Source organism: Haliotis asinina, chromosome 14, assembly GCF_037392515.1.
Source record: "Haliotis asinina isolate JCU_RB_2024 chromosome 14, JCU_Hal_asi_v2, whole genome shotgun sequence".
Classification (NCBI taxonomy): Eukaryota; Metazoa; Mollusca; class Gastropoda; order Lepetellida; family Haliotidae; genus Haliotis; species Haliotis asinina.
In genome coordinates, this window is record NC_090293.1 from 7,858,532 (window position 1) to 7,966,852 (window position 108,321).

A 108,321-nucleotide genomic window follows, 5' to 3' on the forward strand; every position below is an offset into this window, starting at 1 on the left:
CTTGAGTGATTCCGTGAGGCTTTACGCAGCTTTTAGCAATATTTCTGCAATATCACACCAGAAATGGACATCACACATTGATCCCATGTGGGGAGTCGACGTATCTAATAGAGATGATACGATACGTATTGCGACATTTTGTAACGATACGATACGTTTCGATTCTCAGCACAATATGCTGTCTTTAGTTATTTTATGTAAACACGCATGTTTTGATATCAAGTAACAGAGTAAAGTTTTACATAACCGTCAATTTCTAATGAAAATTAATGATCATAAGGTCAATGATGCGTATCACGATATGAAAAAAAGTATCGATAATCGTGATACTTTATCGGTCGATAAAGTATCACGATTATCGATACTACGATATATCGTTACAGCGTTAGTATCTATTAGGTCACTGTAGAGAGTGTCACTGACATATGTCGTCAGTATGTACAGTCATGTATTCCCGTGTGAGGAAGACGCATGAAGCATGATAACCGGGGAGTAGTTCAGGGGGCTTACATAATGATTCTGGTTGTCAGTTCATGGTGTGTGGAGTCCGTGGTCTCCGTGGTCATTCTGCAGCCAGGTGTGTGCCGGGGGGGTCAAATCCAGGACACGGCAGTGTGACAACCCCCCTCCGGACCCCGAAGGTGACCCGTGCAAAGGGAACTCCACCGAATCGGAGAGTTGCAACTCCCAGGAATGCGGAGGTAAGACTGCACATCGAAAGATGTTTTTGCAATTAGAAAAGTAAATGATCAGCACAAAATCAATTAGAGTATGTGATTAGAACAGTTGAAGTAATAATATTACTTTACATAATTTGAAGTGTGCTCCAAGCATGGATGCTGAAGCAAAACAGCAGAAATCTCGTTATAACGTCGATCGAATGTACTCGGTTACATCTGTACTCGCTTTCCCAAGGTCCGCTGAAGTGAAAGTATATTTTAGATTCCTACAAATGTTAAACAGAGAATAGTATCCACTATGCACATGTATCAGGGTGGCAAATCACTCACACTGACTTTCTTGCACACACTCGACAGGAATAGACCTCATGTGTTGTGATTTACCCGAAATCCGATCAAACGGAGTGAAAGTCAAATACCTCACTCACTCACTGTTCCAGTATGCCCGCCCCTGAAGCGTTCCTATGGAGTGATTCCGTCTTGCCATACGTCAGCTGACCTGACCCAGTGTACTGTCAAATGTCGCGATGACCTGGTATTCGCAGAAGAGCCACTTCCTCTGTACGAGTGTGGAGCTAAGACAGAATACAAGTGGAGCCATCAGACCAAGGATCACCCTGAGGGACGACTTCCGGCATGTACTCGTGAGTTACCTCCCTGGACTGGTGTTCTTTTCTTTATATTTATTTATAATGTTAAATGTTTAAGTTTTAACTGTGTGGATCTTGAGATATCTATTAAAATTGTACATGAAAGTATTGAAATATATAGACTTTGCTACTGATAGTTACTTTTCTGAGTGGCTTTTTAGAAACTGGCATAATGAAAAGGAAGGATTTTGTTATGGATAGGCAACTTTTTTTATTGCAATGGGCGAGATTCTTTGGTGTAGAAGCTAACATCGTTATAACGGATAACGGTGTTAGCATCTACTTTCTACTTTGAATGGTCAAATCCACTGCAATAAAGAAGTCGTCAATCCCTAAATAATCGCTCCTGTTTAGATTGTTACCTTCATTGTGGCTCGTAGTAAAAATCTCGAAAATGCAACGTGTTTTGAAGAAATATTGTTTCAAAGTGTGATATCTTTGGCTGTAGGAACAAATTCACAGACCTTATCCAGAAAATTGTATTGTCATTTTCACACGCCCCATATTACATGCACAGGATGTTATGTTACAGTAACTATTTACCCTCTTTCATCCAGCTGTGAAGTCTGCTAAAGGCTTCACAATGACACGCAAGGTCGACCTACCGACACTGCCTTGTACACCTGACGGGAAGTCACATGACTCCGTGACAACACAAGTTGCCAGCCAATCGTCTGATTTGTCTTGCATCAAAGAGAACCTGTGTAACCCCGTGGTAGATGTGAGGAAGTGTCCCAGCGGGCGTCAACGTCGAGGCGCTGGGACGTCTGTTGCCGTGACAATAAAGACAACAGTGGGAAATGGCGCTTCTTTGGATATTGGGAGACTCGTTAATAATAACACAAGTAATTAATTCGTGGTATTTAGAAACAAATCATCGTCATTGCCAACGTACTTCCCAAGTGCCAGTCAGTTATATATGCCAACCAGTCAACGTAAACTCCCTGATGATAATAATCTGAGCGATGCAATTACCCTATAAAATGCTCGCACATTTTATTCTACCATAAGCTTGCACCCATTTAATTCGACAGTGTTATCATTCTCTTAATGTAAACAATTGCTGATGTTGACATGCTGTTGATCTAAGCACTTCCTAGTGTTTAAAAAGCCTTCACCTCAGCACTTCCCAGTGTTAAAAAGTCTCCATCTGAGGACTTCCTGGTGTTGTCATCCTCTTAATCTGAGCGCTTCTCAGTAGTCTTCATCTAAGCACTTCCCAGTGTTTAAAACGTCTTCATCTAAGCACTTCCTGGTGTTGTCATCCTCTTCATTTAGGCACTTCCCAGTGTTTAAATAGTCTTCATCTACGTATTTCCAATTATTGACATCATCTTGATCTAAGTACTTCACATCGTTGACATCCTTTTCCTCTAGGCACTTGCAAAGATGCTTATTGACCGGAGCAACAGACTAAAACAATATATTATGTGATGACATTGATATATATTCTCATATATAAATAGAAACATGACATAAAATGAGTTTCAAACATTAGAAATGTTTTCCTTGATATTTGAAGAGAAGGGTGGGGGTGGGGGGTGGTGTCAATCTAAGAAGGCTTAATGGCGCTGGGTCCAGGATATTTATCAAAATAAAATGAAGACACCATACACTTGGTAAACTTCAAGAGGTACTGGAAATGGTTTATTGTCTCTTTTAGTGACCATAGGAATGCGGAAATATCTGAAGACGATGCTTACATTTGAGCAGTCGGCACAACAGGTGGTTAACAACACCGACAAGGTATTTTCTGTTGTCGTCAACGGCGTGGCGTTTAAGCCCGACGTCACCTCTGCCACGTCTGACGTCGACATCGAGTGCAACCCAGGAGAAGTGGATTCCGGCGGGGGATGTAGTAAGTGCAATATATCCCTTTAGACTTATATAGCTATTGGAATCGGACCTATACAACCAAACCAATCGTATTTGACATTTTTAAAAAGAAATATTCAGGTTAAACCTTTCATCAAGCTCCACTTCCAGACAACACCAGAGCAAGTAGTGCATAATAATGATTAAAAAGATTTAATATAAATGTATCAACATGTATACTTTACACTACAGCCGCGGACAGTTTATGTATGTTATTTGCACAAACTGACTAGAGTGCACATCGAGTCCTACTGGTGCAGTCTGGTCATATTATACACATGAATGAAAACGCAGCAGTTCACATTCACGATGTTTTCACACGCTTTCACATGTTTGATCCTCCTGTAATCCATCTGCATAAGATTTACAGATGGCTCCCTGTGTGTGTGTGTGTGTGTGTGTGTGTGTGTGTGTGTGTGTGTGTGTGTGTGTGTGTGTGTGTGTGTGTGTGTGTGTGTGCACGCATGCATAACTTAGCCTTTCCGATGACAAACGGCATGTCGGGTGGCTTTCTCTGGTCAGCCGAGGTTGCCCTCAGTAACCCGGTGATGTAAAATTGCAATCACGGCGTATCATTTGAGTCAAATCTTGGGTGTTTACCACTTTGTGTAAACCATCGAGAAATGGTTTAGTGCTGACAAACCCTGAAACCTGGGATTCATAGGTACTTCCTACAGGATTCACATGGGATTCCCGCCACCACAGGTAGAAAGGCGACTGGAATTTTTTCTCGAAATGCTTAGTAAAGTTGATGGGTATCCAAGTGATTAAAGCGGTTCCTGAAATACCTGGTTCAAATCTCTGGTGTACAAAACCAGTTATTCCGAAACCAGGAAGTTATTGATGGTCAACTCGACCTTTGCATGTTGAACAATTTACATTTCTGATGTGATACGTGAGCTATGAAATAACTACTAAATGCATCATACCGAAACATGAGTCACATTAACCTATACAGACAATGACTTACTTTTCACCCGATCCGAATTTTCTCGTGTGAAAGTGAAAATGGACATCACAGACAACTTTGGTTACACTGAATTCCAATTTCCTGTTTCATAAGAACATGGAATTTAAAAATGAATATTCGCTTTAAACGTTAGTAACACGTAATTCTGTATTTGACTGGCAAGGTGTAGGCTGCTTGACTAACACATCCCTGTTTGATGAGGTCTTAAAATGGTTACGCGTTTTCTGCGCTAATTCAGCGTAGTTTTGTAACGCACATGGAGAATGATATAACATTAATTCCGTACCAGGCCGCCAAACTTATTTTGCGGCAGAGCCTCGTTTTGAGATTTCCGCGATTTCCAAGATTCCGTTTGTCAGAGTTCTCTGTATGACAGAGCACGCTGTACAACGTGTTTGCAAGGATTAGAAGGAGCGTAGTGTTGCAATATCAAGTTGTATCAAATCATACTGATTAATATTTATGTATCCAGTTAAATGAATCATGGCTTCTTATTACACCAAGTTGCCGGATAGGACCGAACCCAGTCAATAGGAAACGAGACAGTTGTGTTCTTAATGTTTTGATTTGATACATGAAAGGTTTCCACGTCTCAATCACTATCATGTAAGGTTAATAAGACCTCGTAAAGTGTACTTTACAAATGTAATGCTATTACTGTACATTCTACTCAAACGTTAACAAGCACAGAACTAGAGTAACTTTGTCATGCCGTGTTAACATTTAAATCAGTTCATATGAATGTATTGAAATTCACTTCCTTGTTTGAATTCTAATTAAGATTCCAGCTATCCTATTCCGAAAATGACTTTCTACCCGATAATACTGTATTCATGATAGAAATGTCATCGGCTTTGCCTGTGCACTGCCAGGTACACATACCTTATGTTGGCCATATATCCATTATGTACTAGCTGACCTTGATAATGGAAACAAAAAACGCAAATGATGTATTTATCAATGAAACTGATCTCAGTGTCTTTTAACAATGTCAAGCACAAAGGCTGCTTTTGGTGGTTGTATTGACTGACATCTCCATACAGCTGGGGGGTCATCCATCATAAACGTAAGCAGAAATATAACACTTAATATATTTTTCAACATGAGCGATTTTGTTCAATTTATCATTTACCCTCTTTTCTTTAATGAATAAAATCTGCCCCTTTCTTCAGTATGGATTGAACATTCACGACATTCTCTCGATACAAAGAACAGACAAAAAGTTTTTAACTTAGTTATTCATAAGCAACCGACATTGAAAGAATTTCAAAATCCAATGAACTTTTCAAATGCGAAACATTATATGCCATTAGAATTAAATACAAACGAGAAAGACCTTTCCATGGACACAGGAAATCTATATGCGAATCGTTTGTTTAGGATCACCATCTATTATTGATGAAGGAGATCATCACGAGCGGTACTCTCATAAGCACACGTAGTATATCATTTCAGTTATACATTCAAGGTATTTGAAATAGAATGCAAAATATAGTTTGGACTGATGGCTCATTGCAGTTATCCCTTTTCTTAACCATCATAAAATGTTTTGCGTACCAACGAATACACGAAAACTACCTGTTCAATAGATCACTCTATACATGACACTTTAATATAAATGACATTTGCTTGACTTTCGAACGGGAAAGTGGTCTGTTTTGTTGTGGGATTTGCGTCTCCTGTGCATTCCATATCTCTGTGAATGGGTTCGAATCCAAGAATCAGTTTGATAACCCTGTGTTTGACAGTGCCATAACAGTACTTGTAAAATTTGTAAACGTTTTACAGAAAAGGCTTTAATATAAAACACATGCATTACTTCCTACGTTTTTACCACATGAAGTTTGCATGCTGAATTTTAACCGGATGCAAAACGGTGTTAACCAGACTCACTCATTCACTCTCTCTCACAGATATCAGTCGCTAAAGCGCATGCACCAAAGACCTGTTCATAATGACATTGTTCCGAAAACTTCATAAAACTGTGTTTTGAAAATGTATCTGATAACTCCAATAAAACATTCATAACGTTTTGATCAGTACTTAAAATCCACAGAACCAGTTGTCAAACACAAACGATGCCACTATCCCCTTCTTCGTATTCCACGTCACATCATCATTTGATTAGGTGCGTTATGTATCATTCCATTGTACTGTGGGTAATTAAACCTTCAAAACGAGTTATAACAACATTACGACGACGACGACGACGATGATGATGATGATGGTTACGATGATGATTTTGATTTGGTGAAACCACGTGAACTTTCCGACATAATGCGCATTTCAACACGGATAACACTATTAAATTTTGATTCGTTTTGTTTTCAGGTGAATGTCCTGCCGGAAGCCGTGAGAACAAAGGCGCATGCGTACTGTGTGAAAAAGGCAGTTTCCAGCCAGCGACGGGTTCAACTTCCTGTAAAAAGTGTCCCAATGGAAAGACAACACTTGACGTTGGTGCACAGAGCAAAGCGCAATGTACTCGCGGTATGACCATATCTTTCTACTCGTTTTCTATAGCAATGTGATAAGAGACTGGCTATAGGGACTTTGCTCAAAGAAACACGATTCGTCGTTTTATTGATAGTTTGTATCTTAAAATACACAGGTAGTTAAGCCTAATTCTAGGGTTTTTAATCTTGACATAACCAAGATGTTGCGAAACATGCCGTACAATCTCACATGACAGTCACCTATTTCGCCACATTGTATAACTGAGCCATGTAGAGAACCAGAGGGAAAAAGTCTACAAAGAGTAATCGGCAGTCTTCTTATATATGTTGCGGGGCACACATCTTGTTTCTTAAAGACTGGTCTATCATAATGTAAGATTTAAGGTCAGGGTCAGTCGGGCATTCACCAAAACACTCGTATCTCAGACACTGGCTGGGTTGGCACTTCGTTCATGCATGGATAGAACTGATTCGGTTCTTGTAAGTTAAAGGCTGTTTCAACTAGTAGGTTAACGCTTAGTGTAGGAATATATATGTATATATGTGTGTGTGTGTGTGCGTGTGCGTGTGTGTGTGTGTGTGTGTGTGTGTTACTTCCAGATGTCGTTCAAAAAGTTTAAATGGTAACAACAACGTGCGATCAAACCAAACCATATATTGTAAAGTATGGAAAATAGCAAACAAACCTATTTAAATTGAAAAGGAGCCTGAGGAAAGCTAGACTTTAGGGCTTTACCCCTACAGTGATGGCTATGCAGTAGAGAAAATAATGTGGTTCATGGACTGTGAGACAGACTACATTGCAGAGGGGGTTAGGCAGTATGGAAAATAATGTGGTTCAGGGACTGTGAGACAGACTACATTGCAGAGGGGGTTAGGCAGTATGGAAAATAATGTTGTTCATGGACTGTGAGACAGACTACATTGCAGAGGGGGTTAGGCAGTATGGAAAATAATGTTGTTCATGGACTGTGAGACAGACTACATTGCAGAGGGGGTTAGGCAGTATGGAAAATAATGTTGTTCATGGACTGTGAGACAGACTACATTGCAGAGGGGGTTAGGCAGTATGGAAAATAATGTGGTTCATGGACTGTGAGACAGACTACATTGCAGAGGGGGTTAGGCAGTATGGAAAATAATGTGGTTCAGGGACTGTGAGACAGACTACATTGCAGAGGGGGTTAGGCAGTATGGAAAATAATGTTGTTCATGGACTGTGAGACAGACTACATTGCAGAGGGGGTTAGGCAGTATGGAAAATAATGTGGTTCATGGACTGTGAGACAGACTACATTGCAGAGGGGGTTAGGCAGTATGGAAAATAATGTTGTTCATGGACTGTGAGACAGACTACATTGCAGAGGGGGTTAGGCAGTATGGAAAATAATGTGGTTCATGGACTGTGAGACAGACTACATTGCAGAGGGGGTTAGGCAGTATGGAAAATAATGTGGTTCATGGACTGTGAGACAGACTACATTGCAGAGGGGGTTAGGCAGTATGGAAAATAATGTGGTTCATGGACTGTGAGACAGACTATCGGACTAGGTAAACCGCCGGAAGCAGGGGCATGTCTTCACCGGGTACAGCAGATCATCTCTGTACAGTGTAAACTGACTGTACAGTATTCATTTATAATCATTGGCTCCAATTAATGGCTTGTCGTTGTGTTGTAGATTCAAGCGGCCTCAGCGACACAACTCAAGGTACGAAAATGTTTGATTCAACAACTTTTGTTGGTTTCGAGCTCATGACTTTTATCACTCGTTGACGTCATTTGTTTGTTTGTTTGTGTGCGGTTTACTACACTGAGCAATATTTCAGCATATGTCGGGCTTGACATGAAAAATCGATTTTAAAAGTGGGTTTCGATATCTTCCATCAAGTGTATTCCAACCATTACACTTCTTCGACTTATGCATAAAAATAAATTATAGTAGTTGAACGAGATAGATATTGTTGCCAATGTACTCTAAAGTTGCCGTTATCTGTTGTTTCTTTCAGACACTCCCGTGGAAGATAAATCAGGTAATCTGTTTCTCAGCCAGATACACACGTCTATGGTTTGGTTTGATCGTACGTTGTTGTTGTTACCGTTTAAAGTTGTTGAACAGCATTAGAAGTAATACACATAAAGGTAAAAACTTAACGTAAAAACTGGATGTCAGCTTCTTTATTTCGAGGAACACGTTGGAACACGACGTTTCGGAATATGTTAATAATTCTTCATCACGTTGTTGTTATTGTTTGTGTTGTTGTTGTTGTTGGAACAAGGCGTTTCGGAGCATATCCATAATTCTTCATCAGGATGTTGTTAACACTGCACTCTACAATAGTTTGCCTATACAATGATGGGTCATTAGTTGTTCGGACCAGATAAACCAGTGATCTTACAAAGCCGCGGGAATCGATGACGCCAATCAGCCAAGTCACCGACTGACCCACTTGTTCATCCTCTATAGAAACAACATACGCTATGATTGCAGAATGCCATTTAGAAAGTGGTGAAATGTGACATATGTTATATTTGGGATTGCACTTTCTTGGTAAAGTACAAATTCTAGTACTTTTTGAGTTAAGCCCCATCCGTGGAAGTCGTGGTGGCTGAGTGGGTTAGGCGGCTGACTTTGTGTGCTGGCGATTAGGTGCCTGACTCTGTGGGTGTGGGGTCGAATCCTGGATGGGACTCAACTCAAAAAGTACTAGAATTTGTACTTTACCAAGAAAGTGTAACCCCAAATATAACATATGTAACAATATACGCTTTTTGAATTTTATGTTCTATCCCTGGATACTGTGTTGTCTATGTCAGTGAAAGCAAAGTGAATGTGCAAACGTTTTGTCAATTTGGCATGATTACATGTATGGGTCTTTAAACCACTGGCTGATAGCATGAGAGCAGTGAATAAACTTTTGAGCACAATCAGCATTGCGATGATCAGTGCAGAGAGCTCAGGTAAAAAAGCAGTTGACGTTAAGCAACGTTGAGCAAGGAGTGTTCTTCCATGGGCAACCGTGTTTAGCAGCTTGGCTCTTGAGAACTTCCAGGGCATCAGTCCTTCCCACAAAGAAGGGAAATGAGTTTGTTCAAAACTGTGCCTCTGTTCCCCGAGCAGAAAATGAATACCCGGTGGGATAAAACGTGTCTATTAACTGTCTGGCGCCTCACAGGCAGTTTGGATTATCCGTGGTAATAACAATAGTGCAAGGTATTCACCGTGGAGTTGTGGTATGTAAGTGGAATATTATTATGTTTATTCTTCTGCTGACTGAAACCGATGACAAACTAACACCCTGTAACGATGACTGAAATAGTTAACAAGGAATTGACACAATTTGTTTGTTCAGGTTCTGATCGCACTATGATCATCGTGCTCTCCGTCATGATCACTGTCATGGTGCTGTCAATCTCTGCCGCTGCGGTACTCTGGATGGTCAAGATGAAGAAGTAAGTTAGACCATGTGATAACGCGCGTGAGTGAGACGGTTTTTAGGCCGCTTTGAATAGCATTTAGCTGGCTGTAATGATAGGACACATTGTCAATGTTTTGAGGTTCCACAACATCAGCCTCACTGAACACAAATGAATATTTCTGTAGCTCTCTGACAGTGAGTGAGTTAGGTGGGTTTCCGCCGCTTTGTCCTCGCGGTCCTGAATTTCCTTTGATAATGTTTCACGAAGTCAATTCTACCTAACCAGAGTGTCCTTCACTGAGGTTCTGGGCAGTAATTGTGAAACAGTAAACTGACCCATGGGGCATCATCATTTTCTTATGTATATAACACATTTATTCTAATGTGAAATCCATGGGTAGGGGAGTTTCTGATTCACGGGCCGATTGCTTCGCGAATTCGCTAAACAATGCCATGTCTTTCATCAATATCACAGGGTGTCGACTGGAAGCATATCTTGGGGTGATTCTGGACGAAACAAAGTGAACCCTGACCCTGAGGTTGAGAATGCTCCACCGCCGTACCCAGCAGTCTACATCCCCCCTCCACCTCCGTACACAGCAATGGACACTCTCATCGCCCCTGCAACTAATTTCCGCCCCAACACTGCCAGCGACGTCCAACTTCGCGTTATGCCTGCAACTGACTCCCCTCTTCTCCACATAAAGACGGTTCCTGCCGCCACCCAGACCAGTCTTGTCCCCACCCCTTCTTCTACGCCGGGGGGTTCCAGGGACCCATCTCCAAATAGGTCCCCCTCCCCAACCCCCTCCATCAACAACTCCCGGGGTTCCTCCAGAAACTCATCTCCGGCCCCGGGTGTTCGCCTCTCCGGCAACGTCAACAGTCAAGCACGTTCAAGGTCGGTATCGCCGGTCAAAGGGTCAACGAGGAACACACCAACAATCCAGACCAGAAACATGACTGAAGGAACGACCGTGGTTGCGCACGGTTCCAAGATGGTCCCCCGGGAACTACGGAGCCGATCCCCTTCCCCGAGTCAGCGTCTGTCATCACGGAGCCCTTCCCCTGCTAGAAGCTTGGCTGACTTCGTAGGAAGCTGTCAACCTGACCCAAACGCTCCTCCAAGCCCGGCTGCTCTCTACAATTACGATCTCCCCGCCCCAGGCGGTGAAGAGCCCTTCCTCTCCCCTATCAAAAGAATTAATAACGGGGACGCGGCGCAGGCTCAACCTCGTGTCAAGTCCGCTCACTGCGTGATATCTTCATCATAACTCTGATATCCGAAACCTCGTAATTTCGGTCTCCGCTATTGGGGAAACCCTACATTAAGGGAGATAACTATCTGTTACGCCACGTAAGATAATGACGTTGTTGTGTCCCCATGCTTCGTTGATCGTTAACGTTTTAATCCATTCGAAGTTTTCTGTCGGTACCGGATCCTTTTTGACAGGATTTTAGTGTTGTATGTTTTGGCTACGTATTTTATCACAACATCTCATTAACCATATCAGATCTTTCAAAAGAAATACATGTATTGTGTAATTTTCGTGACCTGAAATATATATGTTTTATGGCTACAGTTTCTATCATTTCGTTATTGACCAACATGTTTTTAAGATGCCGCGGAAAACGAATGAAAAAATGACATTCTGGTCGTGTTCATCCAGCCCCCGCTCGTTCCGGATACTCTACAGTCTGGACCGCTACCGCGCATCCCTGACCAAGCAGTCGATGTATTTCACACTTCAGCAACCACACTTGCTAACCCGGACAATGTCATTCTCCAGAAAAAAGTGTTCAAACGAATTTAACTTGTTTTGAAGGGTTGCATATTACTAATCTGGATGATTTCCACTACCGGAATGAAAAGGTATCAATGTATTTCATATATTCTTTGAAGGACTGAACTAACGGTAATTGCTTGCAGTTTGTCACTAATTGCCACATTTGAAATCGTCCTTTAAAAGTTTTTATTATAAGTTAACAAGTTCTGACGTTATGTGCGGTGTTAAAAATAACTAGCTTGCATTTGTTTATATATGTTTTTAGTTATCAGAAGTCAAATTTGACGTTTTTCACACCAGGTGATTTGCCTCTACACCCGTATTAAGTTGATATATACATATATATCAAGATTAGGTGTTATAAATTGTCTGTACGAGGTCTCGTGTATTATTGTCCCACTCGAAATTGCAATAACAAAGTCCTGTAATTCCACCGTTCACCTGCTTGAATAAAGACGTCCCAGTGATTTTGTTTCGCCTTTTCTTATTTCGGTATTATATGTGAAGGATTATCAAAGAAGGGAAGTAACTCTGTCTACAGCTTTGTATTTTTTCCCGTGTTAGCGTTCTCATGCACTGCACTCACATACAAAAGCGTTACAGTATGTTGCAGTACAGTATGCCTTGACATCTTGGTAATTACCATATTTAAACACATTTCATACAACTGACATATACATGATATAAGATTATTTTTAAACGAGCTAACTTGCTAACCGAGATGTTGCCCGTGTTTCACGTGCATCACTTCCCATCCTCAAACAACTTCACTGGCTCCCATATCCTTCAAAATCAATTTCAAGCTTCTCCTCTTTACACACACAGCTGCACTTACGAAAATGACTTTCCCGAATATCTGAAGAATCTTGTAACTCTCCATACTCCGAGAAGATCATTCCGGTCCAGGAAGTCCCATCTTCTTTCTCAGCCACCCACCAAGAGCACTATGGGTGACAGAGCCTTCTAGGCTGCAGCCTCGATACTCTGCAACAGTCTCACAATCAGAGAAATCAACTCTAAAGACTCTTTCTCAAAAGCCGTAAAACTCATCTGTTCACAATATCCCTCTCATCAGAGACCATATACTCGTACCGATATATGGTCTCTGCTCTCATAGACTTTGCCAGTTCCCTTCTCCAGCGCCGTTGATAATAAGTTTGGGAAGTAGGCGCTGTATAAATTCTCCATTTTCGTAAATTGAACGTTAAAATTACAGAAAGTCGGTTGGGTGTGCCCGCGTGCGTGTGTGAGCAAGAGGAATCGCTGGCATTTCGGTTTGAAACGTCACGATAGTGTGCAGTCGAGGCAAACTTCCATGGCGACATCCAAGGGAAATAACTCTACTTAGCATGAACTCACAGCAGAGCAAATGTTGACGGCTCTTGAGATATGTTACGAGCGCTTCTATCAGCGAAGCCTGATCTCCGTGTGTCCGTCCAAGCGATCAGCGATACTCCGTCATTCATATGCATGTTGGTTGGTTGTTGTTAAACGCCTCTCTCAGCAGTGTTCCATCAATAGCTGTGTCTAGGCCAGACAATGTACTGATCACCAGCATGAGTGGTTAGTTTAGTTTTACTCCGCACTATGATCTGTAAATAATCGAGTCTGGATCAGAAGATCCACTGATCAACAACATGAGCATCGATCTGCGCAACTGGGAAGCGATGACATGTGTCAACCAAGTCAGTGAGTCTGGCCACCCGATCCCGTTAGTCTTCTCTTACGACAAGCTGAGTCGCCTTTTACAGCAAGCATGGGAAGACCTATTCTACCCCGGGCCTTCACAGGGCGCCTACCCATGAAAACAATGAATATGCTGCCAAGTTCCGAAGGGGAAAAGAATATCACTAAAGTCTGCCAATAATAAGATGGTTATTTGGATCATGCAGAGTTTTCTGTTTTCCAGAGTTTTTTGTTTTAAGTGTAAAATATTGAGGATTTGACTTGAAACTGTAAACACCTGGTGAATATCATTTTAAACGAGAAAAAAACTATGTTTTCTTCTTTAAATGCCCAAGAAACTTTAGAAGCGTTCCCTGATACGACGGCCCCTCGTATCTTATCACAAATTATCTGCCCCCGTGTCAAGGTGACACAGATATGTATCCATACGGAGGGTATTTACAGGGCTTGAATTCTTGCTGGACCGATACCATCACTGACCGCGCTGGTGAAACTTAGCAGACAGGCCACATGGGGTCTTGGACGGATGCACGTGTCATACATGCAATATACAACACCGGTGTTTAATTGTCAATGTCACGTGGGGACATCTGGCGCGGTCTTTAGCAAACAAAGTCTGTTCAATATTTCAAAAGTGGCTGGAGTTTATTGTGCTTAAAGTGTTTAGAATACTGGAGATTTGACACTTCTGCTCTTTTGCTCAAAGCGGACCGATGAATTGCAATCTAACTAGAAAACTGATAAACCTAGATTACTCAATGAAACGCTGATCATAATCAAAACATCATACCAACTTAGTGAGGATTTTACAGATTTTTTTACCTAAAAGTGAAGAGGTTGTTCAACAAACTATCATTAAAATATTGACACAGTTCACTATTTCTTACGAGGGAGGAGTGCTGAGAAAGGGACAGCCAGGTGTGCGATAAAGGACAGAGGCGGCACAGCACAGGTTTCTGATACAATAACCTTGTCGGCACTGCTACACGTTCGTGATAGTTGGTACGTACGTGCGTGTTCGTGGTTGTTGGTACGTACATGCGTGTTCGTAGTCGTTGGCACGTACATGTTTATGGTTGTTGGCACCCATGTGCGTGTTCCTGGTTGTTGTCATGTACGTGCGTGTTCGTCGTTGTTGGTATATGCGTGTTCGTGAATCTTGGTACGTAGGTGCGTGTTCGTAGTTGTTGGTACGTGTGTGTTTCTGATTGTTGGTATGCACGTGATCCTGGTTGTTGGTACGTTAGTGTTCGTGGTAGTTGGTACGTACGTGCATGGACTTAGCTGTTGGTACGTATGTGCGTGTTCGTGGTTGTCGGTACGTGCGTTCAGGTTACGCCACACTTAAAAATATCCCAGTGATACACCGTCTGTACGATCCACCCGTGTCTCCAGCGTAGATGAACGTTTTAAGGGCCGAAAAGTGAGTCGAGTTTCGAGTCATGTCGCTATCTCGCAGCGTGGGATTCTGCAGATCATAGATGAGTCATTGTCCATGCGATAATAACCAAGAGCCCAGTATAATAGCGTGTCAAGATTACATAGAAACGCCGGCATATAGAAAATATGTCAGGATGGACTTGAGCTGAATCCTTGGCGAACCTTCCTGGCATCTACAGTCGGGAGAACCTGGTCAGGATGGTATCATGCTATTGTACCCAGACTGGCCCCATAGGCATTCTAGGGCAGAACAGGTTTTCGTAGCTAGCCTACTTTTGAAAAGGCAGTGCTCACAGGGGGTGGTCAGGGTTCCATCCACACACTAACCTAACACAGTGTTAGCACTCAGTGTTAGAAATACAGTTTACTTCAAGCTCTCGGACTAGGTTGACGCATGTTATCGTATCCTATTTGAGCAGGTCGTTGCTCATGATATTGATCACTGGATTGCCAGATCCAGAGTCGATTATGTACAGACAGACGCCAAATAAGCTGGAATATGGCAGGATGCGGCGTAAATGTAAACTTACTCACTCACTCCTGCTTTAACGCCGCACCCCGCAATATTCCAACGACAAGTGTCATTTGTGTTAACCCGATATACACATGGATAAGAGAACCTGTCTTGTTTCTCCTGACGGAGGTAGCCGAAGGTGATCTGTTTTAAATTCGAAAATGCTGAATTATTTCCAATGCCTTGCATATGTTACTGTCCACACATAAGTATTTTTTATCTTCCGCAGTTTCTCCTTCTTCGTGATGCCTATCACTGACACCAGTAATGTGTTCATGTAGGGTATTTTTGAAATAACCCTAAAACAATTCCAGTTGGTTTCACTAAACAAAGTCATTTACGAAATTTAAGATAGAGACATTAAAATATAAACATAAAAAACTCAAAAGATCAAAATATTTGATCTTTCACATTTGATTAGAAACAAATGAAATTTCTCCTGTCGCTTTATTATCACTTTATCATAAAACACTTAATTGTCTGAAGTATTTTGGCGTTAGTCTACTTTCCCTGAACAAAATTCTCAAATTTGACAATCCAACCATTAACCTGTCTTTATAATCAAGCGGGTTCGCCAAGTTATATCATGCTCCATTCGGACCGCGTATACTTGGGCGCTTATTATGTCTATCTGTCGCCTCGGGCTGGACTCTAGAGCTGACATGGCTGAAGACAGCGCATGCCCATAGGAGGTGACCAAGTACGTCCGGACACATGTTATGAAAACTCTTGACAGCGCCGGTTGACAATTCGCCTCTTGTGCTCTCTGACAGGTGTTGCAATTTTATCCTGACTGTGCGTAATGGGAGTGTTATACTCTTCGAGCCCTCAGTGTATCATTACGCTGTTTGGTAGAAAGTTTCACTATACGTGGAATTCGACGCCTTGTCTCAAACAATTGACAATAGCTGATGCCGTATTTGTGAGACGTGGACTCTGTATCTGTTTACAATTCTACTCATTAAAATCAGTTGTGACATAATGTTAAAAATATGCAAACTCTATGGGTTTTTTGTCAAGGTCATTGGTGATAGTCAGAACTTGCCGTTATGTCAGTCTTGGGCCTGGCAAATGTGATGGGGTTCTCTCACATCCACCAGAGAATGAGACTATTGCGAAAAAGTCATCTTGTTCACAAAACACGAACGTTCGGGGGATCAGATCTTACCTTCAGGTTTAATGTCAGTTGATTGCTTTCAGCAACATTTCAGCGGTGTGAATTGGTTCAGACACGTCTGTCATGATTATCTATCCAAATTCGACCGACCAGGATCTCTTGGAGGCACTAACATTGCACTTTGAGTGAGTGAGTGGGTATGGTTTTATGCCGCTTTTACCAATATTCCAGCAGCATCAAGTGGGAGACACCAGAAATAGGCTTCATACAGTGTGTCCATGTCGGGAATAGAACCGGGGTCTTCTGCGTAGCGAGCGAACGCTTTAACCACTAGGCTACACCCACGAACCCACTGGCTTTAAAGGAAGTCATCGAGTCACAACAAAAGGCTGCAAGATCATACGTAATATGTGACCCCGAACAAACTTAATGGACATGACTGTTATAACCAGTTATCGCACGGGAAACACGTTCACGAAATCGTGCTGGTGATCACTCGATTGTCTGGTCAAGGATCGATTGTTAGAGACCGCCGACATGTATAACGGGTATATTTGAGTAAGGTGTTAAACCAACTGACTAGGCAAAAGAAGGGTCTGATATTCATCCAGTGACGATGCTGGTCGAGCTTGTGTTCAGCAACACTTGCTTACAGTGAAAGGCGAAAGCATAACCCGCTCAGTCGGTCGCAACAGCGCCAGCGGAGATGAAAAAAATCGGTTTGCTCGTCAGTCGAGTGGTTGTAAAACGGATAATTCACAGCTTCAGGTCCGCGAAATTGGAAACTTATGAAAGACTGTGAACAGCTTCAGTGCATGCATCAGATTAATTGGAAGCACTGACGAAGCCACATAGATAAAAAAAACTACACATGCAAGGGACACTTTACTATGGATTCTTCCGTTCTACGTGGAGTCTGAACGTGTATCGCTTTACCGTAGATCCTCATTTGTAAGCGTCTCCTCGCCACTTCACTGTAGAATTCCCAGGACCTCACATTCATCGCTTAGGAATTGTCAGCTTATGTCAAACAAGTCATCAGGAAAAAGCGTCAGAAGTACAAACGTCAGCCCGTACAAGTCTAGAATCTTTGGCAAATTTAGATTTCCACAGTTTCCGAAAATGAAGAAAGTCCCTGGTCTCCACTTCGTTATAATTTATGATTACAATTTCTGACTTGTTATTTTTACTGTCAGCACTGTAGACTTATTACCTACATTTCTAACGGTCACAACGATTAAAGTCTTATGCAAGCTCTCAGTGATTATGCGCGAACATTCCTCTTAAACGTATTTTTCCAAATTCTAAAAAAATACTTTCATTCCCCAAATGGTCAGACAAGGATTTAAATATGAATACATCTTAGTATTTACATGTGAAATCATGTCATTTACCTGTCAGCTGTTAATTGCCATACAGTCGAGACAAGGCTATATTGTAAAACCGGACGCCATGTACAAATGCACAATGAAAGGTTATGTCTCACTAGCACCAGCTTAGATACACGCAGGGAAGGAGATCTGGTGTATAAATTGTAACACAATCCGTATTTTGTAAAGGTCAATTACATAACGTCAGTGTACAAACGCTGATCTTCGACACTAAACCTCCCAAAAACCTCTTCGTTTTGCCCCCACCTTCATAGCAACAGTCACGATTTTGGTGATGTATGAGTGAGTGAATTCCCTATCTACAAAGCTACAATCAAGGGCCATTTGAGTTGTGTAAGTTTATACTGACTCTGTGTGTATATGTGTGTGTGTGTGAGAGAGAGAGAGAGAGGGAGAGAGAGAGAGAGAGAGAGAGAGAGAGATCCCCTCATTCATATGAATGTATTTACGTCCGATTCGACTGTACTAGTGAGTGAGTCACTCAGCAATATTCCAGCTATATGGTGGCGGTCTGTAAATAATCGAGTCTGGACCAGACAATCCACATAAACATCGATCTGCGTAATTGGGAATCAGCGAACCTGACCACCCGATCCCATTAGTCGCCTCTTACGACAAGCATAGTTGTCTTTTATGGCAAGCATGGGTTGCTGAAGGCCTATTCTACCCCGGGACCTTCACGGGTTTCGCCTGTACTAAGTGGCCCAGTGCTGAAAACCTTCGTTTGTTACACCGAAGACCTAAGTTCCATTCCCCGCATGTGCACAATGTATGAAGCCCATTTCTGGTTTCCCCAACCATGATATTGATGGCATATGGCTAAAGCGGCCATATGGTTATGAACGAATGCGAATGTTTATGCCGTCGGTTGCAATATTTATTAAACTCTGCACGGCATATATTGTACTCATGTGATATCGTCGGGATAAGGTCAGTCTGTGTCTAACAGGGTTAGTGAGTCGATACATCAACCTACTAGATTACCATGTCCCTGTGTCTCCGTCTGTGTCCCTGTGTTTGTGCGCCTCCCTCTTTATCTGTGTCTCTCTGAGGCTCTCTTGCCACCCCTTCACCCCTATCTCTCTCATTGCGAAGAACCTCACTGGTGTGTGCGCATATTTGAAATGTGTCCAGTAACACGAATATATTATTCTAAACCCATCAATAGTTTCTCCTTTCCTCATTAGTATAGCGACAGACGCATCTCTATGAATGCAGGCAGTGTTTATATTATACCGAAGCAATGATTATTCTAACACAAACACAGTCTAGGATCTAAACAATGACCTCCTTCCAGGAACCGATCCTTTAGCCCACGTGGTCAGGGACGCCATGTTGCTGTAAACAGAGACTCGATGTGCGACGTAAATGTCAGCCATTTGAGCCTATGTTATTTCCAGATCGACCACACCGCATGGGAATGGTCAGTGTCGTTTACACGTGAAGTGAAACATTAAACACTGTTAATTACAAGCGTCCTTCATCATTGAGATCACTCTCCAGTTTGAAGGCTTCGCTCCGAGATATAAGTCAAACTACACTCGATTGGACATCTTTGTTGACTTTCATCTGAAATCCTAAAAGGCGTGTAAATTAACACAATAATTCAAACTTATACAGCGCACTCGGATCGACTAGGGACATGCATTTAGTTTCGTACTTGTTAGAATTTTACTTTCCTGTATGTATTTATTCTACTGGATTATCTAAACGATTTAGACTGACGGATAAGACAGTGGATAAAGCCTTCACCAGTCTCAACAAACACGCGGGTTCAAAGTTTGTAAAGTCGGTACAACGTGCGAAATACACTTTCGCTAAAAATGGCGATGATGATGATGATGATGATGATGATGATGATGATGATGATATCATGAGATTTTACTCTCTTATCGGGACGCGAGACCCAACCACGTGCACTCGGTTGCTAAGAAGCCGAATTCTTTTTGCGAAGGTTATGAATAAGATTGTTTTAGCGTCAGACTGAGTCCACCTTGCTGCCCGTCCGGTCCGTCTCTTAATACAGAAGCATGATCTTGAACTTTCAGGGGTGACGGCGGTTATAAAAACCGACCGTGATATAACTGACATGCAAGTTGGCTGAAATATGACCCATTATTTCAGGACGTTGTCGAGCGGTAATTAAAACGTGCTTAAGTAGCCTGTTAAAATGGACCCAATAAACTTACGTGCGTACTTCGGTTAGGAGGATTATATTATTGCATCTGGTTGCTAATATCGGGGTATGACTCGTTTCTGTGATCTGACACGCTCTCACTAAGTGTAGTTGAAATAACATGTCGATGTGAAATAGCACAGTTGTAAGTTACAAGCTTTAAGAACTATTTCAGAAGCAAGCAAAACTGTTCCCAGAACAACAGTTGAAGAAGGTCGAAGTGAAATGTCCTGGCTCTGATGGACAAACCAGGATATGCAGTAACTATGTTACCGCTCAGCGTTATGTTTGCACACGTCATCTGCGGCGACTCGAGACGCCACCAGCAGCATGCGGGTTAAGACATTGTATGTGACTTAAGTCTACATCTTAGCGTCTGGACGTCAGACCTTAAGCCCAGTCTCACAAGGTGCTTTTGAAATAAACAAATCTCTCCTAGGAAATTTTGCATTTTAGAACAGTGATTCAGGGCGGGGAAGGTACGTATTCGCAGAGTTGCGTCCCTTGACCGTGCCATGAAGCTTTGCTTGAGGTTTCGAATACCAGACAATCGCCTTGCTTATCTTTTCAGGTGATGTAACTTTCAACTAATTTTTTCAAAGAGGCCTTTAATGTATTTCACACACAAACTAATACCACATGTATTTATTTCATACAGGAATCTATGTAATCCATAAGTTGAGTTCAGATACACAGCTCATTCCAGAGATATCTTGCTTTTTAAATTTAGCTGTAGTTTGTGAGGTACGACCAAGAAATAGCTATCTTCATCGGACAAACTCGTTTCAGTTCCTGTTTGTCAACCGTTTGTACCGAAAATCAGAATACAACTTTCCACGTAGGATAAACAGACCATTACCCCTGAAATGATGTTAAATGTCCGAGTTTTGTCATTGTGTCATGTTCTTGGATGGGAAAAAAGAATTTTCAAAGTATCAATCATTCCCTTTTCTGGAAAAGGGGCTGATGAAACACTTAAATTGGGTTAACCTATTCGAAGTATGGATCAGAGAAATGTACATCCGATACAAAATAGTGAGTGTACGTTATCTCGTACTTAACATGTAAATGTTGAGTAACAGTCATCCTATTTAAGTTGAATCAAACCTATTTTGATTTGAATACAGCCCTCTCGTAATTCAGAAAGCGATGTTTGAATGTATTTCTTACCGTCTTGTGCGTCTCAATATTGATTAACATTAAATGACATGTTATACTTTTCCCATATATCCAAAAATTATACTGTTCGATTCCACGTATTAAAGAATGCGTTCATTTAAAAGGAGACCGAACAGAAATCCAAGAAAACATGTTAATTATATGTGAACTGTCTACTACTAATATTTGTACATGAATGTAGCAGACATAAAGAAGCTTTTGTGAAATAATTATTAACAAACGTGTATACAATCAACCTTATAACAAGTGAGTGAGTGAATTTAGTTTTACGCCGCACTCATCAATATTGCAGCTATATTGCGGCGGCCTGTAAAACCATGTAACAAAGTACGAGGATGCACTCTTATGTTGGGTTCAAAGGTTATACTCATTAATATGTGAATATGATTACACACGTCGGAACAAATGAACTAACCATTATAGCTTGCTAGTAGATAACGAAAACAGGGTCATTGATTTTTAGCCTAAAATAGATGAATGGCTCCGTTTATCATTGCTCTTATCAGACCAGAGTGCCACAGTTCGGCCTTGGGTGCATTTGTTTGCTGCTAGTAGGATACCTGCCAAATATGACCTGGTCACACCACGGGAACGTATTCGGTTGTAGCTTGGATTTGAATTCATGCAAAATATGTGTGTGTTATTGATTGGTGGAGCTGGTTTGTTCGTTTCTTGTGAACTTAGGTTTCAGCATTATTTCATTTATATCACAACGGGGAACACAAGAAAAGGGCTTCACACATTTGTAGCTTACCCATGTGGGGGAATCGAACCCGTTTCCTAGGCGTGATGATCGGACGCTTTAGCCACTAGGCTATTCCAGCGTCCCGTTTGATTTTGTATGCTGCAGTCATATTAGAGCTGTGTGACATCGGCCTGTAAATGATCAAGTCTGGACCAGACAAACCAGCGACTGATTTTGTGTACACAGGGGGCACGGTGACTTTTAACTAATAAAGTACGGATCCTTGTCTACAATTTACTTCATACGAACAGCTGAGGGTGCTGGGGCCTTGCTCTTAGTTAGAATTCCTTCTGGATTTTGATACAATGAGATGTGATATGTTATAGATTTATATTGTAATTTATAAGACACCCTTTTCAATAAAATGTCGATTCGAGACACAATAGTCTATGTGGTGTATAGTGATCACAGAAAGATTCGAAAGTTCAACTAAAATGCTGTATTCTACTTTATTTAAACAGCGGCACATGTTCTCCAATCATCTACGGCGTCCGCATCTGTTGTGTAGAGTTATGTCCCTTAGGTGTACCAGGAAACTACGGGTTCTGATCCCAGAATCATTCCGACAGCAGTGACTGTGATCTTTCCCGCTAACATCAAGCTGACACTCCATTAGATAACTCAAATTCCGTTCAGTACTGCGTTAAACAAACCCCAATCATAATACTTGCACTCAGAAACCCAATAAATAGGAAACTATATGTATGTATTTACATTCAGGCAAGGTGACATCCTAACTAGACTTCCTGCGTGTCAGTCACAGGCAATGGAGTGCCTATATTCCTTTTGAATAATGTCAGCGTCGCCCCAACATGCATTATTACTGTATATGTCAAGAAACAACAATATCCGCAACGGTGCTTGTATTAAGCCCCAGAGCGTATGGAGAACTGACGCTGGGAGGATATGTTCGGCTCAATGTCACCGACTCTCATCATCACTCAACTGATGCTGTGACGTTTCCGCATCCTTAACTAATATATGTAAATAAACGGAACAAAAAGCCGTTGCGGTTGTTATATATCCTTCGGGCTTAAAGGAGCCCCGTGAGGAGAATATACGCCTCGCCTTCATATCTGGATAGCTCGACTTCATCAGTGCGCACTCAAGTCCCTGTTGTGTAATGAAGTGGTTGCCTACCTTACTCAAACAAGTATCCCATGATTCTTTGTTCGAATGTCGTTTTCTTCCTGATTATGTTGTTGTTGTTGTTGTTGCTGTTGTGCGTGTGCTAAGTGGGTTTGACCAATATGAGCCGTGATGTTGCGGGAATGTTGCTAAAAGTGGCGTAAAACCATACTCACTCACTCAGTCTTTAACAGTCTGCATCCTCGCGAACACACATAAACAGACACTTTTGTCCCTTTTAACACGCAGCACCTGATAGAGGGTGACGTGTAACCTCTAGGCTTTACATGAATACATACTTGTACAAACTATTCAGTTGGATCTGGCAGTGAATAAACATAAAATACGTATATGAGTTGATTGAGTGGTGTTCTCTAGTTTAGTTGTACGCTAACCGTAACGTCATACATTCATGCTCTTCGTATATGAAATGTGGTTATTATTGATCGGACATGCAAAGAAAAATAACTGAAAGTGTTCTCTGTCAGTATCAGTATTCACGCCAAAGTATAACATACCCATTTTGTGATCTCTCCCTGAATGTATATAGCCGCTACATAGCTGGAATGCTGAGTGAGGATAGAGAAAACCCCAACCAACCTAGAAATTATTATTCTCTCGCATTCACATTGCACTGTTCTGAAGAAGAATATAATGTTGTGCCTTACGGAATAGTCTAACTAAATAGCCGTGATCTATGAGTGATCTTGGTCAACTTAACCAGTGATTGACATCACTTATCAACAACTATATCCACTGCACGTCAACTTTCAATTCAGCTAATAAAAAATAAATAGGATATGATTTCAAACTTTTGTCATAATTTCATGATAGTAGTGTTTTGATAAAAACAACGTTCACATTTGATCCTTATTTGACTTTTATACTAACCAGCCTCCAAACAGTTGGTCTTTTATACACTGAATGAAATACGCCTTTGTTATCTAAGTCAAACCAGCTTCACATCACCGACAATCACAAGAGCGTTCCTGAGATTAGAAGATCGGGCACATGTCTAACACATTAACAATAACAGACAGGTTACGAAGTGGCCCACCTATGTAAAAACAGTTCTAATTAATGTTAATGTTTACAAGTTTGACTAAACCACAGCTGGACTATAAAGAAATGCTCACCAAAGCTGGACAAGTGTTTAAGTTATTGTAAAACAGAAGAAGCGTACAGGAGTCCCAGCAGCATGAGTGTGTGTTTGCGTGACGTGTGTTAAGCGCGGAGATCGGGGCCTGAGGGAAACTGGGATTCACAGCCACTTGCAGGGAGCGGAGCGTTAGTGTGGGCTACTGCGGGTTTCTGTCGGTGTGGGGAGTTCGGATCAGTGGAATATTTAATGTGAGACTCTTGTGCCGTTTTCAACATGGAATATAAAGCTTGGACTACGTGCTGTGTGATTTTGCTTCAGATAGTGGTAAGTACAATTTTAGTTAGCTCGTTAGTGGAAATTATGAGTGTACTTTAAATATTTATAAAACAATGCATTAATGTGCTTGTTAATTCGTGTAATTTATCTAAATTATGTACCTGTTGTTTTGACAGATCACGCTATTTGATTTAACAGTTATGCTTAGTCAGTTGATTTTACCGAGCTCGGATTCTAGCTGAAATTCCAGTTGGAAGTCTAACATTACTGCAAATATTTTATCTTATAGTGAGAGAATGGAATAAACTCATATTTAGGCATGAATTACTACCACTCGTGTATAAAGAAGAATACCATCAGTGTTCTTTACCCTAGCATACGGAACGGGAATATATGAATATATTTGCATACATCATAATATAACTGAGTCAAGTTAAACCACACCCTGGCAACATGCAAATTAATAATGGTCTTGCCAGGAATAACCCATCAGATAGTTCTCGTCATGTCACAGACCGACACTGAGACAGTTCCGATGTATTTAAACATACTGTAAAACCTGTAATGTCACTCAGGCTAACAGAGAAGGAAAAAACGATAATTGCCGATATGACATTAATAGTGTTGAGATATGTATATGCATCTGCAATGAAATGGAAAGGAATTCCTTTATTCTTGAATTGATTGAATTATACATACAGGTATGCAAGATGTAAGGAAATATACAGATGTTGATTATGGCACTCATGTGCCGTTGTCTGATGTGCAATATGCGTTAAAGGGGAACTACACTCACGTAACCTGATTAAAGACGTAAATATGTCTTGTCTTCAACTGGATGTAATATAAATTGAATTCACTAACAATAATTAATGTATGAATAATTTTGAATAATTCATTTATGTTTGGACTGCTTTTTACCTGCCCCAAGAGTCTCTTTAATTGGAATCATATGATGGTGTGTCTACATGTGTCAACTCGTTTTGTTGTAGTGAGTCACGTGTCTTGATCCAGACTGGTTTCATGGCACGTGCGAAGTAATATATGTCACGCTGATACAATCAGAATATGGTACATGGTGCTAGACTCTGCATTACGGCCACAAATCAGTCTATGTTGAGTGGTTGGACAGGCAGTTCATGTGCTTGACACATGAGAGTTCTTAGTCCTTGCAACTGTGTTTCATGGCGTCTTTCCTTATGCAAATAACTTTGTTCGTAATATGCCTCTGTACGCCCAACAGTGAATGTGTACCGGCGTGGTGATTGTAAAGAAATCATGATAATGTTTATTTCATCAAGAATATTTGTGTTTAAGGCTTACATCAAAATAACTGTCACAGCCAGTTTCTCCCAACGAAGTGCGTCTTTATGACATAACGAATATATCTGTGATGGCCTGTTGTACACGTGACCATTTCATCATAAGATAGTCATCCTCATTCATTCCAGGTATCGTTATATATCCATTCCAATAAACACCCGCAACATCCACGGATCACCAGGGCAACGCACACAGGGGTACACTGGATACCGAGGATGACATCATCTTTAGGGGATGTTTCTGACAGTACAGTACACTAAGTGCTTTAACTAAGAACACTCGCTAAGGAAGCTCTTTATGGGGCTGTCACTTTGACACGCGTCTCAAGGAAAGGCTTACACAACCACAGTAAGCCGATAGACAAGTTACTTGTTTCCTGTCTAATAGATACCTCAAGGTTGCACTTAATTAGCTTGTTAGTCGCCAATAGTCTATCGCATTACACACTCCGATACAGCTATTTAGAAAAAAGTATTTGCTGACACAATCACAGATGAAATTTAGCTTGCTTTAAAACAATTCTGCACAATTTTGTTCTGAATACGTGGTGTTTTTATTTTGAACTTTATCCTTTTGGTAAGATGTTTTTACCAACATCACTGTGTTTTCTGATGAAATAGAAGTGTGCGTCTGTTTGGGGGACAGGGGAGGTTGAGGGGAGGGGGAAGGGATTGGGGAGAAAGGCTCAGAGAACACAAACAGTGAATGGGTGAGTTTAATTTTATGCCGCACTCAGCAATGTTCCAGCTATATGGCGGTGGTCTGTAAATAATCGAGTCTGGACCAGACAATCAAGTGATCAACAGCAAGACCATCGATCTGAGCAATTGAGAACCAATCTCATGTGTCAACCAAGTCAGCGGGCCTGACCACCCGATCCCTTTACTCGCCTCTTACGACAAGCATAGTCACCTTTTATTGCAAGCATGGGTTGCTGAAGGCCTGTTCTACTGCCGACTTTCACGGGTCACACAAACAGAAACAGACACAGGAAGGGAGACGCTGGGCAGAGAGATTTTGGAATGGGGGGCTGCTTGATATTATTATCTAAACAGAACATAATGAGTCATCCTTTTAACCACTTCGGTTTGTGACCAGTAACTTTTCTATAGAATACATGCTACATCATGCCTCGGTGTTTTTATTTTGTTGGGTTTGATATATCCACAATCATACGCGAAACCACCAATAGTGTTTGATGGGTTCAAAGTGTACCCACATTATCTGACAATGTTATCCTGCTTACAAGTGACATGCATTTCGATATTGTTTGACATACCTTCCTAGCACGTGGCATGGATCTCACACGACTCAGATAACCTATTTACCTGTGTAAAGCACGACTTCACATATAATTCAGGTTTATCACAACAGAACGAATGAGTGATGAAATCAGTGTTTGAGAGTGTGATTGGTTGATTGGTTGGCTGAATGAACGAATGCGAATGTTTTATAAATCGTTTGGCAATATATTTAACTCTGCATGACAGTTCAATCATGTAGGATTTTGCTGACTTGATTGACGCATTAATCTCAAATTCCTAAATCGATGCTCATGCGGTCTATCACTGAATTGTCTGATCCAGAATCGATTATGAACAGACCGTCGCTATATTACTGGGCTATTGCTGTGTGTAGTGTTAAACAAATTCATGTAACGCGAGTTATAGTTGATACATCAACCAACTTTAAGAGTAGAGAACGTTTCAGATTTGAATTGCTATTAGTCTCCCTTTGGCTCTGCGTCCCTGCCCCCTCTCTCTCTCTCTCTCTCTCTCTCTCTCTTACTCTCTCTCTCTCTCACCTCACCCTCCCAATACTACCACTCGTCCTTGCAGTGGACTCATGGCCTCATTTTGTGTTAGGGACAAGTACTTTATCTCAAGGTGTACTTTATCTGAAGGTGACACTTGTATATACCTCCGTATGTGGGCCATATCTGATCAGCTAGGAAAAGTGTGTATTTGCGCTCCTGACCAATACATCACCATCTGCTGTCGTGTCATTGTGTCAAATGTTGAGTATTCCCTCGTTCAGATGAGTGAACCCAGACTTTCGGCGTAACGAGCGACCACGTTAACCACAAGGCTACTAGACTACTATTTAATGATTTGTCAAATCACTCAGTACCACATCAGTTGTTTGCGTAATTAATTCATCACGTATTTAATGTTTAAGCAAACTTCAAAGTCTGCAGCTGGAAACCTTTCGATAGAAATTTCTGGAGTTCTGTAGGGTCGTAGACTAACAACCAAATCAGTCTTTGAAATGAACGTATTTTGCAGAAAGAAAAGTCCATAGTAAAACAGACACAAAATATATTGAAAAGGAGCCCTTGGACTGTCTCCATGTTCCTGGAAATCTAGACTTGCCATATTTTCTTGACTTGCGAGTATTTTCTTGGATGTATTTGCTTCAGAGTCTATATGACAGACTAGCATGGTCGTCACATCTACAGGAAACGCTCCTAAAACCTTCACTCACAAACCCGCTATTATTTCACCCAACCGTTGGCACTCGTTCATTCACTATGCAGTATACCACACAAAGCGCCATCTTTGTTGTGCTGCAGGGGGCCTTTCCATGCATGAGTTACAGAACGATAGGGAGGCATTTCTTGTCCTACAAGTTGTAATGTCAGATCACTGTTCAGCTGTTCTTTAGGTCATACTTTCTTGAGAAGAACGTTTGCTTGAAGATGTTGTGCCAGAATGAGCTGCTGTGTCAAGACACATGGCCAACATAGGTCAGTGGGTGACCTGATATCTAAAGTCACTGTGGTGGGATCCCACTTTGATTCAGGCGAAAATATTGATTGGTTATCATTGTGTGTCAGCGTATTCGGTGGCCATTGGCGTTGGTCATTGCATCAATCACTTGACTGTCTTGTCCAAAATCATAAACCGTCCAAAAGACTGAGTACTGACGAGTCCACGTTAAAGAAGAACCAAATGCAATGTGCATAATGCAGAGTTCAGTTCGTTGTGAGTGGCACCGGTTCTAATTGTGACTATTCTAGTGATTCAAAGCACAGTGACGACTTTTCAAGACATATTCCTCAGTGAACAGACTTGACAAAAACAACCTTTTAATGGTGTGAAATGTGCAGAAAAACTTTCAAATGCAACATTCATCCGACAACTTATCTGTGAGTGAGTGAGTTTAGTAGTACGCCGCACTCAGCAATATTCCAGCTATATTGGTGGCCTGTATTGGGTAGTTGGCTAACCCCGCGCTCATCAGTATTCATGCTACATAGATCTGTAAATTGAGTACAGGCTAGGCAACCCAGTGATCAATAGTGTGAACATCGATCTACGTATTTAGGTAATGATACCATGTGTCTGACCACCCGATCCCGTTAGTCACCTCTTACGACAAGCATGGACTACTGAAGATCAATTAACTCGGGTCATCACTGATGACAACTTATCAGAGATGCTGACCGAAAATTGGTTAAGACACCGTTTTAGTTTTTACTAAACGTAAAAGTTGGCTTTCAGTAAAATTTTCGCCCTAGCGTTTTTCATAAAGTGACAGACTTATGTCGACATATGTAAACCAAAGTCGATTATTCAAGTATACCAAATTGCAAAAGGTGATACTTGATGTTTCCCCGCCTGCTGCTTAGTGCTTGCTGTCAACATGTGCTTAATAGAATGAAACAAGGACTTGTCTGCCCGAGACGTATGAGCGTAAGTGAGTTTTCTTTTATTCCGCTTTTAACAACATTCAATCGATATTACGGAGGTGAACATCAGAAATAGGCTTCACACATTGTACCCATGTGGAAAATCGAAACTGGTACATCGGCGTTACGAGCGAACAATTTAATCACTGTGCTACCCTACCGCCCCTCATGTAATGTGAGTAGTGAGTGAATTTAGTTTTACACCGCTTTTAACAATTTTCCATCGGCATGACTTGGAACACCAGAAATGAGTTTCATACGTGGTATTCATGTAGATCTCTCCGGCGTAAGGAACTCCAAGAATCGACCCAATGTCACCCCACGCCTTTGCACCAGTGTACTTGGGAGGGTGATGGATGATTACAGGTGATGGAGAAACGTATGCAAAACCGCATCTTGTTTCTTGTCCCCACTCCCTCAATCGATGCCCTATGGCGCAGTACATTTGTACTAACATAATAAGGAAACCACACGGTTTTTTTCGATGTTCCTCTTTAATTTCTCTCCCACTTCCCCGTTCACTGTATCCAAAAAGTCAGAGGTTACAGAAGGATAAAGAGACTGTCCTCGGTCGAACTCAGGTGGTCACGTGATCCTGTGTGTCGTCTGCTAGGTTACATAATCGTTAAACTGTCGTCTGGTAACCTTTACTGGTGAAGGTCACAGGCTGAGGAGATTAGACAGCCGCCAACGGTTCGCCAGCCCCGAAATGAAGAATCACTTGGGGAAAGGGGACACGTGATTTGGTTACAGCCTACATTTGACTTTAAAAAACCCTTTTCGATCCTTTTTGTGGGTTTCAACAGGTCTGTTTCTTGAAGGCTTTGAAAGAAAACTGTCACGTTTCAGTTGTGGTCATATATCCAAAGGCATTCGGTCTGTTGACTTATTCTTTTGCAAAATGTTTAAAATTTCATGTGCCGGAAGTGATAGGGGCGTGGCTAGTTTGACACTGTGTGGTGTTTACAAAACATTGTATATGCCATCTCGAAAATGTTGTTTGTAGTGCAGAAACATTAAACTCTAGTCAAAAAACCATGTGAAGCTATTTTCAAATACAGTTCGTTTAATTTCTTGTGTTCTAAGTATATGTGAAACTGCTAGCTCGCTCTTGTTCGTGTAGCATGCCACTGAGTAGTGTCGTTTGGAAGTTGAATCACAGGTGCATATAATGCGGTGCCGTATTCGAATGTCGAATCGGAACTATTTTAAAATTGCCAGTTGTGACAAACTGAACTCACCATTGTACAATGAAATGTTAACATTGACAGTTAAAGAAGTAAGTTTGACCTTGATCAGGTCGAAATGCGTGTTTAGGATCGTGGAATGGGAAAATCTGAAGAAAAAATGAAAAGTCATACTGTACAACAGTTGTGAAACTCATAATGTTCGGGTCCATTGTTGGTCTCAGTCGACAATAAGAAAACTTAATTTTGATTTGTGTAAACAAATAACGGTGCTATCGTCTTCTCTGATATTCGAATCCTGGTAACAGTCTAGTGGTTGAAGCTTTCGCTCACTGCATCAAAAGTGAAAGGCTGTAGTCTCAATATGAGCGCAATACTCGTCTGTTTTTGGTGTCGAACATCCACCCCACTTCCCACCTCTTAATATTACTCTTCTTTATGATATTTAAGGCTGGTTTGTATAAATTTGTATGAATAACTTCTCAAACACTCTCTCAGAGTCAAGTCTAAACGCTTTGCGAGAACAATATGCAGTGTCTTTTAGAAACTATACAAATACTACGAAGTGGTATAAAACTCAATTTCTCTTATTGCATTCCAAAATATTAATTCTGTATCCTTTCTTGAGAATCCAGATCAATTTGCGAAGAAATTTCCTTATCGTGCCACAGAATCGCAGTTAGACCTGTCTGTTCGTATTGCAAAATAACGTTTCTACTTTGCTCAGAAATAATGTACATATGTCAACACGGGCGTCGCAATTAGCTGTGTTGAGTTACGTCCCTTATGCGTGCCAAAACAGTCTGATCATGGGTTCGAATCCCTGATACTGCCTAGTAATGGTTCTGGCTGTCCTCACTGGCACCCTGCCAGTGCTCGTGAGATTTGTCAAAATGGTATACACTGAAAACGGGTACTGCGGTCTTGGACAAGCGATCAACATCAAGACAACTTTAATTTAATATGGTGAACAAACCGGTGTAAATCCCCTTATTCACCCACTTACTGAACCGTGTTTATGGGAGATGCAGGGAGGAAACTCAAGGGTGAGTGAATGAGTTTAGTTTTACGCCGCTTTTTAAGTAACATTCCAGCAATATGACAGCAGGGGACACCAGAAATGGGCTTCACAGATTGTACCCAAGTGGGGAATCGAAAACGGGTCTTTTGTGTGACGAGCGAACGCTTTAACCACTAGGCTACCCTACCGCTCAGGAAACCTTTAGAAAGTTCAGGAAACCTTTAATTTCTGCAAACTAATCCATTGAAAGCAACGGGTAGTCTATGTGAGTGAGTTTGGTTTTGCGACACACTCAGCAATATCCCAGTTATATCTCGGCGGCCTGTAAATAATCGGTTCTGGACCAGACAATCAAGTGATGAACAGCATGAGCATCGATCTGAGCAATTGGGAACCGATGACATGTGTCAACCTAGTCATCGAGCCTGACCACCCGATCCCGTTAGTCGCCTCTTACGACAAGCATAGTCGCCTTTTATGGCAAGCATGGATTGCTGAAGGCGTATTTACCCCGGGACCTTCACGGGTGGTAGTCTGAAAGAAGATGCGTTACGGTTCTCCCTCTATCTGTCTCCCTCTTTCATCGAAAATCTGTTACTACCGTTACTCTGAGGCATCGCGCCACACTATACAGTCACACAATGCTTTGTGTTTTCTCTCAAAAGTCATCCAGGACGCTTAGGTTCAGACAACTGCCTAATAGTCAGGCAAAAATCATGTAAATCAGTTATGGAATTCCGGCTATGCTTTTCTGTCCACGTATTTAAGCATGCGTCAGCCTCACATACACAGTTTAAGTCCATAGCAGGAAAATGACTCACATTAGACAGCAAGAAGTTAATTTTTCAAAACACAAGACAAGGATACAAATGAAGCTCTAGCTGTCAGTTCATGACGTGACGAAAATACAAATAAAAATACATTTTCACAATCTCTCTTACCTTTCCCAACCCTGAACAGACTATACGCATCCATTTCTCAGCTTTGGTAAACTGTTACTTTCATCCTCATCTCCGCTCCTGCTGCCTCTTCACAACACATTGACTAATGCCTAATGATTTTAAATTATACTGTTGAGAAAAACATACAATTCTATATAAACTAAAAAGGTGATATGGAGATTTAGGGAATTTGAAGAAATCTAGACTTGCGGAAAGAGCTGGATGGTGGGGAAATGATGGGCTCTGAGACAGACTACCTGTATATATAATGTATAATTGTGAAGCTATCGTAGTTCTGTATGCGTTCATAATCATCACCATTTTCAACTCTTTCAGCCTTTATTCATCTCCCTTTTCAGCCCCAACAGCCTATACTCATCCCCGCTTCACCTCTAGCAGCTTCATCACTCACCCCTCTTTCCAGTCCCAACAGCCTATACTCATCGCCGTTTCACCTCTAGCAGCCTATGCTCATCTCTTTATGAGCTCCAACAACCTGTACTCATCGCCTTGTTCACCTCTAGCAGCCTATGCTCATCTCTTTATGAGCTCCAACAACCTGTACTCATCGCCTTGTTTACCTTTAGCAGCCTATGCTCATCTCTTTATGAGCTCCAAATGCTTCTTCTCATCGCCTTGTTTACCTCTAGCAGTCTATGCTCATCTCTTTATGAGCTCCAACAACCTGTACTCATCGCCTTTTTCACCTTTAGCAGCCTATGCTCATCTCTTTATGAGCTCCAACAACCTGTACTCATCGCCTTTTTCACCTCTAGCAGCCTATGCTCATCTCTTTACGAGCTCCAACAACCTGTACTCATCGCCTTTTTCACCTCTAGCAGCCTATGCTCATCTCTTTATGAGCTCCAACAACCTGTACTCAACGCCTTTTTCACCTCTAGCAGGCTATGCTCATCTCTTTATGAGCTCCAACAACCTGTACTCATCGCCTTGTTCACCTTTAGCAGCCTATGCTCATCTCTTTATGAGCTCCAACAACCTGTACTCATCGCCTTTTTCACCTCTAACAGCCTATGCTCATCCCTTTTTGAGCTCCAAAAGCTTCTTCTCATCGCCTTTTCCAGAACCAGTACAAGCAGTCTGCACTCATCAACTTTTAACTTTAGCAGGCTATATATGTACTCATCGCCTTTCTCAGCTAAAGCAGCCTTTACCCATCCCATCTTCGGCTCTGAAATTATGAGTTTTTAAACATTCTTCGGTCCTCGAAGGGAACAATTGGTCCAACAGCACCTCGACACATGTGGTAGAGTGTTACGTATACAGATTTTAAGACAAGACAGTTGAGATGATTGTTGACGACGTGTTTATGCCAGTTCACACTGAACCAATTACTTCACAACATAGGGTAATTGACCTTAATGGTCAGTGCTGCCCTTTATTAAATAAACTGGACAAGCAGAAACTCGACCATCACTACGATATCAGAATTGCCTTTGATGAGCACATGGGTCGAGTTATAACGGCCATGCGACGGAAGTATGTCTTCGATTATTTTGCAAGCGAGATGTTCGAGAATTTTATTTACAGTTTGCGGAATTTCGTTTTCTTTGTATCTATTTAGCAAAGTTAAGATTAAACAAAGAAAAATGTATCTGTTATAGTAACCGTTGATTTCTCTTAAATAACCAAGTCATCATGTTTATCGAGGTCAGTGACTTTACAGACAGACCTGTCTCATAACATGAAACATCAGATTATCATTATCGTGATCATAATTGAAGGCATGCACATGGAGGCATTGCTAAAATCCACCTCCCCCACCCCCCTTGTCAACGCCTGTCATTGTATACATATAATGAACAAATGAATATGTTGGCTAATATAATGACTAAAAGACATCAAATGCCAAATGCCAGATGCCAAATGGCATAAACTTTTTAATGCAAATACAGTATGTATGTTTTCAATTTAAGAAGAGAAATGTTTGGGTGAGTGTACTTCTATGTTTGAATTTGAGACAGTTGGTTTAGCCTTAATGAATATTCATCTCACATGACATATCTAATGCAAACGTTTTACGTGTAAATACGAACTTGTTTTGTATGTGGCCATTATCATTATCGTGTAGATGTTGCTGTTAAGATTTTTAACTATCTTCAACTGAAACACACGGGGTTCTCAGGACACGTTGAGTAGCGTCACGCTCGCTGTTTCCGCAATGATGAGCTCAGAGGACACCCCAACGGGCCCCAAATATCAGCTTTAAGATTATGTTGCTAATCTGATGACCTAGCTGAAAATACCTGCTGGGATAAATCAAGGTTTGCCACGCGTGACTGTCTAATCTTACGACTCTTAAAGGAGGACGCGGTTTAGGCAATTTGGCAGCCCTACCAAGCTGACTCAGTCTTTGCTATGTACCTTTATTTAAAAGTGACTTTACGGAATTGAATTGATATCTAAAGCTCCTTGTTGAATGCACACATACCTGGTGTCATGACTAATTTTCGGCTTTAATGTTACAGCTTATAACAGAGTTGTTATTCTCTGGCATTGACGCGTTCTATACCATGACTGTTTTAGATGACACTTTTCAGTGATGTACAGATTCTAGTACTTTTGTTGGATTGAGTCCCATCCCGGATTCGGAACCATAATCATCAAAGTCAATCATCAAATCGCTAATACACACTGTTAGCCATCTAACTTACTCAACCACCGCTTCTTCCGCAAGAGGGAGGATGGAATGCAGATTTAGTGTCATGGCGAAAAGATGATTGGCTCTGGGTGTGTGAGATGGGGCTGAACCGATCTCCACAATCGCAAGAACATACACACTCCTACACATGCATGTATCCTCGCGATCCAGTTTATCTGTAGCTTTACAAGGAAAGTTGTAGAAGGTAAGATCCACAACTACATGTATAATAAACATGTATTTCGTGAAAAAGTGAATGGTATCAGTTGATCTTATCCCTTTATCAGGTGCCTTCATTAATATTGTTCCATCAATCATCTTATATAGTCATACCACTCATGATGAACTCTGCGTCACAACGACTCAGTTAAATGTACGCGACAATACCTTTTCCTTAGTCACAATAAATGTCTCCTATAAGCAGGGTGTACTGTACGAAGCTGACTGTACAACAGCCACGTGGTTCACTACCAAATAGTGATGATGCTTGTGTTTGCTTAAAATATCAGCTTGTCCTGTCTCACAGTTGACACATGCCAAAACACTTGTACAGACAGGGCATATGGTGCAAGTCAAAATTTGGAATTGCATCAGACAGCATTTGTGTCACTTGTGCGTCACGTTTGGAAATATTCTCCATATGTCTACCACTGATATCGTCCATATATCTACCACAAAACGTTCTGAAAGCTTTACTGTGGTCTTGAAGGTTGTAACTTAAATGGCTCTACCTTTGGACATCGGATGCTCATCGAAGGCTTAATGGAGAAAGAGTGATCTATTGAATTCTACCTTAAATGTCTGAAATCCAGATACCTTAAATGTTTGAAATGAAGACACCATAAGCTGATCTGCTGGAATATTGTGCGAAATAGAGGGAGAGTTGACCGACATGCAAATAGAGATTCTGAATTATTTGACACAAGGCTTTGGCGAATAGAACTAATCAGGTTCAACCAGGTTCTGAACTCATGGGTTAGTGTACGACATATCATTAAAGTGGTTAAGGAAATTGTAGGACGTGAAGGATTAGAAATACGTATTTTCATATCAGACCATGGATCATACATGGTTAAAATACTTCTTACAGATAAGGAATCATGACTGGGTACATCGAAACATTGAGTTCGAACCCACAACTAGCGTCACCTTGTATATGGCTCTACGCTCTACCCTCTCCATGACCAACTGCCGGTGACAAGAGTACAAGATGAATATGGCGTCATAGTGTTTCCTGACAAGGAAGGGTTGAGAGTGATGTTAACGTAATGCAAGGCACACAGGGCGTCTATTGCGTTATACACGTGGAATGAATAAGGACATTTACGTGTATAGGTTATGTGGGTCGACAACGGGACAAAACATGACACGCATACACGTCTCTGTCACTTTAGAAACACACGTGTACTGATACGTGTAGAGTATGTTAACTGCAGAGGTCATTGAGTACGAAACAAAGTCCGTTTCTGTGACATTGCATTACACATAATCAGACACAATATATCATCGAGCCGTTCCAGGTCGGACTACGGTGCATGATGTTCAAGTTTGAAAAAAACTGTTTTTTAGGCTCGGTGCGCTACCGGGTGAACGACCATCTCCGCCCTCACAGACTAGTGTGTGTGTTCAGTGTTGAACCAGTTTTAGACTTGGTCTTGGGTGGAATGATCATCAGTTACCATCAGATAGTTTACGTCCAGGTATCAGTGCCATGGGACCTGATGTACAAGTGACTTTGAAGAGGTCATGTATTTGGTTCGGATTCGGATTCTCCAATGAACTGTTCTAGAGTGAAAGTTTGACTTTGGTTCAACGACGCTTTTACATGCGTCACTGGTTTGTCGGCCTCACACTCACGCCCTCATCCAAATAACCACTCACTCACTCATTCACCAAACATACCCACATCTCACTCACTCACTGAAGAATTATCCTCCGTCACATGTACGGAGTTGTCATAACACAGATAATTCCTTCACAAATCATCAGTCATCCTTTGAAAAACAATAATATAATTTAGTCATGATGAGAACTATTTTGTGCACGTGTTGTGAACGGAAAACAAAACGCACCATTCCTAACCCCATGCTAAATCATATGTAAAGCAAACTACTTTATACTGAACTGAATATTCAGTATGACATTGACCTCGCACTAATAATGTTAGCTCACTACCTAAATATTTTGACAGTAGCTGCCGCTGCCTCGTCGAAATATGTATGGAATTCTAGTGCAAGTCGCTCTTGGTTCACTGTTCGCTTCAATGAGGTGTTCTCATTCTAACACAACATCACCAGTCTCTCATGAAGATCTAGAACAGAACCATAAAAAGTCCGGAAATCCTTAGCAAGTCTAGATTACTCAAAGTTATAAATAAAAAGTGTATGTGCTACAGCAAAAAATCGCATTTGCCATGAAACATATCATGTATGTCGTATTTCATTTTGTCATTTGTATATCTTTGATAGTGACTTAAAATACATAAAAGACAACTCTCTCCTTTTTTTCGAAAAAAAGGAAGAAAGAAATAACAATCGAGAGGGTGTCGTTAGTAATAATTAATTACTGAGGTTCTCTTTGATCGAAATAGTAGCGAGAATAGTATTAGTGACAGAAAATAAACGCAACGGGATAAGAACATTTATAGCATCCCACTGGAGAAAGGTGCCTCATCTGTTGATGTAAGTAGCTATGTAGGTTAAGTCATTATCTACAGGTAATGGAAACGAACGGAAAGCTAACAGACATGATCAACCAACATTTCCATCTTGTCTGAAACGTCGTGGTTCGAATCCCAGGTTCGTGGTACATGTATTTCTCTTTAGTCTGATAGAATCACATGCATACCTGCAGCTAGTACCTGCTAAACACGTAGCCCGTACTGAAAGGCGCCCCGGTTCCCTCTGAAGAGGAGTGCCAAGACCTCTGGCGGTGCTGCGGATGGGGTATAATGAGGTTGCGCAATAGCAGAGAACATCGGGGAGACTCTGACAGAGTAGAGCATCCCTAAGAACATGCATCCATTTGAACTTGCTACAGATTACGTCATAAACCGCCGTGTTCGTAATGTTGGTGTTTATGGGTGTTAATTCAAGGTCTACACATGTTTATCCCAATGGTATTTTATGGGACACACGGAATGCTCGGCTCATGACGCTGTCACGTGAGGGAGTATCTGGATGGGAGAGTATCCTGCTCAGCCAACTGGACGCTGTCTCACGGGAGGAGAGTCCTACTCTATGTTACAAGTGAGCGGTTGTGAACAGGACTCTCTGTTACCAGAAACTATTGATAGTTGGTTCGAATCCCCGATTGTGTTCTGAGATTTGTGAGGGCCACACCATTGCTTGTGGGTTTCTATGAGACCTGCATCACTTTGGGATGTTTCCCTGCAGCAAAAAAAACTGTGATGTAACTGAAACGCTGTTCAGAGCGGCATGAAAACAGTCCCACTTGCCCACTCAGCCAATCTCCGTGTATCGGTCACTGACATCTTGCGGTACTGGGATGAGTCCTTTTTGTCGCTCCACCTGTCAAGCACACTAAGTTACAACTAAACCATGCATATCACGAGGACTGATCAATGAGCACCGAGTGTTTAGAATATGTGTCCAGGGTGACTGTTTCTCTGGTCTCTTTGGCTTGACTTAAAGAAGGCCGCCACGTTGAGTGAGTGAGTTCAGTTTTACGCCGCACTCAGCTATACGGCTGCGGCCTGTAAATAATCGTGTCTGCACCACACAATCCTGTGATTAACAGCATGAGCATCGATCTGCGCAACTGGCAACCGATGACATGTGTCAACCTAGTCAACGAGCCTGTCCACCCGATCCCGTTAGTCACTTTTACGACAAGCATAGTCGCGTTATATGGCAAGCATGGGGTGCTGAAGGCTGCAAAACAAGATTCCTCCGGGGATAGCAAAGCAAGTGACCGAGTTTGCACCAGCTAAACCAGTGGTTGATAGTGTGATGTCCTTCTCCAGATTACTAGGAGTACAAGACATGAAACTGATGTGTGTGTTTCCTTGAAACACTGTTGATCCTGGTTCATCTGCGCCGCCTTTTCTTCATTTTGACACAGCTCATCGTTCAGTTCATTTGGGTTCGGGGTAGTCGGGTAGCCTACTTGTAATGGCGCTGTCAGGCGAAGATCCAAGTTCGATTCGTCACCTGGGTACAGTGCGTGGAGCGCATTTCTGGGTTCTCCCGCAGTGATATTGCTGGAATATTGTTAAAAGCAAAGTAAAACTCAACTCACTCACTCACGCATGTCTCCCTACAAGACACGCTTCATTGTATATATTGTGCAAATAAAGTGTCGCTTTTTCCTTCAAAGACATTAAATGTGACATATTTAGGAACCAGCCCCATTTGTGATGATGTTCCGAAAGAAATAAAAGTTTAATGATTGCCTTCTTTGTGAATTGGTTATCGTTTTGAAATTAAGATTAATGCTGTTTACATCATAGAGATGTCAGAAAAAGCAGATTTCGCATAAAGCCTGCTCTTGCATGCTTGTACGATTGTCCGTTGCTAACACCGACAGATAACCTTGTCGACATTTGTGTTTTGTCATTTCAACAACAGCGTAATCAAAGGAAACACGTTTAGCAAATCTGGCCCGCCGTAATTACAATATAGTAAGAATCTGATAAGAGCTAGATATATGTGTTTATAGGTGGGTCCGAACTGCGACGTTTAGAAATCATCCGACGACGTGAACTCACACACATGGCTCAGCCCCTTTGAGGTGTACGGAGCTATCAACACGCGTGCTACCCTCAAGCTGTTGACGTACGACTAGCCTGAAAAATCATACCTCGAGATAGACAAAGGCGACTTGGGTGTACATGATGGACAGACGGTTGGGAATTTCAGGCTATCATACGGCATCAGCAACAACGGTGATGTTTATGCCGTCCACCTATGTGCCGTGCGTGCGGGGTGGAGCCCTGGCGGGAATATTTGTAAATTATTCTTTTATTAGATTGCAGCTGGTTTATGTCTCGCCGTATTGTGTGAAGCATGATGGGATGAACCGATTCTTTCGCCGTGAAACTATACACAGACCGCTTTCCGTTACACCGGACATCCGTTGTTTGAATTAAATTTGTCAGTTTGTGTATATTTTTTATAGACATTGAAAAGTGGTTGTTGATATTAATTATGTAAAACAAGAAAATGATGCATACTCCCTGTGTAGATTTTGGGTTGCCTTAGGCGTTACCACATTGTCGAAGTGTATTTGTATGGAAATTAAGCTCTATTTACCTACTATAGTAAATCTATACAAGTAAAAGGCTTGCATCTAATACTGAAGTTATAAAAGTAATAAAACTGAACCATGCATGTGCACATCAACATATTGAAACTGACTGTTGTGTACTCCCACAAAAACAAAATACGAGAATTATCACTACTGGAAGAGGCAGACACAGTTCAGCTCCAACTATTTCGAGAAAACGGAATTCGACTATATAGTAATCCCATAATTAACCTCATGCGGGATGTCTCAAATATCCCTTCGTGTGCATGCTATGTCGATATGACGGAAATCGTCTCAAATGTTCCTCTGGTGCTTGGTTTAACGTCATGGATAACTACAGCACATATTCCTGTTTTCAAATAATCGAATCTAGATCAAACAACCCAGTGACATATCAGCAGTATTCTTGAAGACTTGCATCATCTATGTCGACCTAAAGGTCGATTCTGATGAAAAGCATAGTCCCCTCTAGTTCCCTCAACATTGGCTGCTGTAGGCCAATTCTAATGTGTATCATCAGGATTAACACTAGTTCCGTCATACCTACAGCATAAACGATGTACCGTCCCTTGCCGGCATTTGCAAAACGACATAAATCGTATCCAAATACATAGTCAAAATGAATATCTTGTAACTGTACTCGGACATCTCTAAGATTCTACATCGATATGTCGAGATTCAAGTTCAGGTGAAGCACAGCAATTCGTTTTGAATCAAGAAGAATTATTCGGATATGTCGAAATTCCCACTATTTGGAAAAGAAACCAACAAATTTACCTGAAACGACTTCATATTTATAAAAAAAAAACATGACAACTGTAACCAGCATAAGATCGTATGTGTCGAAGAGTCCCACCATGTCGCGATAACCAGATTCAATTCTGCCTGAAACTAGAGACCATGGTCCCTGCTGAAACGTATAATCTACCTTTCCAGTAAGAGCATGTTGTAACTAGTTCAGATCACAGTGACCTTTCTGTCCAAACACGCTACTTCTGTCCAATGGCTATTTACATGCAGATCTCACAAAATGCCAGTTCGCAACTGTGAGTCTGCTGTCGTAAGCGACGACGCTCTGTTTGCTTGCTCAGTTCATGGTCACACTTCCGCCGGCGTCGGTTGCCAGGCAACAATGCATCGCAGCTGAAATCACTGATCCTATATCAGCGGTAGCGCCCGGAGGTTAAGTGTCGTCTTAGAGATATTTATTTGTATGATTGTACTGCCCTTCTGTGCTCGTTAAACGTTACATGTAACTGGTTAGTACATTTATATGTCGCAAGAATGTACTTCACTGTATCAGTACCAAAAACATTCTGATTTTTGTTCATTCACTTTAGGTCTTGGCGGTATGTGACTTGATAATGGAATATAAACAATTTTTGTTTCATTACGGGTAAGTGAATACCGATTCTAACTCGGATCTTAACGGATGTTTATTACAGCGGGGCGGAGTTGACGAGACTAACGGGGGTTATGAACAGTGAGACAACGGAAAAAATGGAACAAAATTATCACAACGATATGGGTTGGTGGTATGGGAAATACAACTATGACAAATGTTATATTTACAAGCCCACAGTACTGCTGTGGTGCAAACAAATTCTGAATAATATACAAAAAACACTGCTAAACAAACCAAGATCTAAGAGAAATTTCGAGTTTTCTGTCCCTCGTGAATCGATTAACTGAGCTGCTACCGTTGTCTGTTACCTGTCCCAAGTGAATAATTAATTCTTTATATTATAGTTCCATGACAAGACTTATATACTGTAAACTTAAATTACATCGAACAAGTAATACTTAATTCCCCCTTTAAATCTTGAACCTGATCTTGTCCGGGGATTTCAGCTTTATGGTCATTCACGGTCTTGTCGTATCATGCTGAGTATTGTTTACATGACGTCACTTCACTTATGACACCCATTTATGACACCTCTTGACAGCACCACAGGGGCACTGTATCTGTCAGTCACATGGTTACACTCCATCCAACACATCACTGCTTGAAGCTCAAGAAGAATATCGCTTTTCTGGTTCAGTGCATGTTTGCTTCCGTTAATTTACATCTGGGTTTGATCAGGGAAGCTTTGAACGTGATGGGAAGGGGACGGGAGAGGGTGGTTGTGGAAAGGGCCGTCCCTGTCCGGTTTAGTGGCCCACACAACGTTGTCCCACTCATTACTGTGTATATACCCAAACAGTTAGACTAACGCTTTGTCTCTGAACATATAATATTGATTGTGAAAAATAGACCCATTCGAATTGAAAGGCGCCCAAGGGAGACCAGAGGCTCAGAGACTTGCTTTCTTCAGGACTTGAGCACTTGAGACGACTAGGCAGTAGGGACCATAATGCGATTCAGGGACAGGGAGGCAGACTACCTAGCGTGCAAACACCGTTACTGGGTCTTCAGTGATCGTGTTTCAATCTACTAGACGCGGTGTGATAGCCATGTGGTTGAAATGTTCCCTCTGATCTTCAGCTTTATCACCTACTCAAGCATTATCATCAGTTTAATCAGTTTATCACTCACTCACCCTTGCGGTTTCATAGTTTACATCGCCATACGTCATAGATCACTCACTCACCCTTGCGGTTTCATAGTTTACATCGCCATACGTCATAGATCACTCACTCACCCTTGCGGTTTCATAGTTTACATTGCCATACGTCATAGATCACCCACTCACCCTTGCGGTTTCATAGTTTACATCGCCATACGTCATAGATCACTCACTCACCCTTGCAGTTTCATAGTTTACATCGCCACACGTCATAGATCACTCACTCACCCTTGCGGTTTCATAGTTTACATCGCCACACGTCATAGATCACTCACTCACCCTTGCGGTTTCATAGTTTACATCGCCATACGTCATAGATCACTCACTCACCCTTGCAGTTTCATAGTTTACATCGCCATACGTCATAGATCACTCACTCACCCTTGCGGTTTCATAGTTTACATCGCCACACGTCATAGATCACTCACTCACCCTTGCGGTTTCATAGTTTACATCGCCACACGTCATAGATCACTCACTCACCCTTGCGGTTTCATAGTTTACATCGCCATACGTCATAGATCACTCACTCACCCTTGCAGTTTCATAGTTTACATCGCCATACGTCATAGATCACTCACTCACCCTTGCAGTTTCATAGTTTACATCGCCACACGTCATAGATCACTCACTCACCCTTGCGGTTTCATAGTTTACATCGCCATACGTCATAGATCACTCACTCACCCTTGCAGTTTCATAGTTTACATCGCCACACGTCATAGATCACTCACTCACCCTTGCGGTTTCATAGTTTACATCGCCACACGTCATAGATCACTCACTCACCCTTGCGGTTTCATAGTTTACATCGCCATACGTCATAGATCACTCACTCACCCTTGCAGTTTCATAGTTTACATCGCCACACGTCATAGATCACTCACTCACCCTTGCGGTTTCATAGTTTACATCGCCACACGTCATAGATCACTCACTCACCCTTGCGGTTTCATAGTTTACATCGCCATACGTCATAGATCACTCACTCACCCTTGCAGTTTCATAGTTTACATCGCCACACGTCATAGATCACTCACTCACCCTTGCAGTTTCATAGTTTACATCGCCATACGTCATAGATCACTCACTCACCCTTGCAGTTTCATAGTTTACATCGCCATACGTCATAGATCACTCACTCACCCTTGCAGTTTCATAGTTTACATCGCCACACGTCATAGATCACTCACTCACCCTTGCAGTTTCATAGTGTACATCGCCACACGTCATAGATCACTCACTCACCCTTGCAGTTTCATAGTTTACATCGCCATACGTCATAGATCACTCACTCCCCCTTGCGGTTTCATAGTTTACATCGCCACACGTCATAGATCACTCACTCACCCTTGCAGTTTCATAGTGTACATCGCCATACGTCATAGATCACTTACTCACCCTTGCGGTTTCATAGTTTACATCGCCACACGTCATAGATCACTCACTCACCCTTGCAGTTTCATAGTTTACATCGCCATACGTCATAGATCACGCACTCACCCTTGCGGTTTCATAGTTTACATTGCCATACGTCATAGATCACTCACTCACCCTTGCGGTTTCATAGTTTACATCGCCACACGTCATAGATCACTCACTCACCCTTGCGGTTTCATAGTTTACATCGCCATACGTCATAGATCACTCACTCACCCTTGCAGTTTCATAGTTTACATCGCCATACGTCATAGATCACTCACTCACCCTTGCAGTTTCATAGTTTACATCGCCACACGTCATAGATCACTCACTCACCCTTGCGGTTTCATAGTTTACATCGCCATACGTCATAGATCACTCACTCACCCTTGCAGTTTCATAGTTTACATCGCCACACGTCATAGATCACTCACTCACCCTTGCGGTTTCATAGTTTACATCGCCACACGTCATAGATCACTCACTCACCCTTGCGGTTTCATAGTTTACATCGCCATACGTCATAGATCACTCACTCACCCTTGCAGTTTCATAGTTTACATCGCCACACGTCATAGATCACTCACTCACCCTTGCGGTTTCATAGTTTACATCGCCACACGTCATAGATCACTCACTCACCCTTGCGGTTTCATAGTTTACATCGCCATACGTCATAGATCACTCACTCACCCTTGCAGTTTCATAGTTTACATCGCCACACGTCATAGATCACTCACTCACCCTTGCAGTTTCATAGTTTACATCGCCATACGTCATAGATCACTCACTCACCCTTGCAGTTTCATAGTTTACATCGCCATACGTCATAGATCACTCACTCACCCTTGCAGTTTCATAGTTTACATCGCCACACGTCATAGATCACTCACTCACCCTTGCAGTTTCATAGTGTACATCGCCACACGTCATAGATCACTCACTCACCCTTGCAGTTTCATAGTTTACATCGCCATACGTCATAGATCACTCACTCCCCCTTGCGGTTTCATAGTTTACATCGCCACACGTCATAGATCACTCACTCACCCTTGCAGTTTCATAGTGTACATCGCCATACGTCATAGATCACTTACTCACCCTTGCGGTTTCATAGTTTACATCGCCACACGTCATAGATCACTCACTCACCCTTGCAGTTTCATAGTTTACATCGCCATACGTCATAGATCACGCACTCACCCTTGCGGTTTCATAGTTTACATTGCCATACGTCATAGATCACTCACTCACCCTTGCGGTTTCATAGTTTACATTGCCATACGTCATAGATCACTCACTCACCCTTGCAGTTTCATAGTGTACATCGCCACACGTCATAGATCACGCACTCACCCTTGCGGTTTCATAGTTTACATTGCCATACGTCATAGATCACCCACTCACCCTTGCAGTTTCATAGTTTACATTGCCATACGTCATAGATCACTCACTCACCCTTGCAGTTTCATAATTTACATCGCCATACCTCATAGATCACTCACTCACCCTTGCGGTTTCATACACGTCATAGATCACTCACTCACCCTTGCAGTTTCATAGTTTACATCGCCATACGTCATAGATCACTCACTCACCCTTGCGGTTTCATAGTTTACATCGCCACACGTCATAGAACACTCACTCACCCTTGCAGTTTCATAGTGTACATAGCCATACGTCATAGATCACTCACTCACCCTTGCGGTTTCATAGTTTATATAGCCATACGTTATAGATCACTCACTCACCCTTGCGGTTTCATAGTTTACATCGCCACACGTCATAGAACACTCACTCACCCTTGCAGTTTCATAGTTTACATAGCCATACGTTATAGATCACTCACTCACCCTTGCGGTTTCATAGTTTACATAGCCATACGTTATAGATCACTCACTCACCCTTGCGGTTTCATAGTTTACATCGCCATACGTCATAGATCACTCACTCACCCTTGCGGTTTCATAGTTTACATCGCCATACGTCATAGATCACTCCCTCACCCTTGCAGTTTCATAGTTTACATCGCCATACGTCATAGATCACTCACTCACCCTTGCGGTTTCATAGTTTACATCGCCATACGTCATAGATCACTCACTCACCCTTTCGGTTTCATAGTTTACATCGCCATACGTCATAGATCACTCACTCACCCTTGCAGTTTCATAATTTACATCGCCATACGTCATAGATCACGCACTCACCCTTGCAGTTTCATAGTTTACATCGCCACACGTCATAGATCACTCACTCACCCTTGCGGTTTCATAGTTTACATTGCCATACGTCATAGATCACCCACTCACCCTTGCAGTTTCATAGTTTACATTGCCATACGTCATAGATCACTCACTCACCCTTGCAGTTTCATAGTGTACATCGCCACACATCATAGATCACTCACTCACCCTTGCAGTTTCATAGTTTACATCGCCATACGTCATAGATCACTCACTCACCCTTGCAGTTTCATAATTTACATCGCCATACCTCATAGATCACTCACTCACCCTTGCGGTTTCATACACGTCATAGATCACTCACTCACCCTTGCAGTTTCATAGTTTACATCGCCATACGTCATAGATCACTCACTCACCCTTGCGGTTTCATAGTTTACATCGCCACACGTCATAGAACACTCACTCACCCTTGCAGTTTCATAGTGTACATAGCCATACGTCATAGATCACTCACTCACCCTTGCGGTTTCATAGTTTATATAGCCATACGTTATAGATCACTCACTCACCCTTGCGGTTTCATAGTTTACATCGCCACACGTCATAGAACACTCACTCACCCTTGCAGTTTCATAGTTTACATAGCCATACGTCATAGATCACTCACTCACCCTTGCGGTTTCATAGTTTACATAGCCATACGTTATAGATCACTCACTCACCCTTGCGGTTTCATAGTTTACATCGCCACACGTCATAGATCACTCACTCACCCTTGCAGTTTCATAGTTTACATCGCCATACGTCATAGATCACTCACTCACCCTTGCAGTTTCATAGTTTACATCGCCATACGTCATAGATCACTCACTCACCCTTGCGGTTTCATAGTTTACATCGCCATACGTCATAGATCACTCACTCACCCTTGCGGTTTCATAGTTTACATCGCCATACGTCATAGATCACTCACTCACCCTTGCAGTTTCATAATTTACATCGCCATACGTCATAGATCACGCACTCACCCTTGCAGTTTCATAGTTTACATCGCCACACGTCATAGATCACTCGCTCACCCTTGCGGTTTTTATAGTTTACATTGCCATACGTCATAGATCACCCACTCACCCTTGCAGTTTCATAGTTTACATTGCCATACGTCATAGATCACTCACTCACCCTTGCAGTTTCATAGTGTACATCGCCACACATCATAGATCACTCACTCACCCTTGCAGTTTCATAGTTTACATCGCCATACGTCATAGATCACTCACTCACCCTTGCAGTTTCATAATTTACATCGCCATACCTCATAGATCACTCACTCACCCTTGCGGTTTCATACACGTCATAGATCACTCACTCACCCTTGCAGTTTCATAGTTTACATCGCCATACGTCATAGATCACTCACTCACCCTTGCGGTTTCATAGTTTACATCGCCACACGTCATAGAACACTCACTCACCCTTGCAGTTTCATAGTGTACATAGCCATACGTCATAGATCACTCACTCACCCTTGCGGTTTCATAGTTTATATAGCCATACGTTATAGATCACTCACTCACCCTTGCGGTTTCATAGTTTACATCGCCACACGTCATAGAACACTCACTCACCCTTGCAGTTTCATAGTTTACATAGCCATACGTTATAGATCACTCACTCACCCTTGCGGTTTCATAGTTTACATAGCCATACGTTATAGATCACTCACTCACCCTTGCGGTTTCATAGTTTACATCGCCACACGTCATAGATCACTCACTCACCCTTGCGGTTTCATAGTTTACATCGCCATACGTCATAGATCACTCACTCACCCTTGCAGTTTCATAGTTTACATCGCCATACGTCATAGATCACTCACTCACCCTTGCGGTTTCATAGTTTACATCGCCATACGTCATAGATCACTCACTCACCCTTGCGGTTTCATAGTTTACATCGCCATACGTCATAGATCACTCACTCACCCTTGCAGTTTCATAATTTACATCGCCATACGTCATAGATCACGCACTCACCCTTGCAGTTTCATAGTTTACATCGTCACACGTCATAGATCACTCACTCACCCTTGCGGTTTCATAGTTTACATTGCCATACGTCATAGATCACTCACTCACCCTAGCAGTTTCATAGTGTACATCGCCACACGTCATAGATCACTCACTCACCCTTGCAGTTTCATAGTTTACATAGCCATACCTCATAGATCACTCACTCACCCTTGCAGTTTCATAGTTTACATCGCCATACGTCATAGATCACTCACTCACCCTTGCAGTTTCATAATTTACATCGCCACACGTCATAGATCACTCACTCACCCTTGCAGTTTCATAGTTTACATCGCCATACGTCATAGATCACTCACTCACCCTTGCGGTTTCATAGTTTACATAGCCATACGTTATAGATCACTCACTCACCCTTGCGGTTTCATAGTTTACATCGCCACACGTCATAGATCACTCACTCACCCTTGCGGTTTCAAAGTTTACATCGCCATACGTCATAGATCACTTACTCACCCTTGCGGTTTCATAGTTTACATCGCCATACGTCATAGATCACTCACTCACCCTTGCGGTTTCATAGTTTACATCGCCATACGTCATAGATCACTCACTCACCCTTGCAGTTTCATAATTTACATCGCCATACGTCATAGATCACTCACTCACCCTTGCGGTTTCATAGTTTACATCGCCATACGTCATAGATCACTCACTCACCCTAGCAGTTTCATAGTTTACATCGCCACATGTTCGCCTAGTACACGTTTATTCCTTCTTCGTCGATCACTCACGCATAGATATAGTTTTCGTAAAGATGAACATAGTTTTAAGGGAAAATAATTAATCATTAAAATATCATGCATTTGTGTGAAGAAGAGTTTTTCTTTGCTTTCAGAAACACCATTAAACTTTTTGTACTGTTTTGTACAAACTTACATGCTCTGTATTGGGTACATATTCCAGCTTTATGAGACAGATTACCTCACCTACTCGTATCAAATTTTGTCACATCTGACTGCAGTAAGACGAAACCCAGTCATACCCACCCTGGTAGACAAGTACCTGACTTGTTTCCGCCTGTCAGACGCTGGCGTTTATTGGGGTTAACTTGAATAATGTGGGGTCCCTCTAAACATGCCAAGGATTAATCATATCACCCGCTTGATTACCTCTTAAATCACCCAGGCAACCTGGACAGACCTCCCTGCAGTGGAGTAACAGATGTGTTGAAACAATTAGTCTGCTCAGTCGAATCACGCTGTGTCACCATCACTTGGTAGGTTATCTGTGTTGTGTTAAGACCTTTAAACATCAGCTATCTAATACATTGATAGCTGACATAGACAATATATTTTGCATGTACTGACAAATATGACTTGACAGTCAGTTATGTCTTCTTAGAACTGTAAGTGAGGGACTCACTCATTTTACCCATGTAGGGGATCACTGTAACCCCACTAGACTACCCCACTGCCCCAGGACTCTGAAGTAAATAACATTCATTAACGTTGTTTTAGTGAGTGAGAACAATTATAGAAATATCTTTCTCAAGGTTACCGGGATCGACACCAGAGATGGTCTTCATACACTGAATCCGTGTAGAGAATCGAACGTCGTCCTTCTGCAAGGTTTCCGAACACCTTAACCACTAAACTTCCCGCGGCCGCGGTAAAGCCGAAGTGGTTTGGACGCAGTAGTTTGCCACTGTTTTGAGCACTTTGTGTGGCATAGGGAAAAACACAAAATTGTCACATCGTGAGCGAGTTTAAAACCGTATAAAGTACTCCAGTCATATCACTGCTTGTCAGTTTAATGTACGAGGAAACCCTGACATGATGAAGACCTCAGCCATTTAGCACTTTGATAAAACCTCGAGAACCAGCTTTACTACGATGGTGTAAGAATACGTTACGCGACCTGCAGCTAGACACAGCGCCATTGTACACTTGTCCCCGTTAAATCTGAACCCCCGACACGCAGCTTCTGTAATTGAACCAAGCATTAGTTACAAGGGGATCTTTGACATCTCAATAGCTGCCTGATGGTGTTGATATCGATATGTCAAGAAACAACTAGACTCTGTTGCGAAGCCTGTAGGTTTACATGTTCTGATAATGGAACTTCATCTACATGATGCAAGAGCAGATATAAACCCACAACCCTCCTCAATTCCTTTGAGATCACGACAGTGGTATCATGGGTACTTGTTAAGAGTAGGGTTACCGGAGCCTTGTCGGACATTGCTGTGGTTGATGCATATTGCAGGCATGAAGATTATATTACGTTGGTGAAGTAAATGAGAGTGAGTCACGTTTTATGACGCTTTTAGCAATATTACAGCAATTGGTCTGCGAGGGACATCAGAAATGGGCTACACATTGTACCCATGTGAGGAATCGAACCCAGGTCTTCGGCGTGACGACTGACCGCTTTAACCACTTGGCTACCCCACTGCCCTTCAAGTGAGTACACGATAAGCCTACTATGTGTTGGGGGAAACTTATGGAAGGTTTCACATGTTTCACATTTTGGTGAAACCCTCGAGTATTGGTATGGTGCTCACAAACATAGGAGGAACATGGTGGAGGAATAAGGCCTTTTGATGGCTATTAACACCGTCCCAGTGAGGCATTGTTACTATAAATAATGCCATTCTGCTCAAGAACATTTCAAGGCTGTTGACAGAAGCGTGATGAGTTGAAGGCTGTAAGTAGTACAATTCTAGAGAAATATTCACAACTGGAGACTCCAGTTCGTAGTTGAAAATTACGAGATGAATGCAACATTCTGTTCCGCTTGGGTGTGTGTTCAAGAACGTAAAATTCCCTGTACAGTTTACCTACCCCACACTTGGAGCTGAAAAGGGAGTGAGAGTGTGTGAGTAATGGCGTGTACAGGGAGATAATGATGAAGTCTCATTGTCTGTATATAATTTTACAACACCAATATTTCCCTGACGTCTAAAAGTACTGACACCACCGGTTACTTTATGAGAGACAACATGTGTATATCTGAGAGACTGCATGTGTACATATGAGAGAGACAACATGTGTATATATGAGAGACAACATGTGTATATATGAGAGACTGCATGTGTACATATGAGAGAGACAACATGTGTATATATGAGAGACAACATGTGTATATATGAGAGACTGCATGTGTATATATGAGAGAGACAACATGTGTATATATGAGAGACTACATGTGTATATATGAGAGAGACAACATGTGTATATATGAGAGAGACAACATGTGTATATATGAGAGAATACATGTGTATATATGAGAGACTACATGTGTACATATGAGAGAGACAACATGTGTATATATGAGAGACAACATGTGCATATATGAGAGACTGCATGTGTACATATGAGAGAGACTACATGTGTATATATGAGAGACTGCATGTGTATATATGAGAGAGACAACATGTGTATATATGAGAGACTGCATGTGTACATATGAGAGAGACTACATGTGTATATATGAGAGACTGCATGTGTATATATGAGAGAGACAACATGTGTATATATGAGAGACAACATGTGCATATATGAGAGACTGCATGTGTACATATGAGAGAGACTACATGTGTATATATGAGAGACTGCATGTGTATATATGAGAGGGACTACATGTGTATATATGGGAGATAACATGTGTATATATGAGAGACTATATGTGTATATATAAGAGAGACTACATGTGTATATATGATAGACTGTATATAGGATGTAAGCTCAAAAGAAAGCATGTATGACTATAAAAGGGACAAGAAAACCTTCACAGAGGGTAGCGAGTGTGGACTACTGGTGCTAAAACGGGCTTGAATAGGGCCTGCTGGAGTTGAAATGGGGTTGAGTATGGACTACTGGTGTTAACACGGGGTTGGACATGGCCTGCTGGAGTTGAAATGGGGTTGAGTGTGGACTACTGGAACTAAGACGGGGTTGAACATGACCTGCTGGGGTTGAAATGGGGTTGACTGTGGAGCTAAAACGGGGTTGGACATGGCTTGCTGGAGTTGAAATATGGTTGAGTGTGGACTACTGGCGCTAAAATGGTGTGGAATATGACCTGTTGGACCTAACACTGGGTTGAATATGACCTGCGAGAGTTGAAACAGGGTTGAATATGACCCGCTGGAGTTGGAATGGGGTTGAGTATTGGCAGCTGGAGCAGAAACGGAGTTGAAAATTGTTGCTAGAGCTGCAACTGGGTTGAATATGGTGTCCGAGAGTTTAAACAAGGTTACATCTCTTATGGACTGTTAGATCTGGAACGAGGTTGACGGAGGAATGCTGGGTGTCAAGGTTGAAACGGGGTGTGTAATTCCTTGCTAGAGTTGCAACAGAGTTGAGTAAGGTGTGCTAGAGCTAGAAAGTAGGTGGATTTCGGTTGTTGTAGCTGAAACCGGGTTGAATGTAGATTGCTGGAGGTGCATCATGGTTGATTATGGACTGAGGGAGCAGACACCGGCTGAGGTTGAGTTGCCGTTATTCATATATATGTTGTGGAGGATATCTAAGAGGCTCAGTGCTGCGGGCTGGAGCAGTCTACTTGATTGTCCTGCAGAAAGTCAACCCTGCTTCCACTGTGATTCTTGTGTCGGTTACACATACAGCCGAGGTGATGCTTGCTATACCACGTGGTTGGCTATTTACATGCAATGTGCTACTTCTTTGTCCAAGATTAACCTGTTCACTATTTGCTCTGTAAACTTCGTGCAAGGAAACTAGGTAGCGCCCCCCAGCCAAACAGCGCGCTGTTGGAATGTGTTTCAACTGGAATGTGTAAAACTGCTCGATGTAGGTAACGGTGTGAGTGAGTAAATGTTGTTTTAAGCCGCATCAGAATTATTGCTGTTCGTCACGGCATGAATAAATATCCATGGATATAAGTGAAAATAATGTAAATGAAGGTTCGATAAGATATCAAGTCACTTTAAACACTAAACGCTGATTTCAAAATTTCTCAATGTTATCCTTTAGAGTAGCTAATAAGGTACAATTAGACAGTAAGAAACGGTACTAAAAAGTTCAGAAGCAATTTGTACAAGGTAAACATTGGATTGGCATTTACCATAAACAAATTGAAGGGGTCATCCCCTTTCAATAAAAAAAAATGAATAAGTGAGCAATGGTTTTGCGCCGCTTCTACCATTGTTCCAACACAGCGGAGTTAAAAAAACAAAAACAGTTAGTATAACGAATGTAGATAACGAATTACATACTCCATGTATAATGCAAGATAATATCTTATCGTGTGACGTCACAGACTCCACGTATATGTGTTCTTTCCGTTTAGTGTCTCATTGCAACGAATATTTGAATGACCGACTGAGTTTAGTTTGAAGCCTCACTCAGCAATATTCCAAGTATATCGTAGCGGTCTGTAAATAATCGAGTCTGGACCAGATAATGCAATGGTCAAAAGCATGAGCATTGATCTACGTAGAAGGGATACGTCAATCAAGTCAACGAGCCTGACCAATCGTTTCCGTTAATCGCGTCTTACGACAAACCTTTTTCAACTGAAGATCAGTTCTAACCCACTAGGTAGTTATTTGAAATTTTTCATAATGCTATATGTCTGAACCCGGCGAAATAAGAAATCTGTACAATAGACCAAATTGGACGATTCCAGGTCTGTCATACTCATGTGTTCATGTATCCCCATCAAATATCGATGACACCAGGTGCTTGCGGAAAATATACTCTATTCTGCGTAAGGTGCATGAATGAACGTGTCTATATTTATGTCACAATTTAACACTTACATCCTTTTCTTTAAATATTTGATATTTGATGTACGTGTGTTCTGTAAGGTAATTCAGGTTCGTTTTAAGTATAATCTGTTAAATGACCGTGTCTCCTTGTCAATCATCAGATTGTCACCACCCCTAACTTATAGCTTATGTCAGCTGGTCCTCATTGTTTAATTCTAACTCAGTTGAGTTTTTGGACATTAAAATAGTATACACTTTCACTCCATTCTTATCCACACATATGTGTTCAAACACGGTTTATCTGGTTTATCGATCAGTAAATCCGAGTGCATGCCAGTTACAATTCAGAACGCCTTGAGGAGTATAGAGCTATGTTTCCTACATGTATTACGTCCACCTGATATGAAGTGTACGCACACTGTTCTGGGTTCACACAGGCACACTTACTCTATGTCACTCACCCAAGCGGCAACACTACACATTGTGACACTTGTGTTGGGTTCCTTTTCTCCACATGTGACAATCCATGGGTGGCCCAGTGTGGTCATGGTGAGAGTACTGAATGTCATCTTCCTGCATCGTTATTAACTGTAGACTTGTAATACGTTTAAACCAGCTCCAAAGATGTTTCGAGTCGACTTTTGAGAATTAGGTGCCTAGTGGTTAATTTTAAAGCGTTCATTTATCACGCCGAAGACCCGGGTTCGATTCCCCACATGAGTACAACGTGTGAAGCTCTTTTCTTATGTTCCCCGCATTGATATTGCTTGAATATTCCTGAAAGCGGCGTAAAACAAATCTCATATAAACCTGATTTCTGTACTAGACATCCCTGGATTTATCTTCTTGTGAATCCTCCTAGCAAGGCTGTGTTACATGCGGCTTAAAACATCACTCATTCATCGGTACGAGGCGGAACATGCAGATCGCGGGGCCGATGTAACATCGTGGAAATAGAAGAAGTATCCCACAGTGTTCTGTTTGGCAACTCAGACAATGTAAACTGTGTTCCAGGGCCTGTGTGTGACTTTTGACACAGGGCTAGTTAAATACTCACCGTCGTCATGGGCAATTAGAAGCGTTTCTTGTGCACTTGACTGTTCCCCGACAAACTTCACACAGGGTTGATACTCCGTGCAGTGTAAAACAATGTACAGGAAACGAGCCGCCCTCAGACAAAGCCGAGTTCGGAGTTCATAACATCACGAACACATCTGCATATACACAGATTAGAGAAACGATGTTCACCGGTCCGTATTGTTTTAAATGAAAACGTAAACTATATCAGTTTATTTAACAGAAGAAAATATAGGTTTAAAGAAAGAAACTGAAAGAAAGTTGATTTCATAAATATGCATGATTTCTGTTATTTTAGAAAATGAAAGTATCGACATTATTTGGTAATCTTATATTGGTGATCTGCTATTGCACCAAACTGATTGGGAAATACCACAAATAGATTTGATGATAGATTTGAGAGTAAGCGAAGTTCGAAGTGTAGCTATTGATTATGACATGATATAGTCACCAAATACAAACACCTCGGAGTTTGTTTTGAGAAACTGAACTTCATTGCAAATTGTAATTCATGTTAAAATCTACAAACTATGTCTGGACACAAACCCACTCTTCTTTGAAGGATTTAATGGCCAGTATCAATGACATTTTTCGATGGTGTGTAATCGTATCCCAATCATTGCTGTTCATTATATCAATCATTGGGTTGTTTGGTCCAGACCATATTATTTCCAAGCAGTGGTCATACAGCTGGAGTAGTGCATGTTGACGTTTCCCAGGCAACGTATATTCAGTTACACAGAAGATGAGTGTACATGTTGATACCCTTGCTCCAAGACTTTACTGATTTCTATGCCGGTGGATGTATAGTAATTCTGTCTTTAAAGAGACAAGTCTAGATAAGCGAGCAGCACAAGAACACCAATCTGTAAAATATATTTTTTCAAAAATTTTCATTCATTTCAAATATTACCTCAGAGACTTGTGCAAGTCTGGCATGCTGATTGCACTGTCCTTCTCACTAGTGACCTCCTTTGGAGAGTGACCTCGTGATTATTTCTGGGAAGGCAGAGTGGCTTGTCCTGTTCATGTATATTCTCATGGCTAGTACTCGAGAGTTATCGCGTGTTGGAGTTGCTAGTCTAGAGGGTGACCTTCAGTAGTCTATTTATCGCCGTTTAACCTGACCGCCGTCTGGCATGACTCACTGGACAGCAAAACGCCAACTGTCGCCATATGACTAATGTTTTCGTGTTTTGTACAAGCCTATTTTAAATGTACGTTTTTTTTAAAAGTCATTATGTAAAGTGTATTAATGGATCACCCGAGTCAGTTTTTGTTGCACCCATATATTTTCAGAAAACACCACTGTTAATGTCAATTTGAACGGATCATGCTCTACCCCTTCTGTATTAGAGGGGACATATCCTTACGCTGTAACAGGAAAATAGCCACCCACACTGTTGATACAGCATGATATTGCTTTACTTAAGAAGTACTCCTTAATAGATCGTAACTGGGATGAGATGGTCGGACGCCTACGACCGGACCAGAAACCGGACTTGTATACTGGTGTTCAAACCGCCAGTGGTAGACTTAATGGCAAGTCAAAATCCATACACATCAGACACGAGACACAAAGGATCAATACTCTGTGATCGTATCGCATCGTTCCAGTCACTGGATTGTCTGGTCCAAACACGATTGTTTACAGTCGAAGTTGTAATCATGCTGAACGCGGCATCAAACACATACCAATGAAATAGTCAGAGTTGTACACTGCCTGTAGAAAGGATTTCTTAAGGATGTGGAAGGGTATTGATCTTTTCTATATATACTCGTGGAAACAAATATATAAACCCATGAAAGGACCCTTCCGCTTTTCACCCACAGGGCAATACAAAACATGCGAAGAAACCTTGTAAAGGATAAAGCTTTCATGCTTTCTCTTACGTGTGTCTATGAGTTACGGTAATATTAAAGGAAGTCTTGGCCAAGGTGAATGTCATTTCCAATCAAATTATTCAAGACATTTAAAACGCTTTGTCTCTAATCTCAGATCTCAGATGTCTGTCCAGTCAGAAAATACCCTCAATACACATGCACTATATGCCCCTGTCCATAACTGCCACAAACAGACAGAAATCAGATATGACTCTTTACCAGTGAATTTGTCCCTTTAACATGCTTTTTTTCTGTTACAGACAGCTGACAGTTTCCCCGGAAGGTCAGGCTGTAGACGGTGCAAGCCTGGATACTATGCACATGCATCATGCACGGATACCAAAGAGACAGTATGTCGTCGTTGCCCAGAAGGTCACTTCCTTCCCGAATGGAACGTTATGGATCATTGCTATCCTTGTTCAAAATGTGGCCACGAACTATTCGAGCTAAAGCACTGTACGAGAACATCAGATGTGTTTTGTGAGTCCTGTTCCTCATTGCAGGCAAGAGGAAGTCCTCAGTATAAAATGTTCTGCTGGGGACTTGACACAGATGCGGCTGAGATGCTTAGCGATGAACCTGAAAGGGATGGTGAGAGTGGTGAGAGTGAAAATGTGCTCTTTGGTGAAGGCGGGGAACTTTTGGAATTAGATGCAGGTGATGGCAAAAGTGATGTAGAAGATGAGGATTCCTCGGGACAGGTTGGCCGAGAAGAGGATATTGTGTTTAAAGAAGCTCTACACGAGCCTCTCAAAGCAAGTGAGCTTGACAAGAAGGATGATGACGTGGAGGTACATGACATATCTAGCGTGGATCTATCGGAGGGAAGCGGATATGTTCTGTCGGAAGAAGGAGAGGAGATGGACGAAATAACAGAACTTCTCGCTCAGTCAGCCACTGTAGAACCTAACGAAGCTATCGAAGATGAGCTCATCCCATTGGGAAAGAAGAAAGTCTCTCCGGCTCCTACAGAGGTTGAACTTGACGTGGACGAAGAGGGCAGCGGTCTGGTGGTGGAGGATATGACAAACGCCTCACTGGCCGAACATGTAAATGTCACAGAGGTTCCTGTGTTGACGGAGGACACGTCCAGACTTCTGGTGGAGATTGGTTACTCTGGCGATGGTGAAGATGTGGTTGTTTTGGACAACGCCACAATTCCAACAAATGAGATCATCATTCTGACAAACAACAGCGTATCTCTTGGTAAGAGTTTAGCTTGGCTTTCTTCACAAACCGATCTTAGTATCATCGTAGATCGTTTTAGGATTACTATACAAGCTGCAAACAGCACCCTGGAAGATTGAAATTAATGAGTTAAAAGTATAGGTGGTGGGTTGAGTGTATTTTAACTTGCGGTATAGTGTACACGAGCTTTAGTCAATAAATATGACATACATGTATCAGCAATTTATCATTTCACAAGCTACCCAACAACCAAGTGACATGAAATTAAAGTGTATTACCCTCAAGTTAATGCAGGCCTGACACTTTAAACCTGTGTTACATGACAGTGTGTGGACAATCAAATAGTCGATCGTTTTAACCGTGAGAAACCATTTTCTTTGTATGAAGTCCACGTCAGTCTCGAGTATGCTAGATTGTCCTATTTTACAAATTCAGATAACCCACTGCTTGAATTGGAAATCGAGCCGGATGAGCCAGCTGAAGAGAATAAAGTGGAAGCTAGTGTGGACGAGGTGAGAGAACTACTCAGAAAAGTGGGTTTTAATACTGGAGAAATGTGTAATTCAGAAACTTCTATTTACACAACTACTATCGATTCTCCATATGCGTGAAGCATTTTACTAGTGTCGCCTGCAATGATCTAGTTCTGAAAGCGCCGTAAAACTATACTCACTCACTAATTCTACATGCTGGCGCTATGGAACATGACTGCTGTAGATAGGATATGCTAACAGGTTCTGTCAGCTTCGGGAGTCTCCACTGAGTATATATTCATATATAATTCATCTGTTTCCCTATTTTACTTTTAATGGGATACATGATAAATGATCTCAATTATCCTCTGACGCTGACATTTTAAACAGTGTAGATTTTGTCAGACACCCATCATCGTGGGTTCGAATCCTATGTTCCTATATCAGAACGCCTGTTGGTAAGTCGACATCTAGGTCAGCCTACGTCAATTTGGCATTGTCAGTGGTGACAAATTACTGTTTTCTTAAAACGTCTTTATTCACATAGTAGTGGCTGGGTACCTGGTAGGATTGTGATACGACATATAGATACAGATGTTTTGATGCTCTCCAGAGAGCTATGAAAGAAATTTGGGCGCTAAATGATACGCTTACTTGTTTAGAACTGCTGTGCTTTGATATCCAGCATGGAAAAGTGCATCACTAATCGACAACTATTAACATATTATAATCTAACTGACATGCTGTGATGTCATGGATATATTTCCTATCCAGTTCACTCACTCACTCACTCAGTAATAGTGAAAAGAGTGATGACGTGTACGAGGGCAGTGACGTCCCGCGTTGTATGTGCGTTACGTCACTGAGATGTAAGTAAGCAACTTTAACAATGTGCTGTAAACGCTATGTTTTGGTGTAGTTCCGGTACCAACAGCAACTGATTCGGTACATAATAGTACTTCTTCTCGATTATCATTAAATCTCGCACGATGCACTGAAATTACCGATGTTTGGCGAATGCAAATCGATCAAAGGGAGGTAACTCTAAATGTTTTACTTGTGTCATCTGCAAAGTCTAGCGATGGCTACGAAATGATTTGTCTCGCATTCCTTTAAATATATTTTTACTAAAAAGTTCAAATGTAGTGAATATTAAGAAGGAGAATTACACCGCGGCGACTTTACTAAGACCATACGGGAAAAACAGCAAGATGCAAGATTCACAAAGGAACATGCAGTTACATCAACCCATGCCCCCTCGTGACCAGTGAACAACTTATAGTATGCGTTGCGCAATGAAGTGTATATAACATGTGTAAACTATATTCTCCCTGGACGAGTGACGTATTTGTCCGGTACACGTAGACATTTCTTTCGTGTGGGATCTTCTACACAGTTCCTTTTTTTGAACTTCGAGCATCCCGGAAGAAGTCGCTTCGTACCTTTACGACTACTTCACGTCTTTACACACCCATCATACCCTAACCCTTACGCACACACAAGCATACACATATTCTCAAATATACACTCAGTCCAACACGCACACACACTCACTCACTCACACACTCACAAACACACATGTACTCTCTCTCAAACGCACATGCACTCTTTCCTAAACACACGCTCACTTTCATCATCATGTATCTTCATCACTGTCTCTATACATTATATCCTACGAGGGTGGTTTGCTCGTAGTGCATGCATGTAGGCCTAACTGATTAAATGACACCGTGTTCTCATGACATGGACATATGCTCATGCAAGCAACCACTGATTCCATGGATAAATCCTGATTAATCTCAAACTGTGATTGAATGTGCAATCTGAAATATGAATAGTCATACGCTCTTTATGAATTTCCTCTGCTCTAGGATTTCCGTCAGTTGTGTGTAGACATGCATCTGCTGCAATACCATCCACTGTTTGTAGGAACCTGTGGGCCAGGGTAGCATGGACGGGAAGACGCGGACGGCTGTCATTGTTGGTGTAGCTGTTGGAGCAGTCATCTTCTTTGCTCTAGGGTTTTTCGCCAGCAGACACTGCAAGAAACGACACGCTTTCAAAAGCATGAAGGTCGGTGGAATTGGGATGTATGGATCTGTATCATGCTCTCAAAGAATGATTATTCGTGGTTGTATATTTTTTTAAAAACTAAACCTTGTTTAAATAAATAATAGATCGCAGAATACACAACACAGATGGGTAGCTTAGATATCTTATTTTTGAAGAACTTTGAAGATGAAGACATAGATATAAATTCGTATTGTAACTCAACATTGATCTGGGCATTGCGAATTCTTGCTCCAGATTTCACTGAACCCATATCATTGTACTCACAAAAACACAACCACAGAAAATGTTGCAGGTATGAAAACCAGTTAAATAGGCATAATTAAACTGAATACGGTTATTTCAATTTGCAGCTGGAATAGAAGAAGTCGTCAAATCTGTAAAGTTTCTTTTTTCCCCTGTTATATTTCTTTTACAACTGTGATATATACAATAACACCGAACAACTGAGATAATAAATCCTTTCGCTCTTTACATGAGGTCATAGATGTGTAAGCCAGCGTGGGAGAGTTGCGTCCAATATTTGTGCTAGGAATCTATATCCATTGGTTGGGATCTCTGTCCAGATTACGTTTATGGGTTAGTCAGCACACCAGTCCTCGTGGGTTTCACAAGCACTGTAATTATCGTCATGAATTCGGGCTTTCCTTCCCTAATCCGCAGTTACGTTTTAATTAAAAAAATGTTCAAAGTGGCTTGCACGCGACTCACTCACTCTCTCTTTTCTTCAGAAGCTGGACACAGGTAAAGCTGGCAAGCCACATAACGGTACACCAGAAGCAATAGAGTTCCGAGGCGGACGGTCGACAGGGATATATGATCCCGGATCCTATGAAAGAAGTCCACTGTCCTCTAGCCCCCGGACCGAGTCCGTTGTCCTGCTTAGTAACAAGCCGTTGTCCGCTGCACCAATAAGTCAGGGTACATCAAGCTTTGCACATTTAAACAAATATGCATGCTTCGTGTTTCTTTTAATAGAGGCTGAAAATCCACGCTTTTTCTTGAACATTGGTATAATTGTGATAACAGTTTAATATACCATCGATACTTGCTCACAATTTGCTACAAGAGTCCTTATTTTTCCATTGGAGACTAGCGGCAAATAGATGCACAATTGCTGTGGAGAGGACTGTTCCTATGCTGGACATAACTGATTTCACTTGTACATATACGCCCCTTAGTCGTGAACTGATCGGAGAGTTGATTGATGTCTTCCCGCAATCACCTATGTATGCGTAGCTAAGCGTGGAGACATGCAACAGTTGGCACCCCTATCTGGTCAGTCTGTTCATGAGGTGACCTCTTTGGTCATGGGACAGCGCACGAACTAAGATCAGAAGGTCCCGGATTTGAATCCGCCACAGGACGAACGGCGAATACGTTTGGGACCGTCACGGAAACATCGCTTGTAACGCTAAGATTTGTTGGCAAATCAAACGCTCCGCCTCACAATCCTTGATCCACATTGATCCCCTTACTGCCAAGCCCTAAATGCAATGCTAAAGCCTTAAATGAAGAAAGTAAAGATTTCCTCAGGTTCTGAATCTCTGGTCTCCCTGGCGGTCCTTTTCAATTTGAATACACAATATCACAATTAAATATTCAGAGACTAAGCGTTAGTCTAAGACAATACCTGTGTTCAGGGTTTGGTGTGGAGGTCATACGCCGCAATGCGTCTGAAATAGTCGTTCTGAAATGTTCAAATTGAATTGTATTTTTGTGGCTACAGACAATAGAATGGTACTAGTAAAACCCAACAACAGATATTTTCAGTATCATATTGAATCCAAGAACCTTATTCAATAGAAACATGGATGTTCCAACAATCTCAAGCGTCTTAATGTCCTATTGAGCCCTTTTGGAATGTTAAAACCACTGTTTCAACAAAGCCGTAAACATCTTCAACCTGTTTCTCTACCAGCTTTCCTTACCCATTAAATGACTCTGAAATGTTGTGAAGCGACCGAAGTGCTTTTCAAGGTAACATAACGGCATTTGCTCATTCACAATTTCATTTCAATTTCAGATAAGCATGTGAACGGAATTGACAAAATCAAGTACATGGATGAGACAACGGATGAGGAAACTGACTCTGCAACACCACATGACCGTCTCATCAGGGAGGAGGACGCCCCCCAGAACGCAGATGGACAACAGGGTGCAAACACTTTGTCTAATGATGTCATGAACAAATTTGATGATAAGTTAGCCCCAATTGAGGAGGAGAGACAGCCCATGTTATCCAAGCAATCTGAAGATGTCGAACATGACAGCTAGCCTCATCACTGGTATTATCTGCTGTGTCAAGTGTTAACTTTGTGGGTTAAAACAGAGTATTTGCTCTTGGGACCAGGGGTAATATATAAAGAGATACTGTGAGATTGTTGTGAGTATCATAGTTACAAATGCACGATCTATAGTACATTTCTATAACACTGCGGGTTTACCAGACTCCAGGCTCCAGGCTCCAAGCTCCAGGCTCCAGGCTCCAGGCTCCAGGCTCCAGGCTCCAGGCTCCAGGCTCCAAACATACTTTCATCCCTAAGTCTTCAATTTTACTTGGTTTTCATGTACATGTAAAATGCAACCTCTGTAATCCGGGCGGTAGCTTACCCAAGGAATTTTCCAGATTAACGAAGCTGGTTTCACATTTCTGAATTAACGTGTCTGTGAATACATTTCTCGATTAACGAAGGTGTGAATTCATGTCTTGCTTAACGAATCTACGAATGCATTCCTTGGTTAACGAACGTGTGAATACATTTATCGATTAACGAATCTGTGTACACATATTTTCACATTGTCAAAGTGTGCACATTCTTAGGAAGAGGCCTGTCCGGAGTAAAGGGATTCCGGGTTAACGGGGTTTTCTTCTGTGGACCATTACGATTTAGCTGTACCTGGAATGTTTTTCCAGAAATGGCGTTACTATTATAATATTTGCATTTGCTTTGTGAAACATTTGCCCTGTTTTCTTCAACTTTTCCTTAAAAATGCCACCCATTCATTATGCATCACATAAGCGTCCCGTGTCAATATATGGCTGAAAAATTGCTGACGTAAATAACTGTCACTGAGCGTTCCTATTATACAGTTCATTACATCGGTCCAAGTGTTGCCTTCTCTCACACAATGTCAGTATCTCAAGATGTCAAGATCCCTGCTGATCCCAACAATTGCCACCAACGTTCAGGAGAAACCATGTGTACATAGCCAAATGTAACCGCAACAAGAGATGAACATGCCTACGTCTGCTATTTATGATCAGATGCCATATGATAACAAACTAATTTATATAATGATCTCTGTTTTGATGCATCAAATACGTGTACGGGGTAAACCTTATATTCGCTTTCCAAATACGCTGATGACAGAGAAAAGTCCCTGTGGTCATGTCGAGAACCAAACAGAGTGTTTGTCGATGAGCAATAGTGAAAGTGTGGATTATGCACGGCTTATAAATAGTTGACTTCTTGTTTATAGTATTGATGATAGTGAATTGCGGAAGTGACGTTAATATGGAGGTGACCAAACAAGACCCATCATCACTTCAATTTTCGAACCCCGAAAAGCTTTCATCGTCCCCGCTTCTCTACCCGATCAACCCACAAAACCAATCCACGAGTCCAACACTCCATAATGGGACCACGTGTAGTCATCATGGGTTTAGATTACACTAGAAAACACTTGAATATTCACCAATCTAGAACTATTGTTAAATGCTGGTATGGAATTTATAGATTCGTGTAATTCAAATCATCTAATCGCTTTCTTTGAATGGCACTTTTAGAAGTTGGGCAGTCAGATAAGGACAAGCTTTATTCACGAAAAACGTCTTTGTTTGGGTGATGCTTGCAGTTTGTCCTTATCCATCCATTCAGTGTATTCAGTGTTTTGTGGTGTACCACTGCTTATTAGGTTTTCATAAATGTGGCCACTGACACGGTCTTCCCATAAAGACACTTGCTATACTTTGCTTCGTTTAATTTGATATTGTCCATACCATACGCCCTCGCGTCGTGTAAATTTACACCTGTGCTGATACATAAATGATGAAATGAATTGCCTTTGTAACAAACAGGTGGCAGACAGGTGCAAGCATGAAACATTGCAATTATTAAATCATTATTGTATTTCGACATTCGATTGGGAAAAATGTGAAAACTATTGATACGAAGCTAACAGCGTGTATGTGTCTTGAAATTATCACCAAAGATGCGTCCTCTTATTGAAGCTTTAACTGGCTCAAGAAACTTCTTGCCGATGACATAATCATAAGGAGTATATTTTTCGTGTGTGCATATCAGGTTCTTTGTTTGATGTCATTTTCATTTTGTATGTTAATGTATATACACTTCCATGTTGTTAGATGTTGATATTTATCATTGTCAATTGCAAGCTCATTTCAGGTTACTATTTTATGTATCTTTGCCAGCTTATCCGGAACTGTAATTTATTTCAACAGCATGCTTTAAGTTTTTAAAGAAAGGTATTTAAAATATCATTAGCATTTCTTTACTTGCATTATTGTATGGCGGAGTTTGAAGTCGATATTCAGTCATTACGTGTTGATCTAGTCTGTGGTTGTGAGATTTTTGTTTTAGTCTGGATGCATGTGTGAGTGAGGGAGACGAAGTCCTTCATGACTTTACTTAGGTTCAAAAGAATCAGAATCTGCGGAAAAAAGGAAACGCTGTACTCCACGGTCAATAATATACATACAGTGGAAGCTGTCTAAACTGGCATTCATTGGGACTTAAGAAATAATCCGGTTTATACCACATGCCGAATTCTAGAGCTAATGATAAATGTACAAGCCGCGAACGGAACTGAGAGTTTATGCCGAAGTTTACAACTTGCCGGATTGGACAAATACCGGTTTTGACAGCTTCCACTGTATTTAAAGATCGCCACTGGAGTGCGAAGTGAGTGCGTCAAGGGACTTTTGATGATTTAAAGAATATCAATCAACCCCTCGGCAAAGCTTTAGAAATGTTCCTTGGAACGAAGTACCTTACTTTCAAACTTTTGAACACCTGGTGTCATGACTATTGGATAGACATATAGTCGCAGTATACTCGGAATCCGACAGTAGGATTCTCTTTCGACTGTGTAAATGTTTCTTACACCATTTGAGGGTTCATTAATAGTATTAACTACATGTAACCATTCTTTTTAGAAATCTCAGATGACGTCACTAGAAAACTCTTTGTTCCTTGAAAGGCTTCGTTTCTTGGGATGCATGTCGATGTATATTTTGTGTTTGTGTTTGTTGAACGGTGTCTGTGTATAGCCGAGATAGAGAAATAAATCTATGTTTTGTTACACTGTCTGGTTTTTTTTCATTATAAAATCTTAGGCCGGGATGTTTTATGAAATATTCGCCTTCTTATGAATTTTGATCTAAAGGATCCTGGGACCAGATGTTATTTGAATACGTATACCAATGCATCACGTAAAACGTCCTCCAATATTTACTTGTATCGCAGTGCAAAGAAAATCTGATACATGTCAAGATGACATACATACATACATACATACATACATACACACACACACACACACACACACACACACACACACACACACACACACACACACACACACACACACACACACACACACACACACACACACACACACACACACATACATACATACATACATACATACATATATATCAGTATTCCTACATTTCACAGCGGGAGACACTAGGATAGGGCTATTTGCGCTCAGGATACTAATGTCGGGAATCGAACGCAGTCCTTCCATGTGTCGAGCGAGCGCTTTCCTGCGCAACATTTTCGACGCGAGAGAGAGAGAGAGAGAGAGAGAGAGAGAGAGAGAGAGAGAGAGAGAGAGAGAGAGAGAGAGAGAGAGAGAGAGAGAGAGAGAGAGAGAGAGAGAGAGAGAGAGAGAGATAGAAGGGTATTTTCGACAGGAGGAGACAACCTTTACGTGTTTATCTGTCATTGAGTCGTTGATGTCATGGAATTTAACTAGAGGAAGACGATATGTCCATTCCGGTATACAGTGTTTACTAAAGTTATTATAAATAAGAAAAAGGATCACGTCATAATGGCACCCATGTTTTGTTAGGAGAATATTGAAATTCTACGTTGTTCTCTTAAATATTAGGCTGTATTTATTCATTTCAGAAAAAAGCATATCGTAAGCACATCTATACATTCTGTGATATTTCTTAGTTTGTAGCCTTCATTTCTCGGCTAATGAAACTGGAATACACGCTTAATTTCATTTACAACACCACGTATGTAATATTCATAGAAATAATAGATTGAGAAAAATGAAAACACAAGACCAGACAAGAGCAAACAATCCAATGGCCTGAAAACGCTATGTGGACCCTCTGTTCCACACAGGCAGCACTTAAAGAATTGCATATCAAAGCCGGTGTTGTAAGCCAGTAACCTTGGTTTAAGTCGAATACATTACATATACGTGATAGTACTGGGCTGTGTGGCTGGTTCCCAGTGTTTCAAGTGACAGTGAAGGTTGTAGACGAGATATATGATTGATTAAAACGGCGTATTTGAGACGGGCCGATCTGTAATGAGCGCACTGTGTGAGGATGACATTATCCGCACATGGCGTTACGTGGGAATTTCACTCAGCTGGGCGAAGACATGCTGACATGTCATTCCTCGCCCGATCAGCCTGACTCGGAAGGAGCTCGGATTACGCGACGTGACGTGGGGGATATTTGCATATATAGTTTAAAACTGTTGTGTCGAATTCTGATGAGTCGAAGGTACGGTTTTCTCGATGTAAAACCTTGGTATTTGACTCATGAAGTCATCATTTGTTGTGTGGAGTCTTGAATAGCTGGAAGTAATTGCATTGTCCCTCCAACTTCGACAGAACGTTGCTTGACTGTAAATACCACTCCTGGATGCATTGTTTCTGTCTGGGAATAATATTGCGACAATTCTTCTAACTTGTGATACAATGCACCATACGGAGTGGGTTTAGTTTTACGTTACGCCGCACTAAGGTGTGAACCTGATAATCGCTGTGTGGTGTCCTGTTGAGGTTTCCTAGGCAAAAGGGTTGGGAGAGTGGGAAAGGGGTTAGCCTGGTGCTAGTGGTTAAAGAGTTCACTTGGTCACTCGTACCGGGTTCAATTCCCCATATGGGTGCATTGTCTGAACCTCTATGGTGTCCCCTGCCGTGATATTCCTGGACTGCTACGAAAAGCGGCGTAAAACTAAAGTCGGTCAGTCCAGGACATTGGTGCGTTGGCCTTCGCCTTCCGATGCTTCCTTTGACAAAGAATAATTACTGAATGGGTGAGTGAGTTTATTTAGCTGTGTGTCGCACTCAGCATTATTCCAGCTGTATGCAGATAATCGAGTGTAGACCAGGCAATCCAGTCAGTAATTTTACACTTCAGTACAGATGTGGGCCAACGGCTCTCTGTACAACATTAATAGGTCCATTAAACATACGTATGTATACGTATGTACAATGTATATTTATAATAGATATGTACGTGAGGTATGAGGTACTTCACGTTACTATAGCATGTCTAAGCTGCGAGATATAGTAAGTAAAGCAGGTTGAATTTCTTACAATCCAGTGATCAACATCATGAGAATTGATCTACACAATTATGATACGATGACGTGTCAACCAAGTCAGCGACCCTGACCATCCCATCCCAATAGTCGCCTCTTACGGAAATATGTGTCACTGAAGATCAACTCTAACCCAGATCTTCACGGCTGCAATACACCTTAAGTTATATCTATATGTATATATTAGCTTACATTTATAAAAACAAATAGCTATAGAGAAGGAGAAAAGCAATGTTGTTGTTCTGATAAACACAGTCTTTAATGAGACGTGTTCTCACAAGAGTGCATGTGACGATGTCAAATCGAATGTGCTACAGTTCAAAATCTTCTACTTAAAACACGCCGTCTTAATATGACAAACATGTTTTAAGCATGAATCATATTTTGCTGGTGTAGAGACATTGGGATTAATTAGACGTTCAAAGTTCATTTTTCTTTCAAACACAAATTATGCGTCCTCCATATAGTGGAGAATTTGTTCTGTTTATATTGTTTCTGCAGAAATAGTTATTAAGAGCTTATAGAACTCTCTTTAGAACTTATGTCTGAATGTTTATTTAACTTGTGAGAAAAAGGTTTACTTTGAACAACATTATATGTCTGTAAACTAGATCAATGTAGGTCTGAGGATTGTAGCTCGCTGGCCATGTGACACTCACGTAATGAATCTTCCAAATGCACGTGGCCTGAAGCAGAAAATAAATCTGAACATGGCCTTGACCAACTTCCATAGGACTTGCCAAATCAGAAAATCAACAATTTCCCTGTGTTTTAACATTTGCTAGCTTTGGCCCTGACCCGAAAGCTACTTTTGTAGATTTCATAACGCCTTTGACACTAGTCAGCCAATTTTTTGACCAATGACTGATATACGAGCATAATGACTGTCTCGGCCTGATAGGTAGCATGGTGGTTAAGGCACCAGTTTGATTCCTCTCTAACAGTTCAACACAAAATGTCTGGTGGCATCCGTCGTGACATTGGCAATATATCGCTAAAGGCGTACTCACTCACCCACTCACTCACTCGCCATATCATTCGAAAACGCTTCATCTCACTCACTAATGACATCACTCGTAAAGTCAGTCAAACCAGTTCCAACTCAGTCTTTCACCGACTTTCAGGATCGGATGGTCAGGTTCCCTGACTTGGTTGACAAATGTCATCGTATGCCAATCGCTTACTTTGATGCTTATGTAGCTGATCACTGGGGTGTCTGGTCCAGTCTCGACGATTTACAGGCCGTCGCCAGAAAGATGGAGCATGAGTGAGAGCGGCGTTAAAAGAGTTCACTCTCTTACGAAGTCAAGAGGCGATTAGACTGTTACACGTCGTGACGTGTAGGGGACTGACTTTGGTGCTGCTGAAACTTTGCAGAAAGCGACACATAACTACTCTCCACCGCATTCGCTCATGACGAGGTCTCTGTGCTCGCAAGAAGGGAGGTAAGGTCGGTATTTTATGCACTCTTTCTAGGTGATCGTTGCAGGAAAAATGAACAGTAGTTCCAAAAAATAATAAATGTGTGCATGTTAATGTCCTTCCATGACATGATGTGATTGAAAGTCATATACGTTTACGACAGAGGTCCTCACTAGTGGTAAACAGCTGAAAAAAAACATACAGAAATTATTTATAGAGAACTTTACAGATGACACAACTTAAAGGATGATAGACTTCTTATTTTGCTGTTTTATTTTAGATAAAATTATGTCAGTGTGACCGGTACTATCATGGCTCCCGTTTGGACAGTTAATATCTCAATAAGTTAAAGAGTCACAAAAAGAAGCAGTCCATTTCCAGAGAAATTTTAGTAACGCACGTCATGAATGGTAGCTCGGTTTTAGCATATTCTGGTGACCTTACGTCCACTATAAATCATTTTTTGAGGACGTCCGCCTAGTAGCATTCATCAAACTACTTTTGAGCAAAATACGTGTTGATCTTTGAGACCTTTAAGAACGCGAATGCTCGACCGCTCAATCGACCAAAGGATGGAACTACAAGAATATAGTCTTTTGTCATATCTCGAAATACTAAATTTCCCTGTCCTTTTGCATTTATATGGTGGCAGAAACCCTAAAGCGATAACACTTCTCGGTCACCATACTTTTCTTGTTCACTTGTGTCAACTGCAGTAACGTTTTACATTAAATGTCTTGAATCCATTGCTCAGTGCCGTAGAGAATGGAATATTTTACTGCCACTTCACAAATCGATAGATATTTCGCCATACGAACCATTTCAGAACGTCTCCACGAAGTGTACTTCAGGAGGTGAGAGTGAGGGATTATCTCCCTTGAAGCCCAGATACCGGATCAGTCACCTGGGCCAATTATGAATGAGATGCGTCATAACACCATTAAAGGGAAAAAAACCCGAATATATTGAAACTTGTTTGCATACAAAAATGTACAATGTATATGTCAACAGGCACTTCCACGTAGATAAATAGATATTCAGTATCAAGCGTACCAAAGTCTAAAACACAGATAGGTTTCTCAGTCATGGCATCAAGAATTCCTACGTCCTTGACATCAGCATAAGACCTTATAAAATTGAGTGTTTTATACTGCGACCATGTTAAACATGGAGATGGAATTCCTTCTGTCAAAGTTCGTGTCACCGAGGTGGATATTCAGTTCAGAGATGCGTCCTCCATTCCCAGAATCATGCGACCTTCGTCTTGGGTCTTGTCCTCCAGATGACTTTGACACCGTGTCTCGACCTGACCTTTCTGTGTTTGTCCCGAGTTCTTTCTCTGGCACACCATGTGTACCAACATCCCCGCTGCTCTGCCCGTTACGTGTCATGTCACTCCCAGCTCCGTACTGCACCATGGACGTATTGGAGGCGTTAGGAGTTCCAGGAACAGATAATAGTCTGTATGCAGGTGGAGGTTCGGTAGTCTTGGGAGGCGTCGCAGTGGCACACCAATCGGAACTGTCCTTACTAAAATAGAATGAGTCGGTGTTATACGGCCACGCCTCTCCAGTGGAAAATGGAGGACCAGGTTTGAACCTGACATTCGCTGTGTGTTGTCCTTTTGGTGATGTGTCTTGGACATTGGTGTTAGATGCGCTGACCTTCGCCTTCTTATGCTTCCTTTAAGAAAAAAATAAAAATGAAAAAATAACATTACTGCGTGTTTATCATTTCAGTTACATGGTGACGGTCTGTAAAATAGTCGAGTCTTGACCCGATTATCCATTGAGCAACAGCATGAGCATCGACCTACGAAATTGGGATAGGATGACACGTGTCAAGCAAGTCTGCGAGCCTGAGATGTGCGGAAACGACTTGGCTAAATTGATGTATGTCTCGGATGCACGTTGGACTATTCCTCATCACTTCAGAACCATACTCACCATTTCCTGAAGACGCAAACAACAACAACCACTGCTACGACAGAAGCCAAAACACCCGCAACTACAGCCAGTGGGAAATCTGAACAACAAATTTACAAGAGATATATGATTTAAATAGTAATCAGTTGTACACAGTTTTATATTAAAAACAATCTTCCAAACAGTACAATGGCGTATTGTTTTCGTTTTGATGTTTGTTTTGTTTTGCTTGTTCTTTTGTGTGTCTTTTTTAATTGATTGTTTGTTGTAAAAGCAGTACTCCAGCACCAAGATGGTTGTCTGTAACAATCGAGTCTGGACCAGACAATCCAGTAACTGGTATCATGATCCTCGATCTATGGAATTTAATAACAATCACAGCAAATCTGACCACGTGATTCCGATCCCGACTTACAAGCATGGGTTGCTGAAGACCTGTTCTAATCTGGATCTTTACAGGTGTGTACAGTTACTAGCAAAAGGAAATTTTCGAAAAATATTTTATCAACTCTTACATAGTATATCAGTGTTACACTGCATGTGTGATTAATGTGTTTACACTGCATCCAGTCTGGTAATAACCAAATTCTGGTCAGACAACCTAGTGGTGGATGATATACGTCATCGTCCAAATCACCAAATGCCATACAGCTGTTGTTACAACCGCGATATTAAGGAACAAAGACAACCAAACGCACCAGTCCGTGCCTCTGGGTATATGTATTTGTTGTTTTTGTTATATTTGTTGGTAGACGTCTGTAATTCGTGTGATATAAATTGATTTTGAAATGACTGTTGTCCTTAAATTTCTTAATTCCGACAGTTTTAAACAAATTACATATTTTGAAATATTAGGAGAATGTGTAGTCTTCACGTTACCTTGGGGTACAGGCACATCAACTGAAAATATAAGTAACACAGAAAGATACGATCAACATCATAGTAAGTACACATAATGCATACATATATGGAACCATTTTCAAGGGAACAAAACTTATATTAAGTAAAGGTGACAGAAGGAAGTCGATAACTCGGGCAAATGAATACCAGTCCCTCAACTTGTCATTTCTCATACTCCACAGTCTTGAGGCACTATGCTGCTACGACTACTGTCGCCTCTATTTTTAACCAACCAACAACGTTGCAACGTGGTTTCAGCGAGAGCGAAACCGGCGGGTGTTGGGAGACAAGATGGCCTGTGTCACTCTGCATTTCTTCTATATTTCTTTCTTTTTTAATATTTTATTTCCTAGCCCCTGTTAGATATAAAACCAGACACACGCACAGGAAAGTGCTTAGTCCAGTTGACATAAGAAAACATAGGTAAGTTTGGAGGATATAAGTAAGATCATACCTGATTATGTTAGTGAGTATTCCTAGGTATGAAAAATGAGTTTAAAGCATAAAGTTGTTGCTATGTATATTTATTCTGTTACTGAGGTTCATATTAGAGGCATGATGTTTTTCAACTGAGATAATTATGTCTGAAATTTTAACACAGACATACATACTCATTCACGCTCACATTCAGCTCAAAACCATACACAAGTTGTAGAGCCACATCAGAACATGCATTTTAGCAATCAATTGCAATAAGTAAATCAAGGCCATCAATCTTCAGAAATCGACATATCTGCATTAGGGAGTTCAAGGTACAATCCACGTATTAAAGAACTTCGCTTGTATGCCTTTGCTATCAGCAATGATACTTTCAGTGATATGCTTATTGTGGATGTAATGTTTAAAGTGGTTAACATGAAAGGTCGTTTTCACAACTTTTATACATTTATAAATAATAAACGTATCTAAAAGTAGGTCAAACACACCAGTATTTCCTTCAGACCAAACAGAATAAGGTGAAGGTCAAATTTGAAATTACGGATATGTGGGCGCTGCAGTTTACACCCCCAAACTTAGTGCGTTATACGATAAACATTACATTGACAAAACAACATTGATTACAATCAGTTATGTTGATTTTTATATAAAATGAGTGTTAATACTTCTAAACTTCTGAACTGATCTCAACGTGGTATTTAAAGAAGTTTTATATAAAAATATGTTTTCATACATTTGTTTAATTTAAGTACCACATGCATTCAAGATAAAAATAAAACTTTGCACTTTTCTCAAGTAATAGTAGCGTCCTGATAACAGCGTTACCATACAGGTGGGAAAAAACATGTTGGATTACATATTTTCAACTTCTCCTGGTATTTCGTTATAACCTGGATTAACCGTTGATAATGACGAAGTGCACTGGAATTGCTTAAGTGATGCTATAAGGTCTTTTACATGGCTGACACTACTATCAAACCAAATACAGCATCCAACCAATGTTTTAAATTGTTTTTTACCGCTTTGGCAAACATGAGTAGATTGTGACAGAGGAAAAAGAATTTGAAAGTGAATTTACATAGGAAAAACCTGCAGCCATACCAAGACCACCCATCTCACAGGTTTACATATAATAGTAATTCTGATATTGTCTGTTTTCACACAAGCATTTGAATAACAGTTAATACAGCTCCTTCGGTAAATGACCAGAAGAGTTAAGTTTCAGCAATGAATAGTTCAATTTTCAAATGAGTAAATCCTTCAGAACAGCAATTCTAAAAGGGGGAGCAGTGATATTCTTATCAATCTGGTATCATAACATGAAATTGAAAAAGCGAATTTTCAAAACTATATCTGTTAAAACCACCTAGTAATTTAAACAATTGATTCCTTTCAATATTTGTCAGCCTCGCTGTAATATCATTCCTGGCACCTTTCAACATTACTTTAGATTTGACATTATTGACATAGTCGTGTTTAATGTGTCAACTGTAGCTTCAAAACATTCTCTAGAATCGCCGAGTATAAACGCTGTACCATCTGCATTCTGTAAAACCAGGTGTTCTTCGTACCTTATGTTAAGTGCTTTGATAATCACATTTTCCTTACAAAATTCTGTGTTGTCCATTTCTTGTGCCACAGCCTGCAATTTTAGGCAACCGTACGGATCGCAAATTTCTTGCGCCGACATTTATTTATAATAATACAATTCGTAAATACTATTTCATGAGCCCAATGTATTCGCGGATGATTGAATAACTTGGTAAACACAATGAACCACTGAGTGTATTACAACGTACCTGTGCATTCCTCTATACTCAAGGAAGCCCTCCCTGGTGTGGACTTGCCCTTGGGACAAGCGTGACAGGATGTCGCCGCCTTGACGTTGCTGTAGCGGCCGATGTCACATCGTTCACAGTAGCCGTTGATGTAGAAGGTTCCAGGACCACAAGGAACTAGATCACAAACGTCGATTTGTGTTTTGAGCAAATGTGTCATTTGATCCTTTCGAATTTACTACATACTGATTTTGATGGACGTCTGAGAATATATCTAAATATTGTCAATACTCTTTAAGAAATAACTTTACATTTCATTATGGGACTTCCGTTTCAAATGTTCTTAATAAATCAAATTCTGATTAAGCGGCTAAAAGTTTAAAATATCAATAATGACAAGAACATGAACATTGATTGCATGCATGTTCAGTGTTTTGTATTTTCATTGTTCTGATTTACTCCATAAGTTAAATCAAAAGATGGCCACCTGGCGGATATACTGAAAAGACAGTCCTCATGTAAGACGCAAGACATGATCTTAGTAGGAGTTATCAAGCTAAGTGGAGAATAAAAGGTTGTGTTCATGGATCCAAACAAATAAATGCAAAAATATTTAGCTAACCCTTCAGGTACACAACCTAAATACACTTAATAGATAGACAGATAGATAGACAGATAGATAGATAGATAGATAGATAGATAGATAGATAGATAGACAGATAGATAGATAGATAGATAGATAGATAGATAGATAGATAGATAGATAGATAGACAGATAGATAGATAGTATATTGATCTACTTACTACAGTAGAATTCAACTCTGGTCCATCCGACACGGCAGGTGGCGGTGCCGACAATAGTCGGGGATCCTGTCAGAAAGTAGTTCATGCCATCCAGCTGCACAGTGAAGTCCCCAGCTGACGCCGAGGAGTTCAGTTGATTGACGGCCGTGTTAAGTCCCTCGACACACGTTTGCATGCCATCTGACAGGTACAGATATCTCGACAAGTTACATAAAAATTCTGTGTTCCGGCCACTTATCGAACACTGTAGTAGAAATACGGAAAAACGTACTGAAAGTAGAGGTCAACTTGACTTAAATCCGCAGTTTAAATCATGTTTGATGGCGAAACATTCAAATTACGCACTTACGTTCAGACGGAACAGCGCCAAGGATTATAATAAATCCCATGAAAGTAATGTCCCTCTTCCACCGTCCTTGAGCCTCACAATCAGGGACACGTATGTCCTTGATGAAACACGTGTTATCTTGGATGCAAGGCAGGAGGTTGGTTTCTTCTCTGGCACGTAGTAACACCTTTGATTTCCGGTCAGCCTCGTTTTCATCCACACATTTCAGATCTTCATACTCTTCCTGGAATTCTACCTCTAGTTCATCAGCATTTTCTATTGCTGCAAAATAATGCATATCGGTCATAACTGTGTTTGTTTTCGCTTGTTAGATGGGTAGATACTACCATTGTAACACTGACAATTTATCAACTTCGTGACGATACAAAGGATTGTCTTCCCGCAGGCATAATGTAGTGCGCCATTGACGTTTTATCACAGGATATGCTGGAAGTTCTGAAGTCAATCGATAGGGGGATAAAACAATAGATCTTACTTTCTGGTTGAAAAGAAGATGATATTCTTCAAGTATCCAAACATTGCCTCTAATAGAGTAATCTAACTCTAATAAGCAAAATGCACAGTTTACGTCAATCCGACAGGGTGGTGCGGTAGGCTTGTGGTTTAAGAGTCGTCTTCGTGCAGCTGGTTTCGGGTTCGATTCCCAAACTTTGCAAAAACAGCCAGTGGTGTTATTGTGCTAAAGGCTATGCAAACCCTTCAAACTCATAAACCCCTGAAGATATAATTAATAGGTCTTTAACAACCCAGGCTTGTTAGGCGCCTTACGGGACCGTGTGGACAGGCTGGCTGACTTGGTTGACACATATTATCGTATCACAACTGCGTTGATCGATGCTCATGCTGTTGATCAATGGATTGTCCAGACGTACTTATCTACAGACCCCCACCATATAGTAAAATTGCTATTGCTTCAAACAAGAACCAAACACTCTCTCATGTCAGTCACCAAACTTACCAACACAGTTGGGCAAGCGTCTATTTGGGTTGTCCTCAGTAACATAACTCCATTCGTATCCCGTCTCCTGCCCACATTTATAGACAGACAACGGAGGCCGATCGAAGTCATAGCCGTCGTTACATTTGAGCTCGCACAGTCTTGTATTGCTGATATTCCTGCATTCCAGATCACCATGATCAGGGGCACTCACTTCTGCACAGACTGTAGGTGACACAACAATACAAAGGATAACGCTAAACTGGCTCCGGGTGGCTTTCAGAACTGGCAGATGACTCATCACATAACAATTTTGAAAAATGATTGAACGTATATAGAATGGATTTTCTTTCTCAGAAATTTGAAAGCGTTTTGTGGTGATTTTACCTTTGAGCAGCCCAAACAGAATGATGCTTTTTATTGCTGAAATTGTTCATAGGTCAAATCGCCGAAATGCAGTTCATCAGTTCTTTGGGAGCCGACTGCAATAATGGAGACAAGGATATAAAGTGGAGCATTATGGTACCTGGACATTCTCCTGTGTTGCAGAGTCCGACCTCTGTTTCTGAGCCCTCGCAAGCGTCTCCGCCATTTTGTGGTTGTGGGTTGTCACAACGTCTGGCGCGAGTTCTCTCCCCTGGTCCACATGATGTGCTACACTCTGTCCAGTTATCCCATGTTGTCCACTGTCCATGAACTGCAAAAGGCTTGTTTTGGTATATTTCTAACACAAAAGTGCGTAACAAGTTATGCAAACTATACTAACATAATCATGCGCAGAACAAGCACAGTGTTGGTTTGAATGTGCAAGGGAGATAATTCTTTGGATAAAGAGTCACATAGGAAATAGCTATTCGTCACCACTCGCCTCTCGCCGTATCTCTAACATTGTCTCCAACGTTGACACGTGTCGTTTGCAGATTGACATTGCAATATTCAGTAAAGAGAAATTTCTGTTATCTCGTTTGGACCCAGTAAATTTGTGTTTGGCGTCACCATTCCACGAAATTGGAATACGCTGACAAACACTCTCGTAAATCACCTGATCCGTGAAGGTCCCGGGGTAGAATAGGCCTTCAGCAACCCATGCTTGCCATAAAAGGCGACTATGCTTGTCGTATGAGGCAACTAACGGGATCGGGTGGTCAGACTCGCTGACTTGGTTGACACACGTCATCGGTTCCCAATTGCACAGATCGATGCTCATGCTTTTGATCACTGGGTTGTGTAGTCCAGGCTCGATTATTTACAGACCGTTGCCATATAGCTGTAATATTGCTGAATGCGGCGTAAAACTGAACTCACTCATTCGTAAATAACCCAACCTGACCAAGCGCTTCTTTCAGTCTTGCCGCAAACATTTTTTGCTAAATTGTTCTTCATCGGAATCCCTGTTACATCCAACATTTATGGAACACACCGCACAAAATTACCTAAATTAGCATCGCAGTACTGTCCTGTGTACTCGTGTGTACACCTGCACATGTACTCTGCCACACCGTCCACACACGTGCCCCCGTTAGTACATTCGTTCTCCAGACAGTCATCTATATTGACGTCACAGTTGTTTCCTTCGTAACCGGTGTGGCAGGTACACGTGTAGCCATTCAGTTCGTCCTTACAATCTCCGTGGATACATGGCGAGGAGAGGCATTCATCTGAGTCTGAAATACAGAACCATTAGTTGCACTTTACGGTCAATCTGTTCCGACCGCGATTATTTAGTGTTCTCCATCTCCAGTCTATTATAAGAAATATTACGAACATATTCACCAAATCTAGCTGTTTTTTTCTATTTACATTACAATACCCAGCTGCTCAAAATACTCTATTTCATTTGAAACATGCAGTGTGCTCAAAATACCTTATTTAAAGTGAAACATGCAATCGTATTAAAAGTATACAACTCCCTTTGCAGCGTGTCGCCTCAAGTACTACCTGAATACTTGAGGTCTCAAGTTTTTGCTTTCTCATGCCGGATCCTGTCAGTGAGACGGTGCGCAAGGCTTCTGTTTGGAAACATCGAATAACATTTACTTCTAACCAAAATTTTCAAAGTAAATTAAGTGCCTTATAGCGTTAGCTTAAAGTGGTTGGAATGCGCAACGAGAGCACGGGCCTTGCTATCAAGGGTCACAGTGGGGTAAACTTTTGACTGGAATCCATCACTTGATAAACCATGCCGCAACTCAACACAACAAACTGCAGCTGATGAGTCTATCGTGGCCCTGCACCAATTCTGCCTATGTTTACCTCCAGTAAGGATTCTTATCATAGTGGCCACAACAATGGCCCCGGCCTTGTACCAGTGTTCGACAACTCAATCTGCTTGTCTCACAGTTCACAGTTCTAAAACGAAAACAAACTATTTCAAAGCTATGTTCATATTCTCTGCAAAGCATTAATGTGGAACCCATACCGTCACATTCACTAGGGATCTGTACAAACGACTCAGACAGGTTTGTTGAAATGAAGACGTCCCAGCTGACGATGTCCCCGACGTTTCCTAGGAAGCACGTGTGTGACGGTGGTGACATGGCTGTCTCGACGGACCGCCACATGTTCAGCTGAGAGACACTCCCTTCAAAATCAGAACCTGTAGACAAGACCACGATTCCAGGAGTCAGGTTTACCATTAAGTGTGACAGTGATCAACATGCACACGTATGACACTACTGATAGTGACCAGCTTACATAAATATGATACCGATCAATCACTTGATATATACACAATAATGATCAACTTATATATCCATACATAATGATCAACTTACATATCTATGACAGTGACGAATTTATATATCTTTGATAGTAATCTACGATTGTGGTAAACTTACAAAATGTCATATATGTTGCAGTAATCAACATATGATTACATTACATACCTATACTAGTGATCAACTTACAGATGTGTTGTAGCAATCAACGTACATATCTATACCAGTGATCAACCTTACATCTCTCTCTCTCTCTCTCTCTCTCTCTCTCTCTCTCTCTCTCTCTCTCTCTCTCTCTCTCTCTCTCTCTCTCTCTCTCTCTCTCTCTCTCTCTCTCTCTCTCTCTCTCTCTCTCTCTCTCTCTCTCTCTCTCGTACGTTGGGTATGTATGTGTGGACGCCTTTGATCCATACAAAACATTAGGTAAAATGACCAAAAATAGACTTACCACCCATGGAAACCAAAATGTATTGAGCGTCGTTAGCATCAAAAGATACAGAATGTGAGAGACTCTTCAGTCCATCCACACTGACGGAGAGTTGATGGTTGATGTAGCTAACGTCTATCTGATACCACTGCCTGGCCTTGAGGCCCACCGCATCCATCACTGTACTGTTCAACAACAAGTTCATTGTTCATGCACAAAACATCTAACATAACAAGACCCGAAAATAATCACGATCCTCATGAAAGTAGCCCTGGCTGTTGATGGGATACTGTTTCTTCACATACAGAAGTCCATCAGTGGGTCCACAACACTTTATTAATCCTCTCAATGCTGTCGTCGAACCCATTCGACAGGAGTGCAGGATAATGACACCTCCAAATAAAACTTGCAATAATTATTCAACGAGTCGGATTTACGTGTCATATGAATTATGTATGGAATGTACTAATTCTCACCTTTTTAAATATGTAATGTTCAATACGTTTATATACCTTAAAACGAAACGCCCGCGAATTAAAAATGAGATCGCCGAATTTCTCGGCACGCAGTCGAAAATAACGGCCATTGTTGACTTCAAGCGCACCACGCCGTGTGGTACCCAGTCTAATATTTTCTTCATAATGAAATATTTTTTGATAGTTTAGTCGATTTTTTTTGTTCCTTGACGAAGAGAAAGCTCATAAGTTTCCCATTTTCTAAAAATTAGTAACTTTCGGCTCAAATAAATATAAACAAAACCAATCTCAATGTTATATCATCGATTGGACGAACAGAAACGATCATGGCAACGGCGGTAAACAAACAACTCCACATGTATCGTGATGCCGAAGAAAATGTGCCATCCTTTTGACATATCCAATTATTTTATCTGGAATTAATTACACGGTGTAAATAGGTAAATGTTATTGCCTCTGCACAGAAATTACCAGATTTAGCGATTTTATTTTGATTTGGTTTGATAAACTTCCAACATTCACAAAGTTGACAGCCGTTGGTGACCCGAAAGGGCGTGGCCAAACTCGCGGTCTTTCTAAGTGACAAGATACGAAGGATGTTTGAAAATATGCGTTCATAAGCAGAATCTGAACACATATACATTGAAAGAAAACGACTCAATACCTATATAATGCAGATCATGAAACGGTATCACAATATTTGTAATTGTACCCACCCTTGATGAAACCAAAGCACGTACACGGCATGGCACTCGTGGATGTAAAATGTGAACGAGTTGGAAAACGACCATTGATACATTTTCTAAACTGATTCAAATTCCCGTAAGATCCATACTATACACCAGAATTACCTTTCAGTCATCCTCAATCATTTACTATTAGTTGTGTTCAATAGCAGTTGTCATTTGTTGCTTGTGTTGTAGTATTTCTCCTGAAGTTAGCCGTCGATGTGTTGATCTTTAGTTTAGCAAATCCGAAGTCGATGATTTTCGCGGTCTATTTTTTTCAAAAAATGTTCTGACACGGGGAGACATATAAATTGTCAGTGTGTCGTAACAATAACAGAATATTGTTCTGTGTATATCGTTACAATAAGTACAATTTTGATGATTGAAGATCTCATGAAAAAAAAATCATTTTTGCTTTTGCAGAAACGAACGAAACCAGAGCTAGTGTGAGAATGTAACGTACAGTAAATGTTTTTTATAAAAATTAATTACTGCTTAGAAAACAACTGTCATCGTCTTTGTGAATCAGTATTTATTTTAGACATTAAAACAGCTAAACATCACATCTTTTGTTTACGAATTTGGAGCAAAATTGAAATTATTTTGTTACTCCAAACAGCAGAGCTTTCGGAGTTAATTCTACCTAGTATAATGCAGGTAATGTTTCAGATCAAATTGTTTGACGTGTGTGCATATTTGTATAAAAAAAATCATGTCATGTGGCTCAGTCCGTGGTTCCATACAGCTTTTAGATATTGCACTAGTGCAATCTGAACTGCAAAATGTACCTCATGTTTATGGCCATACTTTTTACCTACTTGCACACTGTCTATGTTCATATTTTACTGTTAAAACAGACTTCATCTGGGAAACAGACTGATGATCCAAACTCTTGGAGCAGTGATTACACTGACAGTGATCGAAAGACAGACTCATTTTTTTCTTGTGATGAAATTTCATGAAGTAATATGAAATTATCATACCAGACCTAGAATAATTTTGTCGTAGTGATGATTTGAATATGGAATATCAAAACTACAAGTGACAGATAATTAAGTGTTGAGTAGGAGGTGCAACCTATGTTAGTCTTTGGCATCAAGGTAATCATGTGGTGGCAAGTAAATTTCTTTTTTCCTAATACTGAGCTCTGCAGTGAGTGTTTTTTGTTGTCCAGTTTGGAGCTATTCTTTAAGATTTCAATTTGGATTTTTTTCATTGCCATGTGTATATGGCAAAGACATATATATCAAATGCTTCCAGATCTTTAACGGAAGACTGCTCAGTCCTTGGCATTTTGTTATTCAAGGAAGACTGTTCTTCATGTTTCTTGTTTCATGATGGTTTAGGCTATTGAACACTGAATAATTGGAGTATATCACCATCAGACACTTCAGCAAACAGAAACAATCCTTGAAAGTTCATTAGACCCATTTCATATTGTGACATTGCTCCTAAACCCAGGAAAAGACAATAAGGTAGAATAATATATATTTACAGAATATGAAGCATGTTTACTTTCACCAGAGATAATATAACTTCTTATATGTATATGGTTTCTTTTTTATCAAATGATAACATTTTCTGATAAATTTACATGTACTGTTACTTCAACAACATAAATGACATTATTTGTCATGTGCGATTCAAAATAATTCAGCAAACAAAGTGGTACTGCTGAAAACAAAAATAACTCATCACTCATTTGTATTTGATGTACATTTTGGCACGATATTATGAAGAAATAAAATACACAAAATAATTTGTAACATCTATCCATATATTTTATGGCATACATGTAGTTGTAATAAAAAATTGTGCAAAACTGTCAGCTTTCCACATTATTGCAAGACATTAATTAAAATTTGGTTATTTACACGTTGCAAATGCATTGACAGATTTTAAGTGTCTTTGCCTTTGTCTATTTGATCATTGTCATATTATTAATATCATTTAACATATTAAAGTACTAGAAAAGATTTAAAGTTGTAACCAGTTATGAAACATAAAGCATTGACAAATCTATCGTAATTATTCATCAAGAACGTTAATTCATTGCATAAAATTATGAATGTAATTCAACTTGTTCTAAAGTGAGGCATATAATTTTCCCAATCATGTAATATGAACGCAATTTTTATCAAATCATCTCCGATTTCATGTGAAACTATAACTGAAAATATATTTTTGTTTATAAAACATGTATACTGCAGTTCTTACTACACTACATCGTCATAAAAACAAAAGCATGAATGTTATTTTGAAACACAAATGCCACGCCCATATCCGCGCACCTGTTGTTGAGAATGATCTTTGTACACGTTTCTGTGTTGGACCATGTGAAAAAAACAATAAGCTGGGATCAACATGCATCAGAATTATATCTTTGCTATCTTTATATTCAGTGGACAATAAAGTAATGTGCCTAATATGAACAAAAATTCAAATGAAAGATACTGAAAAACTTGCATCTGCAGTGTTGATCGACTACTGTTTCCGGGTCACGGGAGCATACAAGGTCAAACTGGTTCGGCTATGTGCAAATTATATAGTCAAAAATACACCAAGAAAATTCTATGAGCTCTGATTAAGCACTTTAAACAGTTATTTGTGCTAAATTCAGGCGAAATATCTCCAACTTTTCTGTTAATATTCAATAGCGAATGAATTTCATCAAGCAATCCCCGTCTGTGACATCACATCCGGTGACCTTTGCACTTACTAGAAAACAAGTTAGATTTCACGATCTTAATTTTCGTCCGTCTTTCGTCATACTAAACGGAAAAGGATACATGGAACACTTGTAGAATGAGAAATTCTCCCTCTTTCGCCAGGTCTTACACAGAAGAGTTCTGTAATCTTTCTTCTGACCAAAAAAGCTATATTTTATGTAGGAGTTCGACGAAGCGCGCCATGTTTGTTTTTTCGTATGCGTAACACGATTTAACACCGTCTTTTTGTGGGTTTGTGCAAAAATTAATGAACCATAACACTTGATATTTGCACTCATGAATGCTTATGAATCATGTATTTTATTCTGCTATTTTCATTACATGACACGTTTAAATAAACGTAATAGTGCCATTTCAGTAAGACCTGTCATGACATCGAAAATATTATTTGTTTACGACGAACGTTTTCGATTATTTTTTTTCAGAATTGTTTTTTAATTTGTCGTCGCGCGGATATTTGCCGATACAAATATACGAAATTAAAGTCAGATACTTATGAAATATCAGTAGTAAGAATATTGAAACCGGTTTGCGATAATTGGACAATTTATACGGTTCCTAGTATAAAACGCATCCGGCTACCAATCGAGTAATTCAGGTAAATTCAGGAAAATTTACTCTATTTATGTTTGTCTTGTAATTAATATCTGTACGTTTGAAATTATCTGGATATTTTTTGATAATAATGTTTATTTTTGTATGTAGTATTAATGAGCTGAATATTTTTTCAGTTGTCCCTTCTTTAGTGACGCACTGAGTGTTTGAAATCACCCACCCTCTTATTAGCGCCTTATGCTGAAATTAATTCAGCAGGCTAAAGGTTAATGATGTAACCGGTATACAACTACATGATGCTGTAACAGGGACTAGGCGCATTTAGGGAGGCGATGGTCAGTCAACCTGCCCAGCCGCTGTCCGAGGGTCAAGTCAAGACTCACACAAAGCATTCTTAATTTAACCCTAGGGTCCTGATCAGGCTGTCACGTGACGTATTTGTCCAGAAGTTAGCCTGCAGTCCCGCACCTCATCCACAATGTCATGCTTCAGTGGTCAACCGGCCTTTATCTAACTAATTGTAGGCAGCTAATGATTCATTGTTGGTGGCAATGAAGACAATGGTCAAGTTGTCGTTGATTAACTTTCGATTGACAACCATGTAATTATTTTAGAGAGCTATTTCAGTTTACATAACTCAAGGAATATACAATGTAACAAATATGTCACACAAACACTGTTCCAAAATGCCTACGACAAATGCCAACGATTTAAGATTCACACAATTTTAAATTGCTCATATTGATCACGTGTAAAGCGCGGCGTTTCATTAACAATCACGTTTCCACTTTTAAAAGCAAATATGGATTATCCAAACAATTACTATTTCTCTATCAGATCACATTTCGATATGTAAATGTAAAGTGGCATATGTTCAAAACACGAAATAAAATATTCCTTTAATATTATTTGGTACAGTGAAGCTGTGAAATAGTCCGGATTAATAAGTTTCCGAATTAATCAAGAGAATGTAAAAAGGGGCGTATGATTACATGTACAGGTATACAGACATATGTCACGGGGGTGATCAGGATAGGTGGGGTGTCCGGAAGGATTCAATCGCTAAACACAATTTAGCATTTGCATTTGAGAACACGACGAAGTTCATTTACTTTAAAATTCAAGGGTAGCCCGTATGTTAAATGTTCGCTCGTACAATATGTGAGGTCCACTTTGGGTTCAGAGCGTTTGGGATAGAGCGTTCATTCCTGCCAAATTTGATTTATCGCAAGTACTCTTTGAAGACGTACCCGTTAACTTGTAGTTGCATTCCGTATGTGGAGCTGATGGAGATGGACAAGATACTCTTATCTCCAGATGTCAGAGAGATGACGTCGCCTGTTGATTGATACATCAGCCAAAGCCGAAGCTCAAATTCGTTTTGAATTTCAAAACCTTCCGTGTCGACTCTGAGCTGAACATTGGCGGTTTGGGAAGGAGACATAGCCACGTCAAACGCTGTCAACATAAGGATGTCAACTCACCAAAAGGAATTTAAGACAGACAGTTTCTGTGAACGGTCTTCGGCATATTATGGGCACAACTTTTTTCGCGCATATTATGGACACAAAGATGCGCCCGATTTCTTCTGATTCTGCTTTATATGATACAGATATTCCAAACTGCTCTTTGCAAGGAAGGTTTCTCGAAGCGTCACAGATTTGTTGAGATACGGCTAACCCAGCCATTTATAATTCGTCATTTGATTCGCAGATTTTCGAAGATTTACATTCAATGTCAGCTACACTAAAGCCAAATTGTCTGCCTTGAGTTTTAACATATGGCGATGTGCCTAACTTACGTCGACAAGAGGTGACACTGTCCGAACCTTGGGACACCGTGGTCATGCTACCCGAGCAGGGTGTACATGCTGTAGAACCAAGGCGGTCAGCGTACTGTCCTTGACCACACGGTGAGCAAGGCTCAACACCATTTGCTGAGAAATGACCAAGTCCACACATTGCTGAAACACAAAAGTAATAATTGACACCGTTTTACATTTTATTGCTGTTCGTATAGTGTTCACTGAATGTTAGATTAAACGATTCAGTTAAGAGCAGACTATTCTGCTATTGGAATGCCAAAAGCATTCGCTGATGGTGTCCAGTCGACCCAGTCGCGGCTGTCAGCTGAGATGAGATGCGTCTCTTTTGAAAGGTCAGAAACCCATGCATGATCATGTCTTATAACACTACTTCGATCCGATCACGTGTCTATGTTGGACATCATCCTATGCATGAGTTGTTGAAGGTAAGACCCGTGACACGTGTGAAGCCAATCTAGGTGCCTCCAGTATGACGGGAATATTGTTCAAAACAACATGGAATCTTATATTCGTAAGTTTAAAGAGGGCTTACGAAGACATCGATCGATGGTTGTAGTCTTATTTTGTAAGGTTGTCATTCCGTCTGGACACTGGATACAACCACGACCTTCAGCCTCAGGTTGGTAGGTTCCAGTAGGACATTCCTCGCAGCTGTTGGCTTCCTCGGAGTAGTATAAACCCTCACCGCATCCGACTGCAATAAGACAAGAGGACCTGAGAACCAAACCGTATGATACCTAGATGTTTTAATGTATTCATAGGTGTCAAACAAGTTCAGTAACTGACACGTACTGAAGAACAGGTACATATAAACACCAAGACACAACTGAGTAAACCAAGACCTCAGACATATGGTATTTGTACAGCGACGGAAACAGTTTTTAGGAAATGGCGTGCACACATTTGGGAAAGGTGTTGTGCACGCTTCATTTTCAGGTTTTACACATAGGCTGTCGTGATGCCCAGTAGTACAGTCACCGGCAAGTCTGAGAGGTTTCAGCAATGCAGTATACTCGCACAGCGAGTCTATGTAGGGGAAAGCGACAACACCTCATACCAAAGCCACGTAATTCGCTGTAATATATCTAAATGTAAATACCAACTACATCATCAGCATGAATCACGATCATATAGTCATGACACGCAATGTTCAGTGTCGCGCCAAGCTCGAGTCAAAACATAATGCATTTTTTGTATCAATAAGAATCTTAAAAATAGAAAATATGTGTGAAAATATACACCTAATTTAATATCTTTCATGTGAACCCAAATACAAGTATTTGTCCTCATTGTTCATGGGTAATTCTTGACCCGATCATTCCAATTTGGCCACCTTCATGTTAAAGATGTGTAAAGTAAATGTATTATGTACTTACCGCAGGTGTATGTAGTATACGATGGGAAGGTATGAGACGGGCACTCCAGGTCAACTGTTGGCCTTCCTACCTCCATCACAGTTCGGACTTCCTGACTGAGCTGATGAAACAGTTTAGAGTTGTCGCCCTTTATATCATCGATAATATGGCTGTACAGATTCAGAAGAGTCGTCTCTGCTTGCTTGAAGGTCTCTCTTGACGCGTCGCCATCCAGGGCCAGGAGGATATCTACTTGGGTTGTCACACGGGTTTCTCGCTTTCGCCTCCCATGGTCAGAAGAGCCGCACGTCACCTTTCATTGAGGTCAAAAGTTCAACCGTGTAAGTAATTAAGAAAATAAGGTATCAAGCAAATCATAAGAGAAATGAGACAAAAGGTTTGTTAGTGTTTTGTTTGTTTGTCAACAAACAAAGCATAATCAACAAACTGTTACATGTATGAAATCCCGTGAAAGATAGAATTGGATTTGAATAACACATGTTTTTCGTCTGAGCTAACTAGGATACTAACATGGTTGAGTGGACAGGCTTGTTTGATTAATGGCATTAGTTGTAAGTGTCCAAAATACTTTGACTGATGCTAATTATGCCAGTCACTGGATTTTCTGGTATTTACAGGCCGCTGACATATATCTGGAATAGTCCAGACTAGTCTTTGAATGTCATTTAGAAGTGAAAATACATAAGAATGAAGATTTTTATGGATATCAACTTCTTTATGAGAGAACACAACGTTTCGGAGTTAATGCTTAATGATGAAGGAGTAACTCCGAAACGTTGTGTTCTCTCATAAAGAAGTTGATATCCATAAAAATCTTCATTCTTAGTCCAGACTAATCAGGGACTGATCGTATCGACAACGGCCCACATCGATGGAAACAACGACATGATATCAACCAAGTTTCCGAGTCTACCACGTGATCCACGAAATCGTCTTGTGCGTACACATGTTTGTGTGGCACATTCTTACCCTTCGCTTTCTTACCCGGAGGTGATGTCTGGGTCAGCATAGAGAGATTGACGAATTGGATTGACCACACCTTTAACCAAATTTCAGTTATAGCACGGTATGGCCGATACGAGACGCTTGTAGAAGACGCTAATCACTATAACACGCTTAATGAATTAAGTAAGTGAGTGAGTTTGGTTTTATCCTCCTTTAGCAATATCACAGCAATTTCCCAGAGGTGAACACCACGAATGGACTTCACACATTGTACACATGTTGGGAATCGACCCAGGATTTTCGGGTTGACGAGTGAACCCTTTAACAACTAGGCTACCCGAGGGCCCTTAATGATTTAAAGTAATAGATTTCTTTGTGTGTATCAGATAGGGGAATACTGTTCTTAATTATGACGTCCCTTACCTTGACATTGACAGTCGTCCTCCCAGTAGATCCGATAGTTTCTCGGAAAGGACTCTGATTGAAAACTTCCACGAAGTTTGTTTTTATTTGCTCTTGGGTACCGTTCTCCGTGCATTGACCATCGTAATAGAAATGTACTGGCATTACTGTGTCACTCGGTCTTCTAGATTCTGTGAGCAGATGTTTATGACGACGTCAATAAGTTTGGCATTAATGTTTTGCCGTATACGGCGGTAGTCCTAATTTGGTCATTCCTTTCATTTTGTATCGAATCACGGATAATTCTAATAATATATGTTTGTCACTTCAAATAGCTCTGTTAGCTATTATATGTTCTAAAATGTTATTTTCTGAAGTACGTAAAATATCTATATGCATATTAAAACGTTTGTATCAAAATATTATGAAGATATTTGAGTGTTGCAAAGGAGACATGTGTATTAAATGAAATATGGATGGCAAACTTACTTGTACAACCTGGAAGTGGGTCGTCAATAGTACGATGATTAATCTTCCAATCACCAGATTCCACACATACCATTAAATTCCCGTAGAATGCTGTAGACCTGGTCAGGTCGGTTCCTTTCGAACACTGCATCTGACAAAAATGGCCATCTTCCCATATGTCACATGCCAAAGCTCCATTGTGAGGTGACGTTAAGTCGGGACAAGTTTCCAACCCTGCAACCAATTTGTTATTCTTTCAATTAGTCTGTCACAAAGTGAGAATGATGAATTGACAAATAATAACTCAATACAGATGACATGTGTCAATCAAATCAGCGAGTCTGACCATACGATCCCGTTAGTCGTCTCTTGGGACATGCATAGTCGCCGTTTATGGCAAGCATGGGTCGCTGACGGGTCTGAATGACGTGTAGAGGCAGTGAGGCAGTCCTGTAGTTAATACGTTCGCTCATCACGTCCAAGACGTGATTCAAATGTTTAATGTTAACAATTCACGTGACAAAATAAAACGACAGTGGCAGATATTCAGAGTGTTGTATGTCAACGGCCCACATTACTATACCTTCCTATATGGTATAATTTGATGCTGGTAAACCAGGAACATTCATACCATATTGACAGAGCTTTTGGAAAATAGCAAACACAAATATATCCATCTAAAGATCACAAAATATGGACTGAAATTTAAACATTTCTAACTTTACGTGACTTTATTCAGAAATTCTGAATAAATTTTCGTCATAATGGAAAACCCAAACACAAGTAAGTACGTGGGTGGTCAACATAGCGAAAGCTGTTTTGAAGATAATGCAGCTCTCAAAATTTTCGTTCGATGGCCACCTCTAATATACAGACGCTTACTCACTACTGCATGAGGGTTGTGTGGACATGTCCCAGTATGCGTATGATATTCCGTCGTTAGAGGCTAATTCACATGTTGCCTCTTTTGCACCCTCTAAGATGTAGTTACCGGTGCAGCTGAAGCTGCAGGTAGACCCATGCCGGTAGCCGTTTGGACAGTCCACCCGCATGTAGGGCAGCGGGTACTGGGCGAAACATTTCAGTTCTGAAAATACGGACACTCTTTTGCATTTTGTGTGTGCAAAGTGTACTAAATTACTACGTACGGGTGTTCTGAACAAGATGAAACAATGAGTGATGTATATTTCACACAGACATGACTGACAAATAATGATAAAGTAAGGTCACAGGTCTGTTTTCAGAGTTAGTGCAAAAACGAGTCTGCTAAGAAACAAATCCAGTAAACAGATCGACAAGATATCAAAACTAGATTTATAGTTGAACTTGTCGCAAGCTCATGACATAAATACATGTATGCAATACCCCAATAACATAAGTTCGAAGGTTCGATAAACCTACTTTAAACCGAACATGGGCCCCTCTCTGGTTCTACCTTTGACGACGACCTTGAACTTGCATTCTCTGGCTTTGTTTCCTTCGCTGTCAGCTGCAGTGTAAACGATGTCATAAACCGCCACAGGATGGTATTCTGTAGTAGATATACCAGAGGTCTGTGTGGGTGTGATGGACTCTCCGCTGTTGTCCGTGACTGTGGGAACATCCCAGTCCACGAACCCCAGAGAGGAACTCCTTTCTGTGTAATACGTCACCACACTTGGGCAGCTGGTGAACTTGGGAGGTTCGGAATCTAAAGCATACACGAAAATAACCCCATGTGATTACAATAGGCCATCTGATGGAACAAGCAACTGTGACCTGGACGGAATGAGAGTCATCGTATTCGAGGAACTTATCGTTGGTATGATATTGTTCGGACCATGTCACGAGAAGCGACGAAATGGATAGGGTAGTAAGACAGAATTCTAACAGGTTGTTAAAACGTGACAGTAAGAAGGAGAGGGAGGTGTTAGAGAAGAAATCATTCACTATGTTCTTTGTCAAAAGATGTTTTGAATCTACTCACCTATACATTTCGGGACGGCACCACGCCATTGGCCATCATACGCACAGACTCTGACACGTGACTTTCCAGGTTTTACGTCATATCCGGTTCTACACGTGTAGGAACATGCGCTCTTGAAGTTTGAGCCATCAGTGCAAATAAACGTGGCGTCAGGTGCAATGGTTTGCGGTGGACACGTGACAGCTGTAATATGAAGAATATATATATTTTTTTACGTGCACACGGGTAGCGAAATATTTGGTTCACAGCTCGAGTTACTGACAACAAATTAAAAGTGGTGCGCTGTTCATGGATTCTTGTGTTCACAAAGGTCACTTGTAGTATCTATTTGCTATTTTCTTGTGTCAATAACTCAGTTACTATTTTTGACACACATTATGCATATTGTATCTTTGGGGAAGCGAGGCTATGGTGAATACTGAAGTATTTGTCAGTTCACAGAAACAATACGATAAAGAAATCTTGGACAAAAATTCGTTCATCATATGATAAACGATTTGATGTAACGCTTACGTTCACAGGTCGGCTCTATCGCCGTTGACCATTTGCCACTTTGCAAGCATTCTCTGTGCTTTGAACCCTTTATCTTGTAACCATAGTAACAGCCGTAGCTGCATCTGGTACCGTATACGAAGTCGGCGCTTGGGTGGCAGACATAATAACCGTTCCTGAAGGTCTTACTTGGTCCAGGTGAACATCTGATGGCTGCAGAAAACACAAACTCTGGTCATATCACACGAAGCATTGTATATTGTTGACATGTGAACCAGAGGCCCGACTAAACAGGTCACAGGTCAAAGATGTGGGTGTCTCCTGACGCGCAAGGATCAGTCAGATTTGATATTCTAAAACTATCCAGGACTTACAGACTTACGGGTAGACTTACTCGCGTACATCTGAATTAAATTATAGCACTAATGCCTACTAATCTTAACTTTCATCTTTATCGCTGATTAACAGTTCATGACAGCGCGCGTAGGACTTACTTGTCACAGTGACCGTCATCACACAAGTCCCCATGTTCCCTGCATTGTCTCTGGCTGTGTAGCTGATGGGCGTACGTCCTTCACCAAACAAGTAACCGGACTGCTTCCTGCTCGCCCGTTTTACCCTGTGGTATAAACAAACGTATAATGTGGGCTGAATAGGGTTACCTTCAGACCTCATGTGGAAAAGAGGCGGTGGGGTGGCCTAATGGTTAACGAGTTCGCTCGTCACCGGGTTCGATTTCCCACATGGGTACTCCGCTGTATTGTTGGCATATTGCTAAAAGCGGTTCAAAACTAAACTCACTTACTCATGTACACAAGGCCAATTTTGTTAGATGAAGTGGAACGTTCAGGGCCCCTATATGTGACCGAGACGTAGGACCCTGGTGTCGGTGGTGTGGGTCGGGGTGGTGGTGTTGCCGTAACTGGTCTTGACATGTGGGCAGTCGGTTATCCACATGCGGTCAGAATGAAAACTAGCATGTTGCCCAGTTGACTAATAACAAACTAAGGGTTTTTTATCTCGAAACATTTCTAGACAAACACGTCAGGATGTATGACACTGCACCGTAAAACAGTCTTTCTTGAATTTCTTAATTAAAGCAAGACATGAAGTTAGAGTGACACTTCCAAAAAAGCTGAGCAGAAATCTTACGGAACGCGTCCATCTTTGCTGTCGTGGGCTGAAGCGTCGTTGTCGTTCCAGTACACCTTCGTGCTTGTTTGTATTGGGTCTGAAAACTTATGGATGTCCATTGGACAGGTGACCACTGGAGGAGATCGGTCTGTAAACAAGTGTAGAAAATTACTTCCCCCGTAAACAGTTTACTTCTTCTACTCATGTGTGGTTGGTTGTTGTTTAACTCAGCATTCAGCAATATTCCAGCTATATGACGGCGTTCTGTGAATAATAGAATCCGGTCCAGAAAATCCACTGATCAACAGCATGAGCATTTATCTGCGCTACTGATGACAAGTGTCGAACAAGTCAGCTTGTGTGAACACCTGATCCCGTTAGGTGGGTTGATGAAGGTCAACTCTAACACGGATCTTCACGGACCTCTCGTGTATGATTCATTCCCCGTAAAGTAAACCTAAGTTGCTAAACGTTTTACAGAAAACACTTTGCGATGGGGGTGTCAGTCTGGGTAATCGCCGGGACCATCTGCAGTGATCTACGGCAATCAGTCGTTATCTGAGGCAACGTTGGCAATGATCTGCACGAGTGACAATCGCCATGGGGCTAAGTACAGCGATATGCTGTCAGTTAATTGTTTATAAGGCGACCAATTCGTGCCCGTAAAATTCCAAATAATTCTAGGTGCCTCAGAGTGTTTGTATTTCATTTCAGTCAGAAAAATTGAAACAACTGCATTAGACACTGCATCCGAAGATAAGAGGGAGTCACAGTCTTAAGTCATTTTCGTTTCGCACATGTTTCCTCGTGTATCCTGAAATCACAAGCGATATATACTGTGTAGAAAGCAACTCGCATGCATTTGGAAAATGTCTGAAATCCGATGTATTTGGAAAGAGGAGCGATCTTGGCGTCCTAACTACACGACAAGGGGGCAATCGTGGCTCAGTTGTCGCTTTAAATGCTGAGAGCATCTAATGAATGACACTTTAGTCTACATAGTTATTTTCCAAAAGGGTTCAATACTAATCTGATAGTTTTCATATAATTTTTTTACAAGCCTTTCTCAATAATAAGGGAAGTTACTTAATATGCTATTTAGTATACACAAAGCACATGTAACCTAGTGTACAGCAGCATTGTAGGATTTCCCTGTTAACTATTTCCCTGCTATTATGTATTGCAGTTTGTACACAATATTGGTATTGTTGTAATGGATAAAATGAATAATCCTTAGCATCTCATCTGGTGTTGAGCAATATATCTTTAAGGGCAAGACGACCGTCAGGTTGTGTTATCAGGCCTATCAAAGAATGCGTTCCCACTGAGCAGAGAAACGTAGAAAACTATTGATTAATCGTGGAAATATCAACATAAACATAATGGAACAGCAAAAACGGCAACGAAAGACTACAAGACTTCAACATTTCCATTTGAGCGAAATTTGATCTCTACTGCGCATGCGCATAACGAACAACACTCCTGTCAATTTTGCGAGCAACCTTGAATCGCGTTGAAGAAGTACCGAGTGTGTTGAAATAATTACTGTCAACCAGTTCATACGAGGATGGTTCAGGCCCGGGTATTGCCAAAAATGAAGGTTTTACAGCCAAACTTAGTTTCACTCCCATCTAGCTCAAACATTTATGAAACTTACAACGAACATGTATATCAAAACGTGTAAAATGTATGATTGAGACTTTGGTGGTGGTGATGGTGGTGGTGGTGGTGTTACGATGAAAATAGCTGACGAGTTGGCCTCTTTAAACTTTGTGTCAAGGGCTGTCGGCGTCTGGTCGCGAGTAAGCCCACGCCGATTCGAACCCGCACCCCCAGAGTCCTAATCGCCAGCACACAAACAATTCGCGGTGGCTGAGCGGGCTAGGCGGCTGACATTGTGTGCTGGCGATTAGGTGCCTGACTCTGAGGGTGCGGGTTCGAATCCTGGATGGGACTCAACCAAAAAAAGTACTAGAATTTGTACTTTACTGAGAAAGTGAAATCCCAAATATGACATATGTTGTGAAAGTTGAATTAATCTGATAACTACATAACTATCATAAGGCTAAATTAAAAAAGTGAAATGTTTCTCGGGCACTTATATTTGTGCGCGTAACAATATTTTATTGCCTTTCAAGGAAAATAATTTGACTTAGCTGCGTCCCGATCGTCCATTTGTGCACTATAAGAATGAGTGTCTGTACGAAAGAGTGTGACTGAATCTACAACTGATTAACAGGTGCTAAATTTCCGAAGCTGTATTTCTAACAGAAAAAGAAATAAAAACATGTTCCTCACTCGTCACTTTTTTTTCTATCAAAGTGTTTTTAAAAAGGCCTATTGCCCTCGTCAGTTTTCAAAACAAATGTGCCCAGAAACATTTAAATATTTTTATGCAGCCTAAAGGACGTCTCTGACGAAATGAGAACTTCACGACACCACAAATAATCATAAAAGCGTTACTTTAGTTATTAACTGAATGTCATGATAACGAAGCATTTACTCAGAGTGAAGAAAGAGTTAAATTACCTGGAGGGGGGCCTGATCTTGATCCTCCCCACCACCCCAGAAATAGTGATACAACGAACCAGAATCGTTTTTGACGATGCCTTGGTACCAGTTGAACATCTGTCATACCTAGAAGAAAATATGAAATATGTTATGTAAGAAATACGGTTCACTCTACCATCATGTATGGTGTAATAAAGTGTGCTTTATTAAACTATGTATTGTGGCAGGACAAACTGTATTTCTTTGATCACAGATTTAATCTTCACACATTGACGTTAGCTAGATGACGCAAGTGTAAACCAAAACACGGGATGCAACGAGGTAGTTTATGGTAGGAGGCTGTGCGAGGCGATGACAACTGACATGCACCTTGATGTCGATTTCTTTGTGACGTAATGCCAAAGTGTTGGATTAATAGAGGGCAGACTAGAATAGCGCAGTGGCGCCAACACATTATTGCGCAATGCAAAAAAGTGCACATATCATCTGATAATGTACTGTCGGCACCCTTTGATTGTTCAACGAAGCATCTTAGAAAGTTGTGATTACAGTGTTTGAATCATTGAGTTAAAATACAATGTTGGCAATAAAGACAACGGAATGCTAACTAGGTAGATCTGGGCAAGGTTGACCTATTTTCCTGGAACAAACAGCTCGGTTTGCTAGAGGGCAAGGGTGACCTATTCTCCTGGAACAAACAACTCGGTATGCTAGAGGACAAAGGTGACCTATTCTCCTGGAACAAACAACTCGGTATGCTAGAGGACAAAGGTGACCTATTCTCCTGGAACAAACAACTCGGTATGCTAGAGGACAAAGGTGACCTATTTTCCTGGAACGAACAACTCGGTATGCTAGAGGACAAAGGTGACCTATTCTCCTGGACCAAACAGCTCGGTATGCTAGAGGACAAAGGTGACCTATTCTCCTGGAACAAACAACTCGGTATGCTAGAGGAAAAAGGTGACTTATTCTCCTTTAACAAACAACTCGGTTTGCTAGAGGGCAAGGGTGACCTATTTTCCGGGAACAAACAGCTCGGTTTGCTAGAGGGCAAGGGTGACCTATTCTCCTGGAACAAACAGCTCGGTATGCTAGAGGACAAAGGTGACCTATTCTCCTGGAACAAACAACTCGGTATGCTAGAGGACAAAGGTGACCTATTCTCCTGGAACAAACAACACGGTATGCTAGAGGACAAAGGTGACCTATTCTCCTGGAACAAACAACTCGGTATGCTAGAGGACAAAGGTGACCTATTCTCCTGGAACAAACAACTCGGTATGCTAGAGGACAAAGGTGACCTATTCTCCTGGAACAAACAACTCGGTATGCTAGAGGACAAAGGTGACCTATTCTCCTGGAACAAACAACTCGGTATGCTAGAGGACAAAGGTGACCTATTCTCCTGGAAAAAACAACTCGGTTTGCTAGAGGACAAAAGTGACCTATTCTCCTGGAACAAACAACTCGGTTTGCTAGAGGGCAAAGGTGACCTATTCTCCTGGAACAAACAACTCGGTATGCTAGAGGACAAAGGTGACCTATTCTCCTGGAACAAACAACTCGGTATGCTAGAGGACAAAGGTGACCTATTCTCCTGGAACAAGCAACTCGGTATGCTAGAGGACAAAGGTGACCTATTCTCCTGGAACAAACAGCTCGGTATGCTAGAGGACAAAGGTGACCTATTCTCCTGGAACAAACAACTCGGTATGCTAGAGGACAAAGGTGACCTATTCTCCTGGAACAAACAGCTCGGTTTGCTAGAGGACAAAGGTGACCTATTCTCCTGGAACAAACAATTCGGTATGCTAGAGGACAAAGGTGACCTATTCTCCTGGAACAAACAACTCGGTTTGCTAGAGGGCAAGGGTGACCTATTCTCCTGGAACAAAGAGCTCGGTTTGCTAGAGGGCAAGGGTGACCTATTCTCCTGGAACAAACAACTCGGTATGCTAGAGGACAAAGGTGACCTATTCTCCTGGAACAAACAACTCGGTATGCTAGAGGACAAAGGTGACCTATTCTCCTGGAACAAACAACTCGGTATGCTAGAGGACAAAGGTGACCTATTCTCCTGGAAAAAACAACTCGGTATGCTAGAGGACAAAGGTGACCTATTCTCCTGGAACAAACAACTCGGTTTGCTAGAGGGCAAGGGTGACCTATTCTCCTGGAACAAACAGCTCGGTATGCTAGAGGACAAAGGTGACCTATTCTCCTGGAACAAACAACTCGGTATGCTAGAGGACAAAGGTGACCTATTCTCCTGGAACAAACAACTCGGTATGCTAGAGGACAAAGGTGACCTATTCTCCTGGAACAAACAACTCGGTTTGCTAGAGGGCAAGGGTGACCTATTCTCCTGGAACAAAGAGCTCGGATTGCTAGAGGGCAAGGGTGACCTATTCTCCTGGAACAAACAGCTCGGTTTGCTAGATGGCAAGGGTGACCTATTCTCCTGGAACAAGCAGCTCGGTTTGCTAGAGGGCAAGGGTGACCTATTCTCCTGGAACAAAGAGCTCGGATTGCTAGAGGGCAAGGGTGACCTATTCTCCTGGAACAAACAGCTCGGTTTGCAAGAGGGCAAGGGTGACCTGTTCTCTTGGAATAATAAGCTCGGTATGCTTGAAGGCAAGGGGACCTATTCTCCTGGAACAAACAGCTCGGTTTGCTAGATGGCAAGGGTGACCTATTCTCCTGGAACAAGCAGCTCGGTTTGCTAAAGGGCAAGGGTGACCTATTCTCCTGGAACAAACAGCTCGGTTTGCTAGAGGGCAAGGGTGACCTATTCTCCTGGAACAAACAGCTCGGTTTGCTAGATGGCAAGGGTGACCTATTCTCCTGGAACAAACAGCTCGGTTTGCTAAAGGGCAAGGGTGACCTATTCTCCTGGAACAAACAGCTCGGTTTGCAAGAGGGCAAGGGTGACCTGTTCTCTTGGAATAATAAGCTCGGTATACTTGAAGGCAAGGGGACCTATTCGCCTCTGCTGGAGGGCACCTGCATGGATGCTACCATCACTTTGGTTAGGATTAGGTTTAGAGGTTTGCAACACAGTGCCTTTTATGGATGCTAAGAAAACATAATCCGACCACAAACGCCTGACTGCGCCTGATATTGTGATTATTGACAACCGGACTACGCTGTCCAACTGGGGGTTCGATACGTGCAAAAACATGTTCACCATTGCATAGATTGGGTGTCATATGCCATCTCCCGTCGTCACAGATCAGGAACCGTAACTCTGCATCCTCAAGGCAGGTAACTCTGCACGTGCTGCGGCTGGGGAGTGCAGATTGCAGATTTAAAGGTACCTGTCGGCCGTCTTCATCCGTGCAGTATCTGACAGATACTGGAAGCCGACCAGCAGCCAAACTGCAGGTGCGCTGGAACAAAGTGGGTAGGATTAAGACCAGTGCGAACAGTGATACAATTTAACAGGACATGTGTGACAGGGAAGCCCAAACAGATGCCGACAGGTTCAGTCTGAGTGACCACGGGTACGCAGGTGACAACCAGAGCTTCAAAAGCAGTACATCACTGGCCAATGGGACTACAACCTTTACGATTTTCCACAAGAACCGACCACGAACAACCTACCAAGACGACTCGTTTGATTGGGTGATCAATCTCTCTGACAGTGTTGATGGCATTTCATCATACACAACGGCGAGGGATGTTGTTCATAGCATTGGTCACATGATGACTGTCGTTTCATAACTTCATTGTTAACTAGCTGCAGCTATAATTAAATAGGCAGCATGTGATGGTGTGTGTGTCGTTCGGCTGCATCACTTCTAGTAATTTGGGGTGTTAGGTAGTCTTGTCATTAAAGCGTCCGTTCGTCACACCGAAGACCTGGGATCGATTCCCAACTTGGGTATGATGTATGAAGCCCATATCTGGTCTCCCTAGTGAAATCAATGGAATATTGCTAAAACCATTCTTATTCTTTCCACTAACCATTCAGAAAGCATGTCACGCACGTATTATATAACAATGCGTGTAACATAACATTACATTACACATAGTGTAGAGCCTCGTTAATTCAACACTTCCATCAGTGCGGGCGTAACGGGAAAATGTCCTGATTCAGACGTTATAGTGTAACTTACCTGACAGCTGCATTTGGATACGACAGCAAAGCAGACGGCAACACCAAGCAAGTACTTGGCAGCCATGTTGCCACTGCCGAGCAATAGCGTTGTCTTTGAGCTCGCGGGTTTTGTGTGTCTCGTGAGTATTCCGTGTGTAAAATAGGCGTGGCTGGTGAGGCCTGACTGACAGGGTACTCTGTGTTGAGTGACAGTCGACTCGCGACCTTTTCTCCTCAAGACATCGAGTCACGAGGAACTTTGACGACGAAATAAGCACACGTTTTGGAACTTTGCCCTATGACTCGAAACAGGTAGTTGACAAGAGAAGGACTGTAAAACAGGTTACCAAGGAAACATCTGTGACATGACAGAGCATGTTGTGAAGCATGTGTAGAAGTAAACCAGAATTCAGGTTACAATGATATAGCGTGTCAAGTAAAGCGGCCTTCACAAGGCAAAATAAAAGGTTTGACAACAGTTGTCAAACTCGAGCTGGAACGTGTGAACATCTCAACAACAAGCCACCAACACCAATTTCAGAGTTGTCAAACTGTTCCCGAGAAACAGGATCGGTCTCTACTCTCACCATCCTTTCCGTCAAACTTTTGATGTTGTCAAACTCCATTTTGATATGTCAGAGACCATATATTATATGTTCTCTGGACATGTTAAGAGTTGTCAAACATGGGTCGTTCAGAAACAAGCAATTGCAGTCAAGGAAATTGACACGTGATGTTTGGTTGTCTGGTCAACTAGACCTACAATGTGGTATCGGTCAATATCTGACAACACGTTTGACGTGTCAAAAACGCGAGTTTGACAACTCTTAAAATTGTAATAACATTTGTTGTTATCAAACTGTAGATGTCCGTGTGAAGGCTGCTTGTGTCAGTAGCCGGAGACGGTGAAAGTTATATACATGGTGACTGAGTGATTTACTGATTGTTTGTGACTCCTTTACACATATCGAACACGAATCGAACCTGGCCATTCTGAATAACAATCATACGGCAATACAACCAGACTTGAACACACTCACAAAATAATAACAGTGAGACTTGAAACGTTAAAAAAATACCATGACAGGGTGGTTTGGAGGTGAGTAGAATAGAATTTAAAATATTGTACCGAAGCGGGAATCGAACCCGATTCTGAGGCAGGAGGATCAAAGTTACAGATGATGAGACAAGAGACTACATGATCCAACTCACCGGTACGTTTTCATCTGTTTGTATCTGAATGAATTGACAAAAAAAAACCCAAAATTTAATAATTATACACTGAACCGGAACAAAACGTCACTTCCTTTTCGAAATTGGTAATCAGTTTAATTCAAACACATCTAAATAACATAATAACTATCGGGAAGATTCAAAATAGACATGTTTACAAGACAATTACAAATCAAAATGGTGCGACAGTGCGATCCGAAAGTCAATAACAGTCTTGGACTCTGGCCAGCATTCAGTCTTCGAAAAGTTTGGTTCCTCTGTTCCCTTGATAATCATAGCATGTCACTTCTGTCGAACAGTGAATGTTCGGTGGCTCTTCTTACAAGACTGACACCTGTAATGTCATTTTCATGAAATGCGCACACATAGCAACTCGCCCCGTCATTCCTTTAGATTTAGTAACTGCGTTTTGACATCTTTTTCGTATCAAATACAGAATCTGAAACTTATTTTTCTTGAACATTGGTCACGAAGCAGATCCAGCTAACACATGCAATGTGCAAAAATATAATTAAAATTAAGATGAAACATATCTTGCCAAATTTCTGGTACGGTGAGGTTTCTTTTGCGGTTCAGTATATTTAGTTTAAAATCTGTTTTAGATGTGTTCCTCCGAGTGATCCGCGAAGTAACGTTTAGAGACTGATTACTTGTGTTTTTATTTAACTTAAGATTTTCTGAACGATAGCCAGGCAAGTGTTATGATTTATGACGCCAACTTTTACACAATCACTGTTATTATCAAGGGATAGAGTTTCAGAATATTACCTCCCGTGAGTCCTAGGAAATACCAATAATTCCCCCATTGCAGAACTTCCTGGTTGGACTGTCTGTTGTATTTACGACAGGTTTGTGTTTATAAACCCATGAGGAGCGTTCGCATAACAAATATTAATACCATTAATCTTCCACTGACATGTCCATTGACACAAATTCACAGTGCTCCTTCGTATCTTAACTCGACTTTGTGAATTTATGTGCTCTATAAAAGCCCAAGGCACTCCATATTTTCGATTGTTCAAGATCGCTCAGTCGTAATACTGTTTGCTTACACTGAAATACGCTTCTTTGATTGTGCTATGTATTTTGCGTGTGCGTGTGCATGTGCGTGTGCGTGTGCGTGTGCGTGTGCGTGTGCGTGTGCGTGTGCGTGTACGTGTACGTGTGCGTGTCCGTGTGTGTGTATGTATGCTTGAAGGATGATTGGTCCTTACAGCCATTCATAGGATGGAATACTGATATACTCAAATATCTAGTCACGGCCGAGTGGCACGCACATTGAATATGTTTACGAGACTGACTCGAGACTATGGTTCTCAAACACGTCATGCAAATATAGTGTTGACACATGTAAGACCGATTAAGATATGTATACATCAGGAAACTACATATTATTACGTTAACCGTTTACAGGACGATGTTGCAATTAAGCTTGTATATGATATCGTGCAACATACTGAGGTTCATTTAAGAAATTATTTCAAGCACAATAACTGATTTACTAAATAAAACGTTCATTGTGGACTCTTTATTTATATGAAGCTGATTAGCCCCAACATTTCGGACCCTCACTCTTCCTCTTCCACAGTTGCAGATCTTACCGAAAATCCTGTGTTTATTTTGTTTCATTCTATTCATTATGAATTATCTGACCCACGAATGCCAATTAAACAAACTTTTCCCAAACATGAAATTGATTTATTAAATGAATATTGTTTCTGTGAAACGTCCTGCGGACTGTTCAGTACATGAAGTTAAGTTGCGTCTATGCTACCACTCGAACCTTGGCGCAACTTCACACAGTTTTCAAAAACAAACCATCTTACAATATAAGACTAAAAAACCGTTTCTAGTAGAACTTTATGAAATCAGAAGATAAATGCCTGGAAAGAGCTATGCTTTAATAATGACTTAAAACTGCAAAATACGTCTTAAAGGTACTTCTCCAAATTGTCGATTCCCTTAAGGCAAAATAAAAAGTTGTGACTGAGAGAAATAAAAAAATGGGAGAAGAAGAACACATTTATCAGATAAACTCAACTCTTTAGCAACGAGGAGAAGCGTTTTTACAGGCAACTATAAACAATAGGCGGCCTCCCATGGAAGCCGCTAAAAGGTGCGGGAACAGTCATGGTCTATTCCCCAGCGAGTATAACCTTGAGACACCGTGGTTCCATAATTGCGATCATGCATGAGAAAATAACTGGATTGTTTGTCTGTTAAATCTCATCAGATTGCCCGCAAAGCCTTATCAAAAAGTCCAAACCAAACACAGCTCCTGGGCTTGATAAAATTCGAAACAGGTATTGGAAACTGTGCCCCTTTGTCTAAATATCATTACTTCATTTCTCCCGTAGATATAGGTGATGTTCCTCCATGGTTCTGCAAAGGTCGTTCCTTAACCCCAAAACAGCTCTGAATACACAATGTGAAATCTTAACAGGGTGTTTGACAAACCTTGAGTCATGTTACTTCTCTTCCTTTGATATCATTTACAGAGAGCAAAAGGAGTCGAGAAGAAAGATGGTGGGGTTGCAAGGGTTAACTTCTGGAACAGAAAATGATTTTGGAAAAAGCTGAAACATAGCACCTCCATATGCTGGATTGACTACAAAAATCTGTGCTCAGCTGAAGTAATTCTAAATTGACAACTTGTTTTCCCGATTCTCCGATCACCTGATTGTCCAGCGCAGGATTTCAGGATTAATGCTGTGCCGTCATCCGTACATTTGATTCAGTTTGTGCGAAAGGCGGATGTCACAGGTTTTTAGCACTAAACACTATTCTAGCAATATCATTTCGTGGGACACCACACGTTGAACCCATATGGGGAATCAAACACGGGTCTTCGGTGTGACGTGAGAACGCTTTATAACCACTCGGTTATCCCAAGGCAGGACAGGCTAGTCAAGACGTTATATATTTCCGTTCAGTAGATATAAAGCAATGTAATTCAGATACCTCAGATATAATGGATCACATACAAGGAGCGTTGAAGAAGTTGTGTATTATTTGTTTACACAAAATGTCTCACCTTGTGGCAGGTATGACACTAGACATTATATCAGGTTGACACAAGTCGTTAAAAGTTCCAAGTATGCATTTAAACCGAAGCATGAGTCTCATGAACCATTTCTGTCATTGAACTACATTTCAGATGATTCGAACTCTCTCACTGTTTTTCTTAAATCGTATTTTCAAGATCGTATTTCTATATATCTGACTGGTTATACCTGTTATGTCTTTGCGCTTATTAAGGCCGAGACTCATTTCGAAATTAACACGATTTCCAGGTTTCCGTTTGTCAGAGCAAGCTGAACGACAGCGCAGACTGAATCCTTGGGTTTGCCGACGTAGCAAGGAAAAGAAGGACCGTAGTGTTGCAATATACAAGTGATTAGATATATCAGATAGACTAATTAACATTCATTTATCCATTTGAATAAAATTGGTCTCAATGTTGTTGTTTTTGTGAATGCTTTATCAATAGCATGAAGCACAAATGGAATAAGTGTATGGAGGTGAATGAAGATTATGTTGAAAAATAAAAACATTCTGAGATTTGGTCTTTTATTGAAGTTCCAAAATATATTGGATGCCCCTCATATAACTGACCTGATTTGGATCATCAAGTATATACCACATGGCACACCAGAATGGAGATTAGGTTATTTGAGATCTAAACCTGCTGATAGATTGTGTTCGCAGTATATCATTCTGTTCACGAAATATATGTGTATCAATTGTATTGCTGAAATACAACAAACTTTGTTTTCATCCATTACGTTGTTCAAGCGTTTGAATGTTGCGTGCTGTATTATTCCAACACAAATTATGGCGAGCTTAAAAGTATTGAGAGTCGTATGTGAGGCATAAAGTGATGATTCAATTACAAACAAAGACAACGAAACATAAATCGAATTCGTCCCCTATATCTGCCATCTAAAACGTGCAAAGAGACGTCGTTACACGCAAACAACAATACACCCAAAAGGAACACGGCGACAGATAGAATTTGAGAAGCCCTGGATTTTCTCTGGTCTCTGGATTATTACATACATGTGTGATATTGACTGTCATTGACTGCTAGCTGGCCTGTCGCCAGTATTCCGTAAATTATTGGTCTTTAACTTTAACAATGTATTTCAAGCACTTATTACATACTGCGTGCTGGGATACCCAAGCATAACGCTTTGCTGTGATTGGCTAGCACATACTTCCTGGTTTGACTGTTTACGTCACGAAGTAATTGAAGTGTTTATTCACAGAGACATATCTGGTCATCGACGTCGCTCTGTCATGTGAATAACTTATGTATTAACTCCAGATTAATTCTGTTGTTCATGGACGTGTTCAATCACGTGTTTATTCACGTGTTTTAGATACCCCGTGATTTTTTACATGTGAATACTTGAACTAATTACTTCTGATCAATATTGAAATATTACAGTGTTCAATCACGTGTTTATTCACGTGTTATAGATACCCCGTGATTTTTTACATGTGAATACTTGAACTAATTACTTCTGATTAATATTGAAATATTAACTTGTTCAATCACGTGTTTATTCACGTGTTTTAGATACCCCGTGATTTTTTACATGTGAATACTTGAACTAATTACTTCTGATCAATATTGACATATTACAGTGTTCAATCACGTGTTTATTCACGTGTTTTAGATACCCCGTGATTTTTTACATGTGAATACTTGAACTAATTACTTCTGATCAATATTGAAATATTACAGTGTTCAATCACGTGTTTATTCACGTGTTATAGATACCCCGTGATTTTTTACATGTGAATACTTGAACTAATTACTTCTGATTAATATTGAAATATTAACGTGTTCAATCACGTGTTTATTCACGTGTTATAGATACCCCGTGATTTTTTACATGTGAATACTTGAACTGATTACTTCTGATTAATACTGAAATATTACAGTGTTCAATCACGTGTTTATTCACGTGTTTTAGATACCCCGTGATTTTTTACATGTGAATACTTGAACTAATTACTTCTGATTAATATTGAAATATTAACGTGTTCAATCACGTGTTTATTCACGTGTTTTAGATACCCCGTGATTTTTTACATGTGAATACTTGAACTAATTACTTCTGATTAATATTAAAGTATTACAGTGTTCAATCACGTGTTTATTCACGTGTTTTAGATACCCCGTGATTTTTTACATGTGAATACTTGAACTAATTACTTCTGATTAATATTGAAATATTACAGTGTTCAATCACGTGTTTATTCACGTGGTTTAGATACCTCGTGATTTTTTACACGTGAATACTTGAACTAATTACTTCTGATTAATATTGACATATTACAGCGCATTAAAAACATTTCTGATATTAAATGTAACTATTCCAGCAATATCACGGGGGAAATGGGCTTCACACAATTTACCCCTGTGGGAATCTATCACAGGTTTCACGAGAGGACACCGTAACTACTAGGCTACCCCTCAATCCTATGCTATACTAGCATAGCTCGCACATATAACATTGATACCAACGACAAGCAGGAAAAGTCCTTTCCGCAAGAAATATTTGCTAAAAGCAATTGTACAATTCCTGCATATTATGAGGATGTATTGGTTTGTTCGTTTGTGTAACAAACTATTAAATATTACAGAATAGGACGGCCAGAAGGTCCAGTAATTTACATCATAAAATGCGATGACACGGACTATTTTTATGAATTACTATAATATAGTGATGCTTCAATTCTCAAGGTTGTTTGAATATTTGTAAATAAAGTGACAAACTCGTTCCACATCTGTATGAAATCTGTGACAAAACCGAGTACGGTTCCGATTATATCATGAACCTGACTGTGTGCTCCTCCCACGCACCATTGATAACATGTGAAAAAAATAGTTAATTGTTCACCTGAAAAGAATATCGGGAACGGATGATACAAGTCAAAATAAGAAATTTCATCACTGATGCACAAAATTTGAAGCTTCGTACACATGTGTGTGACAAAAACATATTGAACGTTTCATCGAGATCTGGAACTTTGTAACCTTGATCTACTTACTTCAGAACAAGAGTCATTTGATCGACTGATCTACTGACTTTAGAACAAGAGTCATATGACGCTCTTTAAGGTTAACATAGACTCTGCTCATTTGTCTCAAACGCTGTCAAATGTAAACAAAAGGCTGAGGCTGTCGGAATATTGTTCGACACGAAATGAAAGTTGACGATTGGAAAGTTGAACTCATCCTTTTTGACATACAGCTTTGTGGAGATTTCTTTGTCACCCTGAATCTTTATGCATAGATCTAAATATGAAACAGTAGAGGCGGTCTCACTTGTCTCCTTAATTTTAAGTTTTAATCCGTGGAGGGACATTGGCTATTTGATGGTTATCGCAGAATAGTAAATCCCAGCCCAATGACTTTGTTTTGATTGTACAAAACAAATGATTCATATGCATAAAGATAAAAAGGAACACGGAGGAGAGCAGAATTGGTGCTCCTGGGACGACTAATTCTTGGCCGAACGTTTCTCCCCAAACGGAGATGTTATCAGACTGGAAGTCCAGCATTTGACATACCTTGCTCTCTCGGTAATAACTATATTTCAAATGACATGTGGCTTTCCCATCCTTAAGACGTACCCATTCACAGCTGGGTGGACTGGAACACGTAGTCACAGTATTTTGTACATGTTCACTGCACGTTGCTGAACCCGCAAGTAAGTTTTTTGCACGTATTCATGTGGCCAGCATCTGGTC

At 41.0% G+C, this 108,321-nt stretch overlaps 2 protein-coding genes across 3 annotated transcripts; one reads left to right on the plus strand and one right to left on the minus strand.

Annotated features, from left to right (window-relative positions):
• Positions 1-24,299: 24,299 nt before the first annotated feature.
• On the plus strand, positions 24,300-66,644 carry LOC137261406 (uncharacterized). 2 transcript variants are annotated; one of them, XR_010954852.1, is made up of 7 exons: positions 24,300-24,637; positions 57,849-58,794; positions 59,212-59,288; positions 61,179-61,322; positions 62,051-62,240; positions 63,346-66,014; positions 66,208-66,644. XR_010954852.1 is itself a non-coding variant. In XM_067799151.1 (6 exons), exons 1-6 carry the CDS (start codon positions 24,587-24,589, stop codon positions 63,594-63,596), a joined length of 1,659 nt encoding a protein of 552 aa, XP_067655252.1. In that variant the 5' UTR covers positions 24,421-24,586; the 3' UTR covers positions 63,597-66,644. The 2 variants fall into 2 exon arrangements, 1 of the variants encoding a protein (XP_067655252.1); XM_067799151.1 differs by having other exon boundaries at positions 24,421-24,637; positions 63,346-66,644.
• A 3,940-nt stretch (positions 66,645-70,584) lies between these two features.
• Positions 70,585-100,433, minus strand: LOC137261660 (sushi, von Willebrand factor type A, EGF and pentraxin domain-containing protein 1-like). The gene is made up of 26 exons (XM_067799437.1): positions 100,343-100,433; positions 99,412-99,613; positions 96,240-96,347; positions 93,729-93,858; positions 93,071-93,195; positions 92,598-92,789; positions 92,085-92,267; positions 91,554-91,808; positions 91,005-91,205; positions 90,140-90,352; positions 89,672-89,841; positions 88,304-88,595; positions 87,460-87,621; positions 86,904-87,065; positions 86,353-86,560; positions 80,636-80,799; positions 79,890-80,066; positions 78,904-79,134; positions 77,997-78,167; positions 77,492-77,695; positions 76,534-76,794; positions 76,185-76,364; positions 75,402-75,557; positions 73,144-73,164; positions 72,286-72,364; positions 70,585-72,022 (listed from the first exon to the last, which is right to left on the minus strand). The coding sequence occupies exons 1-26, from the start codon at positions 100,406-100,408 to the stop codon at positions 71,485-71,487; spliced, it is 4,851 nt and encodes a 1,616-aa protein (XP_067655538.1). The 5' UTR covers positions 100,409-100,433; the 3' UTR covers positions 70,585-71,484.
• Positions 100,434-108,321: the final 7,888 nt, after the last annotated feature.

What these genes read in the sequence shown, in the direction of transcription:
- LOC137261406 (XM_067799151.1), top strand. Translation starts at nt 24,587, where the DNA reads ATGGAATATAAAGCTTGGACTACGTGCTGTGTGATTTTGCTTCAGATA. An exon ending in AAACAACAGCGTATCTCTTG is followed by an intron (nt 58,795 to 59,211) that starts GTAAGAGTTTAG and finishes TTACAAATTCAG; the next exon opens with ATAACCCACTGCTTGAATTG. An exon ending in ACGCTTTCAAAAGCATGAAG is followed by an intron (nt 61,323 to 62,050) that starts GTCGGTGGAATT and finishes TCTTTTCTTCAG; the next exon opens with AAGCTGGACACAGGTAAAGC.
- LOC137261660 (XM_067799437.1), bottom strand. Translation starts at nt 100,408, where the DNA reads ATGGCTGCCAAGTACTTGCTTGGTGTTGCCGTCTGCTTTGCTGTCGTA. An exon ending in TATCCAAATGCAGCTGTCAG is followed by an intron (nt 99,614 to 100,342) that starts GTAAGTTACACT and finishes ACTTTGTTCCAG; the next exon opens with CGCACCTGCAGTTTGGCTGC. An exon ending in CCCACTTCCAGGTTGTACAA is followed by an intron (nt 89,842 to 90,139) that starts GTAAGTTTGCCA and finishes ATCTGCTCACAG; the next exon opens with AATCTAGAAGACCGAGTGAC.